Source organism: Cornus florida, unplaced genomic scaffold (assembly GCF_030987335.1).
Source record: "Cornus florida cultivar Cherokee Brave unplaced genomic scaffold, ASM3098733v1 CherokeeBrave_3.0.0_Hap2_Chr04, whole genome shotgun sequence".
Lineage (NCBI taxonomy): Eukaryota > Viridiplantae > Streptophyta > Magnoliopsida > Cornales > Cornaceae > Cornus > Cornus florida.
In genome coordinates, this window is record NW_026775574.1 from 5186702 (window position 1) to 5330880 (window position 144179).

Sequence of the window (144179 nt, forward strand, 5' to 3'; positions counted from 1 at the left end):
TGTAAACAAATACTTCAAACTCTGATAATTAATGAATATTTCACAAATCTCACCATACAGATAATGCCTCCACAACTTCAAACAAAAAACAATAGCAGCTAACTCCAATTCATGTGTAGGGTAATTCAATTCATGATTCTTCAGTTGTCTAGAGGCATATGCAATTACCTTGCCATTCTGCATCAAAACACATCCCATACCCTGATGTGAACCATTAGTATAAATCACAAAACCTTCATCACCACATGAAATAGTTAACACTGATGTTGACGTTAACTTTTTCTTCAATTCTTCAAAACTTCTTTGGCATTCCTCACTCCACACAAATTTTACTTCCTTTCTGGTCAACTCCGTTAATGGCAATGCAATACTAGAAAACCCTTTAATGAACCTTCTATAATAACATGCCAATTCTAGAAAACTTCTGACTTCTGTCACATTAGTAGGCCATTCCTATCTCACCACTGCTTCTACCTTTGACGGATCAACATAAATACCATCCCCAGATACCATATGCCCCAATTATACAACTTTATCAAGCCAAAACTCACATTTGCTGAACTTAGCAAAAAGTTGTTTCTCCCGTAAAATCTACAGTACAATTCTTAAATGCTTTTCATGTTCATCCACAGTCCGAGAATATATCAAAATATCATCGATGAAGACAATAACAAATGAGTTAACATACAGATGAAATACTCAATTCATTAAATCCATAAACACTGCTGGAGCATTGGTTAACCCAAAAGGCATTGTCAATGGGTTAGTAGCCTAGCGATACCAGTCTCTTACTTCTCAAAGGGAGATTAGGGGTTCAAGTCTAGGAAGAGACAAGTGTGTGTGAGTACCAACTAGGGAAAAAAAAAAAAAAAAAACTCATAATGATCATATCGAGTCTGGAAAACAGTTTTAGAAATATCACTATCCTTTAACTTCAACTAGTGATATCCTGACCTTAAGTCAATCTTAGAGAACACATTTGCCCCTTGCAACTGATTAAACAGGTCATCAATTTGTGGCAATGGGTACTTGTTTCTTATGGTTACTTTATTTAATTGTTTGTAGTCAATACACAACCGCATAATACCATCATTCTTCTTAACAAATAACACTGGTGCATCCCATGGCGAAATGCTAGGTCGAATGAAGCTCTTATCCAGTAGATCTTGTAACTGTATCTTTAATTCTTTCAATTCTATCGGTGCCATTTGATACGGAGCAATAGAAATTGGAGTTGTTCCCGGTACCAACTCAATGGTAAAATCTACCTTTCTGTCCACTGGCAACCCCGACAATTATTCTGGAAACACATTTGTGAATTCCCTTACCACTGGTACATATTCTAGTTTCACATCTTTATTTTGAGTGTCAACCACATAAGCCAAGTAACCCTGACAACTTTTCTTCGAGAATCCATTTGAAAACTCTTCTTTAAGACAGACAGGCGTTCCATTAGATGGGGATTCTGACGCGCTGGTCTGTATAGCTGAGATGAGACAGTTTGGAATAACATTTCTTTCCCCAATAAATCTGAACTCTGGCTCCCCTGGTATCTGAAATACTTCTTCTTTCCGAAAATAATCTATTGAAGCATGATACGCAGATAGCCAATTTATACCCAAAATGATATCAAAGTCTGGTATACCCAACGATATCAAATTCACCTTTAAATGTTTATCTCCCAATTGTAATACACAATCCCGATATTCATTTGTAACCACTACCATTTCTCCCATTGGTGTAGAAATAAACAATTTACTATCTAGTGATGAAAGTGATCTACCTAAATGCATAGCAATAGATGATGCAACTAATGAACGCGTTGATCCAACATCAATAAGCACAATAACATTTCTATCCAAAATAGAAAGTGTATCTGAAAATTCTAGGGGTGTTACCTTTATAAACCTTTCATGGTCTGAGCCTTTCTTTCCTTCTTGATGTGTAATACCCCGATAATTTAAATGATTTATTAATTTATGATTAATTATTTTTATTTTATTTTTAATAATTTATTTGATTTAATTTGAATTAATTGCGTTTATTTTAATTTTTCATTGATTTGTTTTAATTGAGTGCTTAGATTAATTATTATTATTTTTAATTAAATTATATTTCGTGTTTATATACGATGATTGTTGTGTGTGTGCTTGATTATTGATTAAATTATTGGGTGTTATTTTTCTTGGTATGGTGTGACTTAGTTGTAAATTCAGGTGTGTTATGGTGCTTCGTGTAATTAGTTATTTTAATTTCAGTATTTTTTTAATTATTTGTTTTATTTAAATTAATTGGATGTGGGCTTAAGGGAAGTTGGACCAAAAGATGTGGTCTTGGACTTGTATGAAGCCTTATTGGGTTAATTAATAAAGGCCTATGGTTATTTGATTATTTAAATGATCATTTTTCTGTTAATAATAAATGTATATATTTAATTAAATATAAATATAATTAATTAATATGTGTTATGGAAGAAAATATATATATATATATATATATATTTATGGATATATATAGGATATATAATTTAATTAACCAATGGTTAATTATGGAAGATATATATATATATATATATATATATGTATGTAATATAATATATGTTTTTATATATATATTATATTATTTAGAGATTATTATTATATTTCGTAGTCGTAGTAGAAATAGGATTTGGATTCTAATGTGTATAAATATATACATAAGGCTTTAGGGTTAAAAGTTTTACACGTTAGGAAAATAAGAGAGAGAAAGAGAGAGGAAGAAGAAGAGCTGACAAGGAGGATGCCGGATCTGAAAAGGAGGACGTTGGGATTGGAGGAGATAGTCAAGCTTGAAGCGTCTGTTTCGTTTCGAAACCCATAGGCAAGTTTTCTCTATCTTTCCTCTTGGAACTCATAAATATTTCACATTGAGTATCAATACTTTAATTACATTATTAATTTAAATCTTTATTGGAACAGATTAATCAAAGTTAGGACGGATTAATAGGAAAATATTAAGTTAATTATATTTGATTAAACTAGGATTAAATTGAAGTATGAAAATCGTGTTTTATTATTATTATTATTATTATTATTTTTGGAATGGTTGGATTTTAATTAGATACATAGGTTGTATATATTTAAAATAATTGTTATGCTTGATCTTGACCTAAGATGATTAATTAGGGTTTATGGAATTTCTGGTAATTTTCTAAAATTTTCTGGTATTTTTATATATATTTTTGAAATTAAATAGATTAATTTTCCTATTATTTGTTTGGGTAATATATTTATATATATATACATACGGCATATATATACACCGATAAGGGGTGCGCTACAGTGCGTCGCGGCACATAGCATTTAGGTGCGCCTCAAATCAGGACCACAGGATGGTCCTGATGATTAATAGATGATCCGGTGTGGGCAGGTGTATATGAAGATGGTACATAAACTGATATAGTCCATTAGATTACTTTAAATGTTAAGTAGATTGATTTGGTGTAGTGTGGATACATGGGAATTTGGTGTGCCACGGATTAGAGCCATTAATGTGGCTTGATCAAAGAGAGATTGATAAGGTGTAACACAGGTGCATGGATTCGCGGTGAGATGATCCAGTGCTTCACGTCTCACAAAAAGAGAAAGGAACAACCAACCATAAGAAGCCACGTCATCCAAAAAGAAAGAACAGTGCGTGGGAGCGCGTGAACCGCGCGTGGGAGCGCGTGTGACCATTTGCCAGCTAGGAGTGGCGCGTGGAAGCGCGTGAGAGGTGTTTGGCGACATGTGACGGCACGTGGGGGCGCGTGCATAGGGGTTTGATGCCCCGGGAGGTTGCTGTAGCGTTCGTTGATGTCCCAGAGTTGATTTCAAGCTCATTAATGTTGACATCAATTAGAAGATGAGGTGTTTTAGGTGTTTGAGAGCTGTAGTATGTTGTTACGATATTTTTAGTTGCATTTTTCGGTAATATACTTAATTAATATTACGTGACGGGAGGAAGTGAATATATATATATATATATATATATATATATATATTTAAATTATATATGTGTATATATGGTTTAATTGTTTAGGATAAGTATGGAAAGAGGGGTACATATATATATATATATATTGATATATCTGTATATATATATGGAAGGTGTTATACACATGTATATATATTAAATGATAGATGTGTATATGTTGTATATATTATTTAAGATGGTTAGTATCATTAGTCTTATTTGGTATATATGGATAGGCTGATTATTAAATTAATTATATGCATTTGATATGCATGCAATGCCTAGGTATGAGTTGTTTTGTTGATAAGTTAATTTGCTTATGTATGAATTGTTTGGTTGATAAATTTAATTTTAAGGTTTGGTACATGATTAAATTGTAGGCATGGATAAGTTGCCAAAGGCGTAATTATATTGCCTAAGTATATGTATGAATAAAATATAAATAGGACATTTGGATGAGTTGCTAAGTTTAAAAGTATAAATATATATACTTAAGGAGGCATGATTGAGTTGTCAATATATAAATGAACATATTTTTAATGGCATGGTTGATTTGCCAATGTATAATCAAATATACTTAAAGAGGCATGGTTGAGTTGCCAATATATAAATAATTATATTTATAAGGGCATGGTTGATTTGCCAAAGCGTAATTAAGTTGCGATATGTTAGATGATTAAAACTTCATCTATGGTTATTGTATGAATAGGTTGGATAAGGACTAGTTATTCTAAAATTAGAATAATCTAGTCATTATAGGTTAGTGTATTATTTTATGTGTATTAATAAAATAATATTGGTGAAGATATGGATGAATTGTCAAAACCTAGGTATTGGCTTTGGGATTTAAATAATTAAATCATTATTGAGTTTGGATTAAATATAATATTCTTTAATTATATTGTTTGAATGTTTAAATTAACTGTTTAGGACGGGATTGAGGTTAATGAACTTTTCTTTAAAAGAAATTGTGGAATAGTCTAGGTATGATTAGTATTTAATCATTGTTTTATTGGATTTGAGAATTTAATAAACTTATTTATGTATTTATTAAATTTTATTAGAGGAGGTGATTAGTGTAGTGTGTGTGTGTGTATATATATATATATATATGTATCATTGTATAATAAAGATAAAAGCTTTATTAGGTTTAGATTTGATCAGAGATGATCTACTTATTAGTTTTCAGAGGTCTGGTAGAGAGAACTTGTTCGTAGGGTTTAACCCACGATTTATTTTTCAGGTTATTAGAAGTTCAAGTCTCAAGGTTGAGGATCCGTAGCTGGAGGACTTACCTATTCTTTCTATGTTACTTCAAAGTAGGATATATACTTCAGTAAATGTTAATGAATTTATGGATAGTGGATTTCGGTTAAGGGGTCCTTGAGATACGGGATTCCCGAGTTGTAATCATTGGAGAGTTATTAATAGAAACTTTTACTTATTAGTTTTTTTTCAACGAGTTATTTATTCTTTTTATTTCTTCTTGTATTCTGTGTTCGTTTAAATGCTAAATTGTTTTGATATTCCCATGTTTTCGGGTGTGGGCCTGGCCAACCTACACTTGGAAATTGTGGGGTATCACAGATGCCTCTCCTGACTTGCAATAAACTTTTCATTTTGTTCTGCCAATCTTGTTATATCTCTCTCTATTTTCTGTATGTCAGTTAATTGCTCATGTTCTCTTCACATACCACCCTGAATAGGTTGTTCCACTTTAGCCTCAACAGGAACATAAGAGCCTTCTAACTCGGTTCCATGATAACCATTTCCTCCTTCCATCACTTATTATCTTCAATGAGTCTCAAATGTAACAACATATATATGATATATATTCGTTTCAATATATTTGTTAGTATAAAATCAAGTCAAATATATGACTCTACTACTCATTTCCTAATGCTACTACCAGACTAGACTTTTACTACCTCCAGAACCTAGAAAACCTAGACTCTGATACCAAAAGTTAACACACCCCAACCCAATTTACAATATTTAATAAATTGAACAATTGGAATGTATCTAACCATCTGCATTAACCTACATATGTGACGTCATCATATATCAGAGTGCCTACTTAAAAGTTTACAATTAAAAATAAACTATAAATCTATCTTGCAAGTTCTAAGAAAACTAAACCGTTAATTACAAGTCACAATATTAAATTCTACTACAATATTTACATTTTATACAAAAGACGTTCCATTGTTCTTTTCCCCATTCACACCCAAGACTCTAAACCTGGCAATAGCAACCTAACTTGATACCTGAAAAATATAGTTATGGAAGGAGTGAGATTAAAGCCCAGCGAATGCAACATTACTGCATTAGAGTAATATAAATAAATATTATTTGATAACTTCAATTAAACTTCATTAACATATAACTTCCAGCTTTCATGCATCTAAAATATCATATTTTCCTTCTAGGCCAGAGTATGGACCTTACATATATAGTACTCTCCTTCTAGGCCAGAGTATAGACCTTATATAATATAGTACTCTCCTTCCATGCCAGAGTATGGACCTTATATAATATATTACTTTCCTTCCAGGCCAGAGTATGGACTTTATATGATATCATTATATGATATTTATAAGCATTTCCACATCAAATAAACATCTTCGATACTTCGGCATATACATTCAAATATAAACTTTTAGTTAGTACACTCACCTTGGCTACTTTTCAAATTATTTACTTGTCCTTCCGTATTGTCGTAACTTCCGTCTCCTTATCTTTGCCTTTATTGCTAGTGTACAAAAAGTCCAACAATAATTCTTCGTCTCCCTTTTCTTTTCCTTTCTTCCTCCCTCTCTAACTGTTTTTCCCCAATATACTTCACTGTTGTATTTAATTTAATTAGTACCAGTTTATACATATCTATATACCCACGTGTCTTGAAGAGTTGTGCTGGCAGTAAGTTAGACATATATCTATCTACTTATATCATACTATTATATGTCTATATAGTCAGACACCAACCCACCAAGCTTATAAAGAAAAACTCGGAATAAGTATACTTTCATGTGTATATGAAAATCTCCAGCATATATAAACAAATAAATACAAATATACCAACTGTGATACTCCCGGATTTCCGGATGCGGGTTGGCCAGGCCCACGCCCGATTACCCAAGGATATCAAAACAATTAGCAATTTAATGAACACAGAATACAATATAGAAAACAAGAATGAATAAAATTTTGCTGAAAAGAATCTAGAATGATAATCCAATAATTGAAATCCTCAGTATAAATAATTTCATTGATAATTAAAATTTTTTTGATACAACTGATCCACCACGAATGGAAATCGTTCTCCAATTTATACAACTCGGGAATCCATCTAGTGGACCCCTAAAATATCCAATGGTACTCAAAAGACTGGAACAAAACCCAAGTCTTAACATGAAATAAAATCCTACGCCATCAGTAGAGTGAATAACTGTATCTGCTCAGCACGATCAAGCTCTGCAGCCCAGAACTGACGAACACCTGAAAAAAAAATAATAAAAGGGTGGGTCAGGCCCACGAGCAAGTTCTAATCTAACTGCAATCCATACAGTGACCCGATACGCAGATACACCATAGATACCTCACAATATCTATCTAGTCCATACATATATATGTCCACACTATGGGACATTCACTGAACTACAGTAGGGATCTCAACCTGAATAGAAGGCAACATGCGAATACGCACCCAAAGGTGGGCATGAGTACCTATACCTAACAGGGTACACCCAACCTACTATAACCAGCTACACATCCACTGCATATACGCACCCTAACCAACAAGTTTGAGACTCAAGCTCAACTCGTGGTACCATAAACATATATATCTAAACTCCGTTCCTAACCATTCACAAGAAATCCAATAAGTCATTCGGCGTATTCAACCGTACCGACTTATATATATAAGGAGGATTTATTTAACAACCCGTTCCCTTATTCCAAAATAGGTAGGACTGAGTATTTAAATCAGTCTGTCCCTAGTATGCCATCGTCCCATACCGGTGCATACAATCCACAAAGTCCATATAATTGATAGAACCATTCATACTGTTCACCAATTAAAATCCATAAGGTAGGAATTAGCATTTTGAGCTAAACCATACCTAATATGCCACCGTCCCATACCGGTGCATACCATCCTCCATATCCATGTAAATTACAACATTCAAATGATAAGCAAGTAATTTACAATGCAAAACCAAACCCAGATAATTGACAGAATTTTAATGTGAGAATTCAGCAAATAAAATTCAATACATAATTCCAAATAATTGGTCAAATTTAATATAAGAATTCAGCAATTATAATCCAATATATGATTCCAAATAATTGACCGAATTAAGTATAAGAATTCAGCAATTATGTTCCAATACATAATTCCAGGTAAATTACAAGGCATAAATAATAAGCACGTAATTTATAGTCCAAAACCAACCATCCACATCGTTGCGGAATAGTATTTAGTATTTCAACAACTTAAAACCAAAACCATGTAAATTACAGACTATGAATGATAGTACAGTAATTTAAAATCTAAAACCAATATCCAATTAATTACAGAAGATTTTTAAATGTTTCAACAATTTAAATCCAAACAATTAACCATATAGTTGCAGGAGATGATTTAATAAATCAACAACTAACATCCAGAGCCTGCATAGATCACATCTAACACATCAATGACCCTATAATATATTTAAAACCATTTTATAAATATATTAAATCCCACTGGAATGCCTAAAAATAAGCTTAAGTATTCAAAACTTCATCTATCCACTAACCGTATACAATTGTACATAAGTTTTATACAGTTTGATCCGTTAATTTAGAATTAACCTTAAATCAATTTAGGATCTTAATAACACCCAAAATTAACTATTTAATTCCCCCATGAAGTCTTATTAAATTTCTAAAATTTAATCAAGTCATTTAGTTCCTTTCTCTATTAGTAGCATACACCGTGGTATATTTTTACACTGCTTCATCCTTTATCTTAGAGACTTAAACTATGCAATAATAAGTTTAATATCACTTAGAATTAACTACTTAGATCCTCTGTTAAGTCCCTACAGTTCATTAGAATCACTCAGAAACTCAAACAGTGCTCAAAACACCAAACAGAGCCCTTAAAACACTTTCTGGACGTAAAAACAAATTGGAGCCGGCTCTTCCCCTATTGGAGCCGGCTCCAATCCCCTAGGAGCCGGCTCTTGCTGAAGGGGAGCCGGCTCTTGACTTTCTAGAGCCGGCTCTCTCCCTCTTGAGAGCCTCCAGTTCATCCCTGCTCCGTTTCCGTCAATCTGCTCCTTCTCTGGTCAGTCCCTACCCTTCTGTTTATTTCTTAAACTGATCTTAAGGGTTTATTATCACTCTATTAACATCTCCAAGGTTTGGTTACAGTAATTTAAAACAATTACAAAGCTTAAGGTTGCTATTGAACTTACCAAGCTTTTAGTATCAAAACTGAAACTATATGCAGAAACAGAAACGGAACAGATTGCACACGTATTTAAAACAGAATAATAACATCCCTATGAGTTCTGTATAACCCCAGTAGAGTTCCTATATTGTGTCTACAAGAGTTGCAGTCAAATACAGAAACTAAGGCCACGATGGAAACCATATGCTTAAAGCACAGAAAACTGAAACACCACTTGCATACACCGTAACAGATATTGATTTCAACACATACAGACCAACAATATAACACGTAATAAACATATCAATTCCAGTTTCTGCTTGATTAAACCCTAGAGATTATCTAGGTGCACAGAACACGGCCCAAAGGGAAAGAGGAAGATAGAACTTGCCTGAATAGGTCTGCAAACAAACCCTTGTTGCCGTTGGTCTCAGTTTTTCCGACATCCACTGAAACTTGTCTAACCTCCTAGAACCTCTGCTGCTTCCTTCTCCTTGGTTAAACCTTGGAACCCCAGTCGAAATTCTCGCAAACTGCTCTGTTCTCACCAAAACTCCCTCTGTAACTCTCTCTATTTGGTAGACTTTTCCGTGTAAAAGTTACAACAATATGTAACCCTAGGTTTAACATATACTGAGGTATTTATAATTGCAAGATTAAAACCCTAATCCACAGAGCCCTAACTTCGTCGGCCCACAAAGTAACCCAGTTTGGTTACATATCAGATGCTTACGAGACGGCTCCAAAAACCCTAACTAGAACGTATCTAAAACCCTAGTTAATGGGAATTACATAATTACCCTGTTCAAAAATTAAATACTTAATAAATAATTAATTTAATAAAACCCATTAATTAAATGAAATAAGCAAGCAACGAATCACTTAAAACACATAAAATAAATAAAACAATTAATTAAAATAAACCAACAAATAAAGAATTACACCCTTAATTAAAATAAACAAACAATTAAAAAAATAACACAATGAATTAAAATAAACAAACAATTGAACACATAAGCATATAGATACAAAATCAATTTAATATGTACAAAAATAAAATTTAAATTCCATTTTTATCCCTTTTGAAATTAGGAGTATTACACCAACACACCCACATTCACCTGTGCATCCTTATCTTTTCTTTTCTATGTATAACATATTAGATGTGACCATCATTAATGATTCATTTCCTGGCCCTTTTCCTTTAAGCACGTTAGTTGATATATATACTTACAAAGTTAAAGTCCACAAATTTCTTAAAGAAAGTTTAGTATAATACAATGTTTAATATATATATACATATCCACATATAAATGATCTGCCAGTAACTTAAACATTGCACATAAATTCAGTAATCAACTCCACATTTGCTCCACCAAAATGATAAATTATAGATCAATTTATCAATCAATTTAATTTATTAAACAAATTAACTTCTAAAATTCCTTACATCTAATTGTTGCTATTTATCTACTAACTTTGACGCCAAACATGAACTTCACCACATAACCTACTCTAGGCATGTTATATATATCAAGTGCTCATATAAAATGTTTATATGAAATTTATGATAAAATAAAAATTAAATTATGTTAATGAGAATGATTATGTATTGGGGGTCTGACAAAAATACTCTACTATCATACTGTTGTTGTAAAATTGAAAGATACACAAAATTTTAGTAATATATACGGGTATTATTTTTCTTTCAAAGATTTCTATATTTCTTTCAAAGAAACATCCAAAGAAAAACAAAATTTTAGTAATATATACAGGTATTATTTTTCTTTCAAAGGTTTCTATTTTTATTTTGGTAATTACATTTTATTGCTACAATAGGGGGTAATGATAAAATTAAATACATAAATTAAAAATAGGGTGAGAGTAGTTTTGTGTTAAAAGGAAATGATATAGGTGGGTTTAAAAAATGATCGTTAGATTTAATCTATCTGTCTATATAAAAAGTGTGAATTAATTTTCTTGCTGTACGCACAAGGAGCAAGAGATCAGGACTCCATTTATATATCCTTATCTATCTTATTAATGAAGTATGAATTATACTGCGATCATGAGTTACTTAACATCATTGAGGCTTAAGGCATTGGTTCCTGGTTACATTATATTCAAATTCGTATCTTTAATGCTTTAATGAGCTGTTTTATGTGGAAAAAAAAATTTTAAAAATGTTAAGAAATTTTTTACACTTTTAGAATAGTTAGTGTGTGTGTGTGTGTGTGTGTATATATATATATATATATATATATATATATATAAATTTAGTAAGCCTCTATATAAATATAAATATATATATATATATAGACATATGTTATATATACATATGTTATGTATATATTGTTGGGATTTATATGCCCTGGCATAGTAAATTCCTGTTTGGATTAAAGTGACATATGTTCCTGACGTTTTTGAAATATTTATGTTTTGTACAATTGGTGAATTCAATGTATTATGTTTCAATTCATTATAGAATTGATAGTGTCCTCTTGATTACAAGAGATATTTATATATGTATGTGATGACGATCAATACATGAATATAAATAGTAATCATAAATTGTTCATAGTCGGTAATTATAGATGGAATCATAATTAATTAAGACTTGAACTGGATCCGCGTTAGGTTGAGATATATTACGAGAGCCGTCGTATGCAATTACTCCCAATCACCGTCATGGCATTTGACTCTTAAGTATGAGAAAAGTATAGACTCTTTTATTAATTAATAATTATTTTGATTTGTTCGGCGGATTCTTCGGGATCCTTAGATCGACACTCCGGGTAGTTATGTAATTAATAGTTAGAGGGTTATATTTTCAATATTTGCATCATTACTACTTGTATTTATTTTGTATTGATTATGGTTGATCACAAAGTAAATTCGAAGGCCTTCGTGTGTTTTTAGACAAAATGATTTATTATATATTTATTTATTTAAATTATTATTTTTGTCAAACAAATATTTTATTGTGATCAAGCCAGAGATAATCAAAGGTACCAAAATAAATATATTAATTAAGTAGTCGGATTGATGGCTTTATTTATCCGATAACTAATTATGCATAGAGGGGTCAAAGTGCAACATTGACTTAGAGGTTATTTATTATTTAATTGGAGTTCAATTAATTTCTTTTAGTGGAGTAGAAATTAATTTATGAATTAGTTGAATTGGGTCCATGGACCGGGCCAATTATTAATTCATTATAGCCAATAAAATAATAGGCCCAATGGATTCTCACTCATAGCCCAACTTGATATTAGAATCATATTAGATTTGAGACATGTGAATTAGAGATTGAGAATGATTTGTTATTTTCTTTTCTTTATCTTTATGTTGCCTATAAATATACATGGTCTTTGTATATTTTTAGGTAATTTTTGGAAGAAGGAAAAAGGAACCTATTTTCTCTCTCTAGAAAATTAGGGTTTATGTTCTCATCTAATGGAGGCTTCCACAAGCTTAGTTTTCCAAGGTCATTCATGGAGGCTTATGAGTGATTTCTAAAGGCAAAACAAGTACCAAGAAGATGGAGATCCAAGGAGAAGGCATCTTGCTAAGGGATCTACAATAAGTGAGAACATTCACTTTAGAGGAAAGATTTAAAGGTTTTCTCAGACCTTTGATGTAAGTATTCAATCTATTAATTGAATGACACATCATATTTTATTTTTGCATAAAACTTGTCTCTTTGTGATGAATCAAGATTTATGAATCAAAATCCCTTAAAAAGTTTTTAAAACTTACAAGTTTCCCAACAGTGGTATCAGAGCAGGTTTGATTCATTACTAGAGATCATATTTTTATCAAAATTCATCATTTATGGATCCAATTTTAACATGCATATATTTATATGTTGATGTATGAATTAATATATTGATATATATTGATACATGATGATGTATGTATAATTGTGAATGAATGATGATGTATGGTTGGGCCATGGATAAAACTTATAGGTTAATTGAATGTAATTTTATCTTTGGATAAATGTAATTAAGGCTTTGATTTAGTCGTTTGAAAGTTCAATGATGTAATTTAATTTTTTCCATTGTATTTCAAATTATAAATTTATTTAAAGCCATGTAATCTTCATCAAAGGATGCTATGAAGCTTCAAGAAGGTCCAAAAGGGTTAAATTAGGCCTCAAGAATTTTCTGGGATTTTTTAGAAATTTTTCAGAAATTTTCTGGAATTTTTAAGGCCTAAATTTAATTTCTGGGATTTTTAAAATATTTTTCTGGAATTTCCGTCGATTTTCCGGCACCGGATCGTTGCCGCCTACGAAAGCTGCGTCGGAATGAAGTAGAATCATCCAGTGTGGCGCGATTCACATGCGGCCGCACTGGCAGCCATTGGATATGTTGATAGCAGATGGAAATGATCTAGTGTGATGCAGCCAATGGTGTGCTCATGCACACCCAATCCTCAAGTGCGTGTATCACACTCGCAATGGAAGGAGCGCCAACAAGGATTCTGGCGCGTGAGCAGCACGTGCCTGAACAAAGTCACCATTCCGGCGTGTGAGGAACACGTGCCGGACAATGGAACCTTCCACATGCGCGTGCCAGCGCGTGGCACGCGCTGAATCATCTCTCCAACGCGTGACACGCGCTGGGACACTCCAGGGGCGCGTGGATGACATTCCAGGTGCGTTTCAAGCCTCGTTTTGCTTCTCTTAGCGTGTATCAACCTCTTGCGGGTGTTTACAAGCTGATGGAAGACCCTCGTGCAGTTATTAGAGCAATTAAATGTTAAAAGCTGATTCCATTAGCCATTTAAATTGCTTCTGTATATTATTTATTTATTTATCTGATGCATGGAATAATTAATTGTTTATTATTATTATTCATGCATTGGATCCATGATATTTAATTAAATGACTTGATTTATATTAATTAAATTATGAAAATTAATTGGATTTAAATACTAGTTAATTTGAGGGCACTTATTGGGAAACGAAAATTATTTTTGTAAATTATTTTTGAAGTGTGCCTCAAATTAAATATTAGTGAATCGTTTAAAGTCCAAATATTTTTTAAATTTAATTGGATTAAAATCAAGACGTTTTGCATGCATTATATCATGTAAATGAATAAAATGAAAACCTTAATTATGAATGATTAAAAATTGAGTGGGAGCGGGGATTTTTATACATTGCCCCATGGCCTTCGTTATTAATACCATTGTAATTAGATCTTCAAAAATAAGGCCCTGCACATGATTTGAAGAGTCTTAATATTACAAGAATGGTTATCTCATGAAAATAATAATATTAAATGTTCATTGTAATTAGGTCTTTAAAAATAAGGCCCTACGCATGATTTAAAGAGTCTAGATTATAATGACAAGATATTTAATATTTTTTTTTTCATTAGATCTTTAATAACGTTATATACTCAATCTAAAATCAATAGTGTTAGCTCCCCAATAGAGTGGTCTATACTAGGTGATTTTAGAAAGGCTAAACATAATCGGGAATCATTTCATATAGATAGACAATGCATTGTCTTAAGAGATATGGAGATGATGGGATTTGCTGCCAATAGCAATAATGAACTTCGCCAACCGAATAAGTTATTGGAGTATTGGTTATCCGATTTTTCATGCAGTGGTTAAGGGACCCACATACTATTTTAATGGAAGTGCTCGCCTAATAGTAAATAAATCTCAACAATAGTAATAATGAACTCCTTCAACAGGATAAGTTATTGACATATTGATTAGTTGATTTATTATGCTATAAAGTTGAGGGACCCGCATTAATTAAAAGGGATTGTTCACCAATAATGATAATGATCTCTTGTTCGATTGAGATTTATTATATTATGTGGTTAACAAACTTATTTTAATTTTAAATATACATGACAATATTAATAATTCACCTTGCATATTGTATGAATGCATTTATATTCAGATTAATTATGTCTAATCCAATTTATCTACTTGCTTACATATTCAATGTAACTGGACCTCATTAATATTGACTGGGAAAGGAACTTAGATATTTTATTCACAACGTAAGGGTACAAATGTATTTACTACTCCTAAACCTAATCCTTTTACTTTAAGATACCCAAGAGAACATTAATGCTTTGAATAAGTGAAATAAGGCAAATGATATGACTTGGTGCAATATTCTAGAGTTTACCTCGAATACGCTCCAAAGCTAACATTTACATTATTTTATTTTCTTCAAGCATCATGTTAAATGTCAAAAAGATGTTTTGGTGAGATTAGATAGAGAGTATGCCAAAGTACTATGTCAGACTTGAATACCATCAAGATAGCCTAAGGAACTCCAGTATGAAATCGAATTTTGAAAAATGATTGTTTATTATTTAAAAATTAGCTGGAGATCAATAGGGCTGACTTGGGTGGTAAGTTTCAAGTTGACATGATTATTGCCTTGTTATCAAACTCGTTCGACTCTGTTAGAGTGAACTAAATAAGGAATCAGTTTGAGTTCACACTCGCTGATATTCTTATAGAATTGGTAACAGATGAAGGGTTAATCAAGAGTATGGGCATTCCTATCAATCTAATATAGTCTATACCATCTTCTTCTAGGCCCAAGTGGACGGGCAAAGCAAAGAAGAAGGATGATAATAGGACTAGGCTAGCACAAAACATGGGTATATAAAAGGTTAAAGGAAATAAGGAAGTGTATGTTGAGGGCGAAGGAAATTGTTTCTTTTGCCGCTAATTATGACACTCAAGGACGAACTGTCTAAGTAATGACGTGGCATAGGAAAATATATATTTAATCATTGAGCCATGTTATGTGGTTGTATCTATTAATTCCTGATGGATAAATTCTGGAGCCACTAAACATGTTTGCAATTCGTTGCAAGGATTTCAGGAATCCAAAAGCCTCGATGATATAGAATATATTTGTACTTGACCCGATGACAAGGTTGTAGCTAAGTCAGTGAGAGTATTACATCTGAAATTAGAGAGTATGAGGATATTAGTATTAGAGAACTATCTTTATGCACAAAAGTAAGACGCTATCTAATTCTTGTTTCACTTATGGTTTATAAAAACTGGATTGTTATTTAGTAAAACTGGTTTTATAAAATTGAATAGATATGCAATTGCTTCTAGTGTATTGAAAGATGGTTAATGTACTATAATCACAAACTCTTAAGATTTGAAGGATGTAGAAACTAATGTTGCATCTTCTAGATTGAATGTTAAAAGAAAAATTGTTATTCCTGACTCATTGTATTTTTAGTGTCTATTATTGGATTGTAATTAATCAAAATGAGGTTCAAAGATTGGTCAAAGAAGGTTTATTACCTAGTGAGGCAGATGAGCCTAATCCAAACTTGTGAATCCTGTTTTGAAGGATAGATTACTCTAAGGGCTTAATCAGCCAGATGAAATAGACATAAATGACAATTGGAGTCGGTACACACAGACACGTGTGATCTTATGAACTTCCAAGCAAGATTACTCACGTTTTGGATAAATTTATCTGATGTGACACAAGTCTTAAATTTTTGGTATATTCCGAAAGTGTCGAGACTGACGTGGAGCACAGATTAGGTAAACTTATCAAAACACTTCGATCTGATCGTGGATATGAGTATTTCTTGGGATAGTGCAAAGACTATATAGTCAATGAGGGTATTGTGTACCAGTTTTCTGCAATTGACGCTCAATGGATTGAGGTGTCAAATAGGAATAACAGAATTTCTGCTTAACATGGTTAGATCTATGAACAGTTATGCTACATTATCTCTTTCATTTAAGAGTTTAGCGTTAATGATATCGATGCGCATTATGAACTGCATTCCATCTTAGTCTGTCTCAAGGATACCGTTTGAGCTGTGTTTTTGACTAAATATTAGTTTGAATCACATGCACATATGAGGTAGTCTTGCATATGTGCGCTTGATATGGACAAGTAAGTTGGAAGCAGATCATAGGCATGCTCGATTTGATAGCTACTCTAAAATCACTATGATGAATTATTTTATGATCTCAAAGATAAAAGTTGATTATTTACACTCACTATTTATCTATAGGAGAATCATATTATGAATCACATACCTAGTAGCATAATGTTAGAGAATATGGTATGAGTACCAGATGTACCAAATGTGAACACACTTATTATAGAGATTGAGAATAATATATGAATTCCCTATTGATGCGTCAGCATCATCTAGTACAAAGATTCCTGCATCGGTACATTGATGTAGTGGGAGGATTATCATCTAATCCGACAGAATCATGTTTTTAGGTGACACCATTATGGACATCCCTGTTAAACATGAGTTGGACCCAGTAAGCTACACGGAAGCGTGAACCGATATGGATACAGATCGTTTTGGCGAGTTACTATGAAATCAGAGTTGGAATCTATGTATTCTAATAAATTCTGGGATCTTGTAGAACTTTCTAATAGGGTGATACCTATGGAAGGCAAGTTAATCTACAAAAAGATACCAGAAGATATCTTATTGAATAAATCATGAGTGTACAAGGGAATGTCATTATTTTTCTGATTCTATATATATTGATAACATCCTACTCATTTAGAATGATGTGGAAGTTTTATCATCAATAAAGAGGTAGTTGTTCAATTACTTTTTGTTGATGCGTAAATCCTCACGACTCGGAACGACGGCGTTTACCTGCAAAACAAAGGGGCGTCACTTCGAATGGCACCGGTGGGGTGCCAGCCAAGGACCTTCCGACGATCAAGTTAGTACTTGTAATCGTATCACATAATAACTATGTATCTTTTGTTTAGGAGTTTTTTCTCATACCTTCTTTAACAGTTTTGTGCCCTATTTATGGCTGTCAATTGGAATCCAATTGGTTCCGCCGATGTCGACGGCTGATCTTATCTTCCGCTTGTGCGAGATCATAGGAGATTTGTTGCCAGATTTGTCGGGGATATGAATAATCCTTTTGACCTCCTCCAATTATGATAGGATTATTCTTACCCTGTTGAACCACGATAATGAAATATAATCAATCTTATCGAGGGTAGGGTAGGTTTATATTTTTCCCTATCAGTTGCCCCCCATTCCCAAGCTTGCACGTCTAGCTTTGGGAATGTAAATTTTTTTTTTTTTTTTTTTTTTTTTTTTCCAACCCCTGTGAACAGTACCCGCGGGGTATTATTCCCGCGGGTACTATTCATGCGAATAGTAACTCAGGATTTAATTTAATTTTTTTTTTCCAACCCCTGTGAACAATACTCGCGGGGTACTATTCCCGCAGGTACTATTCATGTGAATAGTATCTCGGGAATTTTTTTTTTTTTTATACCCTGGGTACTGTTTCCTTGGATACTATTTTTGGTATCCTTAGGTATTCTGCCCCCGGATACTATTTTTAGTACCCTTGGGTATTCTTCCCTTGGGTACTATTTCTAGAACCCTTGGGTACTTCGCCTCTGGGTACTCTGCCCCTGGGTACTATTTTTAATACCCTCGGGAATTCTGCCCTTGGGTAATCTTTCCCTTGGTAAGGGAATAAATTGTACGAGCGTCACTCAGGTCGTTACTCCTTTAATAAGGAAATTAAATTTTACGAGCTTCACCCAGCTCGTCCCCTTTAATAAGGAATTTTTATTAACTATCCCTTTATAGTACAGGGATGTTAATTACGGGATTTATTCAGCTCGGGTCCTTGTAGTACAGGACATTTATTTACTATCCCTTATAATACGGGGATATTTGATTACGGGATTCATTCAGCCCAGGTCCTTATAGTACATGATACTTATTTATTATCCCTTATAGTACGGGGATATTGATTACGGGATTCATTCAGCCCGGGTCCTTGTAGTACAGGACACTTATTTACTATCCCTTATAGTACGGGAATATTTGATTACGGGAATCATTCAACCCATCCCTTTAGCAAGGGAATAAACTTTACGAGCTTTACTCAGCTCGTCCCTTTAGTAAGGGAATTAATTACCACATAAGTATAACACGTGAGGGGGAGGATCGTTTTTTGACCTGACCTTTGTAGGTTAAGTTCTGATCTCTGATGACCATACTTTTGTCAGTTAGGCCCTAGTCTTGGTCTCTGATGACCAAACTTGGGGTAACCGGGCTCTGATCTTGGATGACCGAGCCTTTGTAGACTCTGGGCAATCAATTCTTAGTCTTGGTTGACTAGGCCTTGGTTTTGGATAACCAAGCCTTGATTTATAATAACCAAGGGTTGTACTCTTCCCATCGTGTAGAGACTAGAAACTCGACTAGCTCGATTTACCAAGGTACGATCAATCTTCTAAACCTTGTCATCATATGTAGATCGGCGATTGATATTGTATGATCCATTATTCTGCCCCCCATGTTGGGATCTTGGGTGATGACCTATTCTATAGACGTTTATGCAACGGATGGGGTGTCTGGTGCTGCAACAATTTACAGTTGTCTAAAAATATTGGATTAGGTTAGAAGTAATTACTAAAAATTAACTTGTAATGGATTATCAATCCAAAATTCTGCATAATCTGAAGTCGATAGGCCATTCCTGCAAGGGAAGAGAGGTGACGACTGTCATCTGGTAGGTGGAGGCTTAGTGTCTAGCGACTGGCTTGATGCCTGGTGGATAGAGGCGTGGTACCCAACGGCTGACATATGACGGTCTGGTGGTCAGTACCAGATGACGGTCTGGTGGTTAGTACCTCGTTGGGTCCAATGATCGCCCTTAACTTAGGAACCTGCTTGGGAATACAGACCTCATTGGACATGGGATCTTGAGGGACATTGGACCTTCTTGGACCTGAAGGTCTCGATACATTCTTGGGTGTAGAAGGCCACCCTGATTGTATGAACGGACAGAGTAGTGAAATTCTGTTGCTAGAGACATCTTCAGTAGTAGAAGCTTTACTAGTAGGTAGAGACACCCTTGTTGGTGGTGATCTTCTTGATGGGTGGAGACCTACCTATTTATGTAGGTACAGAAAGACCAGGCCTTAGTCTTCAACGATCTGGCCTTGGTAATTGGCTGCTGCCCGATATGAGATGGAGTCTGGTCTTAAACGACCAAACCTCAATAGTGAAGGGACCAAGCATCGCTAGATGGAAAACACCATATTGGACTGCTTGGGTCGACGTGCTAAATTTTGAAAGGTGGCATCACGTAACCCACTGTTTTGCCCCCAGTATGATAGACAAGTAATCAAGATGTAGAGTCTCGTCCTTATATAAGAACATGGAAACCCGTTATCAACTGATGACTTTGGGAAGGTTTCCATGATCAGAAACTTTCGTCTTGCCGTCCGAGCCAAGTCGAGTCGGGATTATTATTTCTTCAGAGAACTAATTGTTCCCACAGATGGCGCCAACTGTTGATGCGTAAATCCTCACGACTCGGAAAGACGGCGTTTACCTGCAAAACAAAGGGACGTCACTTCGAATGGCACCGGTGGGGTGCCAGCCAAGGACCCTCCGACGATCAAGTTAGTACTTGTAATCGTATCACATAATAACTATGTATCTTTTGTTTAGGAGTTTTTTCTCGTACCTTCTTTAACGGTTTGGTGCCCTATTTATGGCTGTCAATTGGAATCCAATTGGTTCCGCCGATGTCGATGGTTGATCTTATCTTCCCCTTGTGCGAGATCATAAGAGATTTGTTGCCAGATTTGTCGGGGATATGAATAATCCTTTGACCTCCTCCAATTATGATAGGATTATTCTTACCCTGTTGAACCACGATAATGAAATATAATCAATCTTATCGAGGGTAGGGTAGGTTTATATTTTTCCCTATCACTTTTAAATGAAGGATTTTCAAGATGTAAGCTATATTCTTAGGATCAAGCTGTTGCAAGATCAGGTTAAAAGGAAAATAGCCTTATCTCAATAATCCTACATTGATAAAGTTTTGACCAGATTTGGTATGCATAACTCAAAGAATGAGTTCTTGTTTTATTGATATGGATTGCTCTCTCTAGTAAGTAGTTTTCTAAGATTAGCATAGGAGATTGAGCAACTGAGACTGGAACTATATGCTTTGGCATATGAAAGTCTCATATATGCCATGGTCTATACCAAATAGGACATCCGCTACATAGTAGGGATAGTCAGAAGATATCAATCCAATCCTGGACTTGATAACTGGTCTGTTGTGAAAAATATCATTAAGTACCTAAGGAGGACCAATGATATCATACTCATTTATGAATGTGATGATATGGTCCTAGTCAGGTATGCTAGTTCTGATTTTCAATCAGAAGTAGATACTATGAGGTTCATGACTTAGTGTATGTTCACTTAATAGAAGGGAAATCAGTTGGTAGATTGTTAAGCAGATTTCAACTGCTGACTCAAACCTGCAAGTGGAATACATTGCAGCCTTAAAGGCGGCAAAGGAAGCCTATTGGTTTGATCTAACTGATTTAGAGGTTGTGGAGAATACTAGCCTGCCTATTGAGCTATGTTGTGACCATAGTGCAGAAGTAGTCCAAACCAATGACCCAAGGTTTTGTAGAGGAACAAGATACATTGAGAGGAAGTATCATGTTCTACATGATATTGTCCGGCAAGAAAATGTACTTGTAGCTAGAATATTGCATTGGAAGACAACTTTGTTGATCCATTATCAAAGATGTCATTGATCAATAATTTTGATCATCATCTGGATAACATTGGAGTTAGGTGCAATTTGAATTGGCTATGAGGGCAAGTGGGAGCTGTTGGGATTTATATGCCCTGGCATACCAAATTCCTGTTTGGATTAAAGTGACATATGTTCCTGACATTTTTGAAATATTTATGTTTTGTACAGTTGGTGAATTCAATGTTTTATGTTTCGATTCATTATAGAATTGATAGTGTCCTCTTGATTACAAGAGATATTTATATATGTATGTGATGGCGATCAATACATGAATATAAATAGTAATCATAAATTATTCATAGCCGGTAATTATGGATGGAATCATAATTAATTAAGACTTGAACTGGATCCGCGTTAGGTTGAGATATATTGCGAGAGCCATCGTATGCAATTGCTCCCCATCACCGTCATGGCATTTGACTCTTAAGTATGAGAAAAATATAGACTCTTTTATTAATTAATAATTACTTTGATTTGTTCGGCGGATTCTTCGAGATCCTTAGACCGACACTTTGGGTAGTTATGTAATTAATAGTTAGATGGTTATATTTTCAATATTTACATCATTGCTACTTGTATTTATTTTGTATTGATTATGGTTGATCACAAAGTAAATTCGAAAGCCTTCGTGTGTTTTTAGACAAAATAATTTATTATATATTTATTTATTTAAATTATTATTTTTGTTAAACAAATATTTTATTGTGATCAAGTCAGAAATAATCAAAGGTACCAAAATAAATATATTAATTAAGTAGTCGGATTGATGGCTTTATTTATCCGATAACTAATTATGCATAGAGGGGTCAAAGTGCAACATTGACTTAGAGGTTATTTATTATTTAATTGGAGTTCAATTAATTTCTTTTAGTGGAAAGAAATTAATTTATGAATTAATTGAATTGGGTCCATGGACCGGGCCAATTATTAATTCATTGTAGCCAATAAAATAATAGGCCTAATGGATTCTCACTCATAGCTCAACTTGATATTGGAATCATATTAGATTTGAGACATGTGAATTAGAGATTGAGAAGGATTTGTTGTTTTCTTTTCTTTATCTTTATGTTGCCTATAAATATACATGGTCTATGTATATTTTTGGGTGATTTTTGGAAGAAGGAAAAAGGAACCTATTTTCTCTCTCTAGAAAATTAGGGTTTATGTTTTCATCTAATGGAGGCTCCTACAAGCCTAGTTTTCCAAGGTCATTCATGGAGGCTTATGAATGATTTCTAAAGGCAAAACAAGTACCAAGAAGAAAGAGATCCAAGGAGAAGGCATCTTGCTAAGGGATCTACAATAAGTGAGAACAGTCACTTTAGAGGAAAGATTTAAAGGTTTACTTAGACCTTTGATGTAAGTATTCAATCTATTAATTGAATGACACATCATATTTTATTTTTGCATAAAACTTATCTCTTTGTGATGAATCAAGATCTATGAATCAAAATCCCTCAAAAAGTTTTTAAAACTTACAAGTTTCCCAGCATATATAACATATATATAACATATGTCTATATATATATATATATGGATAAAAAATTTAAAATTCAAAAATAGTAAAACAAGGAGAAGATTTGGGTACCGTCATCTAATATTAAAGGATAAAAACTAATAGCTCGGAAAAATCGGCAAAAAAATAGGCCTTCGAAAAAAGTATGGGTTATATTTACTTTTACAAATTTATAAATTTGGATTTTCAAAACTAACACTTGAAAGATTTCAAATTGAGATTTGACACCTATCAAATTGAGATTTTACAAAATTTTTTTTTTCCTTACAAACAAATATGCAAATTACATTGTTCTTTTCCAATTTGAAACATCATTGTCACTAAAATATTCAATTATTAATTTTTATGTATTTTCAACTCTAATTTTATTTTTATTAATACAAAAATATAAAACTTACATTATTTTATTTTAAATAAAAAAGTAAAAAAAAAATTCTTTTTTATTTGGTATTAAATAAAATTTTATTTTAAAATTACTCTGAATAAAACCCTAAAACAATTAGTATACATGGTAGTAATCCTTAAAACAAGCTGCCGATGGAAAGCAAATCCGAAAGAGAAGGGGAGGAAAAACAGTTGCCACCTCACTGTTATTATCATTTATTGTCTCTTCAACCACATGTGTATATATATATACAGGAAGATTCTCATGCAGTCTAAAACAACGGACTTTTCAACGGACCAAAACTCAATTAGTTAATTGCACTTTATTCTTTATCAGATTTAACCATAATTAATAATGTTAACTTTAATAGTCAATTTATCATAGTTAGTCAATATATTTATTCAATCTCTCTCCTTCTTAATCTCTTCTATCTTCCTTGCAATCTCAATCACTACCACCATATCTACACCACACCATCTTCACTACTACAACCACAACACAATTACCACATTCATTCTTCAACATATGAGAATTAAAAGAACAAAAAATATATAAATTTGAAAGTTAATATAAATTAAAAATATTATTTTTCTACATATAAAATAAATACGTGATTTTATGATGTCTAAAGGTCTTCATGATGTTATATTGTAATTATAAAATTAATGGGAGGGTAAAGTAAAGCTTTTGAATATTTACAAAAAAAAAAATTTTAAAAAATAGATAAATAAATAAAAGGGAAAGTTGAACAGGTTCCATATTATTTGAGTCTCATGATTATGTTTCCCGTGTGCAGTCTTGTTGTGGGGAAAACAAAAGAAATGGGATAAAGAAGGGCTCTTAGTAAATGTATATTCAGGTCCAGAATACATTGTTGCCTTTACTCTATATATTTGTTTTTTTTTTCACTCTTTTCCTTCCTTTTCATTGGTCTAGAAAATGGCAGATGCTGTAAAAATCGATTCATGTGTCGATATCAAAACTATAAAAAATTGTCTTGAATTGGCGACAAATTTGATCTATGTTATAGAATAAATGGATTATTAAAGTTAACATTATTAACTATAGTTAAGTCTGATAAAGTAATAAAGTGTAATTAACTAATTAAGTTTTGGTCCGTTGAAAAGTCTGTCGTTGTGGACCACATGAGAGCCTTCTCGATATGTGTGTGTGTGTGTGTGTGTGTGTGTGTGTCCAAAACCAATTATGATTTTTAGTAAAAGATATAGACACCACACACACATATATATATCAAAGACTTGGAAGGAAAGAAAAAAAAAAAAAAAAATTGGAAGGTGATAAAAAAAAAAAAATGGTAATAGACCAACACACACCATACATATATATATATATATATATATATATATATATATATATATATATATATCAAAGATAACCACACACCGTACATATATATATAAGATACGTATATATCAAAGATTTGGAAGATATTTTCAAAAAAAAAAAAGAGGAAGCTTTTTAAATTTCGGGTTTTGGGTTGGGTTAGGGTTGAGCTCGAGCCCAACCCGAACATGGCTGGGCTTAGAGAAAACCCAACCCGAATTGGACCCGATTTGTGAATTAAAAAGCCCATGTTTCAAAATTTTCAGGTTGGGTTCGGGAACAAGTTGCACCCCTAATGACAGCATCATACAAAGTCAAATTAATTTTGTTGGTGACTGGAGATTGAGCAAGCAACATAAAGATGCATTATTGATGTGTAAGCAAATTTTAATGCAAATAAACTCTTGGATCTAAATGAAAAAATTGATAGAAAAGACATACTAGATATAGAAACTCAATTTGAAGAGAACTACATCAGAAACAATCTTCAACACCTCTCTTATGTCTGCAAAACTGGACAATGGTTTCTAGGTCTCTTACGCATATAAATAGTGAGGGTTGGAACCGTTTCAGTTCATACGTGAAGAGATGTGTTGGTTCCATCAACCAACACAACTCTTTATATGTGACTATTCCTTCTAAGGGTGCAACATCTCTTATATGCGTAGATAAGTAATATATTTAATTAATTATTGATAGACTACTATTTTGCTTACATTTTCCTACTTAGTCTAACAATAATTAGTTATGATCACCTCAAGAACAAAATGATCATGAGTGCTTTCTAGAAATTAATCCATTTATTTACAAGTAATACCTCTGTAATTCAATTTTGAAATCCTTTCAAGTCTACTAATATGGGATCAAAGGCGTGTCTACTAATATGGGATCAAGGACATCATTATTTCATTAATGATTTAAGACATCAATGGTCACTGATACTAATAAACTCGACTCCAAAGTCACATATATATTGCATGTGCATATATTTAATACAATATTCATGTCATATATCGATCTTACCGTGTCTCAAAATAGTCGGTCCTACCGTGTCTCAATAAGGACATACCGTGTCTCAAAATAGAACACTTATGTCACAAATTTTCCACACACACATGCACTAATGGAAACCTAGTAAATGAGTATAATAAATGTGATCACAAAATAAAAGTGTTTTTGTGAACCAAATACAACCTCCCACTAACAAAGTAAATCAATGTTGTCAAAGAGAAAACATACATGTTACTGAACAACATAAACGACAAACCCTTAGTCATGTGATCAACAATTTTTTGTTGTGTATCAATGTGCTCAACAGACACTTGCTGGTTTTGAATCCTCTATTTCACAACAAGGTATTAATGGTCATATTTTAGACAAACTTGAACTCTTATTGTTTCTTTAATATAAGACTGTAGCGAAATTATTGACTTGAAGTTCAAAATTGATATTTTATAAGGTATGAAACATGGCCTTTTTAACATGCAATACATTCCGCTTCCATCAACTATTATAAAAGTAAAATAAAACTTCAAGTGGATTTTGTACTGTTGTGAAAAACTAGCATAATCAGTTTTCTACCACTCCAAACTTGTCGATCTTATTATAAAGCATATGGTTCTCAATCCTTTACAGATATCTTATAAATTTCTTTGCCGCTCACTATATATCCAAACTAGGATCACTGTGATTCTGTCTAGCATATGCTATATTATAGTTAACCATATACCAAACATAAGCATACATTAGGTTCCCTAAGGTATATGAAATGTCTTTTATCTAATCTTACTCTAGGTATTATTTTTTTTTTCTTTCCTGAATGGGTTAATTTATAAAAGAAAAAATGAACATTACAAAATCATAAGGAGTGTTCTAAGTATCTCTCACCATTGGAATATCAAATTCTCACATTTAAAATGAGTTCAATTTCACCTTTATAGTATTATATGTCAAATACTTTCATAACTCTATCAAAGCAGGTTATTTGTGACAGTCCAAAATTCCACGAAATTTATTTAGGTGAAACTTAATACCAATAAAAGGCTTCACCAACACATTTATCTCAAATGTTTGAGAATTTAAATTGTTTAATCTCATGTACAATAATATCACTGTCATCCACATTTAACACGAATTTTATTATAACTTTGAAAATAATTAAAGTTACACATTTATAGTTTAATTGTTGGGAAAATCAACTAAACTTTCCAGAGTTGATTAAATAATGCCTCAAAACAATTAATTCTTAATGTGATCAAAATAATATATAATAATATTTCTTTTGAGCCAAAATTATCATATGTTAGTCTCGCACCAGTGAAATAACTTTCATCTTTGAGACTAATTAATCATAGAAAACATAATAACAACTTATACTCTTTCGTGCTTTGGGTGTAATATGCAATCAATTATGTATTCCACGTTAATTACCTTAATCCGCTTAGTTAATTTAATTTGGAGCTAATAGGTTTGCCTCATCTGCGTTTAAAATGGAAACAATGGCGTTTGAATAGAGTTACGCCACTTGCACCATTCATGAGATGGATCATAGATGGCTTCCACCGAATGGGCTGAACTTCGGCTGTACTACAAGTAAAGCCATTCTTTAATGCCTTTTAAATTAAACTTTAGGATGCCTTTAGGCTTGGGCTGCTCTTGTTACTTTCATTTTAGGTAACTGTGGTTCGGTTGACATAGGCCCGTAATGGGTTTAGCAGCCCCTTCGGCCCATATTAGATCTGTACATATATATTTTTTCCTCAGATATCAATATATATGTATACTTTGCTTTTAACCTTTATCGAATGACCTTAATAAATAAATTTTTATTAAAAATCAATATTCATAACATTATTTTACATTGTAATATTACACGTTATCTTGGCCTTTTTCTTATTATTTAACTTTTGACAAAGTGCAAAAAAAACCTTATTATATATATACAAAATGTGCAAATACTTGTTGGTGTTGGAAAAAAAAAAAAAAAAAAAAATCTATATTTTTTCAAATTCAGTAAATAAAAATATTTTGTCAATTTGAAAATTGAAATACCTAAAATGCTGTTAAGATAAATTAAAAAAATATAAAAAAAAAATTAATTTCAAAAAACACTATTATTTCGGAGTTTTAATTTTAAAAAAAAAGTCAAAATTGACGATAAAAGAGTAATTTACATGTATTTACAAAAGGTTTGTTTGTTTGTTTGTTTGTTTATATATATATATATATATATATATTTTCACTTTACCAACTTTTAAAAGCACTCAGATGCTCCATAATAATGGAAGATGTGCTTTGTAACTATGTTTTATTGACCTTGTTATAATCCTTGAATACTTAGAACCAATGCGACAAATTATACGTACCATTCATCTGAAATTAAACTTCATATCCATTTATATAAAATCTTGCAACCTTATCCAATATCACACAAAGCGGCAACTCCAATTTTAATAACAGAACAACAGTAAATCGATCATTCCACTTCAACAATACAAACCAACAATTAAACCTGACAAATCCAAGCCAAAACAACATAAAGTGACTTACAAAAAACTGAAAACAATCAAAAGAATGCCACACGTTTCAGTGATCCTTCCTTGACATTCACAGCAGCTAGTTTTCGCGCAGGCCGTGTGGCTGACATTGGAGATGTAGATTGAGGCAGAACAGTTATGACCAACTTTTGATTTCCTACTGCACAATGCTTAGCAACACCACAAATGTACCATTTTCTCCCCGGAGTGGCAAGGGTGATCACATCATTTCCGGTGGTCAGAGCCTCACTGAGAGGCGGCTTTATGCACTCTTGGAAGCCAGTTCCATTGACTTTGAAGACATTATGCGCTCCTACAGGATAGTTGAAAACTGCATCGGAAATACTTATGTTATCAAACAATATTTTCACAATCTATATTAATTTTGCAGTTTTCTTAATGAACAAAATCAAAATAGCAAGCAATGTTAGAGAATTACGAACTAGTAGAGATAGAGTATTGAAAAAGCTAGAGTACCTAGTTTGTCTCCGACCACAAACTTCTTTCCCTCGGCCCAAGCTTGATAATTGAAGTAAGGGGTCCAACCATTGTCATCCCCAACAATAAATTTCTTTGCAGACTCATATGCTGGAGATGTAGATTGAGGCAGAACAGTTATGACGAGCTTCTGATTTCCAACCGCACAATGCTTGGCAACACCACAAATATACCATTTTCTCCCTGGGGTGGCAAGGGTGATCACATCACTTCCGGTGGTTAGAGCCTCACTGAGAGGTGGCTTTATGCACTCTTGGAAGCCAGTTCCATTGACTTTGAAGACATTGTGCGCTCCTACCGGATAGTTGAAAACTGCATCCCAAATATTTATGTCATCAAACAATATTTTCACAATCTAGAATTTTGCAGTTTTCTTAATGAGCAAAATCAAAATAGCAAGCAATGTTATAGAGAATTACGAACTAGTAAAGATAGAGTATTGAAAAAGCTGAAGTACCTAGTATGTCTCCGACCACAAACTCCTTTCCCTTGGCCCAAGCTTGATAATTGAAGTAAGGGGTCCAACCATTGTCATCCCCAACAATAAATTCCTTTGCAGAAATAGAAGTGAATAGTACTGCAAGGATGGTACTGACAATGATCTGGGAAGATGCCATTACGACTTTTTTGACTCGATTTTAGTAGTTGAATTTCTTGAAGGTAGCTCACTGAAGTGCAGAATTAGCTGAAAAATGATGCCTATTTATAGAATTCTAATGCCAAGAATAAAGAATATGCATGGCCGGCTTATGGCAGTGTAATGCCTCTACTGTGGCCAAAATGCTGACATCCGAATTAAATTATGCATGTATTCAGAGCTATTCGTTTTGGCAATATATATACTATGACAGGGTCATTGTATAATTAAAACTCTGAATTTAGAGAATCTGTCCTCCTTGATTGTGTCGTAGAATTATTGAGATAATGTTTACATATATTATCAACTTAAAGAAATCAAGAATAGTGCATGTACTAGAGTTTTAAAATAATAATAATAACAATCGTACCTGATTAGTGATTCATGATTAAACATTACAGTACTTTTGAGAATTTTTCGAAGATCTATTGATAATAATGTTAAATTCTATTTTTTAAAAATATAGTCCTTAAGACCATAAAATAATTTTTATTTTTAAAAAATTCCAACGTACAAATTACACTGACATTGCTTTTCGAAATTAAGAATCAGATAAGTATGAGTGGGGCAAAAGTTAGTAAACCTTCCAGAGATTGAGACTTGGTCTAAGTTTATATTTTATTAATTGAAAGATTTGATCATCAATGGAACATAGCACCCATAGCTTACCTATTCAACTCAAGCATGCTGTATATCAATAAGAAAAGCTATTAAAAAAAAATGGAATGGATTTTAGACAACGACAAACAAGAACAATTTCGTAACAATTGCATGAAGGAAAACAACCTTTTAGAAAGCACAGCAGCACTGTTGTCTGCTTGATTTTCAGCAGAAAGAGGAACCGCTGCAGCCAAAGAGGCAAAACATAGGTATTTTGAACGATGACAGTATCATACAAAGTCAAATTAATTTTGCTGGTGACTATGGAGATTGAGCAAGCAACATAAAAATGCATGATTGATGTTTAAGCAAATTTTAAAGCAAATAAACTCATGGATCTAAATGCATAAATTGATAGAAGAGACATACTTAGATATAGAAACTCAATTCGGAGAGAACTACAGCGAAAACGATCTTCAGCCCTCTTCTATGTATGCAAAATTGGACGATGGACTCCAAGCCTCTTAAGCATATAAATAATATGGGTTGGGACCGTTTCAATTCATATGTGAAGAGATGTGTTGGTTCCATCAATTAACATAACTCTTTATATGTAACTATTCATTCTAAGAGTGCAACATCTCTTATATACATAGATAAGTAATATATTTAATTAATTATTGATAGAATACTATTTTGCTTACACCTCTAGCTACCTGTGAGATTTTTTGAAGCAACAAAATCACTATGGATTGTTCTTTTTAAAGTTTGAAAATCTTCCAATTACTAGCTTAGGGTCACATCCAAAAATAATTTCCAATAACAGAGTTAATTTGGATTGAGTACGTCTTGACACAATAGTAAAGTTGCTCTGTTAGGATTTGGTGGTCACTATTCGAAGAAATAGAGTCTATTTATATGACGATAAAACTTCATGCATTCGAATCCTACAATGATGGGAGCTCGTGTACTAGGATAAGGTTATTTTGGATTTGACATTTCTTGTAAAATCAATTATACATCTGGTACATTTATTTATTTTTATTTTTTTAACCAATGGGCAAACTAGATGTAATTATCATGTCTTAAGAAAGTGTTCTTCCTATTTCTAATTCTCTTTAATAATTCTTTTACCTTGTCTGATTAAGAGAGCAGTCTTATTGTAATAAGAGGCACCACAAGAAACATATACCTTTTTATTGGGTATATAGGACAGCTTTATATTTTTCACAACCACTGGCATGACAAGTCTTACTTGTATATCTTTCATTTATGCTTCCATTGCTGTGTGCGTTTGTTCTGGTTTTGTTCTCTCCGACTGGAAACCCTCCGTGCATTGCGGTGGTGACCTTTATTTACATTTGACCCAGTCACTGAATGCAGCACGGAGTCATGTTGATCGTCCTTTGCAAAGCCTAATTATTAGCAAGGCAGTACCTTGTTTCACTGCAAACCAACACACAATTTGAAACAAACTTATTACCCATCATCAACACCTCCGTCATCTACCATTGAATATCGACCCTTCTTTAGCAAAATTCAACTCTTTACGAGAGTTGGTTGTTGTTCTTAGGGACTGCAATCTGCAGATTCGGGATGGGTTTACCTAAATCTTATTTCATTAATTAAAAAAATTAGTCATATCACCAACTTTATGTCTACTTCCCATGCGGATTCAAGAATCTTCAGTGGGTGGGCTAAAATTAAACATAAATTTAATAACACAATTTGTTAAACAAATTTTTTTATAACATAATCTAAATAAATATTTGAATATAAATATTACAAAATATCTATCTAAGTTATGTTTGACGAGTCTTTAAAAACTCGAATTCGTCGATAATAGACTCCAAGTAAAATTTTCAAACAAGGTCCCGTACGGTCATGCAATCAGCAAAAAATCCATCTCCTATCGTGCTATGTTTTAATACGTTTCATATTTGGTTTTAGAGATTGAATTATTGTAATTTTTGTTTGTGGTTTTATTTTATAAATCTATTTGAAATTCTAACCGTTACCTATCTATATTTGTTTTATCTAAATCTGTAATAAGTTAGTAACCTTTGATTTGTGAATTATAGGATTTCGATGTTTTTTTTTATACTAATACTCCTTGTCTACTAGAGATCAAAATCATCAAATTTTCGTAGTTTATAATGCCATAGATTTTTTTGTTTGTTTGTTGAAAACTTTCTAGATAAACACAGGAGCTCTTGTTTATTTTTCTTGATAATTTGAAAGTGTTGAAATTATGAATTTATTCTATATATATAATTTGAGAACTGCCTTTACAACAATTTTATCTCAAAATATATTTTACTTCATATCCTAATACTCATCATTAATAGGGCTTGTTAGGCTTGGGCCTTTATTTTAGTATTGTGGCTTAGCTGACTTGGGCTTATTTGGGTGGGCTAATATTAATAATAAATTTTTTTTTTGGACTGGGATAAAAATACCCATAGTAATAATTTTTTTTTTTTTTTGGGTGGGCTGGAGCCCAGCCCAGCCCTACGCTGGATCCGCCAGTGCCTACTTCGGAATACAGAGTAATATGAATATTATTTCCCCTACTTGGTAAACAAAGTACGGACTCCGCTCTGCGTACTTCGTTTAATTACGGGATGGGTTATGTCATTGTTATTATCTAATAATAATAATAAAAACTAGTTCATATTAGGTTGAAAAATAAGCTGGCATAATTTTTAAATTATTAAGTCGTAAATATTAAATAACAAGGATCTTAAAAATGTAATATATATATATATATATATATAAAATTTTAAAAGTACATATATAATTAGGACAGGTTCATCACTAAATTCGCACCTGCTCTTGCACCAAACCCCCTTTAGACTTTCAGTTATTTTATCATATTCCCTAAACCCATTTAGGGGACTACTAAATCCGTCCCATTAGGGCCGGGTTGGAGGAATTGTTCCACAAGAGTGAGCAATTTTTTATTTTCTTTAGAATAACAAATGTGAGAAGTTGTTACATGCTCTTACGACTATTGCTTTAGCCAATTATTAATGGACAAGTAAATAATTGTGTTAAAGATGTATAAATTTTATTTATTACTGTGTGTCTAATGGCTTAAGCTTATATATCTCCTAGTGTTTTTTTTTTTTTTTTTTTTTAATTACAAAAATTCAAGCAATTTGTACAGATAATTTTCCAGTACGAGAGCAGGCCAAAAAGAAAAAAAAGTTCTAAGTTTTTAATTTTTTTGGTTAAAGGGTAAGCAAAAAAAAGAAAAATAAAAAAAGTTCTAAGTTAATTTAATAAAACAAGTGAATAAATGAAAGAAGAATAATAATAGTACTTTATTTTTTGAAAAGAGAATAATACTGTAGTACTTTGTACAAGCCAAAAACAACTGGTTTGCTTCAATTGGAAGCAAAACGACTGCGTCTCGACAAAGCTAAATTACACAGAGAGACGAGGATCTGAATTGTGTGATCGTATTGGTCAATGATCGAGACTCGGTGAGGACGATGACTGACGGTTGGATCCGAGCTCTTGTGGAAGCAATCCACTCGAGCCCTACTCAGGCTGTTCTCTATCTCTCCGGCGGAGCTTCTCAGGTTTCTCTCTCTACACACACATATATTATATATATATATATATATATATATATATCTATGTATATATACTGATTGATAATGAGATAGCATCAAATTTATGCAGTCGTTAGGAAGCTTGATGTCAGTACCTGGAGCTTCAAACACTGTGCTTGAAGCTGTGGTCCCTTATTCAAGAATGTCCATGATCCAATTGCTCGGAAAGGTCGTTTTTTCATCACTCCCTTCAAATCGATAGTCATCAATTTTCTTCATATATATATATATATATATGTATGTATGTATATCAACTATAACATTAATTTTCACCTTAATTAGAAATTTTAAAATTTCATTTCCAACAGTTTTTTCTTCTTTTAAATCATCCAGAAAATTCTGGTAATTGCTATCATTGTTTTATTAATTTTTCTTCTCATTGGCTATTTGGGGTATGTACCTTTGTCTGTGTGTGTCAGGTTCCTGCCCAATTCTCTAGTCGCCAAACTGCAGAGGAAATGGCACTATTGGCTTATAATCGTGCACTCAAGCTCTCTAACCCAGGTTTACCTCATCATTTTGTACTTGAACAAGACATACAGCTTAGAATTCTTGCAATTTATATCAATAATCAATTACTTTAATTGGAAACTGTTAAATTACTGTCGAGATATGAGTTTTGGACTCAAAGGTATTATGCTGTTAATCCATTCAGTCTCTAGAAGTTTGCATTTTTAATTTTTCTTTTGGGTTCAAATGGTTGGCAATGGAAACTGTTTCTGGAGTTATTGTACATCAGCTTGTCAAGTGATCACAATTGGTGTACACTACGACCCTTATTGTGCAATCATGAGATTCATATCGTGTTCAAAGATGATGAATTTCTATTTTTACATTTTAAGGGCAAAAATCGAGTAAAATATATAAAAGACTTCCATTTGTAAAGAAAAACATATAAATGAAGTCAGTCTAATGACGTATATATTAATTGGTTTAAGATGTTAAAGGGTTTTGACTCTTATAGTCACTGCCATGATGGAGTCTAAGAGTCATGTAGTTCTAAGTAGGAACTAGTATAAAAAAAGGGGTGTATCTTCGTTTTTTTGATGGTTGAATGAATGACTGAATCGTACATTGTGTTTAGATAAGTAACATTGAAATGAAATATTAAGATCAGCTCTGAAGTTGGAAACTTCTGGATTTTATTATATAATATTCCAACATGAACCATATCTACATTGTTAGTGGACACTGTATTTTGGTATTGCTTTGGAGCGGCTCTGCTTGGAGCCAAAACTCTTAGAAGCTGTCTGATATAATCTCAGCATTTATTGTATAATTACTGCTGATAGTCAGGTGCAAGTACTTCCACTACCTAAGTATGTTAGCTGAAAACATGAATTTCATAGGTAACATTTATATGCTAAATAGAATTTTCTATCACTATTGTGCTTAATATTGCGTCTTTTTTATCCATTCGACAGGTTCCCCTGTTCTAGGTGTGGGTTTCACTGGTTCTTTGGCTAGCACACGCCCAAAACTTGGGAAACACAGGTATTATGAATATATATATATATATATATATATATATATATATATATATATATATATTAATTTGAAGCTTTAATTTAATGTTAATATATAAACATAAATTTGTATTTTTTTACTGGGTTTGGATTAGGAAAGTGTCCGAGTGGGTAAAGAAGTTGTTATTTCACAATAATCATTTACCATTGATGGGGATTTAATAGTGATTAAAAGTTAGCTTATTAGCCTGGATTGGTTTCACTTTCATCTCCTTTACACAGTCATGTTTTGTTGGAATTGAGAAACAATGTGGGCTGAGGTAGAGAGAACTGGCATGATGTCTTTTAAGAGAATTTAAATAGAGACTAATGGTGAACAAATATTTTCACAGTGGATCCCCTGTGGTAAGGAGTCTAAGGACTTGGGGATGGAGGTTTCTTACGTTGAATGGAGTTTAAGAGAAATCATATAAAGTGATCATACTAACGTATTAGTGGATCTACAGTTGATGTTTTGGATCATGGCCAACTATATTGTTAAGGAAAATCATATCGACTGACTTGTTGTAATGTTCTCTAGTTTCACATTTTTTATTCTTTAACGCCCTATGTGGGCAAAATGGCATGTCAAGCACAATTCAATAACTATGGTTGCAGAGAAATGCAAGAATCATTGAAGACACACAAAAAAAATTTTGAGGGTAAAAATATCAATAAAATTAATAATTTGACACTGCTAATTTGACAAACTCTAACAAGGGGTGTCATAGTTTTGCAAAAGTTTCATCTAAGGGTGATTTGCCAAAACCTTAGGGGAGGTTATAGTACTTCACCACACCCCCCCCCCCCCCCCAAAAAAAAAAAAAAAACTCCACTTTGAACAATTTTATGTTATATCTTCTTTTTGGGCCTCTTAAACAAAGAAGTCTAGTTGGTTTTTACCATGCAACATTGAGAAATTGTATGTTCTTCCAGAGACCATTGTGATTAAATCTCTTTTACTCAATAAATTTAGGGGCCATGGTAAAAGCTTGGACTCAAAAGCATGGGGACTTGAGTTCAAACCTGAAGGCAATCACTTTATGCTAAAATAAATGCCAAATATTAGGTCTATCTCCAATCTTCCTCTTCTGTGGGATCAATATTGGGTAATGACTTTCATGACTAGATAAATTAAGTTCATCTCTGATTGATCCTTTTTTTCCCTTAAAATTTGTCTCTTATTGGTATTTGGAGTCTTATCCTTCTTCATTCTTTTTGTTCTTTGTTATTTTTTTTATTTTTTATATCATTTATTTATATTTATTTTTGGTGATGATTAAAATTTATTATACCATGAGTCCGAGATTTAGTATGAAAACAAATTGAGCCTCTTATGATGGGTCTTCTAGTGGCAAGGCTCAAGCTTTACAAATATTCTTATTGAAGGGAAATTCTCAACCATTATCTGTTTGGCTTCTGAATGTTTACAGGTTTCTTTGTATTAAGGGAATAATACATGAGAGAGATCTTTTATCTTGTAGGAAGGTGGGTGTCTCTTTCAGTTGAGTGCACTGTCTCGCAAATGAGGACGCAGATGGGGCTTCAGCCTGATCATTTTATATCAAATCACTACGTTGTTTGTGGGGTGTTATTATGTTTTTCCTTGCTCTTTCCTACTTGTTTGAAGGACTTACTGTCTTCCTTTTACTCTTGAATGTTGTGTCCTTTGCTAAGAACAATCATAGTCAGTAGATTAGTTGTTTATCTATTGTCAAATTCCACATCTGGATCTCATTTTGGGGATTTGGCATGTCTCGGGATATGTCACTGTTAGGGAAGTTATGGAGTTTTGGAGTCTCAGTGCATGGGCACTAAAGAAATGATTTGATATGGACATGTGTGAGCTTGCATTGCTCCAGTCAGTTTGGGAAGACAGGGTTAAAAGAATTGTTGGAGGAGTCAGAAAAGTGGATGTTGCTTCCCTTACTTGAGAGGGTTTCCACATCAATTCTCATAGATCTTGTGTCTACCTTACTGGGTAGTTCACTAAACGTTGTGTTATTTTATACTTTCCATTTACACCATTACACGATCACAATGTTATCTTTATCATTATTTAAAAGGAAAAGAAAAAGCCACCAGGGTAGTTGTAAATCTTTTAGTTACTGTAAACCTGTGTTAAAAAGCTCATCCTTAGTAGTTGAGAATATTGCATAGGTTGTGTAACTGTCGTTCAGATTTCATTACTTGGGGTGGGGGTGGGGGTGGGGGTGCGGTTAAGATCCCTTGAATGTGTGAGGGGTCCTCTCTACCCTGCTTGATTTGGGTTATTGTGCATGATGCAAGGTTTTCTTTCCTAGTTTGTTTCTCTTTCAAGGTAAGGGTGCCTTGTCCACACTTTTTATAAATTTTATGTTTCCTATGAAAAGTGTATTGCAGTAAAATTACACTATATCGGTGTCTTTTTTGTTTGTATCTAAATATATGATATGTATTTTGCTCCATTATTGTCTTTTGTTGTTAAGTATATATAAGTATATATTGTTATTGTAGTGCATTTTTGACCTTTTTTCTTTTAGATTTTGACATGGAAACCTTTGTCCCTTAGAATGCATTTTGTTCCTCAGCTCTAACAGATGATTATTGATCTCAACTTGTTTGTGAAGTTAATTTTGATTGTTCAAGTTAGATTTAGATCTTAACTATTGCATTTTTAGATTCAGATTCTCGTTGCATGTATAGGTTCCACTTGTCAACGAGGACATCAGACTGGATGTGCTTTTCTACAGTTACCTTTTTAAAGGTATTACTAGATTATTTTTTTACCGGTGAAATTCAGCTTTTCATTGTAAATATTCAGTAGTCATATATACTCCATTTTAATGAATCAATTCAGGGATTGCGAACTAGAGAGCAAGAAGATAGGGTTTCAAGTCAGTTTTTACTCAAGGTTTGTGATAAATTTTAAAGATGTAACTGTTCTGATTCATACTTTGCGAAAGAATCATAATGATTCTTTTGTTTTATGTTGCAAAATGCTTATTTGAAGATAAATGTTTTATAATATAATCATGAATTATTATGCTTTGATATCTGAAAGAGATGGCCATTCTAAAGTCTAAACTATTAATTTATTTTTAATACCATGGATTGCATGCATGGTTTGTGAAAATTGTCATATCTGCAGGAAAGGATTATTGTAGATGAGAATGGAACTTGTCCAATATATTGTAGAGCTTAGGATCAGTATACCTTAGCTATTATATATTACGAGATTTGCTACATGGAAAGTTCTAGTGTCCTAACTGTGGATATACCAATGTTTGCCATGACAAAACTTGGATATAGCATGAATATCTTTCTTAAAATTTGTAATTCTGATACTTCTGTTGTGTCACGAAGTTTCATTTATCCTCTGTTGCCACCAATCTTGACTAATTGTCATTTATCTTTTCATTACAGGCAATTGCAAATGCTTGCAACGTTCCAGCAACATATGCTTCAGAATTGTCTGAATCTGAAGTTCCTGATGAATGTGAAGTGCACTTTGATGAAGATCAACAACTAGAGCAACTTATAAGTGGGCAAATATGCTTTAAGGTTTATCCATTTTCAAGTGGTATGGTTTAACCCTTATGTCGTACCAACCTCTATTAAGTGACACTTAACCTTTTGTTTATTCTTCTTTTTCGAATAATGTTTTGCAGAGAAGGATGTGTCAAATTCAGAAAGGAAGATAATCCTACCTGGTTCATTTAATCCTTTACATGATGGTCATCTAAAGCTCTTGGAAGTTGCTACTAGGTAAATGGATGACTTCCTGGAAATTATGATTCTGAAACGATTTACTCACTTTTGAATCATTTGGTGAATTAAATGTGCATTATAGGTATAGGCATGACAGGTTTGTAGCCTTTCTGAAAAATTATCTTATCTTTTCTTAATTCTCTTTTCATTTTCAAAAGAAAAAAATTTATAGTTTTGTGTGATACTGGAGGTATGGGAGTTGTTTCCCAGTTCTTATTCTGTGTGTAATTATTTCATAGAAATGGAGTAGGAAAGTGCATCTTTTTTCTTTTGTTTTTACCTTTAGCATGTTGGGTAGATTCCTCTATTTCTTCAAGAGTCACTGAAATATAGGTTGTCTCTCTATACCTGAAAAGTTTATCTTTAGGCACTGCAATGCTGGCAGGTACATAAAACTTTCTATTATTAGCATATGACTGTTAAATCTTTATTTGTATAAGAGGATTGTGTTAGTGTATACATTTGACCTTGATTAAGTAACAATATTCATTTCTCAAGTCTGCGTAATATGCATTAACACATAATCATGTCAATTTAATTGAAAAAAATATTACTGACTATATATGTCGAATATGTAAATACTTTTAGGGTAAATTACACTGACCTTCCCTGACATTTGCCATAATTACATGTACCTCCCCTGTGGTTTTAAAAAAGACTTCAACCTCCCCTGAAAACGAAACCTTGTTACACAAACACCCCTACTAGTGACGGTCTGTCAAATTGACTAACAGAATTGAATTGCTAATTTTACCTAAATGTCCTCAATATTGACTTGAAATTACAATGTTACCCAACTCATTATACCCCTAACATTCGAATCCCCACTTTCCCATTCTTTCTGGGGATGACAATGTTCAAGCTGGTAAACATGGAAATAATGATTACAACTGTAATTAGAAACCACACTACACATTAATGAAGGTCTCTGCAAACCCTAATTTTCTGAAATTTCTAATTTTGAGTGGAATTTGGTGGTCTTGGTCTTATGGTTTATTGAAACAGTATATTGATTTGATGGGAATTGAAAAATAATGCGTGAAGTCTGGGTCAGTAGTATTGTTGATCATCATGGCCGACTATGAGTCCAACTGTCGTCATTATCATACAGAGAATTTCGTCATCGCTGTCGTTGTGTGGTTTCCATTGAAGGTCATCGGCGTCTTGTTGATCGTTGTTGTGTGGTGGTCGTTGTTGTAGGGCGTCGTCGTTTGCCTGTAATTGCCATCATGTTCATCATTTGGTTGTGTAGTTGTGGAAATCTGCTAAAATCATGCAACCGATTAGCGCCAATCCACCCAGAATAGAGTCCCAATCAGTTTATAGAAGCACACCAAGGAAACATCGCAGAACCCTTGCTGTCGTTTCTATCTTTAACTGAGAAACACATCTCAGTCGATCGCCATCGTCAATGACTCACCATTGAACCCCCAAGCCAACACCTATCAATTGAAACCCAGTGAACACCAACCGTTGCCTCTCTAGAATTTTCTAATACTGTCGATCTTGCTTGAATTGCTTCTTGCCTTCATCATCACGAGATTCTCATATTAGTCGTCTAGTCCCCATCTTCAAATTGCGAGTCAGAACTCCCCATGGTTGCTTGTAGTTTGCTGAGTTGACACATGGTTGCTTTCTATTAAGCACTCTAGGGCATTTACAGTGAACTTGTAGCTATATATATATAAATGCAGTTAACTTGTAGTTATATATATATATATATAGACACACACAGTACACATATGTAACTTTTAGTTATATATACTCACACACACGTGGCCTCAAATAATAACTTGACATAAAACAACATATGATTATTCTTCTTCTTCCTGTTGTTTTTTCTTTTGCTATTAGTTTGTCCCAGAACTGATGAAATTGAGTGATCTGGTTGAAATAGAGGTGAAGATTGCATAACAGTTACACTGCAAGATAAGGGTAATTTTGTTATTGAACATCTCTCGAGAGGGTTCAAATAGTCTTTTCATTCCAATGAAGGGCAATACTGGAATTCCAATAATGTTAAATGCATGACATCAGCATTTTCTGTCGTTGAACAACTTTGACCGTTAAAAAGGGAGGTCCATGTAATAACGTTTTGTTTTTAAGGGAGGTTAGAGTAATTTCTAAACCCTTGCGGAGGTCAGTGTAATTATGGTAAACCTCAAGGGAGGTTTGTGTAATTTACCCATTCTTTTAAGTATATATATATATATTTTTAATTTTTTTTTTTTTGTAAGGGTAGTGTTGTCTGGGTTTTTATACCTCAACTTGTGTATCAGTAAACCAATTCATATAATTTCTGTGTATTTCTCTGTGAATAGGTTATAGCATTATTTTATGTGGATGGCTTTGCTGCTCCCATACTTCAACTTTGTCATGTTGGCCCAAATCATTATTTTCTTTTAAGTTGGGCTTGTATCAGATGACGTTCCTAGCTTTATTACCCGTCTTCACCTTATAATATCTAAAACTTCAGAATGGCCTTAAACATCTTTACATTCGATCATATGATCAGAGAATTTTATATGGAAATATGTGGTCTTTCTTTACCTAGCATGTAAAATTCTGCTTTCTGATTTTAGTATGATTTGAATCAATTTTAACATTATTAAAAAATAATCAAGCAAAAGGGGTATTTTTAAATATCTTAATGCTCTGTTCGGTAGGAAAGAAAAAAATTGAATGGAAGGGAGAGAAGAATTGATAGATGAGACATCCCTAGGGAAGAGATTGTATATTTCTTTCTTTTTGTTCGGTTGGATAGAAGAGAAGAGAATATGCTGAAAATTTACTATGCTCGTTAAGAGATAAGGAAATAAAAAGTTTTAATTGTTTTTACTATTATATCCAATACTATTTATAATATTGTAATTTATAGAGGATAGGTATTTAATTTAAAACTTCTATAATAGTCTACTTGTCTTCCCTCCTTTCTTCCGCTCATTTTTGGGCGGATGAAAATTTGTAAAGGAGGAAGGATGGTCATCCTTCCTATTCTCCTTCCTTTCCTTGTATCATCTTTACCGAACAAAGGAAGTTCGTTCCTTCCTATTTTCTCTCCACACGTCTTCCTTCCTTCCTACCGAACACAGCATAAAGGGGAAACTCTGTTTCCCCATTTTCTTATTTCAATTAAGACCCCTGAGCCTGAAGTAAAATTTTTGTATGATGGAACATATATGTTAAACTTCGTTTTGTGAAGGCATTTCTATACATTGAAGAAATTTACCATGCCATTAAAAATATGTATAGATGATACTTCTCATGAGTGATTTATTTTATGCAGGATTTGTGGTGATGGATATCCATGCTTTGAGATATCAGCAGTAAATGCAGACAAACCTCCTCTAACAGTGTCTCAAATCAAAGATCGTGTTAAGCAATTTCAGAAAGTTGGTGAGGCCAGTTCATCCGTTCTGTTTTCAGACCCACACATTTGATGTGGGTTATTTTTCTTTTGAACTTTTTGCAATAGTTTGGGACATGGAATGCCACCATATTAGGCAATCATAATAGGCCTGGGGTTGCATTGTCATTGTTGGAAATTGGAATTCATAGAGAATAGTTTTCCTGTGTTTGTTGATGAATGCAAATTGGGGGCTTTAGACAGGCTGCAAGTAATATACTTACCTTGTAGTTAGACATAACATAAAATTAATTAGGGTCATTAACACTGGCCTCCCTTGGGTTTGGACAATGCAATGACATTTCTGGTAATTATTAAGGTTGTACTGCAGTTCCTTTTGGATATTTTTGTTGCTCATAGGTTCTTCTCATCATTCAACTGTTAATATTAATGGCCAATTTTACTGTCACCATCTTACAGTTTTTTAAACACACCTAAGTTGTCGTCGTTAAACTAAAGAGACAAAGTCAAATATGCACTTAATGAGAAATATCACCAATTTAACCTCATCATCCCCTTCTCTGTTTTGTCTCTCTTAAGACAAAAAAATTAACCACTAAACTGCATGCCATCTCACCAACTTCTTTTTCTCACTTGCTAATTCACTATTGGAACCATTGAAAAACTTCCATATTCATCTTTTTTTTTTTTTTTTCCCCACATTTTCTATGGCATTTCCCCCCATATATTGTGCACCATAACCATCAATGCTGATTGCATGTCTTGCGTCTAGATAAACCAAACCTGGTGCTCATCCCTATATGACCACAATCCCATCTCAACAAGACACACATCCATGGTCCCAATCCTTTCTACCACCATCTCCAGCTTCCTCTTCACAGCATGTTTCATTAGTTTATCTTAGCCTGTTGATGTTAAAGCTTTCGGACATGCATTTATCCAGCAAAAAGCCTCAACAGACTTCGAATTTTCTTAAGAAAGTAAAAGAAAAAGACAAGGAAGAAACTTTGCTAAAAATATAGGCAAACCAAAGGTTAATTGAAACACTAGGTGAGAACATCTAGGAGAAACGATCAAACTCAAGTGGTCTGTGAGAAATTCAATGTGTGGGAAGACTGGACTCCAATTAACTAATTAATTCAATTTTTACACCAGTACATCCTTATAACTTGTAGGAGTGAGGTTCTAAGAGATGAGAATCACTTTGTCTATGATGGGCCCTCCAATGAGTAGATACTTGGGAGGAAGTTTGATCTGTCACAGAGGGAACCCTACTCCAAGGGTTTGAGGAAGAGAGGGAGAGGCCACTCTTGTGGTTATTTCAGAGGTCTGAGGCCAACGAAGCAAGTCTTTTCCAAAGAGAAGTAGTAGGGTTGGTTTTCTTCTCCCTATAGCATTAACTCTTACCCTATTTATAGGGGGTCAGCTTTGGGTAAAGACTATTGGTCAAAAGAATTGTCCACTGGTCCCTGATAAAAGGGAATTTGACCCAAAGATGTCTCGAGTCGGTTTGGCTGTACTATTAAGGTGACAATTGGGGACACAGGATTAAATGCCCTTCTGACAAAGGGGAACCTCACATTTACTCTTCCTTTCTCTGTAACAGGCCAAGGAATGGCCCTCTCCTCCGTTGAGATCAGAGGGGGAGGGACATCTCTCTCCCCCCCCTCCACACCACTCGCGGGTCACGAGGTCCCCCTTTTTCTCAAGGATTACTCATACGGATGAACTCCTTGCCAGTTTAGAGGTTTATCTGTAAGGAGGAACCTTGTCAGTTAGAGGTTTTTCTGTAGGTAGGAACTCCTCACCAGTTTAGAGGTTTACCCGTAGGGAGGGACTCCTTGCAAGTCAGAGGTTTATCCAAAAAAATAAAAAAATAAACGGGATATATTAGACGAACTGATCAGTGGAAGACCAACCCAAGAGTGGCATTCAAGCCACGCCATTGTGAGCCTTGCTAGTGACCAGGTCAGAGTGACGTGGCTTTACTTGCTGATGTAGCAGGGTTCCTAAAACCCCTCACCTACATAAACTATACCAACACATGCCCATTATATAAAGACCACGTTCTGCTAACACCGTCCAACCGAAATTTCTGTCATTTTAGTTCACCCAATTAACTTCATAATCATTTTAAAATTTGAAAGTGGTGCTTAGCAATTATTCATGCTGCTCTTCTACTTTAGATTAAAGAAAGTACCCTGTTTAAACTTTACACTGGTGCAAAAACAGAATAAAGAAAAGCGATCTAACTAATCATTTCTTTTCGTTGTTGTAACTAGATTGGGGTCCAAATTGCTGCTGATGTATAATGGCCTATAACTTCATTTGGTAGCCATTCGGTCATATTAAATAATTTTTTTTTTCTATTGTGGCTGTGACCAATGTTTTGTCCCTTTATTATTATTGTAATTTTTAGTCTTTTTTAATCCACAGTTTGGGCAGTTCGTTGAGTTTTCTCACTAGTTTCTGCAACTCGTATTCTTTTCCATCATGATTGTGAAGTTGCTTATAGAAACATATTCTAGGCAATACTGATAAGTTGTTAATCTGTTAGGTAATTATTTTACTTGTTTCCAAATAAAATAGTAATGACTTGAATCTTTTTTCCTTTTTTTCCTAGTAATGACTTGAAGCTTTAAAGTGCAGGAAAGACGGTGATTATTTCCAATCAGCCTTACTTTTATAAGAAAGCTGAACATTTTCCTGGAAGTGCTTTCGTAATTGGTGCAGATACGGCAGCGAGGCTTGTTAATGTAAGGAATTTCATACTGCTACAATTATGATTTGCTTGAACTTCTATAGAATTTGTACTACAGTTATGCTAAATGTGAGCTGGAAACTCTAGGAGATTACTTAGTCCCATGTTTTGATGCAGTCAATGTTCACTTGCTAGGAAAATAATCACTAGCTAGTGTGGCAGCTTAAGCCAAGGAAAATGCCACACTCCCAGATAATGAATGATTAATTCAACCTGAAACTAGTTGCATTCACACTACGGAGCAATCTTAAAAGTTGCATCCCCAAATATACCTAACTTAGGAGGTTACTTTAAGAGTGAAGTACTTATGAGAAAAATAACCTACGAGGTGACAAGTTGGGGCCAAGTAGGTAATGAACATGTAGGCAACGAGCGAGTTGGTGACAAGAAGCAACAACAAAAGAGGCTTCCACAAGGCTACAGGAACTACTTACCAAGGAGGTTACTTCATAATAGTCCGCTTGTCAGAGATAAAAGTTCAAAATTATAAGGTAAATTTTTTTTTTTTGATAAGTAAAATTAGAAGGTAAAAATGACTAACAAAATTTATGCACTTGTCACCAGCATGCTTATCACCAACATGTCACTTCACCTGCCTGCTTGTCACCTCCTAGGTTACATTTCTCATAGTTACTAAGTACTGCAATCTTAAGCAACCTTCTCAATTAGGCTATATGTGGGGATGTATCCTTTACATCTTAATTTTGGTATTGACTATTGAATGAATGAATGAATGTGAATTTTATGGATGCATTTTCAGTCTTTGTAACTATTTTTGATGGTCCTATATATATATATATATATATATTCTATTTCTGTCTACACTGGAAGTACATTCACAATCCATTTCTTGCCTACAGAAGAAAGACAGAAGTTTGAGTTAGGGATGCTAACTTGAACAAACTATCCTGATTACCTTGTCTTGGGGTACCCAAAAGTTTTGAAAGAACTTGACATCAGACTTTCTAACTGTTATAAATCACTGATTGGTATACATTTATTTATCTACACCAAGTAGTAACACATACAATACTTTTATTGAAGTAGAAATTTTAGAAATGAAAAAGGATGAACATTCAAATAAGATCATGCACAAACTTGATAGAACTTTAACGAATGGGAATGATAACAACTCCTATTTCATGTACTGACAGTGAAAGCCTAAAACTTTTGTTACATAAGGTGTTGTAAAGCATAAAACGGAAGCGAAGAGATAAATAAAACAAGTAGAACACACAGATATTACGTGGTTCAACCACTAGGGCCTACATCCACGGCACAAAGAACCCAAAGGGCTACATCACTTTTATAATACTATCTCAATTCAAATACAATACAATGGTGGAGGCTCCTTTATATGGGAGAAGAAATTATGAGAATGGAAAGAATTAGAAAATAGGAAACAAAGAGGATTTTTCTCCACTGATTCCTCTAGTGACACTAAATCTTCAATAATAGGAAACAACACCAACTACTGAGAGATTTTCCTCCACTGATTCATCCATTAAATCTTCAATATAAAGAAAGATAAAAAATAAAAAATAGAACTTTAAGAACAAAACAGTCCACAACACAATTGAACTTTGAAAAGCATGTATGAAAAGAATGCTAGCGTAAATTAGATCCCTTTGTGGTCATTCTTTTAGCTTATTTCCTATTTTGGTGCACACTGGTAGGTGCATCACCTTTTCCTTTTTTGGGAGGTATGCTCATCCCAACTAATTTTGTACATGGCCTACACTTGATAGCTTAAGAAAGCATTTGAATTAAGATGGAACAAGACCATAGATTTTGGGCAAATGTATGGTTAAAGGCTTCTTATCAGCAAATATATTGACAATGAGTGCATCTTATAATGTTAGAAGTGTACTCGCTTGGATACATGGTTTATGGTTCTCTCTCTGAAAACCCAAGTACATCATTTTAGAATAAGCTTTACAGAGAAAACTTGATTTTTGTGTGCCTTTGCCGTGATACATCTCAATACATGTTGCCTATGTAAGAGTATCTACTCTCATTTATGCATGTTATAAGGTTTGAACTGTCCTCTCTTAAATAAATGCTTTACCGGTTCTATCCTCTATGAAAACCCAACCACGTCCTTGTATAACAACGTTTTTGGATAAAACTTGACCCTTGTCTACCTTATGGGTTCTTCTTTCTTTTTTCTCCTACTCATCCTCTGTTACAATTCTACCTTTCCTATTATCCTTGTTCCTCCTTTCTTAAATGATTTTCTCATTATGTGACCACCTTTTCTCACGTCCGGCCCTGGATTCTACCATTTTTACAATAAGAGTGTAATTTCCACAGTACTAACCTTGAAATTGCCTTGATTCCATTTGTGGTGTTTTCTCATCTGTTTCTATTTCTCTATTTTTTTTTTTTTTTTTTTAATCTAAGGGATTAAGTACGAAGTTCTACATAATCTTTGAAATTCTTATTCTGTCTTTCTTCTCTTGTTGGTAGGTTAATCAAATCTCTTCCTCGTTCAACACTTTTTGAACACATTCCTTTGTATTTGATATTTCTGTTGTGCTGTTGCATTTGGATTTTTATTGGTTCATTTCCATTGCTTGTGCAACCAAACCTCTTTTTTCCTTTATTCTCTTGCTCACACTGCAAATGGTAGACCTTAAATCTCCAAAGGTCCCCTCGTGTTTTAAACTATAGATTTCCAGCCACCACCCTTCAAAAGACAGAAATCTCTACCGCTATTTCAACGATGAGGGGAAACAGTTGAGATCCAACCAACATAGAAATTTCTGACCTTAATGTGAGAGTGGTCTAGAATCTAAACCCAGTAAATAAACAAATCAATCAATATTGTGACCCGAGCTTGTTTACAAATGCTTTCGTTTCTTAATGACAATGAGGTGCTTTTATAAAAAGGTTAACATTGTGTATTATTCTAGCTGATCCTTACAAGTAATTCTTGTCACTTTCCAGCCTAAGTACTATGGTGGGGATTATGAGAAGATGTTGGATATACTTATCGGATGCAAAAGAACAGGATGCATATTCCTTGTGGGTGGTCGAAATGTAGATGGGGTTTTCAAGGTTTGTGGACATCCCTAAAGCTTGTGAAGCAATCCTGCTCATCTTTTTTTTCTTTGATGTCTTTGGAATATTTAGCAACGTTATCGTATAATATTTCTACAGGTTCTCGAAGATTTATGTATTCCAGAAGAATTGAGAGACATCTTTATCTCAATACCAGCAGAGAATTTCCGCATGGATATATCATCAACCGAAGTACGGAAAAGTCTAGGAATGTGATGCTCTCACTGCCTGTATCATCTTTGCAGAATCGGGATGTGGACTTACTGAAATTCTTGTATTGTTATACAGATTTTGAGAACTTAGTACGCAACATTTGTAAAGAGAACTACGTCAATACCTATGTCCTATCTATGTATATACTGCTTGTTTGGGTGTATATATAATTTAGAACGCGTTCCAAGGAAATGATTGATCGATCCAAACATTTTGTTTGGGATTTATAATCTTTTGTCATTTCAGCTTCATATTGTTCTGTTATTGTTGTATCGTTAATGGTACCACAAATTTGTTCAACAATGTCACCAGTATCGTTTTCTTTCCTTCATTCTGGTGAAGTATCTGCACGGACATGAAATGGTTCAGTACCAAGTGTCCTCGTGACCAATTACTTTTTTACCTATTATGATGCTGAGATTCGGTTTGAATGTGAGTGTATTTCTTACCAAGAGTTCTACTCTTAATTATTGTTTACAAAATATCAATAGTTCCCCTGCTCGTGTGTGTGTGTGTGTGTGTTATTTTTATTTTTTTCCATCTTAAAAGAGTGATCTGATGAAAATTTCAGCGACTATTAGTATATATGTGAGTTTTGGGAAAGTATTACTCCTATTTTTAAGTCTATGATGCTGAAATTTATCGTGCAAGTATATATGTATATACTAGTCTATCCCTTTTTTTTTTTTTTCTTTTTTTTTTTCAATATTTTATGCGTAATTTGATAAAATTCAACCTTTAAACGTGTGTAGCCCATATATAACAGACCCACTGATTAACCTCCTCATTTATTTTTCCGTCCCAAAACTCACCTTTAATCTTCCAACAAAAATTTTAAAAACTTTCAGGTGTCTAATGAGCAAGACAGGTGCAGTATTTAGTGTCTATTTTCTGAGGACTAATTTGCGCGCGCGCACACACCAAAATAATGATATTTTGTTCAATTGTTTAGGGTTGAATAGAGTCCGAACTCTTTATTTTTTACATGTGTATTGACTATTCAATGTCTCTCTTGGAATACATGCTATTTTGCATGTTAAGAGAAAGCCCTTGTATGATTCAAAATTTACTGCCACTAACAGAAAAAAAAAAAAACACAAAGAAGTTAATTCATATGCCTTTGGATGTCAAGTTTGCACATGCTTTATCTAATTAGTTTTACTTGCTCTAAAAATTAATAACATATACTAATAAATTTTTCAATAAAAAGTAATGTAAAAAATATTTAAACTGTACTTAAATAATAAACTAAAATATGAAGGATTATAAAACTAACTAATGAGATCTACATATATCAAAAGATATCAGGACTTGATACAATAATTTAATATTTTGACTGAAAAGTTATAAATGAAATATTTATAATAATAAAAAAATTAACTGAATTATACACTATTTATTATAAAAAAAATAGATTACACAAATAATTTTTCAAAAAAGCTTTCAAACTCCACACCTTCGACATATAAATTCTTATTTTTTTTAAAAAAAATTTAAGTAAAAAAAATTTCTTAAAATTTAAATATAATATAATTACATTTTTTTTTTTTTTTTTACAAAAATGGTCATTATATAATAAACTAGAAATACGAATAAGAAAAATTAAAGAATTAGATAATGAAATATACCAATTATTTAACCTTCTGAAGAAAAAAAAATATATACCATTTATGAGAGATAGTTGTGTCATATCCGCATATATTTTTTTTAAAGAAAAAAAAAAATTGATGTGTCAAATTCTAATATAATTTCTCTAAATACTAAAACATTCATTGGTTTTCTAAAGATAAAATTATTATAAATATATTTTTTAAGTTTTTGTTTAAAGATTTTTTTAATACGAACTTATCTCATTTGTTTATGATTCAAGTACCGATTATTTTGTAACAAAAAAAAAATAAAAATAAAAATAAAAATCCTCATAGAAAACTTTTCTACGGTATGCATGGTGCCTCGTGAATATTCGTAAATTAATTATTTAACAAAAAAATATTCATATTTATATAGACAAAATTGTTTTTTACGGGGAATCTATTATTTTTTTACGAGCTTGATTTTTTCTCGTAAAAAAAATTTAAGTATTTACCGAACCCTCATACACGAGGGCCTATAATGCGCCGTGAATATGTTTTTGCGGCGCATTTGGCCCTTTGTAGAAGCCCTGTTTTTCTTGTAGCGCGGTTGACGTGATTATAAAATTGATTGAATAACTTTGACATGTAATCTCTTTAAGAGTTATTCAATTTTTGTTATTCACTGACCTTATATGTGTGTGAGTGTGTGTGTTTTCAACAGAGGCTTTGGGAGCAAATCAATGAAAGAATAGAAGCTTTGAAGAGTCTGATTCATTCAAACAATGTGCTTAATTATTTTATGTTAACTCTTTACTTAATTTTATATTGTTAGCCCTAATATTGATGTTCTGTTATTGTTGTCGCAGATTATTGTGCCTTGGTATCAAATCACCTATAACATTTTTTTATTTTTTGTAAAGATGAGAGTAGATTGGGACTTGAGTGCAATTGTGAGGGAATCTGCTTTGAGATTCTCAAACAGTGATCCGGCCGGTTCGTCCCTACAAGTTCAACAACCATGGGTGGGATGGAGTTTTCTCCTGACAGAGATTGCAACGATGAAGATAAATTGGAGTCTAGTGCATTTTAATTATTACACTAGTAAATAATTAATTAACTGTATAAATAAACATGTTCTTATATAGGTAGGAATTTGTAAACCGTGCATTTCATTACATACATATATATAGTCACACCAGGCCAACACACACACACACACATATATATATATACTCACTGTCAGAAAAGGTAAATTAAGTCTTTGTTTCAGCAAGTTTATAATGTAGATCTTGTTGTACGAGGAATCATGTAGTTTTATTTTTTCATTATTAAATTCAAATTGAATATTTGAATTCTCAAATCTTTTAGGCAAAACTATAATAATGATTCAAACTTCAAGTCCAAATTTATTACTACGTATTTTAAATTTCTCAATATTGTGAATTAAAGGACCTTTTTTCTTGTTTTTAGCCAATAAATTGTTGAATTTAATTTTGTGGGTCCAATCTCAATTTTAAATTATAAAACACAAACATTTGGGATATTTGATTTTGATCATCATCTTCAATCCAGAGTTCATTTATAGTTTAACAATCTATACAAAAGCGCACACATATACACAAACATGTAACTGTTTCATATGTGCATGCATGTGTTCTCAACAAATTTAAATGCTGTTAATTTGCCATGCTTATTTGCTTTAACGATTTGAGTTGCACTAGATGATGCCAATCGGAGGAGTTGGTCCATACCAAACTTCATATATGGCACCACCACCCTGATATCAAACCAGGAATGTGGGATTATAAAAGGTACTAGATGCATAGTGCCTGTTTGCTTCAGTTTTCTATTTTCATCTGAAGGAAAAAAATAATAATAATAATTTGATGATGACAAAAAGTTCGTTTGGTTGACAGTTTTATGAGAACTGTTTCTGAAAATTCAGTTAATAGACAAGTGTTTAGTAAAATAGTCTTTTAATAGTCCAGTGATAACTGTTTTCTCATTTCTGAGTTCTTGAGACTTGTTTTTAAAAAACTAAACGAAACAGATGGTAGCTAGTCTTGAGTTTATTGCTCATCAATTTCTTGGTATAAGATTTTGTATCGGACATATATTTAGGTGATTTCACTTGCTATCATCTATAACGACTGACATTTCAAAAAATCTGTTGTGCAGGCTGGTTCAAATGCGATAATGGCAGCAAGTTATTTAGTGCTGCCTCCTAGTTACTATGTGCTTCTTCCTTCAAATGCAACAATGACAGCAGGTCATTTAGTGTTGTCCCCTAGTTACTATGTGCCGCCTCAGGTGGGTGAAAATGCTCGAAATGCTATCTGATCTGATTCTGTGGTTTTTGTTATTTTCTCCTACGCATGGCCAATTGCCAAGTTATCATGGTTTATTTTGCACAGACTTTGCTTTTTGATTGCAGAATGATTGATTTTTGATTGCAGAATGATTGGTATATTTGTATAGACGTACTTTTCATAATCATGGCAACAACTTGTGCTTTATGATTGCAAAATGATTGGTGAAACGTACCTTACAAAAGGAACACTGATTGAGATTCAAAGATTCTATAATAGCGAAGAAACTGATCTTGAGCACAGGTTTCTGTTCGTTGTCCAAGACTGCTGAGCTGCATTTCTAGCTCTTTAATGTGTTTTTATGTTGGATTTGGGACATGATGCATCCAAACGTGTGTAATATATATTTATTCCATCTTGGTTTTTCTATTTCAGCTATAACGACTCTTTTTCTTTGTTGTCGAATCACACAATCTAACGAACATGTCTTTCACAATGAAACCTAGAAGTTATAAGCGCCCACTGTTATTTTTCTGCACCTAAATTGCCCTGCTAATGGTTATTGTCTGGAACAGGTACATGTTTCTATGTATATACATATATACTTATTGTTAACTATCTTCTATAAATTTTTACAAAGAAATGGCAACAGTGGCGGTTGAAGGCGGCAGTGGAAGAAGGCCGAGGTGGTTTTTGAATGATCTATGTGGTTCATTACTTTATGAGTATACTATATATACTTCAATCTCTATTTCTACATGTTTTTGGTTGTGTAAATTGGTGGCCAATAAGTTTAAATGATTTTGAGACAACACGTACTAACAATGGGTTTATTCTAAACATTTTCCAGTCAATTTTTTTTATAAAAAAAATAGTAAAAGAAATTCCATGCTCTAAAAGAAGTAAGTTTTGAGTATTAACCAGATAAAGGAGCTTACAGCTTACTACATACATTATACAGAATCCCACAACAAAGAAAAGCAGAGTCTAAATAGACTGAACTTATTCAAAAACACAGACTGTGAACTTATTCAAAACACGGGCAAATTATTACATATATAAAAATCACACTCATAAGTAGATTCCTTTTTTTTTTTGTTTGAAAGGTACAGATAAATTTAGTGATATTGAAAGTTAGCCCACGGACTTGGATCTTTCCAAGCTCACGTGCGGCCTTAGACACTTTCAAGCTCCCTTGAAGCGCTAAGTCAGCCTTCCCGAGTGTGCTAACTTAGTGAAGATTAAGACTAGACAAGTACTTTGCTTACTTGGGTGTGTAGGAAGAGATTAGACAAGTGAGCAAGAGAGTTTGGGAATGTATGAACACTTGTATTACTTGAGAGGAGATTACAACTTAGATTGCTTAGTGAGGAGTAAATGAATTCCCAACTCCTATTTATAGGCCTTTGGCCCTTACAAGAACATTCTAGATGTGTACAAATGTGTGGCCTAGAATAAGTGTCTAAAATCCTCCAAAGAACTATCTACACAATTCTAGAACTATCTACAATATACAAGACAAGTCTAGAGAATTCTATACAACTCTAGACAAGTCCAGAAGAAACTAGACAACTCCACACTATTCTAGAGAATTTCGGAAAGTTCCATACTTGTGTAGAGAAGTTTAGAAAGCTTTCGGTCCATGTAGGCTCCATATCATTGTCTGCTGGGCGTCTGCGTGACGTAGCCTCTTGGTTGCGGGGTGTGACATTATCCCCCACTTAAGCTTGCAATGCCTTCGTCGCGTCTTCTTGCTTGAACCGCTGGATATGCTCCGCGAACCACCAAAGTGTATCCTCATGCTCTGTAATACCCCTAATTTTAAAAGGATAGTCTCGGTATTTATTTATTTATTTTTATTGTATTTTTTTAATTGTTTAATTGATTATTTGACTAATTGTTTATGTATTTAATTGAATTAAGTGTTACTTGATTAATTGACTACTTATGTATGTGTTATTTGTATTTTGTCTAGGTGTTATTTGTATTATTTGTTTAATTAGATTGGGTGCTTAAATGATATATTTGATTAATTGTAGTTAATTGTAAATTAAATGATTAAATGTTTTATTTTATAGTTATGGTTAATGGTAATGAGCTAACTAATTGGGTCCCATGGACTACTTGGATAGGAGGTTGGATGGGTATGGATAATTACCCATGGATAGTTATATATGTATATATATAGATATATATGTATATACATATATATAAAAAAGAAAGTAATTTATTAATATTATAGTAACTTTAGTATTAATAAATAATCTGATGTATATATTTTATATATTTATATAATAAGGATATACATATATTTTATACGTAACATGTTTTGAGTTACCTTTTTAATATTATGGTAACTTTAGTATAAATAAATAATCTGATGTATATATTTTATTTATTTAATGAAGATACAGATAGATTATATACGTAACATGTTTTAAGTTACTTTTTAATATTATGGTAACTTTAGTACAAATAAATAATCTGATGTATATATTTTATTTATTTAATGAGGATATAGATAGATTATATACGTAAAATGTTTTAAGTTACCTTTTAATATTATGGTAACTTTAGTATTAATAAATAATCTAATGTATATATTTTATTCAATTAATAAGGATATACATAGATTATATACGTAACATATTTTAAGTTACCTTTTTAATATTTTCATTTTTTATTTTTCTTTATTAAGTTGACTTGGATTTGGGAAAAGGAATAAGGTTATTATTTAGCCTATAAATACACAACTATAGGTTGAAAAAGGAGTGAAAATATATCACGTAATATATTCTATAGAGAAAGAGTTAGAGAGAGAAGGAGAAAGAGGAAGGAAGGAGGAGAAAACCCTGCAGAGAGAAGATCAAGGAAGAAGAAGTTTAACTTTCGATTCGAAAGTTTAAGGCAAGTTCTTCTTCTATCTCTTTCCCTTTGATTCGTATTTCTATGCATGCCTAGGAAATTCCAGGATTTATTAAACACATAAAATTAAATAATTATGCATGTTTAATTGGATTAGAACATAGGTTTTATGAAATTGGTTCATATATGTTCTTGTGTTATGAATTGATAAATGCATGGTTTTGATGTGATTTCCGGTGTGAATTTTTATATGTTTACATTATGTATTTTTTATATCTGTGGAATGATGGAACGTAGAAACATGCCTAGGATTCCTGAACATTAAATAGGAACTAGGTTTGGGTTTAAATAAATTTAAATAGACTCAATCATAATGATGTTTGCTATTTGAATGTTTTAAACAAACGAATGGATTTAATCTTTTAAAATGTTGTAGCAATTGAGATTAAATGTGTATGATGAATTAGACATGGAGAATGCTTATTTGACGGTATAATAAAATATCATCAGGTATAAGATTCAGTTTGTGTGGGACATATGATATAAGAAGCTTAAATAAATAATAAGTCATTCCTATTTTGTGATAACTTAATATCATATTATCATAGTTATTTCTGGATTGTTTGATGTGTTTCCTTAATCGTTACATTAATTGTTGGATTGTGTGGTTTAATGCACCGGTATGGGATGGTGGCATTTTAGGGACGGATTAACTTATCAGTTAAGTCCTACCTATTTTATATAAGGGAATGGATTAACTAAAATGTTAAGTCCTACTTATATTCAAGTCATGTCAGCTGAACAAGTTGAATGATTTATGGAGGATTAATTTATTATATAAGGGAATGGATTAACTAAAATGTTAAGTCCTACTTATATTCAAGTCAGGTCAGCTGAACAAGTTGAATGACTTATGGAGGATTAATTTATACTGGATAGGATGGTTACTAGATTATATATATATAAGTATGGTGTCATGATATCAGCTTGAGTCTCAAGATCTGTGGTTAGGGCGCGTATATCGCCAGGGATGTGTAGCTAAATATAGTGTAGTTGTGTACCCTGGTAGGTCTAGGTACTCATGCCCACTATATGTGCGTTTTGCATGTTGCCTACTATTCAGGTTGAGACAACCCTATACTCTAGTGAGGTTCATTTAGTGTGTATATATATATATACGGACTACTAGTTACTGTTGGATTGACTAGGATGTATACGTGTATCGGATCTCTGCTTGGACTGTAGTAGAGTAGAACTTGTTTGTGGGCCTGACCCACCATTATTTTTCAGGTGTTCGTCAGGAGTAGAGGTTGTTCGTGCTGAGCGGGGATCAATCTATTTCAGTCTTCCGATGCTACATAGGAGTTCCTTTTTGATTCAGTTTCCTGATTTAGATAGTTATTGCTGTCATTTGTTTTGTTTGGATTTTCTAGGGGTCCACACAGTATGGATTCCCGAGTTGTATAATGAAGGATCAGTTGTATTAGAAGAGTTAATTAATTAATGGAAATATATTCTGAGGTTTATTATTAGATTATCATTTTAGTTTCTTGTCAGCATTTTATTTATTCTTCTTTATTCTTTTGTACTCTGTGTTCGTTTATTGCCGATTTTGTTTTTGATATCCTCGGGTATTCGGGCGTGGGCCTGGCCAACCCGCATTCGAAAATCCGGAGGTATCACATGCTCCCAGCTCGTCTCGCTATCTGGTAGGTTCTTCCATTTCACTAAATACTTTGTATACTTGGACACGTCTCTCCTGCTCATCACATGATCCGCAAGGATGCAATCAACTTCCTTGTCAAAAGATGTGACAACGGCCGTGGGTGCCCTCTGTGATATGCCTCGAGTAAGGTCTTCCGTGTCTCCATGATAAGGCTTGAGCATGCTAACGTGGAAGACTGGATGTATCTTCGACTTAGGTGGAAGCTTTACCATGTAGGAGACCCTGCCCACCCACTTGACAATGGGGAACGGGCTCTCGTAGCTCCATACTAGCCCCTTATGCATGCTCCGTAGAGACTTGAATTGTCGGCCCACTTCTTCATCTTCTTTGCCGCTTTGTCAAGGTATGCCTTAGCCAAGTCGGACTGCTTGTGCCACCTCTTGGCAAACTTGTAGGCCGCTCGACTTTTACCATTGCAAGTTTAAGTAATGGCGTTGGGTTTTATAGGCTGTCGTCCGGTAACAACCTTAAATGGACTGTGATTGGTAGCTTCATTCTGCTGTAAGTTGTAAGAAAACTGTGCCACCCCAAGGAGTTTGGCCCAATCTCGCTGGTTGGCACTTACATAATGCCGCAAGTATAGCTCCAGGAGAGTATTGATGCGCTCTGTCTGCCTATTTGATTGGGGGTGGAAACTCGTAGAGAAGCTAAGATTAGTCCCCATCTTCTTGAAGAGCCCCGTCTAAAACCTACTCATGAAACGAGGGTCTCTGTTACTAACAATGTTCTGTGGCATTCCCCAAAGCTTGACCACATGGTCAACAAATAGTACTGATGCTGTCTCTATAGTGCAATATGTTGGTGCGGGTATGAAGGTGGCATACTTGCTGAACCGATCTACCACCACTATAATACTCCCGCAACTCTCTGACTTGGGCAAGTAAGTGATGAAATCCATAGAGACGCTCTCCCATGGTCTCTCTGGAATAGGCAGTGGCTCCAGTAAGCCTGTGGGATGCTATTGCTCTATCTTGTCTTGTTGGCACACAAGGCAAGTCCTCATATATGTCTCCACATCGGCACGCATCCGAGGCCAATAGTAAGAATCTTCTAGGAGTGCTAGCATGCGCCGCATACATGGGTGACCAGCCCATTTGGTGTCATGGCACTCCCGTATGAGTTCCTTTCGTAAGTTGCCTCACCTGGGCACAAAGAGTCGGTCCCCTGTGGTGAGAAATAAGTTATCCTTTAGCCAAAAGCGTCGAGTTTTCCCTTCCTTAGCCAACTGAATGAGGCTTTTGGCTAGAGGGTCATGATGCAACCACCAACGCCTCATACTATTCGTGCCAAACACTTTAAGGCTCATAAGGATAGTGGTTACAAAACCACTCAATGAACCAACATACGAGCTTAACTCGTGATCCCAAGGATACTCTTAAAACCATTTCCGAAAACTATTGTCCTCAATAACTATATCATAGCCGAACACCCACAACGGTAACCAAGAAAGTTATCCGACCTACCAAATGTACCATCAGGTACCCGGGAAAACAACCATCAGCATAGCTCAAGGATCAATTGATTCAACAATTAAAGTTTTTGGGACATGTAGTCCCGTACCAAGTACACCACTATTCATGACAAGTCACCTAGACGCGCACAAGGAACACCATCAATCCCAAGTGAGACTTATTCTAAAATGGGATCGTACTACCACATGTACGCAATGCACAACATCGTACTCTGACTATCACTAATCACACTAAAAGCAATGATCGTTAACCTTTCTCCCGATATTATGTTAAGGAAAGACTGACTCAGAAAAATGGTTGGCCAGGCTATTCCTATCGTCGATCCGACCTCAACACCAACATCGTTCTTGTCCTCAGGTCTAATCTTTAAGTGTACACACACGTCAATCTCTATGTCTAACTCTAGAGACACGGTCTACGACACACGGTCTGACCATCCTCAACTCATAAGTCACATTACGATTGCTAGATTCCACTACTAACACTAAGACCCTAAGAAAACATACACAATGGTCAACAAGTCGTGTCTCACGCCACATCAATCATAACCCCTCAGAACGGGTCCCACAAAACCAAGAAATTCACCTCATACCGGTACAGGAGTTATTTCGGACAATCGAAACTCCACTTTGGTCGACCGGTTTGTTACTTCTTTGTGCACTTGTTCCTTCTTTTAGTATATCTTATCCTGAGCCTTAAGAGATGGTTTAGAGCCTTCATGGAACATATTTAAGATGTAAAAATGATGTATCGACACCGGACTAGATGGCATTGGCTTAGGTAACCTCGGGTTCGGGTAAGGACCCGGTTAGTAGTTTGGACCTACGGGTTCGAGTCGTTACACGATGGTTGTGTAACATCACAAATATCACGCTACATATCCACATATGTATCTTGCAACAAAGTAAACATATATACATACTATCAATATATATATCCCGTTCAGTTGCTCCCTCAATTTCAGTTGTTGGATTTCATCCAATGATTAAAATTGAAAACAACTATAATAGTTATTTTTGATTTTTTAAGACTTCAAAACTACTCAATTTGAGTGTTTTAAATAAAATTAAACACCTTATAATAAGGAGGTATTAATAATGAAAAAAATTAAACAAATAATTCCATTAACATCGTTTGGATATAGAAGAGTGAAAGTAGTGCAGTCTTTCTGTTACAGAAAAAAAAAATTTAAGAGTTCTTTAATACCATCAGTTGTGATGATAACTCCCAATTTTATTTTATTTTTTATCTTCTTTCGTTTTTAATATTAGCTAGGGAATAAAATCTCAACAATTGGAGAAACAAATAGATTACACGAGGATACGAACTAAAAAAATTGTCTCCCATGTGAAGCCATTTATAGTCATGCATTGAGAAAGGAGTATGTTGAGTGAGATACTAACCTCTGTGAGAAATTTACCCGAGTATGCAGTAACAAAACTTGCACTGTTTGAAGAGAAACTTTTTCACTAGAACATGAATATAGAAAAAAAAGCTAGAAAAAAAAAAATGTAAGTTTTCTGTCAAAAATTTTGTACGAAGAGAATTTTTTTCTTTTTTCCCTGTAATAGAATGACTCTAAGATTATAGTGGAATTATTTGTTTATTTTTTCATTATTAATACCTCCTTATTATAAGGTGTTTAATGATGAGCCCTGAAAAGTGCGTATTTAAACCCCTTAAGCTTAGGTATTCTAGGACCTTTATCTATCTTATTTTACCATTTTGTATTGATTTCGTGATATTTTCATTTTCAGGTACTTATCCCCAAAATAAGCTAACTCAGCCAAATAAAAGTATAATTGAAGCAATTCTGGGATGAATCAAAGAAAGGAACAAAGTAGAGCAAAATGAAGCAAATGGTGGAATTTCAGCAACTTCGATCGATTTCAAGAAAAGTTCGATCGATCCAACTTTTATCGATCTCAACACTTCAAGATGGATCTGAGCCATGTTTGTCCCTGTACAAAGATCTTAAAAGTTCGATCGATCCAACTTCCTTCTCTGATCGATTGAACATTCTTGTCCTTATCCAAATGATTGATCTTATCCAGTTGTACCACCCTACCAACCGCTTTTGTCCTTTTCCCAAAAATATCTTCAAAATATCTCAGATTTGTTTTTATCCAAAAAGGCGCCACCATTGAGGATCGATCCAGCCTAAGTTCGATAAATCTCAGCCATGTTTGATCGATCCAAGTTTAAGGTTTGATCGATCGAACTTCCTCCGGTGCGAAAAAGTTAAATTTCCAGCTCACAAAAAGTTGTCCTTTATCCAATCATTGGGGAATATTTGTTATACGACCCCAGCTCATTTTGGATGTCATTTGACCTACCTATATAAGGATAATGATTACTTTTTACATCATATCATATCATACCTTGTAAAACTCTTAGGGAGGAAGCAAAAGAGGATGAGGAAGCTAGAGACACCATTGGAGACTTTTCATCAACCAAAGAACAGATTTCTTCCATGGAGCTTGCCCTTGAGGGTTGGGGGACATCATCCATGAGTGGTTAGACATCCTCTTGGGGCTAAAGTTAGCCCTAAGCATGCTTTCTACTTCTTAATTTATGTATTTTTGAGGGGATTTGTATTGTGATTCATATCTTGACACTTTTATGTATATAGATCTTGTTTATTTAATGATTTATGTGGTTTAATGCTTCCAATTGATCATTTCATTCTATCCATATGTCTATGTATGCTATAATAGATGTTCATATGTTTGCCTCTATTTCTTGTATTATTGATACATGTCTATGTGTATTGATGCTATAGATCTAGAGATTGTCAAGACATAGTGCTTAATGGTATGCTCTTGTAGTTTATTTGATGGTTCATACTCATTGCTTGATGGATTGTACCTCTTCCTTAGTTTAATTAATTTAATTTTATGTCATTAGCTTAGTTATAGAGTAGTTGTTTAATGGGAGGACAATCCATGCTTGTTGTTGATGTTCCATACTTATGAAAGTAAGTAACATGTATCTCTAACCTTGTGATGTGTTTGGATTCTGAGCTTAAAAAAAGGATTAATGGCTTAATTTGATATGTTGTGCTATCCACCATGTTGTTTAGACAATATATGCTTAATTCGTTCTTCCCCTCATTAATCATTCATTAAAGGTGTAGAAAAGCTATACTTAGTGGTAATCTCTAAACCCCAAAATCTCTCTCTCTTTTATACTCTCTATTGCATTATTGTTTACCTTATTTTAAATTGCACCTAGTTTAATCCAACCAACCAACCACTATTTTGATCACTTGACCTACTAACCTTAATTTTGATTCCTCAACCTAGTACGACACTCAATCCCTTGGGATGATCCCTACTCACCCTAGCTATATTTTTAGTGAAAGGTAGTAGTGGCAATTTCTAAATGTAAAACTTGGCCACATTGCATAAACTTTGGGTTTGAATTGACGACACACCATATTTAAAACACTCAGGTTTTGGAGTCTTAAAAAATCAGAAACAACTAATATAGTTGTTTTCAATTTCAGTCATTAGATGAAATCCAGCAACTGAAATTGAAGTCGCTTATATTGCTCCTTGCACACTAGGGAGCAACTGAACGGGACTGTCTATATGTATATATATATGAATTAGAAGAGGGACTTATAGAAAAAGGAGATGGAGAGTTCAATAGAAAGGAGGCGAGTGTGGCGCTATGGTAGCGGAGCTTGCCGTTGGGGTAGCGGGAAAGGATTCTGCCGCCGTAGCTAGTTACATATGAATCTGATGGTGGAGATGGAGGATGGTTTGAGGGTGTTGAGGGAAGGAGTGACCATGTTGATTGATTTGGGTTTGGTGTTGCGATTTGTGAAAAATTAGGGTTGAGTCTTTGAAGATCATTAATGCGAGCATGGCGACCAAGGTCACTGTGTCAACTGTAAAGGCGATGAATGGCGGTGATGCAGATTACAGGGCGGTCGCTATTAACAAGTTCAATAAGTTCATTTCTTTGCTCGATCGGACCAGAACCGGTCATGCCCATTTCCGAAGAGGTCTTGTTTCTCCTCCTCCTCCTCAACAACAACACAAAGCCCTAGAATCTGAGCCATTCATTCAAGCAACATTCAATCATCACACGGTGGAAGATAAATAGGGTTCGATTTATATGGTTTATTGTCCCACTCCGTTTCAACGCTTGCTTCCTCTGCCTTACAACCATTACCAGTTGGTCAAAAATGAATCTACCACCACCAACTCCTCCTCTATTTTTATCACGCTATTAGAGAGTTTCAGAGAGAGATAGAGAGTTTCAGAGGGGTGAAGGGTAGTTTTGTAATTTTAGAAAAATTATTTTCAATTTTTAATTTAATATTAAATAATAGCAAGGTTAAATTTGTCATTTCATAGCCCGGTTAACAGGTCAGACACGGATATTGGGGTGATCACAATAGATTGGGGATTTATGATCAAAATTTGAAAGTAGTGGGGGTTTTATGAAATTAGCCTTAAGTATGGTATAGATCTTCATAAATGAGGACCTAAGTATTGTTCTTTAAATAATATAGTATTTCGTTTTATTAAATAGGTTATTAAACCGGTTACACGTGTAACTCGTTTAATAAACAGGTCGGGTTAGTGTTGAGGGATTCTGACATAATTATTAAACGAGTCGTGTCGGGTTAAGCTATTTTGTAGAATACCTTTAGATCGACACGATGCGATTATGACTTGTGATACCCCTCGGATCGAGACACGGGTTGATCAGGCTCAGGCCCAAACCCGAGAGATATCATACAATTAATATTTAACGAACACAGAATACAAAGTGAAATACGAAATAATATAATAAGCTGAAAGAAACTAAAAGAAATCCCTTGTATCATAATTAATTGAATCCGATAATCCAAAACTCCATAAGTTTACAACTCGAGAATCCATCCATTGAATCCCTTATTAAAAATTCTCAAACCAAAACTGAAATAATAGAAATAAAATCCAAAGCTAACATAGAGAAGATTCCTACATAATCGGAGGAATGAATATCTGTATCTGCTCTGCACGTCCTAGCTCTAACCTTGGAACTGACGAACACCTGAAAAATAAAGGAGTGGGTCAGGCCCACATGCAAGTCCTGATCTACTACAATCCAAACAGTAATCCGATACGCAGATACAATATCTAGAGTAGTCCATATATGTATATAGTACACATTATAAGACGCTCGCTAGTCCAGTAGGTCTGTCTCAGCCTGAATAGAAAGCAACATGCAAATACGCACCATAAGGTGGGCATGAGTACCTAAACCTACCAGGGAACAACACCTATGTCCAGCTATTCATCATAGGCGATATACGCGCCCTAACCATGGTCCTGAGACTCAGGCTCATACCATGGCACATATAATATATATATAGTCCGTACTCCTCTTAATACAAAATATCATCCAACTTTGTAGTGGTTTGATATAATGTATAACGCATCCATCCTGAAACCAAAAGTAGGTCACTTAATTCACAATTGATATAACACATGTAGGTGAAGGACTTAACCTTTATGATTAATCCATACCTTAATCCAAATTAAGTAGAACTTAGTGTTTTAACTAGTTCATACCTAGTATGTCACCGTCCCATATCGGTACATACAATCCAATCCATCAAACATAATTATCAAGATAATTACTGTTATTTATCAACCATTATCCAGAATATGCATAAATACAATTTAATACATATCACATTACTTTAGGAAAAATCATTACAGAACCTAAACATCACATTCCATCCATTAAAATTGCTAATATGAGTCATAGTATTCAAATCCTCCATAAAATCCACAAATTGATAGAATTTACAAAATATACTTATCAATTTATTCCATATCAAGAATAGATGATTTCAAGTATTTACTATTCTTATACTTCTGTTTAAATACAACCAAACAGTAATAAATTATATATGCCAGAAAAATTCCAAGTTCCAGTACATGGTTTAAATGTTCAAAACAGTTAGCAACTCCCGATATGTGATACCCCCGGATTTCCGAATGCGGGTTGGCCAGACCCACGCCCGAATACCCGAGGATATCAAAACAAATTGATAATAAACAAACACAGAGTACGAAAGAATAAAGAAGAATAAATGAAATGCTGACAAGAAACTAAAATGATAATCTAATAATAAACCTCAGAATATATTTTCATTAATTAATAAACTCTTCTGATATAACTGATCCTCTAAAATACAACTCGGGAATCCATACTGTGTGAACCCCTAGAAAATCCAAACTAAACAAATGACAGCAATAACTGTCTAAATCAGGAAACTAAATCATAAAGGAACTCCTATGTAGCATCGAAAGAATAAAGTAGATTGATCCCCGCTCAGCACGAACAACCTTTACTCCTGACGAACACCTGAAAAATAATGGTGGGTCAGACCCACAAACAAGTTCTACTCTACTACAGTCCAAGCAGAGATCCGATACACATATACATCCTAATCAATCCAACAGTAACTAGTAATCCGTATATATATATATATACACACTAAAAGAACCTCACTAGACTATAGGGTTGTCTCAACTTGAATAGTAAGCAACATGCAAAACGCACATATAGTGGGCATGAGTACCTAGACCTACCAGGGTTCACAACTACACTATATCTAGCTACACATCCCTAGCGATATACGCGCCCTAACCACTGATCCTGGGACTCAAGCTCATATCATGGCACCATACTTATATGTATAAAATCTATTAACCATTCTATCCAGTAAAAATTAATCCTCCATAAGTCATTCAACTTGTTCAGCTGACTTGACTTGAATATAAGTAGGACTTAACATTTTAGTTAATCCATTCCCTTATATAATAAATTAATCCTCCATAAGTCATTCAACTTGTTCAGCTGACCTGACTTAAATATAAGTAGGACTTAACATTTTAGTTAATCCATTCCCTTATATAAAATAGGTAGGACTTAACTGATAAGTTAATCCGTCCCTAGAAAGCCACTGTCCCATACCGGTGCATTAAAAATTAAGGAAATACATCAAACATTCCAGAAATAACTATGATAATATGATATCAAGTTATAATGACTTATTATTTATTTAAGCTTCATATATCATATGTCCTACACAAACTGAATCTTATATATGATGATATTTTATTATACCGTTAAATAAGTATTCTCCATATCCAATTCATCCTACACATTTAATCTCAATTGCTAAAACATTTTGAAAGATTAAATCCATTCATTTGTTTAAAACATTGAAATAGCAAGCATCATTATGACTGAGTCTATTTAAATTTATTAAAACCCAAACCTAGTCCCTATTTAATGTTCAGGAATCCTAGGCATGTTTCTACGTTCCATCATTCCACAGATATGAAAAATACATAATTTAAACATGTAAAAATTCACACAAGAAATCAAATCAAAATCATGCATTTTTATTAATTTATAACACAAGAACAGATATGAACTAATTTCATAAAACCTATGTTCTAACCCAATTAAACATGCATAATTATTTAATTTTATGTGTTTAATAAATCATAGAATTTCCTAGGCATGTACAGAAACACGAATCAAATGGAAAGAGATAGAAGAAGAACTTACCTTAAACTTTCGGATCGAAAGTTAAATTTCTTCTTCCTTGATCTTCTCTCTAAAGGGTTTTTTTCCTCCTTCTTTATATGAATATTTCTAACTCCCTTTTACAACTTATAGCTATATCTTTATAGGCCAAATAAAATAACCCTAACCCTTTTCCCAATCCAAGTCAACTTAAAAAAATTAAATATTAAAATATTAAAAAGGTAAGTAAAATATATTATGTATATAATTTATGTATATCTTTATTAAATAAATAAATTATACATATCCCATTATTTATTAATGGATTATCCAATAATACTTAAGTTACCATAATATTATAAAGTAACTTAAAACATAACATGTATCAAATCTATGTATATTTTTATTATTTAAATATAAAACATATACATCAGATTAAATATTACTAATCAAGTTACCATAAAAGTAATTAATAAATTACTTTCTTTTATATATATATATATATACATACACAACTATCCATGGGTAATAATCCATACACATTCAACCTCCTATCCAAGTAGTCCATGGGACCCAATTGGTTAGCCCATTACTCCTAACCATAACCATAAAAGAAAAATAAAATAAAATAAAATAATAAAAGAAAAGAAAACATTTAATTTACAATTAATCAAAACACCATTTAAGTATATAATCTAATTAAACAATTAATACATAAATAAATACAAATAATACATAGACACATAATCAAATAATCAAGTAATACCTAATTCAATTAAACACATAAACAATTAGTCAAATAATTAATTAAATAATTAAAAAAATAATTAAAACAAATAAATAAATACCGAGATTATCCTTTTAAAATTAGGGGTATTACACGATATTTCTTAATTTGCTCCAATCCTTAACCCAATCATGGATTAATATTTTTCATAGTATAACTGGTTTATTCCAGACCCAACAACAATTTAAAACAGCTTAAACAAAGTTCCAATACCCTATACAGACCAAACAGTGCACAGAAACCAAGCTGAGTGCGTTCATTTAAGAGCAGGCTCATTCAGAATAAAGAGCCTACTCTTTTTTTCAAAAGAGCCTGCTCAATTGTCCTAGGAGCCAGCTCTTAGCATGCTAGAGATGGCTCTACCTTCCTTTGGAGCTGGCTTTAAGGTAGAAAGAGCCGGCTCCTCCTTTATTTGGAGCCTGCTCTTTTCCCCTTAGTTGCCGTCGTCCGTTCTGCTGCATCTTCTTCGACTCTGGTGTTTTTCAGATCTCTGTAAGGTTCTTAATGGTTGTTCTAGGGTTCAATCTTAGTTCTAGGGTAATCTTAACCCATTGTTAACCAATCCTAACTTGTTTAGAACACAACCCTTTTGAAGCAAACCATTACAGAATTCTCAGTTCTAAACTAATTCAATTCAAAACAGATTTCTTCAGTTAAATTTGAATACTGTTTTACTACTTGATTCAGAGTTTAATCTCAGCCCTAGATTAGTTACTAATCATCAGTACATAATCATGATCTCAACTTAATCAAAACTTAAACATAAACACCGAGAAGAAACCAATAACAAAAACATCAAAGATTACGCAAAATTCTTATGTCAATGAGATTAATACAATTCATACATGCATACAAGACTTGATATAATATTCGTTTAATCCATTTTAGTCTTTAAATAAATCCCTGGAGTCTAGCTAGGCATGCACAGAACATGAATTAACGGGAAAGAATAGAACATAGACTTGCCTTTGAGTTTCAGATTACAAACTCTAAACTGCCGTCTCTGAATTGTCCCTTGCTCTGCCTTCCTATGCCCCCTCTTTCACTCTCTGTGTCTTAGCAATCCCTTGTGATACAGACGTAACTTATGGTTTGTTTTTCTAAAACCCTAACCCCAGTAAGCTTATGTATATATAGGCTTCAATTTACCAAACCATACTCCAACTTTAATTATAAGTCGGTCAACGTTAAATCCTAAAACCCTAAATTCAGATAAATAAAATAACTACACTGTAAATTAATTAAATAACCTAATTAACCAAAACAGTGAAAACCTAAGCACGTAATTAATTAAACTTGAGAAATACATTTAAATTAATATAACAAACCAAAAATACAAATTAAGCAATGAATTAAAGAAAACACAATTTAATTGAATTAAAATAAAGTAAATCAAATAAGTAAATAATTAATTAATTAAAATAAGCAAATAAAAGTATTAAAAATGCTCATAAATAATTAAAACAAATTTCAGAACTGTCCTTTAAAATTAGGGGTATTACATAACTCGTGATCACGAATTGTCACCCCTCACTTTTATCCAACTTCATACTGTCTGATTTTGAAAGATTTAATAATCTTCTTATCGAGAAAGACTTCCCAAGTGACATAATCCATGTTTTGTCACATAAAAAAAAATTACATTTATTTAGTGAGTTATATCACTATGCCGTTGGCCTTTAAAGTTGGTCCTTGTACCCTCTTGACAGCTACAACACTTCACAACTGATAGGGAAAAATATAAACCTACCCTACCCTCGATAAGATTGTTTAGATTTCATTATCAAGGATAATGAAATCAAATCTGACGTGGTTCAACAAATAAGAATAATCCTACTATAACTAGAGGAGGTCAAAAGGATTAAATTATATCCTGACAAATCTGGTAATAAATCTCCTATGATTTCGCACAAGCGGAAGATAAGGTCAACCATCGATATCAGCGGAACGATTTTGATTCCAATCGACAGCCATAAATAAGGCATCAAGCCATTAAAGAAGGGACGGCGTAAAAACTATTATTGATCTCTGCCTTCTTTTTAGACCTCCGTGACTAATTTAATCGTCGGAGAGCTCTTGGCAGGCACCACACCGGTGCCGTCAAGGTTCATCGATCTTCTCCTCTCTTCTTTGTAAGAAAACGGTATCGTATTGGACTGCGCGAATTTCAGCCTCAACAGTTGGCGCCGTCTGTGAGAATCACGATTCCCTTGAATCAATTAATTACTCATTGGGTATATACGTTTGCAGTCCGGTATGGTTACCGAAGGAACACCGTTGCAGGGATCTGGTCAAAGGGTAGAGTCGGGTGAAAACCTGGACGTCCCAAACGACCAGGCACGGCTTGCAGCGTTGGAACTACAGGTTCAAACTCTGAGTCAGGGTATGAACCAGTTGATCCAGCAAAATGCAACGCTCTTGCAACACTTTGTTCCACCGGCTCAACAAAACTTTCCAGGACAAGATCTCTCAAGTCCAAATGGAGGTAATGAAAATCTTGAAGAGAGGGATAATCATTCCTCCCAAAATGAGACTGAAGTGGAACAAAGCTAGGTGGGAACCCGACATAGAGAGGTGGTTCACCTATCTCTCCTACGGAGTTCCCGACCTCCTGAAAGCATAGCCTTCTGTCTTAAGGAAAAGATAAAGAAAGTTACCCATCTCGACTTGCAGATCAAGGATCTCAAGGGGAAAATGGAGGATGTAATGCAGGCTATGAAAGGGAAAGGTCCTGCCGCCGTAGATGACCTGGTACAAAGGACCAACTTGCCTTTCAGTCCCGCCGTTATGAAATGTCCACTACCTAGCAAGTTCAGGATGCCCTTGTTGGAAAGCTTCGATGGGACCAAAGATCCCCTCGATCACCTGGAAACTTTTTAAGCTCTTATGCATTTACACGTTGTGCTAGATGAAATCATGTGCCGAGCTTTTCCCACTACACTTAAGGGATCAGCGAGAGTTTGGTTCAACAAGTTGAAGCCAGGAACCATCAACACCTTCGAAGAATTGAGTAAGCAGCTTGTGAGCCACTTCATTGCAGGTCAGAGGCATAGGAGGCCAGCTACCTACCTGTTTACCGTGGAGCAACAAAAGGAAGAGTCGATTCGGGAATACATCACCCGATTCAACGCAGAGATGTTGCAGATAGAAGAGGCGGACGACAAGGTAGCTTTGACCGCTTTCATAGGAGGACTCCAAACCTCCAGATTCTTGTTCTCCTTATCAAAAGAACCTCCCACCAGCATGATAGAGTTGCTAGTCAGAGCGCAAAAACACATCAACGCTGAAGACACCATGAGTGCACGGAAGGAAGGAGAGGACAAGAAGAGGCCAGCCCCTCTCGCTAGGGATGAAAATAATACCAAATATAAGAAATCGTTCTTCAGCCAGAGTGACAGCACATATCATGAGAATGACTCAGATGAGTATACCGACTAGAAATTGTCTCGCGGCTGGAATTAGCCTTATCAAGTCATTCACAATAAAGACTAGGGGCATCTTAGTTAATCATTTTAAATGGAGGGTAACTCCATCACGTGTTATTTTGTTTTTAATAATGATGGTCTTTAATAAAATTCCTTTTAGTTTATACGTGCACTATCCCCGTACTATAAGGGATAGTAAATGAATGTCCTGTATTACAAGGACCCGGGCTGAATGAATCCCGTAATCCGTATCCCCGTACTAAAAGGGGATAGTACATAAGTGTCCTGTATTACAAGGACCCGGGCTGAATGAATCCCGTAATCCGTATCCCCGTACTATAAGGGAATAGTAAATGAGTGTCCTGTATTACAAGGACCCGGGTTGAATGAATCCCGTCATCCATATCCCTGGACTATAGGGAATAAGTATCTTGTATTATCAGGATTCGGGTTGAATGAATCCCGTAATCCATATCCCTGTAATATAAGGATAATAAATGAATGTCCTGTACTACAAGGACCTGGGTTGGATGAATCCCATTATTAATATCCCCTTACAATAAGGGATAGTAAAACTCGTAAAGTTCAATTCCTTTACTAAAGGGACGAGCTGAGTAAAACTCGTAAAGTTCAATTCCCTTATTAAGGAGTGAAACTCGTATAATTTATTCCCTTATAAAAGGAAGAGTACTGTTCCCTCGGGTGCAGAAAAAAAAAAAAAAACCCTGAGTTACTATTTACGTGAATAGTACCTGCGGGTACTGTTCACCGGGGTTTAAAAAAAAAAAAAGAAGAAAAAGTATTATTATTATTTATTACATTCCCAAAGTTAGACATGCAAGCTTGGGAATGGGGGGCAACTGATAGGGAAAAATATAAATCTACCCTACCCTCGATAAGATTGATTAGATTTCATTATCAAGGATAATGAAATCAAATCTGACGTGGTTCAACAAGTAAGAATAATCCTACGATAACTAAAGGAGGTCAAAAGGATTAAATCATATCCCGACAAATCCGGTAATAAATCTCCTATGATTTCGCACAAGCGGAAGATAAGGTCAACCATCGATATCAGCGGAACGATTTTGATTCCAATCGACAGCCACAAATAGGGCATCAAGTCATTAAAGAAGGGACGACGTAAAAACTATTATTGATCCCTGCCTTCTTTTTAGACATTCGTGACTAATTTGATCGTCGGAGAGCTCTTGACAGGCACCACACCGGTGCCGTCAAGGTTTATCGATCTTCTCCTCTCTTCCTTGCAGGAAAACGATATCGTATCGGACTGCGTAAATTTTAACCTCAACAACAACAAACTCGAGCAACGTACAACTTTGAGTAGTCTGCGGAAACAATGGGTGCACATGTGACAAGATAAAATTATTAGTTCAACTACATCAACGGGTAGAACATGCATCATTTAAATTGATTAAAAACAACTTTTATGAATTGGGAGATCAGTTAAATTGACTTATATAAATTTATTAGACGGACAAACTAATAACATGGTATAGACTAATCCAATATGTACGTGGCTTGAACATTTCATTCATGGATAGGAAGTTCATATTCGTTTGGACCCTACTCTATGGTAACGCGTCTAGTGCTCAGTATCTCTTTCCCATCAATTAATCTATATATATATATATATATATTTAGTACTGAACTCTAAATCTGACGACTGACATGGGTGACGAAGTCCGAGGCTCGGAGGGCACTCATTTAATTACAAACCTAAAATAGGGAGTAGTGCTGAACTAATTGCACTCATTTAATATACAAAACAGTAAAATAGGGAGTAGTGCTGAACTAATTGCACTCGTTTAATATACAAACCTATCAAAATCTTTCTCAACTCTGATTATATATATAGAGATATAAAATATTGATACACATGTTTTAAGTCTTTGGAACAGTTGGTCAATGAAGTGGGACAGTGATGCCAAAGAATACTCTTTTCGAAATTTGTTTTCCTCAATTTAGCGCAAAATCTGCCATAATGAAGTGCACGTGACAGTGATGTAAAAGAAAAACACTGTTTAGGAAGGTTATTATTATTATTATTATTTTTGAATAATTTACAGTGACACCGTTTATTATAATAATAGTCGTATTTTTGTACAATTTGATTAGAAAAGATAAAATATCTAATTTGTCCTTTAATATTTTATTTTTTTAAATATAAAATATTAAAATAATTAAATGATCAAATTAGCTAGAAAAGTAATATTTTAAGACACACTGATTTTGTCTGCCCCAAACCACCGACATCCTCAACCACCGTCCACCCCCTTCACCGCCTAAACCACCGTCCATCCCCACCCCAATCGCCGCCTGCACCACTGCCCACCCATTCTCCACACCCCACATCCCTTTTATCTCCCTTCGTCGTATAACTCTATTGTCTCTGCAAATTTAGCTCTAAAACAAATCGGAACCCAACATATGCACACACACGTCACCCAGATTAATGGGCGGGGGAAGAAGAATTTGGTGGAGACATGAAACAAGGGAAGAAGATTGAGAAAAAATATTTTTTAATATGGACAAATTTGTCATTTACGTTGTTAGATATTTTAATTTTTTTTAACAGGGATATATGGGTAAAATCAAAATTAAATTTGATATAGGAGATTTTTGTAAAAATATTGATCAACCTCAAATTTATTTATAACTACAGCCAAACTTCAGGTAGGTAGAGAACACTTGCAAAAGTCGTTCTTAAAGTCTTCGTCTTCTGTATACTATAATAGGGATATATGGGTAAAATCAAAACTAAATTTGATAAAGGTCATTTTTTGGTAAAAATATTGATCAATCTCAAATTTGTTAGACAAAACTTAACTACTCAACGATGAGTACGGTGAAATTACTCACCAGTTAGTATAGTAAAACTACTCATTTTCATGTAGTCTAATAATAAAATAATACATTACCTTTAACAATAAAATAATTCACACCTTTATCAAATAATAAATGTATATAATATTTTTAAGTGTAAATTTTTTTATTATTAAATATAATATATTATTTTATTATTGAACCACGTAAAGATGAGTAACTTCTTCCTGTTAACTAACAAGTAACTAAACATTATCTAAATTTATTTATAACTAGGCTAAACTTCGGGTAGGTAGAGAAGACTGGTAAAAAAAATCCTTAAACTTTGTAAAAGTCTTCGTAGTCTTCTATATATTATTTGGCCCGCCTTGATGGATCAACACACCAGTTGAGCTCCTCTCTCTCTCTCTCTCTTAGCCTGAGGAAGTATTGTTAATTTTCTTTGATTCTGCACTTTGAACCAAAAAAAACCATGTACCTTTCTCATTTTAGAATCATCACCACCTTCTATCTTATCCACCATCTTGTATTTACCGGCGCGTGTAACTCGCCTGTCCAACATTCCTTGGTAGATGACATTGCCGTTAACTGCGGTTTCTCCGGTAATTCATCTGCTTTTGATGGGCGGGAATGGATGGGAGATATGGGTTCAAAATTTGGTTCACCAAAAGGCAAATCCATAATCTCATCAACAACTGTCCACCAATGGCTTATTGCCGATTATGTTCCCTACATGACCGCTCGGATCTCTCCTGCTCCATTCACCTATACATTTCAACTCAAGCCAGGTCAAAAATTCATCCGTCTCCACTTTTATCCAACTTCATACCCTGGTTTTGAAAGATCTAAAGCTGTTTTTACAGTTAAAGCTGGTCCGTACACCCTCCTTAGCAACTTCAGCCCTTCCCTTGTGGCTGATGCTTTGGGTGTTGGTTATTTTGCAAAAGAATTTTGTGTGAACATTGAAGAAAATCAAGTATTCAACATAACATTCTCTCCTTCTGAATGTACTTGTTCATCATATCCTGATGATGATGTTTATGCTTTTATCAATGGAATTGAGATTGTCTCAATGCCCACCGGTCTTTACTACACTCCCGATGGTGATTTCGGCCCTCGTGTTGTTGCTAACAAGTTCTTTCGATACTATATTGATAACGGCACTGCACTAGAGATGGTTCATCGATTAAATGTTGGAGGGATATCCATTTTGTCTGAAGAAGATATGGGCATGTTTCGTACGTGGTCTGCTGACAAGAATTACTTGTTACAATCAAGTCTTTTCCGAGTCGGTACAAGCAATTTGATCACATGCACAACCATACCAACACAATCTGCACCGCCTAAAGTTTACCAAACAGCTTGGTATGTAGTTTCGAACCAACAAACGAACCAAGTGTACAACTTCACATGGAAATTACCGGTAGATTTGGGATTCAGATATCTGGTTAGGCTCCATTTCTGTGAGCTTGAACCCACCATCACTGAGAGCGGCCAGAAACAATTTGATCTCTTGATAAACAATAAGAAGATTGAAGCTGATGCAGATGTGATCCGATGGAGCCATAGAAATGGGGCTGCAGTAAACAGGGACTATGTGGTCATGATGGAAGGAGACCGGCACTTGGGCAGGCGTGATCTAATCATAGCTTTGCAGCTCAAGTATATTTCAAGCACTAAAGAAATTGATTCAACCATCAAAGGCATAGAGATACTTAAGTTGAGCAACCCCGACAACAATCTTGCCGGTGTGAATCCTATTTTCACAGCAAATGCTCCGATATCGACAACTCCAAGGCACCAAAAATCATTTCTGGCTTTCGGCAGTATAAGTGCAATAGCAACAGCCGGTATAATTCTTGTACTCACTCTATTGAGTTTGATTGTATATCATTCAAATTGTTTGGAATCATACTTTAGCAAAATAAACATCTCATCGTCATTGGAGTTGCTAGAGGTTTGGGGGAGGAGGTTGTGGGGTTTGCTTTGGCGTAGAAACAGACCTTCAAAGATAAAAGTTGATTATTCAGTGCTGCAAGAACAAGTACATTGTCGTAGTTTTTCAGTGACAGAGATTCGTGAAGTCACGAACAATTTCAATGATGGCTTCCTAAGAAAGACTGAGAATGGTGGTAATTGTAAGGTTTATGAGGGTTATATCGAAAAAATGGGGAAGGTTGTCGTCAAACGGTATTTGAACACCGGTACTGATGCTTTCTGTAATAATTTTTTCACGGGGTTGAGGGTTCAGTCCCAGCTTGACTGCATCAACATCGTGTCATTGGTTGGGTACTGCTATGACTGCGATGGGCTTGAGATGATCCTGGTGCTTCAATACATGGCCAACGGTACCCTATTCGATTGTCTCCACAATACAATCAATAATCAACGTCTCTCGTGGAAGCAGAGGCTCCAAATCTGTATCGGTGCTGCACGAGGACTGAACTATCTTCATACAGGTGTGGAGGAGAAGACAATTATCCACGGTGACGTGAATTCATCCAATATTCTCTTGGATCAAAACTGCGATGCAAAGATGAACTTCTCTTTCTTGGTTCGAGAGAAAAACACACAAGATGCGGATAATTCAGTGACAGAGGAGGAAAAGTCAGATGTGTACTCTTTCGGCCTGGTGTTGTTGGAAGTTCTATCGGGAAGGAAAGCATTTGATATGGAAGTCGAGTCTGTGGAGGATGAGAGGAGGACCCTATACGAGTGGGTCCAAAAGTGCACAGAAGAAGCAGGGTCAGTCGAACACATCATTGATCCATTTTTGATAGGGAACGTATCGCTTCTTTGTTTACGTGTGTTCGGTGAGATTGCTAGCAAATGCCTGCTTCTTAGACCCACTGAGCGCCCTCCAATGGCTGACGTTGTGCGCATACTCGAGCTTGCTATACGATGCGAGGAAACTCATAATACTAATGCGGTGGAGTATAAGATTATCAAAAGAATGATTGAGCGTCACGATAACGAAAAAGAGGAGCATATTTCTGCGGTGAGTGTGTGTTAGAACTATAACAACAGATGACAACTACTCTCTTTCTTTATAATTTTAACCCAAATAATACTTATATATTCGTATGGGCTTTTAGTTTTACCGAATTCTCTCTGCAGGTGACTCTGTCTCTTGCACAAGATGGCCTTGAGTCATGTAATCTCATTGTCGGTGTTGATTTCACCGGAAGTAACCAATGGAAAGGTTTAATCCTTATATCTCTCTCATCTGAATGCTTAAATTGTATTTGAATAGTTGTAGTGATTAGTCATCCTGATCGAACTTGGATTGGTAAACAGGTAAAGTCTCATTCGACGGAAGATGTTTACATGACATTGGGGATGGTTTAAATCCCTATGAACAATCTATATCTATTATTGGGAAAACCTTAGCAGACTTTGCTGATGATAACTTTATTCCCTGTTTTGGATTTGGGGATGGTAATTTTCTCAACCTAATGGTTTAATTTTATTTTCGGTTCTAGAATTGATTTATTTGGAATCTGGTACAAGGACTTCGATTTATTGTTTAAAACTTCGCAGCATCGACAAAAGATCAAGACGTCTTCAGTTTCTATCCAGATGAGGGATTTTGTAATGGATTTGAGGAAGTGTTAAGCCGGTACAGGGAAATCGTCCCTCAACTAAGACTTTCAGGTTCAAATTCTGCTCAGCCGTGGTCTTGTTTCTACTATACAGCACTCGAACTTCAGCTAATTTTTATATCTTGTGCCATTTTGTAATTCGCTGCAGGACCAACATCATTTGCACCCATCATTGAAATGGCCATGACTGTTGTAGAGCAGAGTGGTTTCAAGTACCACGTTTTATTGCTAATTGCAGATGGAGAGGTATTTATTCATCTTTAAATCTGTTAATCTTTGTCTAAATGATATGAGATGGGGAACGTCCTGGTCTTGCTTAACCATTAAAATTTTCTAATCCATATATTTTAAGATTGAGTCATGAAAAGACATGGTCACCTGTCAGTTTGGACCTTGAAGAATAGTAACCTTAGATGGACTTGAATGGTAAGTAGAGAGACAAGGGTTTGTTCGGCTGACAAAAATATTAATTAATATGATATATTTATGTTAACGTAATATAGAAAAATAGAGGAAGAAAATTAATTTGACATGCTTTTTAATGTTCCTTGGTGCGATAGCAAAAGTTTAGAGTCTTAAAGTACAGCATCATATATATATATATATATAATTTTATTATCAGCAGTGGCCCGTTGTGGCCGTGTCCTGATTTTTAGGTTTTGCTGCGTCACCATGTCCGTGTAGTATCTGTTGTATGTCGCCATATCCATGTCGTGTAGTAGCTGTGTCTCATATCTAATTCCGTGCTACTTAGACTGTTATATTTGTGTACATATGATCTTTGTATTTTGTTTCTTTAAACTACATATTTTTGGTTTTACAAACTAACTTGGTTAATTAGGGAAACACAACATTAATGTTGCTGGCATACAATTTCTTAAAAGAAATGTCTATCTCCCCGAACTCAATGAATCCAGATTGTTTCTTGTGGTACTTAACATCTCATCCACCTTGTGTGTTGCCACAGGTAACTGCTGGTAAGCATGGTCAGTTAAGCCCACAGGAACAGAGAACTGTTGAAGCAATTGTGGAAGCAAGGTGATTGGGCTTGCATTGGCTGTGCTCTCCAATTTTTAATTTCTGTTTGCTGAACCATTAATTTTTTATTTATTATTATATTTTTTTTTTCGGTTACAGCAAGTTCCCATTGTCTATTATCTTAGTTGGGGTTGGAGATGGGCCCTGGGACAAGATGAGGGAATTTCGTGATAACATCCCTGGCCGTGCCTTTGATAATTTCCAGGTTGGTAACAGTTTTGTGATTGTATTTGCAGTCTCCCGATCATTTGTTACATATCATTGTTCTGAACTGCTAGTTAACTTCTTCTTCACCCCCACCCTCTTTTCAGTTTGTGAATTTTACGGAAATCTTGTCAAAGAAGTTGGCCCAGTCCCAGAAAGAGACAGAGTTTGCTCGTGCAGTATTGACGGATATTCCTTCTCAATACAAAGAAACCATAAAGCTCAATAATTTAGGGTACGTACGTGTAGTAAATGGTGTACTCTAATTTTCATTCTTTAATTACCTCCTGGGGACTAGAGCTTAATTCATTTTGTTCTCATTGCGTGATCAAGCGCAGTGGTCGGAAAGGAAATGCTCCTAGGAGGGTTGCCCTACCTCCTCCTGTGCGTGCTCCAAATCACCCTTAGATAACCAGGTATATATGCCTTTTTAATATTGTTGGGAACTTATTTAGCATATTTGTATTTGAGCTGGGCTTGCTTGAATGCTTTGAAGTTACTTCAATATATATATATATATGTGTGTGTGTGTGACTGTGCTTTGAGGTCACTTCAATATATAGAGTTTAAATAATTTCTTTGTTATTATCTCTTTAGTGTCAGCAAATTAAGAGTGATAATCCATATATATATATATATATATATATATATATATATATCTTCCATGGACCTAGTATTAAGGTTTAAGGACTACTTTTTTTTCTTTTTTTTTTCCTCGACAGACATGCTGCGGCTGTGGACAAGATCTTCAACTATGCCCAATTTGTGGAGTCCAAACCAAACCAGAATAAAGCTCCACTAAGCAGTTTTTAATTTGGTGTTTTTGAATTTCTCTTAGTCAAGTGGTCAAAACTCCTTGTAATTTGTTTTTCAATTGATGAAAATTAATTAGATTGGATGAATTCGATTTGGAATGTCTATGAACGTCTGTTTGATTATTGTATACTTAATTTAGATAACTGTCCTTTGAATGTATGGAGATTTCAGAAAAGAAAAGTTACAACCACATATTAATACAAGTTTACTAATGCATTATTCCTTAGGCCTTCGTGCACTAAACCCTTCTCTTCTTCATTTTTTGGAGCAATAAACACCTACAATTTACCAACTGTAGCAAATTACCTCTACTTAGCTAATTGAGGATCAACTGGAATTAATGTACAATGTAAAATTACATACAAATTACAAACCCATAAATAAAGTAATTAAAATAAATAAACAAAATTTTCTCCATCTCAGTTGATAGTGAGTGGGAATTAACCTCATATATATGATATGATCTCTAACTATCTTCAATCTTAGAACTCTTGGGGTCCGGCGGCCACATGCCTATTTTCAGTTCAAGCAATGTAATGATTTTTTTTTTTTTCCTGGAGAGAGTTTGCGAATGTCTATTAATCTACACAGACTCTTCCTTGATTTGACACACTTGGATGTGCCTTCCAAAAGAAAGTAAGGTTGCACATTAATTATATACACACACAAGCATTTTCATCAATTTAAATCAATTTAAATCTGATAAATATGAGGTTTTTTTTTTTTTTTTTTTTTTTTTTTTTTTTTTTTTTTGCAAGATGGTTTATAATTGAGAAGTTGTAACTATTATGTTTCTGTTTTTCGTCATTTTTCATTTTTTCGGAATTTTCTGATTCTTTTTAAGGGTATTTTCTTTTCAAGGAATCCCGTCCTCGGAATTCACGAATCCATAAAATGAAAACTTTGATTATTTAATTTCAAAATTCATTGTTCCCTTTATCCGTGTGAAAATTAACCCATCCACACATACTCATAATCAGCAGGCATATCTTGTAATTTATTAAGAATATATTGAGCTAATTTATGCTCGTTGCATTTATTTGAAACCTAACCTCGCCAATTTATATGCGTTAGGAAAAATATCCTATTGCTGTAATTTTTTGCAGTAACACCTAAAAACTCCTTTACACACATGGTGTAAAATACATATTTATATCATTGCCAACAATAGACTATTGCTTAATAAATAAAATCTAAATCGTTACATAGTGATGTCATTTCCTTTCTAATCAACATTACTTCCCCAATGGGAGACAATTTGAGTAAAGACCCAATTGCCCATATTATCTAGGACTCTTTTTTGCTGCATGTACTTGCTATAACGAATAAACCACTTTGTCATCTAACTAGTGACGAGCCCAATGGAAATAAACTTCCCTCACAACATAGGTATTCCCACAATATTATTCGCAAAAATATCTCCCCTCGGCCACTTTAATATGGAAAGTGATTGCAAAACACTAATGATCTCTATTGATCATACCTAATAACAAACATACTAGATACTTTGGAAGTAATGATGGCTATTGCCACTATCATTCATGTCTTCCATCTTGACAGTCTATATTATGATACTCCTTACCCTGTAGTCTACATACCTCAATATTTGTATCTCTCTAATTAGCTAATTCTATATTTATGTAATTGATAAATATAAGTACACACTAGAGACTCTCACTGGACTAAGGCAATCTCAACCGGATAGTGGGTATCTCATGAAAAACACACACAAAGGTGGTCACGAGTCCTCCTTTTACCAAGGCCCACACATCCTTAAATCCAGCTACCCATCTCAATCGGCAATATACACCTCCATCCTAACCATTGATCCTGAGACTCAAGCTCATATCGTGGCACATATCTATATATATATATATATATATATATATATATATAATTCATTCTATCCAAACATAAAAGTAAACTATCCAACCATATTATTTCAATGGCATACCATCCAACTATTCCGTTGACCTGAAACGAATAAGTAGGACTTAACTTTATGGTTAATCTGTTCCCTTATAAATATAATTAGGTAGGACTTAACTATTCCGTTAATCTGTCCCTAAATTACACAAGTAGGTAGGACTTAACTTTTCCGTTAATCCGTTCCTAAAATACCTTCATATTATTTTAATGGTGCATAAATCTATAAAATCCATAATTGATGCAATATATATAATTATACATCAAATAATCCAGAAGTAAGCATAATAAAAATCCGATAAATACACGATTATATTATATGCCAATACATGATTAAAATCACATAAATATACATTGAAATTGCTAGAATAATATTAAGTACTAAATCCTTCATTCACAACATGTAAGTTGATTAAAATTCCATATTGTTCAAGTTCTTAGCATATTAATGTATATTATGCATTCTGAGATTTTAACCAATCTATTTCAACCATTTAAATCACCTAATTTGATCTAAATAATCTTAGAACACCCCAATCCTCAAAACAGAACTTAAAAACCAATTTTGCAACTAAATTCATCCTCCCTGAACAATACTGAGTATAGAAGTAATAACTTTCTACAATTCAGTTATCTACTCTATCTCGCATATGTGTTTCATGATCTATGCCATTAAATCAGTTTCCACAATAAAAGATTGTCTCCCTACATACTAATTTAGCATATGATCCTGACACCTACACTTTTGGCTCCTCAAATATCTTCAAAATTGATGTCCTACCATTTGTTGATAAGACTAAACGATTTAACTTTAGGATGCACTAACGAACAGAAAATAGAATACAATGAATCATAAACTTAAGATCTAAGTAAAAGAGTATACAACGCAGAAGTCACACAACGAAAGACACCCTAGGGACACTTGAACCTGGAGTGCTCTGATACCAACCGTGATACCCCTTGATTTTGGAACACGGGTTGATCAAATCCGCGCACAAAATTAAGGGATATCAAAACAATTAAAGTATTTTAAACAAGCACAGAGTACAAAATGAAATAAAAGAATAAATAATACGCTGAAGAAAAACTAATAAATAAAAATTTCCATTAACAACTCGCCAATGGTTATAACTAGGGAATCCCGTAACTCAAGGACCCCTTAACCAAAATCCACTATCCACAAATCCATTAATAATTACTCAAGTAATAATATCCTACATTGAAATAAAATAGAAAGAATAGATAAGTTCTCCAGTTGCGGATCCTCAACCTTGAGACTTGAACTTCTAATAACTTGAAAAATAAATTGTGGGTTAAACCATACGAGCAAGCTCTCTCTACCAGGCCTTTGAAAACCAACAAACATATCATTTCTAATCAAAACCAAACCTGATAAAGTTTTAAGTTTAATAAAGATACACATATGTATAAATAATTATATACAATATAACATTCACATCTATTAATAGGTTCATTAATTTTCAAAACCATTAAATCAAGATTAAAACATAATCCTACCTAAACCAATCCACAATCTCCTTCTCTTTTAAAGAGAAACCTTTTACCCTTAATTCCATTTTAAATAATTATTTAATCATTTAAATAATAAACCATAATCTAAAGAATAATTCCTTTAATCCAAAACCCTATAACCACTAATGAATGGTTTTATTTATTTAAATCATAAAACAAAGATTTATGCCTTGGCAATTCATCCATGCCTTCTCCAATATTATTTTATTAATATACATAAAATAATACACTAATTTATAAATACTCGATAATTCTAATTTAAGAATAACAAATCCTAATCCAACCTATACATACAATAACTATAGATGAAATTTAAACATCTAATACACGTAGCCATTAACTTATGCTTTGGCAAATCAACCATGCCATTATAAATATATTTATTAATATATTGGCTACTAAACCATGCCTTCTTAAGTATATATATTTATACTTTTAATTAGCAACTCATCCATACTTCCTATGTATGTGTTTTATTCATACAAATATTTTGGCCATATATTTAAGCATTTGGCAACTCATCCATACCTACAATTAGGGATGCACACGGTTCGGTTTCTTACGGTTCCAGTCGGAACCGGAACTGGAACTGTTCACTCACGGTTCCTAATTTCGGAATAGGAACAGGAACCGTGAAGGATGGAACCGAACTGGAACCGAACCGTGACCCACGGTTCAGTTCCAGGGAACTGTATGTTTGCTATTTTTTTTTTCTTTTGTTCCCTTGTTCAGTAGTGTTCCATTACAATTATTACTTATTTGAAGGCTTTGTTGATTATGCTCAATAGAGGAGTCACTTGACAAAGACAGTGTTGACATCTGCAGAAGGTAAAAATAAAGCAAAAGTTTTATTAGAAATTTAGCCAGTAATTCAATATCAACTCTGAAATTCGGAGAAATAATCAATATCCAATACCAACTCTGACACAAAAATATTAGATTGATAGTGGACAAATATGTATTTTCGACCTATTCATTGCATTTGGGATGAAAATATTGAAATCAATATTGCGACTGATTAAAAAAAAAAAAAAAAAAAAAAAAAAAAAAAAAAAAAAAACAACAACAACAACAACAACAATTTTGCCTCAAATCTGCATATAAAATAATAGAAATAACAAATATGTAGCAAAAGAACTAACAAATCAAATATTCACACACTCAAGAAAAAGGAAAAGGAAAAGGAAAAAGATAAAGAAAAATTACCTTCACAGGCTTGACAGAGGAAAATGATGAAGCCGTGTCGCTGACTATCATGACTGAGATGGTGTGTGGGTGTAGATCAGAGAAGCCGTGTGTCTGTGTCGCTGACTAAGAAGTCTGAGATAGTGAGATGGTGTGTAGGTCTGAAGCCGCGATCTGAAGATGAGAAGATGAATGAGACTGAGTGATGAGAAGATCTGAAGAGTGAAGATGAGAGGAGGCGAGGCGCCGAGGGCGATGAGGAATAGATTCAAGGAAACTTGAGATTCGCCGAGGGCGGTGGTGACTGTTGAGGAAGCCTGGCTGCTTGAGAGTTGAGATGAGGGGATTGGGAAGGCGAGGGTTTGCTTGAAACTTGAAAGATGATAATGAGATGAGACATTAGGTAAATTAGGTTTAGTTAGTCTTTAGATGAGTTTTTCACCTTTTTTTTTTTTTTTTTTTTTTTTTTTTTTTTTTTGTGTGTCTGTATGAGTGACCACATGGCTTGACTGGTTGTATGACACTATGACTATTGACTAAGTCTATGAGTAAAATTATATATATATATACGGTTCCAGTTCTTACTAGTTCCCACGGGCTAGAACCGGAACCGGAACCGGAACCGTATGTCCACGGTTCTTACATTCGGAACCGGAACCATGAGAGTTCCGGTTCTCACGGTTCCGGTTCCGATTCTTTTGTGCACCCTTACCTACAATTCAACCAGGTATCAACTTTAAACTTAACGATGAGTTAAATCACACATAGACATCTCATGCATTTCATAAACATAACATTACTTTAATAACAAGCCTATCCAGAAATACCTAATAAGAATAATTAATATTAATCATCTTAAATGATATATATATATACATACACATATATTATATAATATATAAATATGTATAATACCATCCATAATAATCTTTGATTATTTAAATCATATATATATATATATATATATATACTTTCTTCCATAACAATATATTAATTGAATTATATTTACACAATTTAAATGCCACTAAATATCGTCAGAAATAATTTCCCATAAATACTCCATTTCGGTAAATAATTTTCCGACACTGTCTCACTAAAACATAAATATCTCCTAGTATGATGGAAATCTGATAATGAAATTGGTACCATTGGAAAAAGGATGAAGAATCCTTAAATTTGAGCTCAAGAATAACCCAATTTCAACTTAAGATGACTAAGTTATGACCATTTCAACTTCAAGTGTCGAAACAGGCCAATAGAGAGATCCTACGTGTGCCCACGCGCTTAGCGTGCACTTGTATGCGCTGGATCCAAGCCTCCATGCGTGCTGCTATTGGCTGAGCTTTTTCAGCAGCTGTGAGCTCGCCCATACCAGATTATTTCTATGTTGACTAGACCACATCTACAGTTCAGATGTACATGCGTACCCTTTTCCATACGCCGCAATGAACCGAATCATTCTACTTATTTTAAATTAATCCAATGGCCTGGATTAGCGTGTATAACATCTTATCATATGCCGCAATACACCAGATTAATCCACTTAAGATTAAATAATCTAATGGCCCAGATCAACATGTGTACCATTATTCCATTCGCCGCAATGCACCGGATCAATCCAAATAAGATTAAATAATCCAATGCCGAGATTAGTATGTGTACCACCATTCCATATACCGTCCTACACCGGATTACTACCCTATTGTTGCGCCCACCTTACAGACGCCTCCAGTGTTGTAAATATATATATATATATATATATATATATATATATATATATATATATAAAATATTGCCAAAATAATATAGAAAATAATTCTAGAATAATGACCCTGTGGGCAGGTGTGCCGTGGGAGGGTGCGAGACACTGAGAGGCTACCACACTAATACCGTCCTACACCGGATTTCATCGATGCATATTCCGGATACAGCCAGATATCTATGTACACCTTAGAGAAAAAACGGCCTTTATCACTAATAGAGGTTTGTATTGTTACAAAGTAATGCCTTTTGGGCTCAAGAACGTTGGTGCAACATACCAGAGGCTAGTGAATGCAATGTTTAAGCACCAAATTGGTAAAAATATGGAGGTATATGTTGATGACATGTTAGTGAAAAGCTTAAAAGCTGAAGACCATTTAACTGACCTACAGGAGACCTTCGAGGTACTTAGGAGGCATAAGATGAAACTCAGCGCAAATGTGCCTTTGGGGTTTCCTCAAGAAAGTTCTTAGGATATATGGTAAGCAGAAGAGGAATTGAGGCCAATCCAGAGAAGATCCGTGCAGTCATTGACTTGAGATCGCCAAGATCAACTAAGGATTTACAACGACTAACAGGGAAGATTACTGCCTTAAGTAGGTTAATCTCTCGGTCAACTGACAGGTCGACACCTTTCTTTTGTGTGCTAAGGAAGGCTTTTGAATGGATCCCAGAGTGTGAACAGGCATTTAAAGAGCAATACCTTAGTTCTCCCCCACTACTGTCTCGAACCATACCGGGAGAGGAACTACACATATACCTTGCGGTCTCCACGATAGCTGTCAGTTCAGCTCTGATATGAGAAGAAGAAGGGGTCCAAAGGCCAGTGTACTTTGTGAGTAGAGCACTCAGGGGTGCGGAGGAAAGATATCCAATGATGGAACAGATGGCCTTTGCTTTAATTGTTTCCGCCAAGAAACTGAGACCATACTTTCAAGTGCATACGATAGTGATGCTAACAGATTAACCCCTTCGACAGGTCCTACACAAGCCAGAAAGCTCTGGTCGACTGATGAAGTGGTCAATAGAGTTAGGAGAGTTCGACATTCAGTACAAGCCAAGAACAGCAGTAAAGGCCCAAGTGTTGGCTGATTTCTTAGCTGAGTTTACCCCTCCAAAAGAGGAGAAACAACCCCAATTTTTGGCAGAACCAGGTTCAAGCGAGCAGATATGCCCAGAAATAGTCTAGAACTTGTTCGTGGATGGGTTATCTAATGTTCAGGCTAGTGGAGCTGGGCTTGTTCTTGTCTCCCCAGAGGGAGAAAGTATACAGTACGTACTTCGGTTTGGTTTCAAAGCAACCAACAATGAGGCAGAGTACGAAGCCTTGATAGTAGGATTAAATGTGGCAAATGCCCTAGGGGTTGAGCAATTAAAGGTGTACACCGACTCCCAGCTGGTCGCTGGACAAGTTCGAGTGGAATATGAGGCAAGGGATGAAAAGATGAAGAGTTACCTACAGAAGGTGGAGGAATTAAAGAATTTACTTCCCTTGTTAAAGGGTGAGCTGGGTGAAGCTCATAGTAATCTACTTCCCTTGTTAAAGGGTGAGTTGGGTGAAACTCATAGTAATCTACTTCCCTTGTTAAAGGGTGAGCTGGGTGAAGCTTAGAGTAATCTGCTTCCCTTATTAAAGGGTGAGCTGGGTGAAGCTCAGAGTAATCTGCTTCCCTTGTTAAAGGGTGAGCTGGGTGAAGCTCATAATAATCTCCTTCCCTTGTCAAAGGGTGAGCTGGGTGAAACTCATAGTAATCTACTTCCCTTGTCAAAGGGTGAGCTGGTTGAAGCTCATAGTAATCTACTTCCCTTGTCAAAGGGTGAGCTGGTTGAAGCCCATAGTAATCTACTTCCCTTGTTAAAGGGTGAGCTAGGTGAAGCCCATAGTAATCTACTTCCCCTGTTTAAGGGTGAGCTGAGTGAAGCTCGTATTCATCTATTTACCTTATTACGAGCTGCGTGAAACTCGTCTTAATCTACTTTCCTTATTAAAGGGACGAGCCGACTAAAGATGTCAATAGGATGAAGTATTAAATTACATAATGCAACAATCGCAATGGCAAAACATAACTGTCCATCCTACTCATGAACCCTATAAATATAAATGGAAACTAATTGCAATGACACATAACGGTAGGCTGCCAGCATGGTAACTTGCCAAATAACAGTAGGCTGCCAGCATGGCAGCTTACTACATTTCGGTAGGTTGCCAGCATGGCAGCTTGCCAAATAACGGTAGGCTGCCAGCATGCCAGCATGGCAACTTGCCACATAACGGTAGGCTGCCAGCATGGCAGCTTGCCACATAACTGTAGGCTGCCAGTATGACAGCTTGCCACATAACAGTAGACTGCCAGTATGGCAGCTTGCCATATAACTGTAGGCTGCCAGTAAGCCAGCATGGCAGCTTGCCAAATAACGGTAGGCTGCCAACATGCCAGCATGACAGCTTGCCACATAACGGTAGGCTGCCAGCATAACAGTTTGCCAAATAACGGTAGGCTGCCAGTATGCCAGCTTACCACATAATGGTAGGTTGCCAGCATGACAGCTTGCCACATAACTATAGGCTGTCAGTATGCCAGCATGGCAGCTTGCCACATAACGGTAGGCTGCCAGTATGGCAGCTTGCCAAATAATAGTAGGCTGCCAGCATGCCAGCATGGCAGCTTGCCACATAACAGTAGGCCGCCAGCATGGCAGCTTGCCACATGAAGGTAAATTACCAGCATAGCAGCTTGCCAAATAATGGTAGACTACCAGCATGATAGCTTGCCACATATACGAGCTGCCAATGTGGCACTACGACAAATATACGAGTTTGCCAATATACGACAAATATATGAGCTTGCCAATGAGGCACTACGACCCCCAACTATATTTGCGAAGTGGCAATATAAGTCAGGCTAATAGACAAGACTATACAATTCTAACTATATATTATTATGTAATGTTTTGGAATTAACGTTTCGGTGGTTTGACAAGCAATCCTCTGAAACGGGGGGCAACTGATGGATGTATAATTTAAATATCCATGATTAAGGGAAGAATGCTAAATTTATGCACTATCTCATAAGATTGAGATAGGCTTTACAGATTACGATAAGAATTAAAGATTATGATAAGGATTAAAGATTACAATAAGGATTAAGTTTACAGATTACGATAAGGTAACTCTACATGACATCTTGACCTAAGCCTTATAAAGAAGGCGGGCTAATCAACGTTTTGATGTACGCAAAAAACCCTAACTCAAGTTCTTGATTTCTCTTAGGAGATTAGTTCGCACACTGACTTATTCGTCGGAGCCTACTCCACCGGTAACACACCGGTGCTTGTAGGATCACCTTTTCTTCTCTCTGTTCAGGAAGTTAGATCAGATCCAGGTTGCATAGAATCCATCATCAACACCAATGATGTTAATACAGCAGCACCACAGGATCTGGAGCATTCTATCCTTCGCAACCGTATGCCTGTAGTTCGAGGTAGTCTCTCTCTCTCTCTCTATATATATATATATATATAAATGTTTTAAAAAAACCTAAGTCAAATATATGCATAGCCTGCTGAGGTTATTGCTCATCAATTTCTTGGTATAAGATTTTGTATTGGACTTGTATTTAGGTGATTTCACTTAGTACATCTATAATGACTGACGTTTCAAAAAATCTACTGTGCAGCATGTTCAACAAGTTATTTAATGCGATCTCCTAATTCAAATGCAACAACGCCACCAATTCATTTAATGCCGCCTCCAAGTTATTATGTGCCTCCACAGGTAAGTGGAAATGCTATCCGATCTGATTCAGTCGTTTGTGTTATTTTCTCGACACATGGTCACTTAACTGAATGATTTTTTTTGTATCTTGTGCTTTGTGATTGCAAAATAATTGGTGATGCCGAAAGCAAGACTGACCGAATGTGTGTAATATTGCATCCTAATATCACTTATCTGTCTACACTACTATTTACTAAAACGTGTGTAATATACATATAGTCCATCTCGGTTTTTCTATTTCAGCTTTAATAACTCTTCTGATTGTGGTCATCCCCTAGTCTAATGAGCATGTTTTCACAATGAAACCTAGAAGATATCAGCACTCAATGTCATTTTTCTGCACCTAAATTAACCTTCTAATGGTTCTTATCTGGAACAGAACAGAAATGAGTGTTTGTATATGTGCTTTCGTATAGATTGTTAAGTATCCTATTCTTAACAGATTCGTAAATTTATTTAAACCAAGATGATGCCATTAGGGCTATAAATGAGTAACCAATTCATGAACAATTTGGACCCTTCAGATTCGTTTGATTATTGATCGATCCAGAGTTGAATCTAATTTTCAGCTCGTTAAGAGAATAAATTTGAGTTTTGAGCAACAAAAAAACTTGGCTTATATGGCTCTTGAACAAAATGACATGCATGTATACTATTTGATCCTATTAATATTAGGCTACTACTGCAATATTAGGTGCACATAGTCGATTCAGTCAAATAAGGAAAAACATGCCATGGGAGGAAAAAATAAACGTACAGAGTGCAGATTTTTTTTTAATTCTTTTATTGTGTGTGTGTGAGACTTTTGGTGCTGTTTAATGGATTAAGAAAAATATTGTATTAAAAGAACAAAAGGCTCCCAACTCAAAATATAAAAATTCAAAGCCTTTCTGTCACTAGTGGATCCAAGGGGGGCTTGGGTGTGCTCAAGCCCACCCAAAAAAAAAAAAATTTACTATGCCTAATTTTAGCACAATCTAAAAAAAAAAAAATTATTACTAGGATTAGCCCACCCAAAGAAATATTAGTTTACTCCATTGACAATTCTTAGATCCGGCTTGCTTTCTTGTTAGATCCATTGTTTTGGTTTGTGAGAGATCTTGAAGTTTCTTATACTGTTATGGTACAGGGCCACGCCATATAATTGGCAATGGAGTTGGGTTTAAACAAGATATGTTGGACATAGATGTCATGGAAGGAGTTCGAGCAAATTTCTCAAAACCCCCAAAACTATCAAAAAATGATCATAAAATCCCAACTAGTTTTTAAAACCCCCAATAATATGAAAATGTTATCATTTTACCCCGACCTGTCAATAGTCCCGTTAACCCAGCGCTGGGTGAACAATTGCTTTGCCAAATTATATTTTATGACCAAAATACCCCTGAATATCATGTGCCAAACAAGTAATATATATTTACATGTGTTATTCCGAAAATACCCCCAAACTTGTCACAGTTAAAACACGTTTTAGTAATCTTCTCCCTCCTCCTTCTCATTCTTTCTTTCTACTGGCAGCCATCTCCGCCGCCCAACCGCCGTCAGTGAGATGGTAAGAAGGCGTTTGTGGCTGAGATGTTTAATGGAAGAGGGACTAAATATTACAAAAAGATGAGAAACGAGTGGTAAATAAAGGATTGGATCGAGAAGAATAGATGGGGATGATGACTTGTGATATCGCAATCCAGTTAGACAAGAGATCGACTTGACCTTATCTTCCCTCAAATCTCAATGGCTCACCCAACTGCGCCTCCACACAAGCTATCATTGTGTGCTCCATTACCGACCACAGTAACTCATATAATACCTTCGCGCCATTGGCACATCATCCCCGTAATCAAACTGACTCGAACCCCAGCCCGAGCCCGACCCTGACTCGACCCCGACGCATGATCGTTACCCCTCTCAGCCACCATTAATTCCAGTCTAGGAGCATCCATTGAACCCGTCGCCTCCACCCATAGCTTCTTCGTTGCCGCATCCTTTTTATCTTTTAACCTTCTATGACAAAACCACATATGCAATTACCGGTCTGTTAACCCCAATTTCTCTGATAGCTCCGCCCTCGTCGACTCCAACATATATGTTTCCACTGACCAAACAACAAAACCAGAAACAATCAATTGAGAAACAATCAATTGAGAAACAATCAATCGAGAACTTATAAATACATTCGTAGAACATATATAGATGTATAGATATTGAATATAGAAACATATATATGATATACAAAATTATACATACAGGCGTATGTTTTCTCGAGGGATTCCAACTGGAAAGGAGTCTTCATCTGACGCTTGGGCTTTTTTTATCCATCAGATGGACTATTGTTGTTTCTATTGTTCTCTCCTTCTGAAACAGCTTCCATTAAAGATCAACAAACCCTAGAAATTAAAAAAGCGTATTATTTGGTATTCTGTAGCGACGAAGCAGAGATGTGTACTCTGGAGTTGTTGATGAGGGCTTCGACAGAGTTGCTCGGGAGGGGTATGATGGGGACGACGTACAAGGCAGTGATGGATAGTTGGCTGATTGTGTCGGTGAAGAGGGTCAACGCCGACAAGACTGCAATTACGACCGGTGTAACAATATATATATATATATATATATATATATACACACACGACTTGTTCAATGAACCAAACGACAGCGTTTCCTTTTGTGGTAAAGGATAATATTGTAATTTTAAAAATATAATTTTTTAAATAAAAAGGAATATAATAAGAGTAATTTAGTCATTTCACATACTCTTAACGGCCAATTAACAGAGTTGGGGTAAAATGATAACGTTGGTATATTATTGGGGATTTTAAAAACTGATTGGGGTTTTATGATCATTTTTTGATAGTTTTGGGGGTTTTGAGAAATTTACCCTATTATTATATTAAGATTCTTGCACCAATAAAAATTGGAAAAACAATAATAATGCATTGTACTAATGTTAATTATGTGACAGGTTTCTAGTGAAGAGGCAGTATATATGGCTAGGGAGTTGGCCTTGAAGGAGGGGCTTATGGTAATAATATAAATGACACTTATTTCTGTTATTTTTGACAATCCCATAAATTTCTTGCTCAGAATTTTTATATTTCTTCAAATATATATGTGGCCATGGAGAGAAATATTTGCCGTTGTTAGTGTTGTTTAGCTTTTTTCTCAGGAACAATTATTTCAAGGAAAGAAACATATTTCTTCAGCACTCCTTTTTAATTCTATTGAATGAAGAGAGCCTCCATACAATACAATTTAAATAACAAGCAATTTTGAAACTGAATACAATAGAGAAGTGAGTACAGTTTTCTTAATTTGGAGCTTCAAATCTTCAACTGCTTCATTTAGGGCAAAAATATATAATTATTGGAAATTTGTTATTCATAATGTTAACTGTGTTATCACCTTCTAGTTCGTATATGTGAAGAGATAAAACCAAGAGAACAAACCAAGAATGCGGGAGTATAAATGGCCCTAGATGAATAGTGCCTGTTTGGTTCAGTTTGCTATTTTCAGAAAACAAAACAAATAGACTGAATTTCGTTTGGTTGGCAGTTTTGTGAAAATTCTGTTAATAGACCTATCTTTAGAAAATAATATTATATAGTTCACTGAAAACAGTTTTCTCATTTCTGATTTCTTGAAAGTTTTTAATAAAAAACTAAGTCAAACATATGATATGCATAGCTTGCTTGAGTTTATTGCTCATCAATTTCTTGGTATAAGATTTTATATTGGATTTATATTTTGGTGATTTCACTTGTTATAATCTATAATGATTGACATTTGAAAAAATCAACTGTGCAGCGTGGTTCAAATGCAACAATGGAAGCAGGGCATTGAATGCTGCCTCCTAGTTACAATGTGCCGCCTCAGGTGGATGAAAATGCTTGTAATGCTACCTAATCCGATATTGTGGTTTGTCTTATTTTCTTGGCACGTGACCTGAATGGTTTATTTTGTATAGACTTCGCATAATGCATGCCAACTACTTGTGCTTTATGATTTCAGAATGATTATAAAAGGAAGACTGATCGAGATTCAAGAACTCTGTAATAGCGAAGAAACCATGGTTGTTAAAATCGCAATTCTGAGTCGTAGAATCGCACCAGCTCTTAAAATCGACTCAAATCGAATCAGAATCGCCCAATTGGTAGAATCGGGGATAGAATCGGTAGAATCGTTAGTAGAATTGTAGAATTGTACGATTCTACACGATTCTACCGATTCTACCAAAATGTGTGTTTGGGCGGGTCTTTATACTATTTGGTCTTTGGGCCTTTATTCTTTTAGTTGTTTGGGCCAAAGCCTGGCCCAAATTTTGTATAGAAAGTTATTTTAATTTACCAAATTATATATTTAATTATTTATTCTATAAATTATAAAATACAAAACCTACTCTATTATAGAATTAGAAAATAGAAACGGGAACCCTATCTCAGAGAGGAGTGAGGACTGAGATGAGGCGGCAGTGCAGAGGCTCATAGCGAGCAGATCGGAATCATCGGATCCATACAGCAGCTTACAGGTTCGGCCAGGTATGTTCTATATTTATTTTCTTCCTTGATCAAGAAATTTCAAGAGTTTTCTCTAATCTCTATAACCCTTCGTAGCTTGATTATTCTAAGATTGTTCTAACCTTGATTATTCCTTGATTATTCTAACCTTTTATCTACTTGTTCTTAGAAATTATTCATCATGTTCTGATAATCTTTTGCATTAATGGTTTAATTTTACTTTAATTTTAAGTTCTAACTATCTTTTCCGATTTCTGTAGTTTTTGTTTTAAGTTTGCCTGGCCATTTAAATTTTTATCACTATTTTTTAGAGCTTTTACTATGGCTAATTGGGCTCTAGCTAAACTGGTGTGACCACTTCTATTGAAATTTATGCAATACTTGGAGTATTAACATCATCTTTAAGTTCTGGTAGATGTACTTTTATCAGTTGAATCCATATAAATGAAGACGAGTTTGCTATGTTTTAATATGTTCTCCATAAGATATGGTGTAACAGTTGGCATGGTAATATTTTTTACTGCAAGAATTTCTTTGATGGCATCTCGCTCTCTCTCATTTTCTGGTTCAGTAAGTTTGTTCGTGTTATGTTTTATCTTTATCTGCAGTTCATGCTCTGTTTTCTGTTGCTCCGTTTGTCTTTCACACTTGGAATTCCAAAAGTCCATTTCCTCTCTCTCTCAGATTTACTTTGATACTGTATCATGGAGGAATGGTAGATCTCTCCCTGGTTCTTATCTGGTTGAAGGGTTCAATGATGACTTTATGGACATGTCATTTTAGTTTCTAACTTTGGAGAGGGATGAGTTAGGATTTGAGATTTGTGGACTATGTTATTTTGTGTTACATCTTCTTTTATTTATATTGAAAGTTTGGAATATTTTCTTTTACTTTTATTTATATTCGGACTTTAGAATATTGCTAGGATTTGAGATTTGAAGTCATGGATATGTAATATGGTGTGTTTTGGCCTTATTTTGGTTATATTTTACATATCTTATTATTTAGGAAGTTAGTTTCAATTATTTTTTCACAATTTGGTAGAATCTTACGATTCACGATCCGATTCTACGATTCCGATTCTACGGAGCCCAAAACAATTCTACGTAGAATCCCGATTTTAACAACCTTGGAAGAAACTGATGTTGAGCACAGGTTTCTGTTCTTGTCCAAGACTGCTGATCTGCATTTCTAGCTCCTTAGTGTGTTTTTATGTTTTTGAGACATGCAGCCTAACGTGTCTGATATAATATATATGCAGCCCATCTTGGTTTTTCTTTTTCAGCTTCAATTACTCTTGCTCTATGGCACATAATCTAATGAACATGTTTTCACAATGAAGTTACAACACTTGATGTTATTTTTATGTGCAGTGTGTTTTAAATGCAGGAATAGCAGCAAGTCATTTAATGTCGCCTCCTAGTTACAATGCGCTGCCTGAGTGGTTTGTGTTATTTTCTTGACACTTGGTCGCTTATCTGAATGACTTCGCATGATGCATGGCAACAACTTGTGCTTTATTATTGCAGAATGATTGGCGAAACCTTATAAAAGGAGGACTGATCGAGATTCAAAGACTCTGTAATAGCGAAGAAACTGATTTTGAGCACAGGTTTCTGTTCTTGTTCGAGACTGTTGATCTGCATTTCTAGCTCCTTAAATGCGTTTTTATGTTTGTTTTAAGAACTGCATCTAAACTTGTGTTAATATATTTGTAGTCCCCATCTTTTCTATTTCAGCTTTAATGACACTCTTGTTTTGTGGTCATTCACACAGTCTAATGAAAATGTTTTCACAACGAAGTTAGAGCATTCAATGTTATGTTTTTTGCACCCAAATCTTATCTGGAACAGAGATATGTTTCTATTATATACATGTGCTTTGTATAGATTTTGCGCAATGTATGGTTAAAGGCATCCTATGAACATAGACACACACACACACACACAATGGATTAAGCTATCATCACTAAGTGATGATATATTTATATATATATAGAACAGTTTGTGCTTTCGTAAATGCGTCTTATAATGTTGGAAGTGTATTCACTTGAAAGGGCTTAAGGACAAAGCTCTGCATAATCTTTGACTTTCTTTTTCATTCTCTCTTATATTGTTGGTAGGTTAATTAAATCTCTTGCTTGATCAACATCTTTTGAGCACATTTCTTTGTATTGCATTTGGATTTTTATTGGTTTATTTCCATTGCTTGTGCAACCAAAACCTCTTTTTTCATTTATTCTCTTGGTCACACAAAACAAATGGTAGACCTCAAATCTCCAAAGGCCTGCCTCATGTCTTGACCTATAAAAGGAACTTTTAACCTTTTCTTTCCTATATTTAAAATTAATGTAATGTTGTGGAGTATTCTAAGAAAAATTAATAGTAATAATATTAAATGTAGCTCTAAATTACCTACTAATTAAAAAAGACGAGGTGAGTCGATCATTTAAATTTTATGTTTCATGGACACCTTTAAATGGTTAAGGTGATATCTAATTATCTAGTAAGTTTTTCGAATTATATCAAGTTTATGTAAAACTTGCTTGTCAGGTTCTTTTGGTCTTTTTGCAATAGTACATAAGGAGATGGAAGCTTTTTTTATTGAACGAAAATGATTGATGAGATATTAGCAAAGTTTTACCCATTAAATTATTTGTCAAATTTTTAATTTGAGAAATTATTTGCAAATGTAAAAATACTTGAGGAAATAACCATGACTATGACTTTTCGTTCAGGACCAGTTGATTGGACTTGTAACTTAGTAATGATGCAAAAACTGATTAGTTTTTTGTGCGACTTCAATTAATCGCGTTTAACAAAATTCTTTGCCAGTTATGAATGAGAATAAACTCTCACATCTTAGGTGTTAAATTCTATATTTGGCTCAACAATTGGTGACAAAAATGATGGGACACAAAAGAGAGACTATAGCAATATAAGATCAATGTATATAGTATAGTTCCAAAACGCAAACAACAAATATTAAAACGGCAAGTTGTCTTAAAGCAGGCACATGAGTGCATTCAGGAGCGGAACCAGGAACCAGAATCTTGAGGTTTGGGGGCCAAAATTATAAGCAATATTACCCAGAGAGAGAGAGAAAGAGAAAAAAAAAAAAAAAAAAACCTTTGAGATTAACCTGAATTGCAGTGTGCATAAAAATCATCTACATCAATGAGAAAGAAGTGATTTTGTAAGTCAAATCATGCATGTATGTAATAAAATAACTGGGATTTTTTTTTTTTGGAAGTTACACTGAAATAAGGGATTGTAAGAATATAATCTTATTCTTTGTGTGTGAAACTTGTCTCTCTACACTCTCCGGAGAAAAAGAGACAAACAAATTTAAGTAGGGAATAAGATGGAACAAAAAGGTCGAAAATGTGGATGATTAAAAAAAAAAACAAAAAATGGGATAGTAAAAAAATATTTTAGATTATTTTAAAAAATCATAAAATGTTAATGGCTTACACATAGCACATAACTAATTTAGATTAGAGTAGTGCTATTTCATCCGATAAATACAAAACTATACTTAGTGTAAAAATAGGTAATTTAAAACCAAAATATAAAATGTCTTTCAAAACAAAAACTCTCCAAAAATAAATTAACAAAAATATTAACTCTCTTTACTTACCTATAAGAAAGAAAAAAAAAACAAAATTAAATTTTTAAAAAAGTAACAATTCAAAATTTAACAAAACAATAATTATGATAAAATAAACACAAACAAATTAATAAAATAAGAATTTAGATTCTTCAATCATCGATTTTTGTTGATATTCAAAACTTCAAATGAAAATTTTGTTCTATATTTTATAAAAATTAATTTCTTATAGAATTCTTATAAAAATATTCCAATAAAAATAAAAATAAAAAATAAAAAAAAATGATGAAAAGTCATGTATGAGATGGAATTTTAGGATAATAAGGTTATGGAAAAAATAATTAATTTAATGTCAATTTTTATCGGGGTTTTATAGTTGTCAATTAAATTTTTTTTTTCTTTATATTATATATAAACTATCTTTTGTTAAATGCTAATTAAAGAAAGATTTTTTTTTTTTCTTCGGGGGAGGGGGGAAGTATAGATTTTATACCATACATGTTATACTATTTTTATTTTTACCTATATTAAAAATATATATTCAGAAAATTAGGGGGCCATGGCCACCCCAGCCCCCCTTCCCTCTGCCCCTGAGTACTGCATCACTATCAAATAGAAAATATATCAAATGGACAATAACTTACTTGGTACAAATCCACATTTTCAAAGGGGTGGTCGGGAATTCGAACTTTAATGCAAACATGAGCGTGTGAGTTTGCTTAACATTTCAAAATAAAGTAAAATATAGCAGTGACTAAGGGGCATGATTAGGTATAGGAATAAGTCCACACACACAAGCACGCACGCACACGAACGTGCAAAGGAGGAGGAGGAATAAATCCTGCCCCCACCCCACACACACGAGGAGGAGGAAAATACCTGTTAGCCCTCAAGTCATAATTATAAAATTTTATGGGCAAAACTTGTCCACTCATCGGTGAGTAGAGTATCCCTACGGGAGAAAAATATCTATTAGTCCTATATTTTTTCAAATGTAGGACTAACAAGTCTTAATTATAAAATTTTATTAGACAATTAAGGACTAACATGATTAGGTGTAGGAATAAATCCTGCCCCCACCCCACACACAGGAGGAGGAGAAAAATACCTGTCTAACAAGTCTTAATTATAAAATTTTATGGGCAAGACTTGCCTACTCATCGGTGAGTAGAGCATCCCTACTGACCACTAATGTGGTCCAATCACAAATGCATACAGAGACTCTAATTACAAAATCAAGAAAGTGATAAATAAAGCCTAATTTTTTTTGAAATACAATTCAATCACCTTCTCGATTTCCTTACTTATCACTCTCTTGATTTTGCAATTGCAAAATTGGTCATTGTTAAGTCTTCCATTAAATCCGGTGAGCACCAAATTCTACCAAACCCAGAATTTTCGTTCAATTCACCAATAATCTCTCCAACCCAAAGCTCACATTGTGGCCCAACCCATCCCAATTCACCCCCCCTGATTCTCTGACTTTTTAATTTTACAACGGAGCTTATTTTTATTAAGTAAAAATCACAGATTTGGTATTAATACATCAAATAAAAACTCACCAAATATTAAAAACCCCTTATCTCTCCTTCTAAAATCAAAACAGATTTGGTATATATTCTACAAAGAGAATTGTGATACCTCTGAATTTTTGGATGCGGGTTGACCAGGCTATGCCCGAATACTCGAGGATATAAAAAACAAATTAGTAATAATCAAACACATAATACAAATATGATAACTAGGAATAGATAAATTACAAAAAGAAACTAAAATGATAATCTATTAATAAAATCCTTAGAATAAATTTTCATAAATAATAAAATATCCTGATACATCCAATCCTCCTATAATAATACAACTCGCGTAATAAACATAGTCTCCTCCTCTACAGACTTAAATATATATATATATATATATATATATATATATATATATAGGCAATATGATTTAACCCTAATCCTATACGTAATACAAGTTTGTAATAAGGAAAAGAATTCAAAATAAACTAAAAGTAATAATACAGATATTTATATATATATATATATATATATATATATATATATATATATATATATATATATATCTAACCTACTATCCTTCTTCTACTATTATTACCATTAATAATAAATAATTAATAATAATAATAATGCTATTTCTGTATTATACATATATACACAAATATATATGTATATATATATATAACCATCCCTATACGGGTAAATATCCGTACCCATAACAAGTCTTATCCAAGTAGTTTATACTACCCATTAGATTGGTCTATTACTACTATCCACATCTATCCTTAATTTTTAAACAATAAAATAAAAAATAAAACAACTAATTCATTTAATCACAAAAATAAAACACAAATAATACACACAGTACACATCAAGCAAATAAATCATTTAAGCACACAATGAATTTAAACAAACAACACAATTAACATATAGACAAATAATTCAACTAACACATAAACAAATAATGTAATTAACACATACACAAATAACCAACTAATCACTTAAACAATTAAAAATTTAATTAAAACAAATAAATAAATACTGAGACTATCTTTTTAAAATTAGGGGTATTACATTCTTCCCCACTAACAAAAGGAATTTTGTTCTTGGAATTCGCCCTTACATTCTTCCATTATTTCTGAAAACTGTGAGCGAATAACATCCTCCTGTTCCTAAGTAGATTCAACATCATTATGATGATTCCACTTAACTCCAATGTATCAAACAGTATACATGGTTCATATATTTAAGAAACATAATAACCGTACTACAAATAGGTTGTATTTAACAACTCATCATTACCCAATATTTTGTCAAGGGTAATGATTCATAGTCCTCTAACTTCTATGGAATATATGCACAAAAACTTCTATGCACCTAGCGCCTACGATTTGGTAACGCTAATATATAGGCTACCGCCTCAGTGGATAAACACAATCCTCGAAAAGTCAATTTAATAAGTAAAATTGACATTCCTCCAAAAATTATTATGCTTCTCCTAATTTTAAAAGGATAGTCTCGGTATTTATTTATTTGTTTTAATTAAATTTTTAATTGTTTAAGTGATTAGCTGGTTATTTGTGTATGTGTTAATCACATTATTTGTTTACGTGTTGTTGAATTATTTGTCTGTGTTAATTGTGTTATTTGTTTAAATTCATTGTGTGCTTAAATGATTTATTTGCGTGATGTGTACTGTGTGTATTATTTGTGTTTTATTTTTGTGATTAAATGAATTAGTTGTTTTATTTTTTTTATTTTATTGTTTAAAAATGATGGATGCGGATAGTAGTAATTGACCAACCCAATAGGTCGCATGGATTACTTGGATAAGACTTGTTATGGGTACGGATATTTACCCATATAGGGATGGTTGTATATATATATATACATATATATTTGTGTATATATGTATAATACAGAAATAACATTATTATTATTATTATTATTAATGGTAATAATAGTAGAAGAAGGATAGTAGGTTATATATATATATATATATATATATATATATATATATATATATATATAATCACGTACAAACATATAAATATATATGTACTTTTAGTTTATTTTGATTTCTTTTCCTTATTACAGATTTGTATTACGTATAGGATTAGGGTTAAATCATATTGCCTACATATATATATTTAAGTCTGTTGAGGAGGAGGCTAGGTTTATTACGCGAGTTGTATTATTATGGGAAGATTGGATGTATCATAATATTTTATTATTTATGAAAATTTATTCTTAGGATTTTATTAATGGATTATCATTTTAGTTTCTTTCAGCAATTTATTTATTCCTAGTTATCATATTTGTATTCTGTGTTCGATTATTACCAATTTGTTTTTGATATCCTCGGGTATTCGGGCATGGGCTTGCCAACCCGCATCCAGAAATCCGGGGGTATCACAAGAATGAAATGTTTCACTGCCAAGCCAATCATTGAGTGAAGAAAGGGTGATGGCATGTCGTTTGTGTAGCAGAGAGAACACTGAAGAACCCACCGGCGACGGTGAACAAGAAGGGTGAGAATCGAGATGATGCTTCAACGGTGCAAAGATGACCACCGGTAACCAGGCACACTCCTAACGTCGGTGTCACTGGTGCTTGACGGTGGTAGAAAGTTGATGATGAGGGCAGAGGGCGTGAAGAATGCCAGCGTCTCTAGTATTCTAACTGATATCCGGTTTTTTTTTTTTTTTTTTTTTTTGTGATCAATTGAATTTGTGTGTGTCTTTTTGTGTGTGATCTATTGGATTTGTGTGCGTATATATATGTAGAACTAGAGACTTGATTGTGGGCGTATATACATTTTGTTCTTCTTAATTTCTAAGCCTGTCAGTGTCTTTAATAATCTAATTTATTCTCACTACAATGTGGAAAGTTTTCCAAAAAGTGGTTGTCAATACAGTTTATTTTGGCATAAATTGTAATAATTTTAGTATTGTTTGGGCGATGATCATCGGAAATTCTGGGTTTGATAGAATTTGTTACTCACCTGATTTAATGGAGGACTGAACAATGCCCAAACCTGTAATGTTGAGGGGTAATTTGGTGCAAAAAATTACCTCAAAAAATTGCTAAATGGACATTAGTTAGAATACCCCTCTCAAGATAGTTGAAGGGGGTTTTTTGCCAAAATAATTCTTAAGGGGGATTTTTTGCAACTGACTAATAGTCGCAGTTCGTCTTTTTATGAACTATGAAAAAAAAAAAAAAGAGACTATTTTTATGGTATGCAAGTAAAAAGTAAATTAAAATTAATAATTTAATATATACGTCAAAATGTTGTGTAGAAGGTGGTGTTAACTCAAAACTCCAATCTTGTGTAAGTTCGTTAGAAGCAAACATATGACAATAATTCTCTTCCTGTTATATATATCAAATATACATATTATACTATGATAAAAAAGTAAAAATAAAAATAAAAATAAAAATATTTGTATACATTATAATAAGATTAGCTACCATCAAGTGTGTATCTTGCTCTACGCCATAACAATCGTCAATGTCCAAATCTATTGCCTTGAAATGAACCTATAAAATTCAAAGTAAAAGTCAAATTTTCTCAATTTGAAGTGAGCATCATCACTTATTACATCATACCATATCTTGTTCTTCAGGATTATGTATATTATGAAATCTTTTGAGTTGTGAGTTTACATGTCCCTGAAACACAAAAAAAATGATAAGGAGACACTATTCTATTCCATACTATTATTTGAGAGCTTAAAGAAAAGTATTGACAACCCCTCCCTTTCTATGGATTTCTCTCTTTCTCTTTCAAACAAAGTTCCTTGAAGAGAGGAAGAGTTGGGGATAACCAGCAATACGTTGGCTGTAAACACTAGACTTGAAACAACTGTAAAAAAAAGAAGAAGTGAAATCCAATTAAAACTATCCAATAGGAACTGCGACACAACTGTAAAAAGAAAGGAAGTCAAATCCATTTAAAACTATCTAATAAAAATTGCGACTGTGGAGCCATAGTTGCACTTGCGACTGTGTTTAGTAGTCCTCTTTTTCTATACATGAATTGACTTACTTGTTAGAAATAAGGAGAGGTATAAAACTCTGTATTACATTGATTCGTATTGAGATGTATACAAGAGGGGTTTATATAAGAGGAGTTATGTGTGATGAATAAGTAAACCCTATATGTATATGGTAACTATATATATGATAATCCTATACAATGTTTGAATATATTATACAATATATTCTAACAGCCCCCCTCAAAATCAAGGTGGATTGAATGAAACTATCTTGAGTTTGGAAACGAGATATTGAAAGCGATACGGCGGAAGTGATTTGGTGAAGATGAGTTTTCACCCATGATGAAGATGGAGACACGATTAACAGCTGACATGGCATTACTGCTGGCACCGCAGCTGCTGACTGTGTCTGACATGGCAACTGACGTGGCACTACTGTTGGCACCATTGCTGGCTGTGTACGACATGACAACTGTCGTGGCAGGTGACATACTACTGCTAACACTGTTGTTGATGTGTCTTGGAGGCTGATTGGATGGCCAAATAAGGCTTTTGCTGATTATGAACTTGAGACTAAAGGTTGGGATGCGTAAGCATAAGTTTGAAGGTTGATCACCGAAGGTTGACCACTAGGGATGGGGTTGATGGTGCCATCCTCGGCGATGACTACTATTAATTGATAAGATTGTTACCAGAAATCGAGAGGCTCTGATACCTTGTTAAATATAAATGAGAAAGTAGGGGCGGTTGGAACCTTAGGTAAGTTAGGCGGTCGCCTAAGTCCTCAGCTAATAAGAAAGCTTCATAATTTTTCATTTCTTTATATAGTATAACTTTTTTACAATAATTATGTTAATTATTAAACAAGGGATTTGACAGTGATCTAAAAGATTTCTATTGTTTATCCCCCAAAAATTTTTCATTTTATATTATAAGTTACCTAAAAATTTTATTTTCTTCTATTATTAAACCTCAATCAATAGAGAAATTTAATATTAGGCTCAAAATATTTTTATATTTCTATTACTTTTTTTTTTTTCTCTCTCTCTCTCTCATCCTTATTACATGAGCTTATACACACATGTATACATATATATTACTCCTCGTTATCATTACACTAACCATAATATTATCCATTGTGGTGGGACTTGTGAAACTTTCCATATTTTTGTAAGACACCTATGAACTTTGATTTTTTTTTTTTTTTTTTTTTTTCCTCACATATTTTTTTTCCTCTAAATATTTTTTATCATCTCATTATATATATATATATATATATATATATATATATATATATATATATTTTATTTTTTATTTTCATCTTCTTTACTCCTACCATTTACAACCTCACTCCGTCACAAGTTTTTGAATGAATTTTTATTCTATTAAAGAATTTTTTATAGTATAGGACCAAATTCTTTGAAATTAGTTTCTATTATTCTATAACTTCAATTAGTTTATAATTTTATTAAATTTTGTTATCATAAAATTATTTGTTTTGTTTGTGTGTTGTCATCATTTTTATTTATATTGTTGAATATGTCTTATAGAAAGTACATAGTCAATTAGCTAACGATAGAATTAGAGATTGAAATTTTTTTAGTACTACACTTTAAAATCACAAAACAAATAATGAGCATATTACTTGCATGAGCATATGAGTAAACTCTATTAAAAGACTATTTTATTTTTTTCCGCCTAAGGCCTCAAATTATATTGAGCCGAGAGAGTATAACTCTATATTATATTGACAGAGTATAACTCTATATTATATTAATTCATATTGAGATGTATACAAAAGGGTTTATATAAGAGGGTTATGTGTGATGAATAAGTAAACCATATATGTATATGGTAATTATATATATATATGTGGTAATCTTATATAAGGATAGAATACTAATGTGCACTTTTTTATTAGTTGGTTACTATCCAATTCTTAATAGATTCTTAAATTATTGTAGTTCAACACGATACCATGTATAAAGTTACAAATGAGTAAACTATTCATTTAACGTCAAAAAAAAAATAATAATAAAAATAAATAAAATAAACTATTCATAAACTGTTTGAATTTTTTAGATTCATTTGATTATTAATCGATCCAAAGTGAATTTAATTTTCAACTCGTAAAGAATATGAATTTGAGTTTAGCAACAAAGAGCTTGAGATTTGATCCTATGACATTAGGTTACTAAGGCCTTTTAGGTGTAAATGTGCCAGGTGGGTCAAAGGCTCTAGAGAAAACTAGTGAGCCAAGTTGGGCCGTTAGTTGGTACTGCAAGGCGAAATCTCTCGAGAATAACTTTCATTGGAAAGGGAAAAGGTAATTACATTTTAATAAAATCCGAAATCCAATTTAACTTTTTAAAATTTACATAGAAGTAAGCATTGCCCACTTATGCAATTACTAAATTGTTTTTCTAACAATTTTTATAATGACTATAATAAGGGTCTTTTGAGCAAGCACCGTAAAGTAAGTAATTCAATTCGAGTCTCAGTGAGAATAAATAGATATATGAATTTTTTGTCAATAAAAAAAAAAGAAAAAAAAAAGAAAAAGAATCCACCAATTATAACTTAACAAAAGATTAGTCAAGATTGTTTAGTGCATTTAGTGTGTGTTTAGATCCATAATCGAAACAAATAATCTAATGAATTAATATAATTTTATATAATATGATCCCTTTGTAATTTTTTTTTTTTTGCATGGTGGTGTTATTTTGGTTGTTGAAAATGGCATATTGATCAAAATATAATATATTTGTGTTATTTTTTAATAAAAGAAAATGACACAAAATTTTGTAGGTTTACCCACTGAATTATGAATAATGTTCCCTAAATGTAACTTAAACAGAATTTTTAAATGTACAAATTGATCATTATTACATTAAATAATAAACCTAATAAGTACAAGTATCATTAGTCATGAATTATTTGTCATATACCGAAATTTAGGCTGCGTTTAGTAACAAGAATCGTTTTTTGTTTTCTGTTATCAACCTCTGAAAAGACAAAACGAAAACAAAAATCACGTTCAATAAAATATTTTGTTTTTCTATAACAGAAAATGTTTTTAATTTTTGTGAAGAAAAGAGAAAATATAAAAAATGATGTTTCTTATATTTTTGGCACTGTAGCACGGAAATGTTTTCACTAATATTATTACATAGGCACTGTTCATTTAAAATAAAATTCATATTATTTGTGTTATATATTAAGTTGCATATTAAATGTTAATAAAAATATATATTTTTAATATAGAATATATTAAAATTGTATATTATTTTTTATTTGATAAAAATATATTTTAATATATAATATATTAAATAATATGTAGAGAAAAAATATTTATTAAATAATAATGTAAATTATTTTGTGACAAAATAATTTTTGATATAGAATATAATATTATTAAATTATTAAGCAGTAGATATTTTATATTATTATATATCATATTTATATTATACTATATGTAAATATTAAATTATAATAAATTTAAAATATTATAACACAATATATATTTTATTACATATAAGATATATTATTTAATATTTTTTTATTCATAATAAATTATCATATGCTAAATATATTATATATCACATAATAAATGTATACATTATGCATATATATGTATTTATATACATAATTGGTGAGAATTTTTTATTTTGGTATATCTAATTTTGTACTTATGATGTATTGGTTATTTTAAAGATTTAAAATTTAAAATTAGATTTTCTAAATTTATAAATTTTTGATACTAATAGAAGCAAGTATCGTGCTTGAGTGATTGGGTTGCTTCCTGTATTCGAGAGTTCGTATTCAAGTCATTTACCCTCCCCCTCACCCTCCCCTCTAATTACACAACTCCTAAAATTATTGCCATGAAAAAAAAAAAAAAAAATTAAAAAATTAAAAAATATTATATATATTTTGTAACAAATATGTTGTATTACTAAATACATATATTGTATTACTAAATACTGTTATTATTTTATGTTTTTAAATTTGTAGCAACAGTTAATAAGCATCATTTCTGTTTCCTATTTTTACTTAATAAAATAAAATCATGTTTTTATTTTCCTAAGACTTCAAAAATAGAAAATAAAAAGGGTACTAAACGCACCATTTATTATTAATTTTTTTTCATTTGCATTTTGCTTTATGGCGGATAGGTTCGAATGATGTACTTATCCGTCCTTAATGTTGCCACGTTTCAAATATATAGTTCTACGTGTCATACAAAGACATAGCAGAGCAGCCGCATCAATCTTGCTCTCTCTCTCTAGAGCTGTCCATCTCTCGTTTTCTCTGTGTTTCTCTCTCTTCCTCTCTATCTATCGTTCTCTCTGTCTCTCTCCACACTCCGGTGAAGGTACGAGTTCTTTCTATCTTGTTCCGACTTAGAATTCTGGTGAGAATTCTTCGATCTCTCTATCTCCTTCGGGGGTGGAGACGGATCGATTTTGAGATGGAGTTGATTTGAACTTTTCTGCCACTTGCAACTCCATCTCATGGAAGAATAGTGCTTCTTAAGCTTTCTCTTCAAAATATGTGATTTTAGATTAAAGTTGAACATGGTTGTAAATCAGTTCGATTAAGTTCTTGAATAGGATGCACTTTTCTTTTCTATTAATTTTTTTCCCTAGAATTGGAAAAAGATAGGTATGGTAGCCAACATATGTTTTTTTCATTTGTTATAATATGATCAATAATATATAAATTCGATGTATAAATATTGTATAATAGCATAAACTAAAAGGGTGCACAGTTTATAGTACTGCACATAGCTAACTCTTTTCAGTATGTGAATGCATGTTTCAGTGTAGTACTCTGTTTATAGTACTATGTTTCTTCTTGGTTGCTCTACAGAAATTGTATATATATATTTCATTTGCTATTATACATATATATGTGAGCGTGCACGATTGGATATATTTGGTTTAACGATTTGAATTGCATTAGATGATGTGGTCAACATTAATGGCGGGAGGAGTTGCTCTTCCTATGAATCAAATTCCCATCCCAATGTTCTTCATACATATGCATCAGGATCAGGAGCATTCTATCCTTTGCAACCGTCGCCTGCAGTTTGAGGTAATCTCTCTCTCTCTCTCTATATATATATGTGTGTGTGTGTGTGTGTGTGTATGTGAGTGTACATGTGTGTGTGTGCATGCATGTATTTTGAACAAATTTAAATGCACTTAATTTGCCATGCTCCATACAAAACTTCATATATGGCACCACCAGCGTGGTATCAAACCAGGAATGTGGAATTCATGATTATGTATCTAACAAATCACTAATTAGATTGGCAATTTCAACTATTGGTATTTCTCAGCTGCACAAGGCCAACTCTTTTCAGTATGTGAATGCCTGTTTCTACGGGCTATATACTCTGTTTCATTTCATTTCATTTGGTATGCATCTGGTTGAAATTGTATATTTTTATGCTCTACTCTTCTTGGTTGCTCTACCATAATAAATAAGTGATCTTCTCTTTACAAAAACACAAGGTTCAAATACTTGAGGAGTAAACCAATAGACCTAAGAAATACAGCATCTAGTTGAAGTAATCTCGCTCTCTTTATATATATACATATATTTATATGGGTGTGTATATATGTGAAGGCATGTTCTTGAAAAAAAATTTAAATGCAGTTAATTTGCCATTCTTATTTGCTTTGACGATTTGAGTTTCATTAGATGATGTCGACAATGGTGGAAGTTGCTCTTCCTATGAATCAAATTCCCATTCCTAATGATGTTCATACGGCAGCACCATCAGGATTAGGAGCATTCTATCCTTGGCAACCATCGCCTGCATCAAATCAAAATATATCCGGAATTCATTGTCCAGTGGCGGTGATGAATCAGGTTTCCTTTATTTTATTTTAAGCAAGCTGAGATTAAACAAACAAACCAACAACAAAGCACGAAGGGCGTACACCAGGAATGTGGCTCTAAATGCACTGTGTCTGTTCGGTTCAATTTTCCATTTCCAGAAAACGAAACGATTAAATTTTGTATGGTTGGCAGTTTTATCAAGGCAATTTCACTTGCTGTCATCTATAATGACCGACATTTCATAAAAGCTACTGCACAGCGAGATTCAATAAATTATTGAATGTCGCCACTTGATTACAATGTGCTGCCTCCTCCAAATGTAACAATGACAGCAAGTCATTTTATGCCGCCTCCAAGTTATGTTCCTCCTCGGGTGGGTGAAAATGCTCATAATGCTATCTGATCTGATTCTGTGGTTTGTCTTATTTTCTCGATACACGGTCACTTACCTGAATGGTTTATTTTGTACCTTGTGCTCTGTGATTGAAGAGTGATGGGTGAAACTTTATGAAAGGAAAGCTGATCCAACATGTGTAAATATTACATCGTAGTATCAATGATTTGTCTACAGTATTTACTATAACATGAGTAATATTTATGCAGTCAATGAACATGTTTTCACACTGAAGCCTTGAATATATCAGGACTCGATGTTATTTTTCTGCACCTAAATTGACATGCTAATGGTTCTTATCTGGAACAGTTATGTTTGTATATATATATATATGCGCTTTTATACTGATTGTTACTTATCCAATTCTTAACAGTTTCATAAATTAGTTTAGTCCAACATGAGTCCATGTAAATGACTATAAATGAGTAAGCTATTCATGAACAGTTTGGACACTTCAGATTTGTTTGATTTTTATCAATTCCAGTGAAGCATGAATCCCAATTTGGACAGCGAGATCTAATTTCCAGACTAGTGAAAATGAATGAGTTTGAGCAACAAAGAGCTTGTCTCGTGTATTAATAGACAAGCATGTTTTTTATTTGATCCTATGGATATTGGCTAGTAAGGCCTTATTAGGTGCATTCTCTTGATCTCTCTGTAGTGCAGATTCCTTCCCCAATCTTTGGCCTAGGTTCCCATTTTCTCACTCGTCAATGGACGATATATGATTACCCTTTGAATGGATTAACTAAAAGCCTAAGGCGTTGCAAAGGGTTTGAGACAGAGTTATGAAAGTATCTCTTCCAACATATTTTCATTTGTTAAGAGTGCTAGATATTAAAATAAAACAACGCAGTATTTTTATGTTTGGTTCTTTATAATCATTGTGATATTTTCTGACCTCTTTTAGTGTGTGTGTGTGTGTTTATTTGTGTGACTTTTGGTGCTAATTAATGGATTAAGCAAAAGATTTTATTAAAATAAAAAAAGATCCCAACTCAAAATATAAATATTCAAATACACCGTCCCTTGTTAGATCCATTGTTTTGGTTTGTGGGAGAATTTGAAGTTTCTTACTCTGTTATGATACAGGGCCACCCCATATAACTGGTAATGGGTCAAACCAGATATATTGGACATGGATGTCATGGAAGTAGTTCTTCCGGTAAGCATTATTGTTATATTAAGAATGTCGCGCCAATAAAAATTGGAAAACCAATAATATTGCATTCTACTAATGTTATGTGACAGGTTTCTAGCGAAGAGGCAGTAAATCTGGCTTGGGAGTTGGCCTTCAAGGAGGGGCTTATGGTAATAATATAAATGACATTATGGTTTCTGTAATTTTTTACAATTCCATTAATTTATTGCTCAGTATTTTTAGATTTCTTCAAACATATATGTGGCCATCGAGAAAAATATTTGCCGTTTAAGTGTTGTTTAGCTTTTCTCAGGCTTTTGATGAGCTTGAGATGCTAATTTATGTGGTGAAGCCCACAATTTAGGAACAATAATGTCAAGCAAAGTAGCATATTTCTTTAGCAGTCCCGTTTAATTCTGTTGAATGAAGAAAGACTCCATACAATTTAACTAACAGGCAATATTGAAATTGAATAAGATAGAGAAGTGAGTACAGTTTTCTTAATTTGGAGCTTCAACTGCCTCATTTAGGAAAAAATATAATTATTGGAAATTTGTTAATCATAACGTTTACTGTTTGTTGGAAATATAGTTTATTGGGAATAAAATTCTGGTTCATGTAGGTGAAGAGATAAAATCAAGAGAACAAACCAGGAATGTGCAAGGCATTAGATGCATGGTGCCTTGTTTGGTTCTCAGAAAACAAAACAAAAAGACGCAATTTCGTTTGGTTGGGCAAATTTATGAAAACTGTTTTTTGAAAATCAGTTAATAGACATGTCTTTAGAAAATAGTATTTTATATTTCACTGAAAACAGTTTATTTATTGTTGAGTTCTTGAGAGCTGTTCTAAAAAAGAAACTAAACTAAATAAACGCATAGCTTGTCTGAGTTTATTGCTCATCAATTTCATAGTACAAGATTTATATTGGACTTATATTTTGGTGGTGATATCACTTGCTATCATCTATAATGATTGGCATTTCAAAAAATCTACTGTGCATCATGTTTCAAAAGCAACAATGGTAGTAGGGCATTTAATGCCGCCTCCTAGTTACAATGTGCTGCCTTAGGTGGATGAAAATGTTCGTAATGGTATCTGATCCGACTCAGTGGTTTGTGTTATTTTTTGACACATGGTCACTTACCTCACCTGAATGGTTTATTTTGTATAGACTTCGCATAATGCATGGCAACGGGTTGTGCTTTGTGATTGAAGAATGATTGGTGAAACCTTATAAAAGGAAGACTAACATCTATAATGATTGACATTTCAAAAAATCTACTGTGCAGCGTGGTTCAAATTCCATAATGGTAGCAACTCATTCAATGCCTCCTGGTTAAATGTGCCGCCTCAGGTGGATGAAAATGCTCGTAATGCTATCTGATATCCGATTCAGTGGTTTGTGTTATTTTCTCGACACTTGATCACTTATCTGGATGGTTGATTTTGTATGGACTTTGCATAATGCTTGACAACGGCTTGTGCTTTATGATTGCAGAATGATTGGTGAAACCTTATAAAAGAAAGACTGATCAAGATTCAAGAACTCTGTAATAGCGAAGAAACTGATATTGAGCACAGGTTTTGTTCTTGTCCAAGACTGCTGATCTGCATTTCTAGTTCCTTTTGTATTTTTGTTATTGGACAAGTTGTCAGTGAACAATTTCTTTCTTATTTGTGCCTTTTCTCAGCATCTGGCCTTGTAATTTCCTCATCACACTTGACTTTACCATTCACAGTCCCACACTAGTTGATTATATGTTCTCTGAGAAAAGTGACAACCAAGAAACATTATTGAAGCTGCAATGTTCATTCTGCTGTGGATAATTAGAATCAATTGCTAATTAGCTCATATTTACTGTCAACATACGTACCTCAAATCAGGATTCAATCACCTGCAAGTTTTGCGTTTTCATTTTGTTTTTATATTTTAGTATATTAACCATATATGCAATGAATTATGAGACCATATATATATATATATATATATATATATGCATTCAATTGAGTGTTTTTTGTTATTTATTTATTTATTTTTATTGGCAAGAAACACAACAATCCACTCACATACCCTACTTCTGTTTCTTTGGAAATTCGAATCATCACCATTCACTTTGAGAGTCAGAAGAGAGAACACTAAATTATTTTTGTTCCTTTGGAAATTCGGATCGTCACCCTTCACTTTGAGAGGTAAAAGAGAACACTAAATTACACGATTCTTGGTGCAATTGAGCTTTGTTGCTGCTCATCGTATATGTAATCAATTAATATTAATCAAATAGGTCATATATATATATATATATAAATAGGCATCTTTAGAAAGTAGATGCAGATAAGACTATAAGTAGTCTGTTGACTGATATGATTTATATGCTATGATCCCTTTGTAAAATTTTTGTATGGTGTTAATTTTGTTCTTAAAAAGGCAAATTGATCAAACTATAATGCATATGTGTTCATTTTGTATAAAAGAAAATGACCCCAAAATCAACAGGGGCAGTTGCTTAATGGTATCGTGTCCTTACTTCTTAATGAGAGTTTAGGGATTTGAGTCTCAATGGAGGTTCTCAAAGAGAAGGGAGTTCAGGAGTTCGAGTCTCAGTGAAGACATAGGTGAGTATCAACTAAAAAAAAAAAAAGACACCAAAATTACTTGCCCCCAAAAAAATAATAATAATAACAATAACAGGATTCCAAAATTTGAGGGGTTTACATACGGAATTATTTGTCAAATTTAGTCTAGGAAATTATTTGCAAATGCATTATCATATTATATTTTGATTAACTAATATGAGTAGTGACATGTAACATTTAAGTTTCTTTACCATACTCATGAGATTAATATATAAGCCTCTCCATTCATTTATTATACAAGATCATTACCTACCCTATCGATGCAATACAATTAGTTTCGAAAAGGCATCCGAGATTTCACAATCCTCACGTTTGAGGGTTTCCATGTGTGAGGATTTTGTACCTCAAATGCAATACAAAACTTATGTTGTAATACAAAAACTTATGATCCACTCATTACGGAAAATACAAAAACACTAGCAAATTGTCAAGAATCACTATTGCATCAGGGACAAGACCTTTAGTCTATTCAGAAAAATGAGGTTTTTTATTTTTTATTTTTTATTTATTTTTTTGTTTTTTCAAAAGAGTGTTTGTTACTTTATATATGTTCTCAAATAAGTTCTATTTTATTCATTTATATATTTTTAAAACATAAGGATCAATGAGTTCTATAAAATTGTATTACGGCAAATGAGAATTCGTAAGCGTTTTTATTTTGTGTTTTTTATTCATGTGAAGTAGAAATTGTTGGTAAATATATATGCTTCATGTGACATCTAAGATATAACAATCCTCATACTAATATGCTATTAGATAATTAACAATATGCTAAGAAATGATTAATTAAATTTGCAACTATATATTTAATTAAATATGTAAAATAAAGCAATGAATTAATAAATAATAAATAAAGAACCAGATACTAGTATTGAATATTATGTCCTTAAGACAGATTCGACCTGCTATAGTGCTAACGGACTCAGTGGCGTCTATCTCCCAGGATACAACGGTCTACATCCATGCGTCTATCTCCCAGGATACAACGGTCTACATCCACCAGTAACAGCACTATAAACTCGTGAATATGGCGAACCTCCTCCATGTAATACTCTTTCTGACTAAAAAAATGCATCTATACTATATAAATGCTGAATTGGGTACAATCCGAATTAAATGGTTCTGACTAATCTTAATATGACTCGATGAAATTGAATTAGGGTCTAAGTGGCTCGGACCACTTAACCTATAGTTTGAACCCACTTGGGTTGGGTTCAAGTCTAGAGAAAAAGATAGAAAAAAATGAAATGAACGATTTGCAAATGATCCAAAGGGGAATATTTATAGGCAACAAGATGCCTTTTTGTGTCTCTTCATCATTGGACACAACCATTTATATGTGTCTCTTCATCATTGGACACAACTATTTATATGTGTCTCTTCACACTGAACACATCCACTCTAATTGGTTGCAATGATTCACATGAATAGTTATGTTTGTTGGTTTTGAGTTGCATCTTTTCATCCCATAACCAAACAGTAAAAAGTGCGATAAAGGGTTGTGAGAGGAAGAGAAGCAACCCAAACTTATGTCTATTCAATGTGAACTGCACCTAAAGTGAATAGGTGTGTGAAGGGTAGTTTAAACCAGATTTTGTAGAAGGGATGCAAGTAAAGAGACATGTCCATCAACCAAGAGGCACCAATTTCTCCATAAATACCCACCCTTGGTTGCCATTTAAAGTGTGCAATTTATTATTCTCTCCCTCCCTCAAGATGAACCCAACCCAAGTGGTTGTGGGTTCAAGCCATGGTCAAGTGGTCTAAGCCACTTAGGCACAAAACCAATTTCATTGAGCCATATTAAATTTGGTTTGAGCCATTTGGTTCGGATGCACCCAATCCATTATTTATATAGTATAAATGCATTTTTGAGCCAGAGAGAGTATTACACGAAGGAGGTTCGCCGTATCCAGGAGTTTATAGTGCTGCTACTGGTGAATATAGACCGTTGTATCTTGGGAGATAGACGTCACTGAGTCCGTTAGCACCATAGCGGGGCGAATCTGTCTTAAGGACATAGTATTCAATACTAGCCTAGCTCGGTCCAGGTTCTTTATTTATTATTTATTAATTCATTGCCTTATTTTACATATTTAATTAAATATATAGTTGCATATTTAATTAATTATTTCTTAGCATATTGTTAATTATCTCATAGCATATTGTAAGATATATATTTTGGGAAGATTGTAAAATATATATATTCTGTTATTGGCAACTTTCGGTGTCAAAACAAGTCCTAGTCAGTTGTAAATTCAAGTTAGTATATCTGGATCGACAACGACTGCAGAAAGGAAAGGTTGTTCAAAGTTACAATAACTGAGATTTTTTTTGAAGAAGGTAAGAACAACACATTAAGAAGGATTCTAAAAAAGGTTGGACACATTCTACACTTTCCATTTTGTTCGGAACAAGATTTTACATTCTGTCCATCTTGAACTGGTTCAAGAATAATCGAACAGGTTTAACTTGAACTGATACAAGATTTATCGAACAGGTTCAACTTCACCAGAGTGGCGATTTTAGAGTCTGTCCATCTTGAACCGGTTCAAAATTTATCGAACAGGTTCAAGAAGTCCTGGTACTATTCTAACTTCAGTTTCCTTCTTCTGAATGTTTCCTTTTTAACCCCAACTTCCTTCCAAATCCTATGCACGAATTTTGTCATATTTTCTAAGGGATTAAGACTTTCTAAACTCTATATAAACCTTGTCATACACATTGGTTTAGACACGGCTTTTGCATACAAAATTTCAGATCTTTGAGAGAGCCTTTTGAGAGATATTTTTTATTCATTCAGAAAATCAATCTGATTTTTCTGATTTTATTTTTGAGAGCACACACATAAACACAAGAGTGATTTAGGAGTGTTGTTCTCTATCTCATCGGAATTGAAGCATAATTGAAGATTCAGAAATTCCGGAAAAGCATAATTCATTCGTTCTTCATTAAATTCAGATCTAGAAGAAAAGGGGTGAAGCGATCACACTTTGAAGGGGTCAGAGCATTCGTGGAGTGTTGTCTGATCTACCTGCAACTCTTCTACAGAGATCAAGAGTAAGCTTGAGGTCGAGAGTTGTTGGACGGGGGAGTCGCAAAGCCAGGGATTGTCAGCAATTGGTTTTTGGTAGAATGATAGGGTGTGAGACTGGGTCATAGTTCAGTATACTTTGCTTCAAACATAGTGGATCGTTTATCTCAGGACTGCGAAGTCCAACGAGGTTTTTCATGTTACAAATGGTCTACTCTACCAATTGGGGTTTCCTCAATAAAATCCTGGTGTCATCACTCGAACTCTATTTACTTTACTTGCACTTTATTTTTACTTTGTGATTTGATTTTAGTTTTATTTCGGTAAAATTAAAATAAGTAAAAATTGAATAAAAGAGTAAATTGAATCTATTTACCATCTCTCTAGATAATCTATCCATATAATATATTCCACAACCATTCCGCTGTGCACACTCAACACATATTAGTATAAGGGTTGTTATATCTTAAATGTTACATGAAGCATATATATTTACCAATAATCTTAAAACAGATTCTTCTTTGCGTAGAATTTATTATATGCTTCTATTTCAGATATAAAAAAGTAGAGATTATACTAATAATTGAGATATAATAAAATAATGTTAATATAATTTATATGATAATAAGCTAAATATTGATGGGTTCAATATTATATGAAATTGAAGCATGTTATATAAGTAGATTATTGAATTATTTATATAATTCACTATTGGTTCAATTATTTTAATTTTGTAATATGATATTATGAAGTATATTATCTTAAACATGTGTCAACTAGAGGTGGAAAAAGGTACTTCGTTACTTTTGTCAATGGTTGCACAAGATATTGTTATATATATTTGTTACGAAGTAAAAATGAAACCTTAGAAATGTTTAAACATTACAAAAAAAGAGGTTAAGAATCAACTTGGCAAAAAGATCAAGGTATTAAGAAATGATGAATGCTATGTTAATAAGTTCTGGTTTAACTTAGAATTTGTGGGGAGAAATTTTGCTTTCCACAAATTATATTCTCAATAAAATACCTCAAAAAAAATTGTGACACCATATGACTTATGCATCACATTTATGTCATTGTCTCGATAGTAGCTTTAATCCATTCAAGGACTTATAAGCTTGCATACTTGACTTTTCAACTAGAACAAAAAACTCAGCACTTCAACTGGAAAAAAGAGAGCTCTTCTAGTTGTTTTACAATATTTTATAATAATATAAATGATTTTTGGTTTTATCCAAAATCTCTTAGGATTAAGAACCCCCACATTTATAAGTATTTCTTACCTGATGAGGTAACTCATATCAAATTTCATCTATAGACAATACCCCCTCACAACTTTGGGATAATCCTGAAATTATATATATATATATGATATATTTCTTATGGTTTTCCAATTCCTGAAATACTATATATTAAATATTCCACCTCATCTACCTTTTCAAGGTTTTATATTCGCTTTTCAACAAGCATGTATAACAGTCTCTAGTATATATGTATTCACTTTATCTCTAGCTTATTCTTATAATATGTCACAGACATTATTGTGAATTAATACTAGAGATATTAATTACAATGGGCTCTAATTAATATTTGCTCATACATCTCCTATATTTATGAATTGAGTTATTCATGTTAAGTTAGTCATATTAACATGTCATAACCTTTCATGTGTCACACATCACATAACTTAATCATTTAAGCAAATAATTCTCCTATTATTTAAGCTTTGGATACAATCACCACAGAGTGAGCACTCACTTCTCAGCTATCATTACTAGTTACAAGTGAGTTCTTAGCTATCATTACTAGCTTAGATTAAGTACACTCTTCTCATATCTCACTATTAGGTTATGATGAGCACCCACTTCTCAGCTATTACCGCTAGCTTGAAGTTAAGTTTGTTTAGCTATCAATTTTAGTAGCTCATAACTTTAGTACACACTTATCTAAGTAGTCTACCTTAGTAGTAGAGTAATTTGTTTTGAAGAATATTCTTCAAAAACTACTACTTTACAAGTAGTATTATTCCCTCCTACATGAGCAGATATGATATATTCCTCAAATAGCTTATGGCTAAAATAACTACTTTTACTACCAAGTTGAGAGCTAGAACCAACTAACAGATTTTCCTCTTCCTCTTAGGTTATGTGCACCTCATTAATTATTTTAGCTTATAGCTAAGTTAACTAGTTTGCAACTCAGTAACATTTTAGCTTTTAGTTAAATTGTACATTAGAGCTAACTAGCTTGATTTAGTTTGTCTCGGTGTACTAGGTTAGTGTATCCATAACATTTTCCATTAAACTCGTTAGAGTTATTGGAAAATCTTTTCTTATTTAGCCCATTCACAACTATACGTATCTTAGACACTAGTATAGATCTTTTTCTCTTAACTATCGGGAGAATTGACATAGCTAGACTAGTCAATTTTTGTCTGTTGTATTAAATACACAAACCAGTCATGAACTTATACAAAATTAATAATATCACACATTAAATAAACTATATTGTAAAATTAAATTACTATGCACACTAAGTAATTCAACTACATAGCTCAATATTATAATCTCAAATAAAAATAAGCACTTATATAAATAATATTGAACTCACATAAATAATATAGTTTAATATTATATCACACGATTAATTATATCACATAATTAATCCAAGAAATAATAATATTCAAGAGAAGAATTTACTTTCTTAAAGTTTTGTGGATCATTCTCCAATAAATATGCTAGAAAATTAGGATCAAAAGATTTAGACGTTCTAACCCTCTTGCTACGTCTAAACTCATCCTTATTTTCATTTTATGATTTATGCACAAGAAAACGATATGCACTACTATTATGAGCATAACCTATCAAAGATTTTATGTAACAATCCACTCCACCACATGGTATGATATTGTACGCTTTGGGCTCAAGCCTGCAAGGTTTTGTTCTTGAGTTTTATCCCGAAAATGCCACATACCAATTAGAGATAACACCACCACATAAAATCATTTCACCTTTCCCTTACCTAAGCGATGTGGGACTGTGCACCTGTAGCCCGCCCAGTGTGGTAGCTTGTCAGTGCCTCTTGCACCCGTCCATGACACACTCACCTACAAGGTCGTCACATTTTATGTCACACTTTAACTTTCTTAGGAGTAGGAACTACAACCTTTGATAGACACCCCCACATTTTAAAGAATTTATAGGAAGGTTTTCAACCTTTCCATAATTCATGTCATATATATTTTTTTAAAGGTATTTTATTGAGAATATAATTTGCGGAAAGCAAAATTTCTCCCCACCAATTCTAAGTTAAACCAGACTTATCAACATAGCATTCATCATCTCTTAACACCTTGATCTTTTTGCCAATTTGATTCTCAACCTCTTTTTTGTAATGTTTAAACATTTCTAAGGTTTCATCTTTACTTCGTAGCAAATATACATAACAGTATCTTGTGCAACCATTGATAAAAGTAATGAAGTACTTTTTTCCACCTCTAGTTGGCACATGTTTAAGGTAATATACTTCATAATATCATATTACAAAATTAAAATAATTCAACCAATATTGAATTATATAAATAATTCAATAATCTACTTATATAACATGCTTCAATTTTACATAATATTGAACACATCAATATTTAGCTTATTATCATATAATAATGTATATAACATTATTTTATTATATCTCAATTATTAATATAATCTCTACTTTTTTATATCTGAAATAAAAGCATATAATAAATTCTACACAAGGAAGAATCTGTTTTAAGATTGTTGGTAAATATATATGCTTCATGTAACATTTAAGATATAACAATCCTTATACTAATATGCTATGAGATAATTAACAATATGCTAAGAAATAATTAATTAAATATGCAACTATATATTTAATTAAATATGTAAAATAAAGCAATGAATTAATAAATAATAAATAAAGAACCTGGACCGAGCTAGGCTAGTATTGAATACTATGTCCTTAAGACAGATTCGCCCCGCTATGGTGCTAATGGACTCAGTGGCGTCTATTTCCCAAGATACAATAGTCTACATCCACCAGTAACAGCACTACAAACTCGTGGATACGGCGAATATCCTCCGTGTAATACTCTCTCTAATTAAAAAATGCATCTATACTATATAAATGCTGAATTGGATACAATCCCAACTAAATGGTTCGGACCAATCTTAATATGGCTCGATGAAATTGGATTAGGGTCTAAGTGGCTCGGACCACTTAACCTATGGTTTGAACCCACTTGAGTTGGGTTTAAGTTTAAAGAGGGAGATAGAAGAAAATGAAATGAACGATTTGCAAATAACCTAAACGGGAGTATTTATAGGCAAAAAGGTGCCTTTTCGGGTGAGGTGTGTCTCTTCATCATTGGACACAACCATTTGTATGTGTCTCTTCACACTAGACACATCCACTCCAATTGGTTGCAATGGTTCACATGAATAGTTATGTCTGTTAGTTTTGAGTTGCATCTTTTCATCCTATAACCAACCAGTAATCGCATTTGTTCCATCACAGGCATCATTGATGACTAATCAAATAATTTTCATTCACAATTTCTAACAAAAATAATGTTTTTATTATACTACTATGATTTATTAATTTGAAAATGAAAACATATTTTGCAAATAAATTTGTTGCATGATGTTTTAAAGTCGTAATCATCCTTCTTGCCTTTTTTTTCCAATTAACGGGGCCTATATTTTTCTCCATATTATTCTATTATATACCATGTCTTATCTAATATTTTAAAGTCATTTTTAATTACTTTTTTCCATGTTAATTTTGCAAAATACGATTACAACTCTATTAATTGATATTATTTTATATGATGTGATCCCTCTATAAATTTTTATGTGCTATTAAATTTGATTCTATAAAAAGGCATATTGATCAAAACATAAAGCATTTGTGTTCATTTTTTTATTGAAAGAAAATGATAGAGAAATTTGCAGGGTTTTACTCACAAAAATATTTGTCAAATTTATAATTTAAGAAATTATTTGCAAATGTAATAAACTTAGGAAATAACCTCTGTGCCTAAGGCTGTGTATATTTAACTCCACAATGACGGGTCCGTTGCACTGGGATACTTTTTTACAAAATAAAAAAAAAAATAAAAAATAAAAACTAAATTTGATTATATAAAAAGGCATATTGATCAAAACATAAAACATTCGTGTTCATTTTTTTATTGAAAGAAAATGATAGACAAATTTGTAGGGTTTTACTAATGAAAATATTTGTCAAATTTATAATTTAAGAAATTGTTTGCAAATGTAAGAAACTTAGGAAATAACCTCTGTGTCTAAGGCTGCGTACATTTAACTCCACAATGGCGGGTCTGTTGCACTGGGCTACCTTTTTTCAAAAAAAGGAGAAAAAAGAAGAAGAAAAAACTATAACTTTTGTTTCAGGACCTGTTAATTGGAATATAATTTAATAATGATGAAAAAACTTACCAGTGTTTTTTGTGCAACTTCAATTAGCAACGTTTTAACAAAATTATTTTGCCGGTTATGCATGAGAATAAACTCTCTCACATCTTAGGTGTTATAAACTCTATATGTGGCACATCAATCGCTAACACAAATGGACACAAAAGAGAGATGAGAACAATAGAAGGCTAATGTAGTTTAGTTCTAAAACGCACACCACAAATATTAAAATGGCAAATTGTCTTGAAGCATGCAGATGAGTGCATCACTATTAAGAAAGAGTGTACAACAAAGTATTTTGACACGTGATATCCCAAGTCCCTTAGTATAGGTGGCATGATTGGGTGTAAGAATTGTTAGGATTTTACACCTACAATTGACAAATATAACAGATAAAAGTACATATACAAGCAAAACAATATTTACGTGGTTCAGTAAATTGCCTAGTCCACGGGCGATATTAACTTTACTTCAAAACTTGATTACACACTCTTTCTCTTCTCACAAACTCAACTCACTTTTCTCTCTACAATTATTTATCTCTCTACTCTAATATCTCACGTCCATCTCTATTTATAGTGTCACGCCCCTAGACCGTAGTCCGGATTGTGAACACTATACACAAACAATCACAGTCTCATAGTTAAAAATATCCCTGTAACCTGTCTCAACCACACATCCGCCTATCTATTTCCCTTTACAAAATCAAGATTTAAAATAAATAGATAAAATGTCCACATTACAACTTTAAAGTCTTAAAGTCAGAAACAACATTTATTACATGCTTGGGATATTCTGAAGAAATATAATACAATACATTGTCTAAAATGCGGAATAAAAACACGACAACACCAGCCCCGACTCTATCTACAGCTGAGGATGAACACCCTCTACACAATTCATGCCACGACCTGAAAAAATGTGTATAAAATAGGAATGAGCAACCACAGCTCAGCGGGAAATACTTAAAGCGCACTCCTTAATACCTCCGTGAATCCAAACAAAGAATAGATAAATGATAATGGGATCATATAAGCTCGAGGAAGACATGATGTCATGTGAGATAATAAAATGAAGTGTCATGCAATACCAATGCCGATGTCAATGCTAATGCCATTGAAACTTCTCACTTCCCAAAACCTCATTTCCATCACAAAAAGTTAATGTAATCCGCCCAGGGTTGCTCCCCAATACCACGAGAAGAGAATTGGTCATTTATCCCTGATACAAGTCCACTCCTTGTGATCATTTGGGCCATCTCCTCTAGATTCCCATTAACTGCATGGATGCAAAGTCACTCCTTGCTATCCGGTTTTAAAATCATTATTCATTCCCACAGATACAAGGCATTTCCCTGTTACCCAATTTTCAAAATCATTTAATGAAATGTTTCCATTTACTTTTCCATTCCAACCTCATCCCCTTGACCATGCGAGATGAATATACATTTGTAATGACATAATGTACAGGTGCTATAATCAACATTGAAATCCCACTCATATACAATAAACATGGTTATTGTAATACTTTTAATACATAATTAAGCATGCTCACTAACATATTAACTATCATATAGTTCTATCACATTTCAGACTACATTGTTAACAACTACAATCCACTAAGCATGCTTCAGTTCCCACATTTATCACATTACAGCAATAACAGTGCTCAATAACATTTAGATACTAAGTACACAGCTTTTCATTTCAAGAAATACCCATTACAGTCTTAATTTCAGTTTTCAACAATGAAGGCTCGAGTCTTGGAAGTTAAGCTCAAGCTCTGAGCACAAAGGCTCAAGCCTCGGAAGTTCGGCTCGAGCTCTGGAAATGAAATTCCAGATTTTTTTTAAAAAAAGGAGCAGTCTGTGTTTAAGAGGTCATAACTTTTTCCACAGATATAATCTAAGGCTAAAATTGGAATCATTGGAAAGCTTACTTCGAGCTAGACAGTTTAGACTCAAAAATCATCCAATTTGAATTTAAAATATGGAAGTTATGATCATTTGAAGTTTAGATTGCTGTGCAGAAAATTCTGCAGAAGCCCATATCTGTTTTGCAGCACTGTTTTATGCACAAATCAATAGGAAAGATAAAGATTGTGAGATTTAAGCAATCCTGCCTCAGAATAGATGAAATCCCTTGCAGCAACAATTCAAAGGCCACCCAAAGATTGAATCAAAGCTTCCCAAAATGATGAAAATGGAAGAACAACCTTCCTATGCACCCAACTAACCCTCTTCTTTTAAAATAGATTTCAATTCCCAGCAATGAAGAAACAATCACAACCTTGAATAAAATAAAAAATTTAAAAATATAGAAATTAAAAAATTTAAAAATTAAATAAAAAATTTAAAAAATATTATATACATTTTGTAACAAATATGTTGTATTACTAAATATATATATTATATTATTAAATATTGTTATTAATTTATGTTTTTAAATTTGTGACAACAATAAGTGTTAATAAGCATCATTTCTGTTTCTTATTTTCACTCAATAACCTAAGACTTCAAAAATAGAAAATAAAAAGGGTACTAAACGCACCATTTATTATTATTTTTTTTTCATTTGCATTTTGCTTTATGGTGGATAGGTTCGAATGATGTACTTATCCGTCCTTAATGTTGCCACGTTTCAAATATATAGTTCTACGTGTCATACAAAGACATTGCAGAGCAGCCGCATCAATCTTGCTCTCTCTCTATAGAGCTTTCTATCTCTCGTTTTCTCTGTGTTTCTCTCTCTTCCTCTCTATCTATCGTTCTCTCTGTCTCTCTCTACACTCCGGTGAAGGTATGAGTTCTTTCTATCTTGTTCCGACTTAGAATTCTGGTGAGAATTCTTCGATCTCTCTATGTCCTTCGGGGGTGGAGACGGATCGATTTTGGGATGGAGTTGATTTGAACTTTTCTGCCACTTGCAACTCCATCTCATGCAAGAATAGTGCTTCTTAAGCTTTCTCTTCCAAATATGTGATTTTAGATTAAAGTTGAACATGGTTGTAAATCAGTTCGATTAAGTTCTTGAATAGGATGCACTTTTCTTTTCAATTAATTTTTTTCCCTAGAATTGGAAAAAGATAGGTATGCTAGCCAACATATGTTTTTTTCATTTATTATAATATGATCAATAATATATAAATTCGATGTATAAATATTGTATAATAGCATAAACTAAAAGGGTGCACAGTTTATAGTACTGCACATAGCTAATTCTTTTCAGTATGTGAATGCATGTTTCAGTGTAGTACTCTGTTTATAGTACTCTGTTTCTTCTTGGTTGCTCTACAGAAATTGTATATATATATTTCATTTGCTATGCTGAAATATATATACATATATATGTGAGCGTCCACGATTGGATATATTTGGTTTAACGATTTGAATTGCATTAGATGATGTGGTCAACATTAATGGCGGGAGGAGTTGCTCTTCCTATGAATCAAATTCCCATCCCAATGTTCTTCATACATATGCATCAGGATCAGGAGCATTCTATCTTTTGCAACCGTCGCCTGCAGTTTGAGGTAATCTCTCTCTCTCTCTCTCTATATATATATATATGTGTGTGTGTGTGTGTGTGTGTGAGTGTACATGTGTGTGTGTGCATGCATGTATTTTGAACAAATTCAAATGCACTTAATTTGCCATGCTCCATACCAAACTTCATATATGGCACCACCAGCGTGGTATCAAACCAGGAATGTGGAATTCATGAATATGTATCTAACAAATCACTAATTAGATTGGCAATTTCAACTATTGGTATTTCTCAGCTGCACAAGGCCAACTCTTTTCAGTATGTGAATGCCTGTTTCTACGGGCTATATACTCTGTTTCATTTCATTTCATTTCATTTGGTATGCATCTGATTGAAATTGTATATTTTTATGCTCTACTCTTCTTGGTTGCTCTACCATAATAAATAAGTGATCTTCTCTTTACAAAAACACAAGGTTCAAATACTTGAGGAGTAATCCAATAGACCTAAGAAATACAGCATCTAGTCGAAGTAATCTCGCTCTCTCTCTATATATACATATATTTATATGGGTGTGTATATATGTGAATGCATGGTCTTGCAAAAAAATTAAATGCAATTAATTTGCCATTCTTATTTGCTTTGACAATTTGAGTTTCATTAGATGATGTCGACAATGGTGGAAGTTGCTCTTCCTATGAATCAAATTCCCATTCCTAATGATGTTCATACGGCAGCACCATCAGGATTAGGACCATTCTATCCTTGGCAACCATCGCCTGCATCAAATCAAAATATATCCGGAATTCATTGTCCATTGGCGGTGATGAATCAGGTTTCCTTTATTTTATTTTAAGCAAGCTGAGATTAAACAAACAAACCAACAACAAAGCACGAAGGGCGTACACCAGGAATGTGGGGTTTTAAAATTAAGGCTCTAAATGCACTGTGTCTGTTCGGTTCAATTTTCCATTTCCAGAAAACGAAACGGTTAAATTTTGTATGGTTGGCAGTTTTATCAAGGCAATTTCACTTGCTGTCATCTATAATGACCGACATTTCATAAAAGCTACTGCACAGCGAGATTCAATAAATTATTGAATGTCGCCAATAATTATTGAGGGTTTTACTAATGAAAATATTTGTCAAATTTATAATTTAAGAAATTGTTTGCAAATGTAAGAAACTTAGGAAATAACCTCTGTGTCTAAGGCTGCGTACATTTAACTCCACAATGGCGGGTCTGTTGCACTTGGCTACCTTTTTTGAAAAAAAAGGAGAAAGAAAGAAGAAGAAAAAACTATGACTTTTGTTTCAGGACCTGTTAATTGGAATATAATTTAATAATGATAAAAAAACTGACCAGTGTTTTTTGTGCAACTTCAATTAGCAACGTTTTAACAAAATTCTTTTGCCGATTATGCATGAGAATAAACTCTCTCACATCTTAGGTGTTAAACTCTATATGTGGCACATCAATCGCTAACACAAATGGACACAAAGGAGAGATGAGAACAATAGAAGGCTAGTGTAGTTTAGTTCTAAAATGCACACCACAAATATTAAAATGGAAAATTGTCTTGAAACATGCAGATGAACGCGTCATTATTAAGAGAAAGTGTACAACAAAGTATTTTGACACGTGATATCCCAAGTCCCTTAGTATAGGTGGCATGATTGGGTGTAAGAATTGTTAGGATTTTACAACTACAATTGACAAATATAATAGATAAAAGTACATATACAAGCAAAACAATATTTACGTGGTTCGGTAAATTGCCTAGTCCATGGATGAGACTAACTTTACTTCAAAACTTAATTACACACTCTTTCTCTTCTCACAAACTCAACTCACTTTTCTCTCTACAATTATTTATCTCTCTACTCTAATCTCTCACGTCCATCTCTATTTATAGTGTCACGCCCCTAGAACGTAGTTCGGATTATGAACACTATACACAAACAATCACAGTCTCATAATTAAAAATATCCCTATAACCTGTCTCAACCACACATCTGCCTATCTATTTCCCTTTACAAAATCAAGATTTAAAATAAATAGATAAAATGTCCACATAACAATTTTAAAGTCTTAAAGTCAGAAACAACATTTATTTCATGCTTGGGATATTCTGAAGAAATATAATGCAATACATTGTCTAAAATGTGGAATAAAAACACGACAACACCAGCCCCGACTCTATCTACAGCTGAGGAGGAACACCCTCTACACCATTCATGCCATGACCTAAAAAGATGTGTATAAAATAGGAAAGAGCAACCACAGCTCAGCGGGAAATACTTAAAACGCACTCCTCAGTACCTTCATGAATCCAAATAAAGAACAGATAAAGAATAATGGGATCATATAAGCTCGGGAAAGACATGATGTCATGTGAGATAATAAAATGAAATGCCATGCAATACCAATGTCAATGCCAATGCTAATGCCACTGACACTTTTCACTTCCTGAAACCTCATTTCCATCACAAAAAGTTAATGTAATTCGCCCAGGGCTGCTTCCCAGTACCACAAGAAGAGAATTGGTCATCTATCCCTGATACAAGGCCACTCCCTGATACAAGGTGTAACTTTATTTCCTTATACTAGTAGCGCAGAGCCCCGCACTAAGTGGCAGGTGGACATGAGGGACTGCGCCATTACAGTGCCAACGGGTTGAGCTGTCAAGCCCCTTTTCGAGTCAAAGGTAGATTGTTGGCTCCCATAAACCAACAATCTCCCCCCCAGCAACTACCCTGGTTCTCGAACCCGTGACCTCGCTCTGATACCAGGTTTTTATAGTGGAAGAATAACTAACCGGTTAGGCGGTGAGAAGTACTCGAGTACTTCAGATCTAGATCTAAAGTAATCGGTTAGAACCTTCATTATAACCGTTTAGATGAGTTAAGAGTTTTAATGTTTGAATGCATGTAACCGGTTAGATGGTACGATCTGATCGATTAGTTCAGATCTAGATCTGATGTAACCGGTTAGGAACATCCTTGTAACCGGTTAGATGAGATCTGAATCTCATCTACTCGAGTAGTTTAAACCTTGTAACCGGTTAGATGAATGGGCAGAAGCTTCCCAACGGCTATTTCGACCATCTGACCTCCTAAGAACTTACCATAATACCCCAAAATGGCTATATTCTTCCAAGGACCTATAAATACACAATGTAAGGACATTGTGGGCATGCAAGGAAGCCAACACTTGAGAGATCTCATTAGGCATCAAAGAGAGCTTTTGTTCTCACATTTTCTCCTCATATCTCTCATTCTTTCATATACTAATCTTGAGAGATTCTAGTAAGGATTCAAAGGGCTTTTGTTTTTGCTTGAATCGTTATAGAGTTTTTGCTCTATTGTACACTTGAGAGATTCTATTGAATTCATAAGAGCTTATATTCTTTACATATTTCATCTTTTCTCATTCATATCATTCATAGAGTTTGAGCTTCATTAATATTCATATATACTCTAGTTGAGAGCTAAATTTGTACATCAATCTTTAAGAGATATTTCTTGTACTTCATTTTTCTTATTACTATCAATGGTAAGGGATTGGTTTAACCCACCGGGTTGGTGTGATCCAAAGGAAGACTAAGAGAAGGTTGTTCTCTTAGCAAGAAGTTGCTTCATGTAAATGTTTGCTCTCCACCCATAAGGAGAAGTCGTAGTGGATTGGGAAGTCTCAAGAGGGGTCTTGAGCCGAGGAGTAGGAGTTTCCAAACCTCGTTAAAATCGTCGAGTCATTGTTTGCAATTTCTCTTCCTTTATCTTTTTTATAATTGTGCTATTAATTGTTTACTTTCATATCCTAAATATTGCATAATTGCTTAAGTGGTTGATTAGAAATTGTAGATCTATAAATTGCAAAAATTATCCATTGACTCTATTCACCCTCCCTCTAGAGTCAATCATTGGGCAACAATTGATATCAGAGCCTAAACTCTATTAAAGGACTTAACCGTCTTAGAGTACGATCATGGCTAACAATGGTAGTATCACACACTTAGAAGGACAACCCATTGATAAACCACCTTGTTTTGATGAAAATGATTATATCTATTAGAAAATTAGAATGAGGGCCATCCTAAAAAGTATTGATATTAATTTATGGAAAGTTATAGAAAATAATGATCATATCCCAACCAAAGTTATTGAAGGAAATAAAATTTCTAAATCAAAAAAGGAATGGAATGAAAATGACCATAGATTAATTCATTGTAACGCTTTAGCCATATGCTATCTTTATTATGCATTAAGTAAAAATGAGTTCAATAAAATTATCTTTTGTAAAACGACTAACGAAATTTGGAACTCACTTAAATTAGCCTATGGATGATCAATTAATGGTAAGGAATCATATATGCCTATGCTTATTGAAAAAGATATAGCTTCCTTCATAAATGAAAAGGAATCAAGTAGTAAGATGCATTCTAGTTCTTCTAACATTGCTAATGATTTGAATTTTCTTAGTAGAACTTACTCTTTTTCTTATAGTGAAGAAAATAAAGCAACTCAAAAGAAGAGTATAGCTCTCCAAGCTTTTAGCAAAGAAGCAAGTGACATCACAGAGGTGGACAATCTTTGTCTCATGGCCGATGAAGATGAGGTAAATTCTAATCATGAATTTTTTTGATTTGGAAGCCTCTTATAATGAACTAGTTGATGCACATAATGAATTACTTGACGCTTTTAAAGAATTGCATCATGTTCTAGGAAAAACAGTTTTGAAGTGTACATCAATTGATCTTATATCTGAAAACGAGTCTTTAAAGAAAATCATTAATGATCAAAATGATACTTTAGCAAAGTTCACAAAAGGAAAGGATTCGTTTGTGAAAAGTTCTTTTACATGCAATTATTATAAAAAGTTTGGACATAAAATTTATAATAGTCTATTTAGAAAGAAGACAAGGACAAGAAAGATTTGGGTTCCAAAAGGAACTTATGTGCAATTACCTAACTCATACGGACCCAAGAAAATTTGGGTACCGAAAGAAAAATTCTTGAGTTTATCTTGTAGGGATGCTTGAGGGAAGCATATGATGAAAGATTATTCCAACTTCCATAAAATCTATTATGAAAGAAGTTTTACAATTGGGAACAACTCCAAGGGCAAGGTAATCGGTAAACTCTATATATTCATTCCATACAATAAATTGCTTTACTACTTACTTCCTTGGTACATTTATGATCTCTAAAAGGCTATATGAAATGTATCTTCATATCTTAGATCATTATGTATGAAGTATGCTTAAATGAAATGCTCTAGATCATAGAAGACCGTAACTCCCAAAATATAATGATTTGCTATATCTATAGAGTGTGGATTTATTGTATTATTTTAATTCAAGTATTCAAATAGGAAAATTGTTTTAGTGCATGATTTTCAATGATTGAAATTTTATCTTTTGCATGCATTACATTCAAATGATTTACTTGAAATTGCATTTGGAATGCTACACCTTGAATTAGAATAAAATTGTTTTAGAAAGTGTAAATCTTAGTAGGAACCTTGCTTTCCAATAAGTTAACATTCTTGAAAATGCATATTTGGTTTTGGAAATAAAAACCTTCCTCAATTGTTGAATCCTTCAAGGATTTCAAAAATTGAGTACTTAATTCATTTTTACCTACTTAAGAAAAATCTTATTCTTCGTATCAATTCTTGAATTTGATCATGGATAATGCACATGGAATTACATTATGATCCATATATGAAATTATGTTTTCCACTCAATTGTTACTCATTTCATATTGGTTCATTGGGTTGTATTTTGCCATAAGCATACATACTTTTTGAATTAACAAATGCACTAGCATGCTAGAGACATTTAAAATTCTAATTTTGCTTGAAGCGTGTTAATTAATGAGAGTACCACATTTGCGCTTTATTGAATTAAGTTCCAAAAGGAACCATATCATCTGTACTAACTAGTGAGGACCCTAAAACAATTGGGTACCAAAGAATGCCACTTGAGTATGCTTTGTAGGTTAAAGACCTCTTCTTTCAAGAATAAGTGGATTCACAAATATGGATGGCTAAAGCACATAAAGAGAAATTAAGTCATGATTTGCCATTGCTAACAAAATGATGAATTATGCACTACATTGAGAAAACATGACAAAGCTAATGCAATTAATTGCTTCGGTAAATATCTCATTCTTCATCACAAATGTGCTTTTAGTTGATAAGCTTGAATGTGACTTGATTGTGCTAGATAAAAAGTAGTACATGATTATTTTCATAGTATAATTAATTTGGTTGGTAATCTTGACATAAATGCTACTTGTTGTAAAAATGTCTATATTATAGATTTTGATATTTTTGTATGAAAGTAATTCATTTTGGAATATGAGTTATGAACATATATGCTAACACAAAATGATTTTCTATCTTTCAAATGATCTTTAGATTAACTATGTCCAATCTTTGTGAAAAATTTACTTTTTGGAAGATATGCCATCAAAGGAAAGCATACACTATCTCATGTAGACCATCAATGCTATTTCATTTGAACCTTATCAAATCTATCAAAGTAGCAATGTCTAAAAAGTCATCTACATGCTTTTGTGATCTTAAATGTTTAATCAACTTTATTGGGTCACTTCCATGGATATAGAAAACGAGGTTGTTCATCTTGAAAAGGTTTAGATGGGCTTAAGGTAATGAAAAATCAAATAAGTCCTCATTTGAAAACCTAAAGGAACAAATCTCATTGGAAGAGCCATCTCATGAAAAATAAGAATGAAAATTTCTAATGCCTTCCTAAGAGTTGATGTTTTCACCACCATCCAATTGATTATTCATTGGTGAACATTCTATATGCTTTGGACAGAGGAACTAATTCTTTCTTAAAGTTGTTATCTTTGTTCTTTTACATTCACATCATGATAGGCAATATATTTTATTATTGGTAACTAAGCTAAAATATATCCCCAAGTTTCAACCAATAAGAAGAAATTAAATGAATAACCTTGCATATATTACTTGAATTGAAGCAATAAAAATGCTACATGTCTTTGCATTAAATGATTTTTAGCAAATGCATTTTTAATTGACTTCTCATTCAATGGACTTTAAAGATAAACCACCAGGAATTCAAAATGCATATATTTTGAACTACATGTTTACAATGATCTATAGCCTTTTGTGGTTAAAAATTAGCTCTTAGAGCTCTTTTCAAAAGGCTTTATGATTTTCTCAAGAGTGATAGTTTTTGACAAATTAATATATATATATATATATATATATATATATATATATATATATATATATATATCATCATTTTCAAAACCACTCATGACATTATGTTAATTGCACTTACATGGATGATATTGTCTTTGAATTAACATTTATATTTTGAACAAATAAGTTTACCTAAAGCATGCAAATAAATTGAAATTAGTATGATAAGTAAACTTGATTGCTTCTAAGGATTGAAACTCCTTTAGTGTCAGGAAATTAATTTTCATACGTTAGTTGACACTCTTTTCTTGGGAATATATCATTCAAAGAACACGTTGTGTTCTAAGCTTAGATGACCAATGTGATATCAAGTGCTACTCTATTTAAATGTATTCATTTTGAGCACTTTAGAACTTCATGAGATCTGTTGTCATCACCTCTTAAGAAATATGTTTAAGATAATTATTGAGCTCATCCACATGGAAAATTATATAGCCAATTATCTCTAATCATATATATTAAAGAAAATATGCTTTTGCATTACTAGAAGATCATTGCATATAACTAGAAGTAATGTCACTAGTCGTATATACTTTATATTTTTCATGCCATGTATGATTGTTATCTTTCACTTATATGCTTATAAAATAAAATCTCTTGATATCAAGGCCTTATTATTGATGATTTTGGTCATACTTGCTCCAATGTGTTAGTATTATGCACATACTTGCATTTGTAAATCTTAGTTGTAACATCTCACATTTGTTTTCATGAATTGTTACATCTTGTTATTTGCTTATATACCTTTGGGAAACCTATGAACTTCAAATGATACATCTTATCATTTTCATTAATGAATTAATGGTTTTTAAGTATGACTTGCTTCATGATATATCTTAAGCATACTTTACCTATCATTGCTTCATTATTCCATTAGTTGCATAATCATTGAATGATATATGATGTAAATGGAAGCATGTTGATAGGGGGAGATTATTGGTAATCTCTTGTGAAGGAATATTGCATGTTTTGCTAAGCTTCATTGACTTATCTTGAAATTGACAAGCATGCTACAAAATGACTTGTTGGTCATTATATTCATACTCATGAGCTTTCATGATTTTGATATTTTTCTCCTTCCTTCTTGAAAATATTAAATGGGAAAATTTATATTTGGATTAAAGCACACTTAAGTTCTTAGATTTGTCTCTACAAAGGTTGTTTGCCTTTTGGCTTATTCTAGTCAAAGCTTCATTTGTTTTTGTATACTTTTTGCCTATTTGATTATGCCTTATGTATACTTTTGTATATGCCGTGAACCTTAATAATCTATTGAACTCATGCTATCAATGAAATTGGCTTCTTATGATATAATTGCTTACATTTCTCATTCCAAAGCATATTATAGTCATTAATACTACTATTGCCATTTCATAATAATTATTGCTTCACTATGCTAAATGATACATGTTCAATGAAGTTGTCGATACCTCCCACCTTTTTGAGATGACAAAGGGGGAGAAATATGTGTAATGTGATTCAAATGCTTGATATTATATATATCATTATCTCATTGTACTTACATGTCAAATGAATGATATATATCTCTTAATGGAAGCATGTTCACAGGGAGAGATTTTATAGAAATCTCTTAGAGCTTAAAATGATCTTGTATGCATATAAATGTCTAAAATTCATTAAGAATGTACAACCATGCTACTTTATGACATTATGTTCATTATATGCACCTTGATAGGGGGAGCACTTTTCAAATGCTACTCCACTTGCTTTTGACCACATCAATGTTTTGTTATCATCAAAAAGGGGGAGATTATTGACCTTAAGGATTTCATCCAAGGACAATCTAGATATTTTGATGATAACAAACTATTAATGGTGTTTAAGGACTAATGTTTACATTAAGTGTTATAGATTATTCACATTTAAAGAATGACCTCAATGAAGCTATAAAGATCATTCCAAGTATTCCATTATTTAAAATCACATCAAGGAAAACAATGGATACAAAGAAGATTTAAAATTGCAAGAACCAAATACTAAGTCCATCCAAAGATAGCTTGGACATCAATGATTAAGAAAGCAATTCAAAGAAAGAAAGAACGCAAGGAAGCAAGAATACCTTAAAGCCTACACGATCATGGACAAAGCATGAAGAAAGAGGTATATAGGATGGTGAGTGTTTAGGATTCAATGTCAAAGTATCTATGAATCCATTTGAAGCTCATCTCTATAGGATTATGCACATCATATCATCATTTATATGTTCCTATATCCATTAGTAATAGATTATGCACTTCATTTAATATAATTAACACATGAAGTCATTGCTAAAGAATGATTTAGTTCAAGCTTGCTTAAGCTTTGAAAGAACTCATCACTTGTGCTAGAAATGTTAAGACCATGCACATCAATTATATGATTCATATTGGTCAACTATTAAGGCATGAGAAGCCTTCATTACCATGAGTTGGCAAAGGACATTAGGACCCCTGAATGCGCGTCATGAAAAACTGTGTTTTTGGCTAAGTATGAAAAATGGCTAAGTATGAAAAATGGCTATTCTGAAATAATGATTATTTCAAAATGATTTTTTCCGGTAACAACTCATTATACTTCAAATAGCCTAAACTGATTTTATGGGATTTTTTCATCCATTCTACATTGGTCTACAAAAGGATTCATTTTTACCAAAACTGTTGGAAATCCAAATTTCTACTAAAACTGAATTTCTACATTTTGATTTAGTTGGATTTCAATTTTCTTATATTTTTTATTGAATCCAAATGGGGGGTACTTCTTTGTTTACATTGTAAACTTAAAGTAAATAGACATATAAATACTGTAAAGACATTTACTTAAATGTTTTCAATGAAAATAAGGTGCATGCAGAAGTCCTGTACAAAAACTATCCAATTAAACTGTCTGAAACACTGTCACCAAAATCTGATGTCTATGTAACCTGTTAGGAAAATTCCTCTAACCGAGTAGTTCAATGGACATAACTGGTTAGGAAAGTCTTTCTAACCGATTACTTACACTAAAGCAAAATGACCGATCCTTGAAATACTACTTGTAACCAGTTAGGACAATTCTTGTAACTGAGTAGTTGCACTGAGATAGAAAGGAGTCACTTTAAAATGCATTTGTTGTAAACGGTTAGGAACATCCTTGTAACCGGTTAGATGAGATCTGAATCTCATCTACTCGGGTAGTTTAAGCCTTGTAATCGGTTAAATGAATGGGCAGAAGCTTCCCAACGGCTATTTCGACCATTTGACCTCTTAGGAACTTACCATAATACTCCCAAACGGCTATATTTTTCCAAGGGCCTATAAATACACAATGTAAGGACATCATGGGCATGCAAGGAAACTAACACTTGAGAGATCTCATTAGGCATCAAAGAGAGCTTTTGTTCTCACATTTTCTCCTTATCTCTCTCATTCTTTCATATACTAATCTTGAGAGATTCTAGTAAGGATTCAAAGGGCTTTTGCTTTTGCTTGAATCTTCATAGAGTTTTTGCTCTATTATATACTTGAGAGATTCTATCGAATTCATAAGAGCTTATATTCTTCATATATTTCATCTTCTCTCATTCATATCATTCATAGAGTTTGAGCTTCATTGATATTCATATATACTTTAGTTGAGAGCTAAATTTGTACATCAATCTTTGAGAGATATTTCTTGTACTTCATTGTTCTTATTACTATCAATTGTAAGGGGTTGGTTTGACCTACTGGGTTGGTGTGACCCAAATGAAGACTAAGGGAAGGTTGTTCTCTTAGCAAGGAGTTGCTTCATGTAAAGGTTTGCTCCCCACCCGTAAGGAGAAGCCATAGTGGATTGGGAAGTCTCAAGAGGGGTCTTGAGCCAAGGAGTAGGAGTTTCTGAACCTTGCTAAAATTGCCAAGTCATTGTTTGCAATTTTTCTTTCTTTATCTTTTTTACAATTGTGTTATTAATTGTTTACTTTCATATCTTAAATATTGCATAATTGCTTAAGTGGTTGATTAGAAATTGTAAATCTATAAATTATAAAAATTGGTCATTGACTCTATTCACCCCCCTCTAGAGTCAATCCTTGGGCAATACATCACAAAAAGTTAATGTAATTCGCCCAAGGCTGCTCCCCAGTACCATGAGAAGAGAATTGGTCATCTATCCCTGATACAAGGCCACTCCTTGTGATCATTTGAGGCCTAGTGACACAATTACGCATAGAGCTTCTCCCTACGTGTTCTCTAGATTCCCATTAACTACACGGATACAAAGTCACTCCTTGCTATCCGGTTTTAAAATCATTATTCATTCCCATTTTTCTAATCTCACGGATACAAGGCATTTCCCTGTTACCCAGTTTTCAAAATCATTTAATGAAATTGATGCGTGTTGTCGCCACACCACATCAAGCTTAAGAGAGTGTGGATTTTAAGGCGAGGGACAAGAATTTTACATTTATAGAAGCTACTACTACCTTTTACTATAAATATAGCTAGGGCGAGTAGAGATCATCCCAAGGGATTGTGAGGATCGAACAAGGTCGTGGATTCGCTATTAGGGCTAGTAGGTCGAGTAATCAAACAATTGGTTGGTTGGTTAATTAGAGAGCAACTAGATTAAATTAAGTAATAACAAAAGAATGCAACTAATAGTAAGTAAGAGAGAGAGAGATCTTGGGGTTTAGATGTGATACCCCCGGATTCCCAAATGCGGGTTGGCTAGGCCCACGTCCGAATACCCGAGGATATCAAAACAAATTGATAATAAACGAACACAGAGTACAAAAGAATAAAGAAGAATAAATAAAATGCTGACAAGAAACTAAAATGATAATCTAATAATAAACCTTATAATATATTTCTATTAATTAATAAACTCTTCTGATACAACTGATCTTCCAAAATACAACTCGGGAATCCATACTGTGTGGACCCCTAGAAAATCCAAACTAAACAAATGACAGTAATCTAAAACAGGAAACTGAATCATAAAGGAACTCCTATGTAGCATCGGAAGAATGAAGTAGACTGATCCCCGCTCTGCACGAACAACCTCTACTCGTGACAAACACCTGAAAAATAATGGTGGGTCAGGCCCACAAACAAGTTCTACTCTACTACAGTCCAAGCAGAGATCCGATACACGTATACATCCTAGTCAATCTAACAGTAACTAGTAGTCCGTATATATATATATACACACTAAAGGAACCTCACTAGACTATAGGGTTGTCTCAACCTGAATAGTAGGCAACATGCAAAACGCACATATAGTGGGCATGAGTACCTAGACCTACCAGGGTACACAACTACACTATATCTAGCTACACATCCCTGACGATATACGCGCCCTAACCATTGATCCTGAGACTCAAGCTCATATCATGGCACCATACTTATATATATATAATCTAGTAACCATCCTATCCAATATAAATTAATCCTCCATAAGTCATTCAACTTGTTTAGCTGACCTGACTTGAATATAAGTAGGACTTAACATTTTAGTTAATCCATTCCCTTATATAAAATAGGTAGGACTTAATTGATAAGTTAATCCGTCCCTAAAATGCCATCGTCCCATACCGGAGCATTAAACCACACAATCCAACAATTGATGTAACAATTAAAGAAATACATCAAACATTCCAGAAATAACTATGATAATATGATATCAAGTTTTCACATAATATGAATGACTTATTATTTATTTCAGCTTCCTATATCATATGTCCTACACAAACTGAATCTTATACATGATGATATTTTATTATATCGTCAAATAAACATTCTCTATATCCAATTCATCCTACACATTTAATCTCAATTGCTAAAGCATTTTAAAAGATTAAATCCATTCGTTTGTTTAAAAGATTCAAATAGCAAGCATCGTTATGATTGAGTGTATTTAAATTTATTTAAACCCAAACGTAGTCCCTATTTAATGTTCAGGAATCTTAGACATGTTTCTACGTTCCATCATTCCACAGATATGAAAAATATATAATTCAAACATGTAAAAATTCACACTAGAAATCAAATCAAAATCATGCATTTATCAATTCATAACACAGGAACAGATATGAACCAATTTCATAAAAACCTATGTTTTAATCCAATTAAACATGCATAATTATTTAATTTTATGTGTTTAATAAATCCTGGAATTTCCTAGGCATGTACAGAAACACGAATCAAAGGGAAAGAGATAGAAGAAGAACTTGCCTTAAACTTTCGGATCGAAAGTTAAACTTCTTCTTCCTTGATATTCTCTCTACATGGTTTTTCTCCTCATTCCTTTCTTTTCCTCCTTCCCTCTCTAACACTATCTCTCCAGTATATATCACGTAAATATTTCTAACCCCCTTTTACAACCTATAGCTATATATTTATAGGCTAAATAAAATAACCATAACCCTTTTCCCAATCCAAGTCAACTAAAAAAAAAATGAAAATAAAAATATTAAAAAGGTAAGCAAAATATGTTACGTATATAATTTATGTATATGTTTATTAAATAAATAAATTATACACATTCCATTATTTATTAATGGATTATCCAATAATATTTAAGTTACCATAACATTATAAAGTAATTTAAAACATAACACGTATCAAATCTATGTATATTTTTATTATTTAAATAAACATATACATCAGATTAAATATTACTACCCAAATTACCATAAAAGTAATTAATAAATTACTTTCTTTATTATATATATACTAAAAAGGTAAGTAAAATATATTACGTATATAATTTATGTATATGTTTATTAAATAAATAAATTATACACATTCCATTATTTATTAATGGATTATCCAATAATACTTAAGTTACCATAATATTATAAAGTAACTTAAAACATAACACGTATCAAATCTATGTATATTTTTATTATTTAAATATAAAACATATACATCAGATTAAATATTACTACCCAAGTTACCATAAAAATAATTAATAAATTACTTTCCTTTTTATATATGTATATAATATATATCTATATATACACATACATTATCCATGGGTAATAATTCATACACATCCAACCTCCTATCCAAGTAGTCCATGGGACCCAATTGGTTAGCCCATTACTACTAACCAGAACCATAAAAGAAAAATAAAATAAAATAATAAAAAAAAAGAAAATATTTAATTTATAATTAATCAAAACACCATTTAAACACATAATCTAATTAAACAATTAACACATAGACAAATACAAATAATACATAGACACATAATCAAATAATCAAGTAATACCTAATTCAATTAAACACATAAGTAATTAGTCAAACAATTAATTAAATAATTAATAAAATACAATTAAAACAAATAAATAAATACCGAGACTATCCTTTTAAAATTAGGGGTATTACATTCTTCCCCCCTAATAAAAGGAATTCCGTCCTCGGAATTCGCCCTTACTTTCTTCCATTATGCTCGGAAACTGTGAGCGAAAAACATCCTCATATTCCAAATAGACGCAACCTCACTATAAGGGATCCACTTAACTCCAATATACCAAGTGGTATACAGAGTTCCTATATTTTAAGAAACACAATAATCATACAATGCGTAGGTTGTATCAATTAACAACGTAATCCTCCTATGTCGACAAGGGAATGATCTACATACCTCCAAGTGCCATAGAATATACGCACAAACTCCTATGCACCCAGCACTAATAATTTGGTAACGCTAATTCAGAGGTGACTGCCTCAATTGCGAAACACAATCTTCTAAAAGTCAATGTAATAATTAAAATTGACCTTTCTCCAAAAATCGCCTTTCTTCCTACATAGAAAACAGAACGAGCAAACTACTCCCTGATAGAAAAACTCTAGTATACGAGTTTAACTATTTACAACATCCTACTGTTGCTTCCCAATCGCGCGCAGTTCAATATAAAGGAAAGTATCTATTTCCGACATATTTTTAAATGAAGTCGAGGTCTGATTGTACAACCTTTACTTCCATTTCCAACCAACAAATGGGAGGTATGCATTGTGAAAGATACAAAACCTCCAAAGTTGTCACATTAACCTCCTTGCGCCAACAATATCACAGACAAAATTCCGACAAGTGAAGTAAACACTTCCAACAGTCCATGAAAATCTAGGATATATGCCTCAAACATATCCTTTATGGTCTAATTTAATCTCTCGATTAATTCCTCCGTCTATATATATGAAGTAGAACTGCTGCTCTAAAATCTTCATAAAGCTCCTTCGAAATAGCACTTTGCATCCATTAATATGGACATCCACATGCTATAACACCACTATCACTGAACTATATAACTACTATGAAGTTCTAAAATAAGCATCACTCAAATTTATGTCCTCAAGCGATCTTTCTCAATCCACCACTCGGATTCCATATGGAAAATTGAAATTCCAAATCAATGTCGATCCTTCCCACCAACTATCACTCCTGTTTAGTTCAACTTCCATATTTGTTATAGGAAGTGGCTAAAGATTCCTATGATATATAATGATCAACTTTCCACCTTTGTAGCAGGTTTTACACTTAGGGCAATTATATACATGTCCCTATCCGTACCTATTCACCAAAACTGACATTTGATGTTGTGATGTACCTTCTAACAGTCTGGGTGTACCAAGAAAAATTATAAATTTCCATCTCAGTCGCCCGACAGTCAAATCACTATTTATAGAAACTACTAACTCCTCCTCTAGTACCTTAAACTCCATCTGAGTAAGGTAACACCTTCTCTAGGGTCAGCTCCGATATTCAAAATTGACCTCCTGAACTACCTTGGTAATAATAAGTGTTATTATTCACACTTTGCATCCATCTAAGCCGTCTCGTGATCTGTTATATTCGTATGAACTGATATCTTACCAGTTCGATCAAAATAGACAAAATGAAACTGATTTAATTTTATCAGTCAACCAATATCCCATCTAGAATCCTGACCCTTGCATCAAATCAGCAATCCCTTAACTAAATCCGTGAAAATGCTCTGTCATTTCCACTTCAGTATAAAAAATAGCTGCAAGAATCCAGTGATCTCTGATGGTCCATCTATACTATATAATAAATATTAGACTTAGAGAAAAAAAACACTATATTCCTCTTCCTGCATGTCTTCCAAACATCTGCTTCATATTGTGAAGCATCATGTTTCTACTAAGGTGAATAAAGAACTAAGAATTGTGAAACTCAATCCTTACATCCTCCATCAAATTTGTCTACAGAAAGTACCGTTAGTCCGGTACCACAAGCTTTCGTCCGTACCCATTGTTTAAATTGGAGCATCTTCAAAAGCGAATTCTGTAACTAAATCTATCCACCACTGATCCGTGATAAACTTGCCGATATTAAAAATCAATCCGTAATTCAATTTATCAATAGTTAACTATGACTTTAACTCAACAAAAGTCAACAAACTACGACCTTTCCATACATACCATGCACCTCATCTTTATATAAGTATTTGGTCTCACCATCTTGTCTTTGACACACCCTGCTTCTTTAAGACAAGTTAATGACAATCCGACTTCTTTATCTAACTTCAAAAGAATATGAAATCTTCCCATCCTCTATATAAGTCATCAATTTCCTTGCAACAGCTAATTGTTGTAAATTGTGACTAAAAAAATAATTCCATATTATTTACGGAAATGAAGAGACTTAGTTTCCTCCTCCATGTGCAACACCGGCAAATTCCTCCCAATGACACACCCTCTTGAATAAATTCTTGATTAAGAATTTACTGATGAATATTTATTCAGTCTCCTATCCTCACTCGGTGTCATTCCAATAAGTACTTAATCCAGTACTAAATCCTCCTTCTGACTTGGTAACAACTTCTGAAATTTTCAAGAAGATGTTTAGCAAATCCAGCATCTCTGATATATCATTATGGCGTTTTAGTGATCTTTATTTACCACTACCTCACGCATACCGAAACATTAACAATCACCAATATCATGACGTTGTAATATGATACGAATCCATACCTAATGTAAAGTATATCAAATTAATCGTAGATTGTTAGACTCGTAGTGATGGTTTAATTATCCCATCACAAAATACACTATAATGACACATGTCCAGGTCCAATAGATTGGTTAGATTTTTGTGTATCTACCAAATCTTATGACCGTATGCTCACAAATTTAGCGTAAATAGTGCTATGACTCCATGTTATTAAAACAATAATTGGTTGATCACACACTTATGTCCCCAACTAAACCACATACCAAATCCCGAGTAATTAACAAAAAAATAAAATAAAACACGTATGATAAACACAATAGAACAAAATATACTCCTACTTAGGACATCGTTCTTTCTAGAAAAGAAAGTCTCCTTTGAAATCAACCTTACTAGATTGTTTCAAAATTTCCTTTTATAGTTTCGTAAATAATCATTCAATCTCGAAACATATCCTTTAAAATATCGCTTAAAAGCATAAATGTTTTTCCTAAGAAAATACCAAAGGCTTAACCTTCATCCTCCTTATATGCGGAATGTAAGCTGTCTTACTTGACTTTATAAATCGAATTAGAACGTCACAACATAATACCAATGCATTTTTGTATGTGATTTAAAAATTATGTATTTCGTTCTGATAAGAACACATCCGATCCCCAAACTCCTGAACAATACTTCTTATATACCTCTTTTAGATATGATAAGAAAGCTTAATTATTTGTAGATTGATCAACCCCAATTCTACTAATAACATTAGCTATACTACTAGCAATTCAAATCACCTCGCGCAATCATCCCTCTTCAAGATTTAGTACCCTCTCTATTGGATACACATAAATCTCCTCCATTAGGATCCTTTTTCGGCTCCTACTTCTTGCTTATCTCCTTTTTGAGATCAACTGAAATCATGTTGGTCCCGATATTCGGTGACCTATCACGTACACCTAAATCCTTCCTTGGCTTATACTTTTAAAGTAACGCCAAACGAACCTAAACAGTCAATCCTTAACTCTGCCTTCTGGCAACGAAATCGATAACATACTCCTCTACTCCTTTGGGTCTTTATTGCTTTCGCCTTGAACCCATCCTTTTTCTAGTGCCAACCATTCTATGACTACAGAATATAATTGACATCAGCTCCTCCTAAACAAACCATAAATAAAGTACAACGAATCCTAATATGGGCTCTATGTTTTAAGAGACGCAACGCGAAAGTCACCTAACGAAAGACACTCCTAAGGACACTTGAACCTGGAGTGCTCTGATACCAACTGTGATACCCCCGGATTCCCGAATGCGGGTTGGCCAGAACCACGCCCGAATACCCGAGGATATCAAAACAAATTGATAATAAACGAACACAGAGTACAAAAGAATAAAGAAGAATAAATAAAATGCTGACAAGAAACTAAAATGATAATCTAATAATAAACCATATAATATATTTCCATTAATTAATAAACTCTTCTGATACAACTGATCTTCCAAAATACAACTCGGGAATCTATACTGTGTGGACCCCTAGAAAATCCAAATTAAACAAATGACAGTAATCTAAAACAGGAAACTGAATCATAAAGGAACTCCTATGTACCATCGGAAGAATGAAGTAGACTGATCCCCGCTCAGCACAAACAACCTCTACTCGTGACGAACACCTGAAAAATAATGGTGGGTCAGGCCCACAAACAAGTTCTACTCTACTACAGTCCAAGCAGAGATCCGATACAAGTATACAACCTAGTCAATCCAACAGTAACTAGTAGTCCGTATATATATATATACACACTAAAGGAACCTCACTAGACTATAGGGTTGTCTCAACCTGAATAGTAGGCAACATGCAAAACGCACATATAGTGAGCATGAGTACCTAGACCTACCAGGGTACACAACTACACTATATCTAGCTACACATCCCTGACGATATACGCACCCTAACCATTGACCCTGAGACTCAAGCTCATATCATGGCACCATACTGATATATATATAATCTAGTAACCATCCTATCCAGTATAAATTAATCCTCCATAAGTTATTCAACTTATTCAGCTGACCTGACTTGAATATAAGTAGGACTTAACATTTTAGTTAATCCATTCCCTTATATA

The 144179-nt window shown here is 33.5% G+C and overlaps 3 protein-coding genes and 1 long non-coding RNA gene across 8 annotated transcripts; 3 read left to right on the forward strand and 1 right to left on the reverse strand.

The window, feature by feature from the left end:
• Window positions 1-28855: 28855 nt before the first annotated feature.
• On the reverse strand, window positions 28856-29941 carry LOC132304655 (blue copper protein-like). The gene is made up of 3 exons (XM_059802396.1): window positions 29782-29941; window positions 29304-29636; window positions 28856-29157 (listed from the first exon to the last, which is right to left on the reverse strand). The coding sequence occupies exons 1-3, from the start codon at window positions 29939-29941 to the stop codon at window positions 28856-28858; spliced, it is 795 nt and encodes a 264-aa protein (XP_059658379.1).
• Window positions 29942-33943: 4002 nt separating this feature from the next.
• Window positions 33944-49091, forward strand: LOC132302585 (uncharacterized). Of its 2 annotated transcripts, XM_059799493.1 has the most exons (12): window positions 33944-34148; window positions 34252-34350; window positions 34601-34685; window positions 35606-35675; window positions 38372-38432; window positions 38526-38579; window positions 39092-39248; window positions 39337-39433; window positions 42723-42832; window positions 45453-45559; window positions 48514-48624; window positions 48727-49091. In XM_059799493.1, exons 1-12 carry the CDS (start codon window positions 34059-34061, stop codon window positions 48841-48843), a joined length of 1158 nt encoding a protein of 385 aa, XP_059655476.1. In that variant the 5' UTR covers window positions 33944-34058; the 3' UTR covers window positions 48844-49091. The 2 variants fall into 2 exon arrangements, with proteins under 2 accessions (XP_059655476.1, XP_059655477.1); XM_059799494.1 differs by lacking the exons at window positions 33944-34148; window positions 34252-34350; window positions 34601-34685; window positions 35606-35675 and adding an exon at window positions 37120-37174.
• Window positions 49092-69815: 20724 nt separating this feature from the next.
• LOC132304656 (E3 ubiquitin-protein ligase RGLG2-like) lies at window positions 69816-78645 on the forward strand. Its single transcript, XM_059802397.1, has 10 exons — window positions 69816-69872; window positions 72457-72471; window positions 76511-76595; window positions 76691-76831; window positions 76934-77047; window positions 77144-77241; window positions 77963-78033; window positions 78133-78238; window positions 78345-78472; window positions 78576-78645. The coding sequence occupies exons 1-10, from the start codon at window positions 69816-69818 to the stop codon at window positions 78643-78645; spliced, it is 885 nt and encodes a 294-aa protein (XP_059658380.1).
• Window positions 78646-107137: 28492 nt separating this feature from the next.
• LOC132302587 (uncharacterized) lies at window positions 107138-112124 on the forward strand. 4 transcript variants are annotated; one of them, XR_009480866.1, is made up of 7 exons: window positions 107138-107246; window positions 107837-107968; window positions 108581-109094; window positions 110208-110280; window positions 110367-110426; window positions 111549-111657; window positions 111758-112124. It is a non-coding gene; the product is annotated as an uncharacterized LOC132302587 (long non-coding RNA). The 4 variants fall into 4 exon arrangements; XR_009480867.1 differs by having other exon boundaries at window positions 108581-108751; window positions 108914-110280; XR_009480865.1 differs by having other exon boundaries at window positions 108581-110280.
• The last annotated feature ends 32055 nt before the right edge of the window (window positions 112125-144179 follow it).

What these genes read in the sequence shown, in the direction of transcription:
- LOC132304655 (XM_059802396.1), bottom strand. Translation starts at nt 29,941, where the DNA reads ATGGCATCTTCCCAGATCATTGTCAGTACCATCCTTGCAGTACTATTC. An exon ending in TGTGGTCGGAGACATACTAG is followed by an intron (nt 29,637 to 29,781) that starts GTACTTCAGCTT and finishes TTTGGGATGCAG; the next exon opens with TTTTCAACTATCCGGTAGGA. An exon ending in TGTGGTCGGAGACAAACTAG is followed by an intron (nt 29,158 to 29,303) that starts GTACTCTAGCTT and finishes TTTCCGATGCAG; the next exon opens with TTTTCAACTATCCTGTAGGA.
- LOC132302585 (XM_059799493.1), top strand. Translation starts at nt 34,059, where the DNA reads ATGACTGACGGTTGGATCCGAGCTCTTGTGGAAGCAATCCACTCGAGC. An exon ending in CAAGTCAGTTTTTACTCAAG is followed by an intron (nt 38,580 to 39,091) that starts GTTTGTGATAAA and finishes TTTTCATTACAG; the next exon opens with GCAATTGCAAATGCTTGCAA. An exon ending in CGGCAGCGAGGCTTGTTAAT is followed by an intron (nt 45,560 to 48,513) that starts GTAAGGAATTTC and finishes GTCACTTTCCAG; the next exon opens with CCTAAGTACTATGGTGGGGA.
- LOC132304656 (XM_059802397.1), top strand. Translation starts at nt 69,816, where the DNA reads ATGGAGGATGTAATGCAGGCTATGAAAGGGAAAGGTCCTGCCGCCGTA. An exon ending in CCCTCAACTAAGACTTTCAG is followed by an intron (nt 77,048 to 77,143) that starts GTTCAAATTCTG and finishes AATTCGCTGCAG; the next exon opens with GACCAACATCATTTGCACCC. An exon ending in ATAAAGCTCAATAATTTAGG is followed by an intron (nt 78,473 to 78,575) that starts GTACGTACGTGT and finishes GATCAAGCGCAG; the next exon opens with TGGTCGGAAAGGAAATGCTC.